The sequence below is a fragment of the Rissa tridactyla genome, chromosome 4 (genome assembly GCF_028500815.1).
Source record: "Rissa tridactyla isolate bRisTri1 chromosome 4, bRisTri1.patW.cur.20221130, whole genome shotgun sequence".
NCBI lineage: Eukaryota > Metazoa > Chordata > Aves > Charadriiformes > Laridae > Rissa > Rissa tridactyla.
The window spans coordinates 74,294,069-74,412,068 of NC_071469.1; the positions used below are offsets into that span (position 1 = coordinate 74,294,069).

Below are 118,000 nucleotides of genomic sequence, written 5' to 3' on the forward strand. Positions count from 1 at the left end.
TTCCCTCTCAACATGAGGAGGAACTTCTTGACTTTGAGGGTGGCAGAGCCCTGGCACAGGCTGCCCAGAGAGGTGGTGGAGTCTCTGTCTCTGGAGACATTCCAACCCCGCCTGGATGCGTTCCTGTGCCACCTGCTGTGGGTGACCCTGCTCTGGCAGGGGGTTGGACGGGATGATCTCCAGAGGTCCCTTCCAACCCCTGCCAGTCTGTGATTCTATAGAAACCCATCCTTTACTTTTTTTTACAAAAACCTGTGCTGTATTTTTTTTTTTTTTTTTTTAAGAAACCCCGTGCTCTGCCCCAGGGTGAATTTTCCCAGGAGTTTTTAATGTGCGTGTAAAGCTGCACACCCCTGGCCGGGCAGCAGCCGAAGGAGGGACGCTGCAGCCAGCGCCTGGCAGGAAGGACTGTCCCCCTGCACCGGCTGCAACGCCGGCGGCTCCGCCTTGACCGATCCAGGAAGGTCCAAAGGCCCCCCACCTCCACCGGGAGCTGGGCTGCCCACGCGATGGTGTCTCCCAGGCTGAACCACCCCCGGGAGGAAAGAGAAACCAGCCCAGCTGTTTGTAATGAAGCTGAAGCCAATTTAGATCTGGCCCTGCATGAATCAGAGCTCGTAAAACATATCCGGAGGGGCCAGGTGCTGCGAAATGCGCTCCATCGCGCCGGCCGTGGCGCGGGGAGCGCTGCCGCCGCACTTGGGCAAGGCAGAGGAGCTGCTGCCGTGTTATAACAGCCCCTCCTGCCCCAGCTGCTACGGCTGCTCCCTTTCCTTCTCACAAATGCTTCATCCTCATCCACCCCGCCCCTCTCCCCGGCCTCTGCCCTTGTCCCCTGCGAGGGGCAGGGGCCATGCTGGCTGCTGCTCTTCCCGGTCGGCGTTTAACATTAGGTCTTGGCATCTTTGGGGCAAGCGCTGGGAGCCTCCCATTTCTGCCCATCTCTCCACACCAAGCACGGCGGGAAAACACAAGGGGAGGTTTTGCAGCTGTCAGGTGCCCGAATGTGGGATGTGGGAAGTGATATGGCCACCGCGGTCCCGATTGAGCAAACCGCGTGCCAGAGCCTCACCGTGCTCTCCTTCCTTCCCGGCCAAGACCAGAATCACCTTGAAAATCTTTATTCTTGGTGTCTGCGTGGCCACCAGCCCAGTGTACCCTGGGGGCCAGCGGGGAGGAGGATGCTCTCCTGGACCACTCAAGCCCCAGCCCACGGGAGGGGGATGCTCTCCTGGACCACTCAAGCCCCAGCCCGCGGAGGCTTTTGGGACAAGGCTCACAACACGCTGGAGGCTTCAAGCGTGCAGGTAACCAGTTGGTTGGAAAAAAAGGCTTTTTTTGCCCCTCAACTGCCCCTCGGCTGCAGCGTCCGCGGGCAGAGCAGCGGGGCAGCTCCTCGGCTGCTGAGGCTGCACATTCTGCCCGTGTTAGCCTTGGCCGCCGCTCCGGCTGGGTTCTGGGTGATGGAAAATATCCCGGCAGGGCATGTTTAGTGCAGGCGAGGCGGGGAGAAGCGCTGAGCCAGGGATAAACGGAGCCAGGGCTGTCCTCTGGGAACAGGCAGGCTCGGCACTGCCAGCCCCTGCCCGCCCAGGGACCCCTGAGGTGGGTGACGCGAGCTGGGGCCGGGCGTGCTGCCCACCCCGCTGGGACCCTCAGCACACTAGGCTCTGGGTTGTGGAATAAATCCCCTTGGAGAGGTGGAATAAATTCCCCTGGAGAGATGGGGTAGTCTCCACGCTTCCCCCAGGAGCACAAGCAAATCCCCGCCTCGCTCTGCAGCCGGTGGAGCTGCAAACGCTGTTTTGGAACTGTGTCTAACTGCGAACCCAAAGCTTTTCAGCAGGAAAAGCACCTCCAAAAAAAAATTGGGAGCAACTTCAGAGCTTTACAGCAAATGGTTTTTCCCCCACTGAACCCGCGCTGCCAAGCCTGGGGTCCGTTTCCAGCGCGTTTTCTTGGGAAGCCGCAGGGCAGAGCTGGGATTCGTGTCGCTGTTAAGTCTCCTCGGGAGAGGGCAGCTCTTTCCCACTTTTCCTTCGCCGCTTTTCCCCACGCATGGCTGCAGCCCCGCGTTTTGGGTCCCTCCTGGTAGCTTTCTGCATTTTTTTTCCCCTTTCCTTTGACCGGCCGGATTGCAAAGCCCAGCACTTCTCCACTAATGTCTCCCCGCAGAGGTGTGGAATTTAGGAGAATCAAGTAAAAACGCAGTAATTCCCTCCGGCTGCTGATCCCACCCCAAAAAGTGATGGCATCGCAAGCCTTTGGGTAGCGGGGAACCCGGATCACCTCCGATGGATGCACCCGCTGCCCTTCCTTTGGTCCAAAACATTAACAACTGAGCTAGTCCTTCAAAAAAAAAAGTGATTTTACTTTTCAGAAAGCCACACATTGCTTCCTGAGCCCTGGCCTCGGGTATTTTCCAAGAATTGCTCCATAATCTGCAGAGCTGAGCCCTGGCCTCGGGTATTTTCCAGGAATTGTTCTATAATCTGGAGAGTCAGAAGGATATTTCTTTTTTTTTTTTTTTAATATTCCATTTCTAACTATTTTCCCCCCGGTTCTCAGAGCTGGAGACTCCTAAAATGATGGTGCTTTGCCCAACCTGCCTTGAAAATGCCATCCCGCCTGGTGTCACGCGCTGGGGGGGTTTGGTTTTGGATGTCTCCATCGGTCTCCGCTCTTGCCCTCCGCCAGCCCCAGCCGGGGGTAACGCCTGGTCCATGGGGGACACGGGCAGTGCAGCTCCGTCCCCAGCATCCCCACGGGCACCGGCTTCTCCCGGCCCCGGGACTGATCCACAGCACAGAGGGGTCCAAAAGGGAAAACTTCTCCGTGTCCTCGGGCAGCTCGCTGGGGCTGGCCGCGTTAGCAGCAGAACTGGTGCTGGGGGAGCCGGGATTGTTTTAGAACCACTGTCTTGGCTGTGCAAAACCACCAACCAACCCACTGCAGAGCTTGGCCTCTCCGGGCAAGGAGAAAGCCAGGGGAGGGTTGGATGGGGCTTGGAGCAACGTGGTGTGGTGGGAGGTGTCCCTGGCCAGGGCAGGGGGTGGCACTGGGTGGGCTTTAAGGTCCCTTCCAACCCAAACCATTCTATGGTTCTGTGATTCCGTGACTTGGGATTATTTTTTTCTTTATTTGTCAGCCAGTGGAAGGAGAGCTGTGGTCTGAAAGGAAACCAGCCCCTCTGGGAATCCTGCCCTGGGTGCATGGGGGGCGTTCTCCTGCGCCGGGGGAAGCCGAGCTGGGGCCCGGTGGTGAGCATGGACGGCAGAGGTGCTGTGTCCCCAGCCACGCCAGCGCTCGCTCTCCCTCAGGAGAGGGATGCCGCAGTGGGATTTTCCGCCAGCTGGGATTTCCTGCGCCCCGGGACCTCCCCGCTCCCCCAAGGCGGGGGTCACAGCCGGCAAACAGAAACCACCCAACGCGTCTGTCTCCGGTGCCACTGTCCTCGCCTGCCCCCCGGCAGCTTTCCTCTGCCCTCCCAGGTATTTGGGGGGTGTATTTTAATCTCAGGGACATGGAAGGGGCTGGCAGGCTCCCTGCGTGAGGGCTCCCTGGGTGAGGGCTCCCTGTCAACAAGCCAGTTATTATTTTAAAGAGCGAAGCCCCAGCGCGGTGAGGACGGCAGCTCCGAGCCCTTCTCTGCCTGCGGCGGGGGCTTGGGGTGATGGCTGAAAACGGATGGCAGGGTAGAGGGTCACCCGGGCATCAATTAGCTCAGGATTTATTTTTTCCCTGGTTTTATTTGGCATTTTTTTCTCCTTCCTTTCTAATCTCCGAACTCACGCAGGGAATTCAGCCCGTACTTCCCATATTCTTTTTCGAAGGCTACTGAATTTTCCTTTTCTCGAAAGCCCAGCCCGTTGCGTCCCCCGGTTTGCAGCGCTGGGCGGTCGAAGGGCATCGCCCCACGCAGGAGTGAGGGGGAGAAGAGCCTCTGCAAAGCCTGGCAGATCTGCATCCACCCTTTTTCCATCCAGCATCCCAATCCGAGGGCTGTGGGCATCCTGCGCCTGGGTAAAAGTGGGTGCTGGGGTGTCCTTCCTGTCCCATTAAATAAATGGGGCGCACAAGATGGGTATTCCTTCTCTCAAGTATGTTCCTTATGGATGTCACCATATATATATATACACACACACACACTAATGTCACTATATATATATATATTTTACATATATATATGTGTGTGTATATATATATATATATATGTATGGTGAGTTGGAGCACTGCAGGTGGCTCACGATGAAGGATCAGCCGGTGCTCCCGGGAGAGGAAAGGCTAATTTCTCTTTTTTTGAGCCACTAAAGACTTGTCAGCAAGTGAGGGGAAAAAAATTGGCAGCACTTCTGCGCTTTTCAGCATATTAAGATGTCACCGTGCTTAGGTTATTTTTTTTTTTTTTTAAAAAAAAGCAAGCGAGGCATGAATAATAAATAGAGCACTGTGCAGCTGACTTCAAGGGAAAGCTAATTTCCCCAGGGCTCGCTCCACGCCGCATACGTTAAAATCTGGCCTCGTTTGACAGCCCCGTGACCTGGAGAGAGATGCTGAGGACGGCGGGACGGAGCTTTGTGTTTCAGTGCCGTGATTGCCCCTCGCCAGCGACAGCTCGGGCTGCCCATGGAAACAGAGGTGCGACTGCGCCCGCTGGTATTTATACACACTGCTCCTTAAAGGAGCTGTTTGAAAGGACAATGGATACGGCTTTTCTTGGCAGCTGGCTTGGAAGCGGTGCGCAGGCAGCCCGCACACGTTGGGTTTTAGGGAGCAGAGCACGCGGAGTGTCCGACGTGAACGCGTGGCTGCTGGTGGGAAGGAGATGCGGTGGAAAAACCTAGCAGGAATTTTGGTTTTCTCTTTCTTTTTTTTTTTTTTTTTTTTTTTTAATTTGAGCAACTAACTTCTGCAGTTATCTGCATGAGGAGTTTTCTTAAACGGTGTCTTCCACCCCGCTGCGGGATATTCTGTGCGATGGATGTTCTCTGCCGTGGATATTTTGTGCCACGGATATTCTGTGCCACGGTGCTGGCCTGCGGCAGACTTCCCGTGGGACGTGGCGGGCACATGGGATGGGGCGCGTGGGCAGCACCCGATGGTGGGGTCAAGCCGCGACCGAGCATCACCGCCCCGAGGGATGCAGCAGAGGAGAGGGGATGGGAGATGGGTATCGCCCGAGGGGAGGTTTTTCTGCTACCAGCCTCCAATAAACGTGGGAAAAGTGCTTCTCCCACCGCTCCCTGCCCCTCCTGGAGCCTCGACCTGCCAGCAGAAGGAATTACAGCCACTTCCAAAGCCTCTGGACCCTCTTGGCTTTCCCATCCCTTGTGCAGCCCCACTCCAGGGGACGCGTCACTTCACGTGAGGCTGCCACCAGCCCGTACCCTTGGGGTTTGTCAGGTTTATTTTTAATTCCCTGCCTTACGTTGGGCAAGGCTTCACCTGCTGCCGCTCATCTTGGATCAAGCTTCCGCTGTATAAATGGGTGATGGCCCGACGCGGGGTGCCCAAGGTGGCGGCGAGCGGGAGGTGGCAGCATCTCAGCATCTTGGGAGAGCTCCGTTATCCTCGTTCATTGCGTGGATGCCAGCTGCTTCCACCCGGGGGCTTCTGGGGTCTTCCTCCTGGGTCTGAGCAAAGCAGGTTCGCGTACGGCGACCACCACCCCAGGGGAAAGGTTGGACTTCTTGAGGAGAAAAAAGCTGGGGATTTGGCTACCGCAGCCCCTGGGGTGGCCACCTCCCCCTGTTTTCTCGAATAACATTGCAAGGCCAATGACCTCGTTTAGACTTTCTTCCTCACTGAGTCATTCCTGAGTGCGTTCGGGTAACTTCGCTCGTGCCACTGACTAATTCTGTTTGGCTCCTTCCCCCACCCCGGCCTTTCAACCGGAAAAACTGGATACAACTGGGTTGGTTTGGGTTTGTTGTTGTTTTTCTTTTTTTTTTTTTAATCCTGAGCTTACCGTGGCGGGCTGCGACACGGCGTAATTAGGGCTGGTGCTGTGGGCCTGACACTCGTCTGGAGACAAGGACAGGGGGTGGCAGTGGGACTGTCCCCCCCGACACCCCGGGCAGCGCTCGCCCACCGAGGCGGGACTCGAACCCGCATCTCCCCCTCCCCAGGCCGCCACCTTCCCCTCTCCCCCACGGTCTGGGGGCGGGGCGCACCGCCCCTGGCCCCGCCCCCTTCCCCGCCCCGCGCGCGGGCTCGCCTGACGACAGCCGCAAAGCACTTTTTCAGCAGCCGCAAGTGAGGTGAGTCGCAGCCCCGCCGCGCCGGGGGGGGGCTACAACTCCCCCACCCCCCCCCTCCCACCCAACTCCCCTCCTCCGCCGGACCGGGGCCGTCCTCGGTGCCTCCGGGCCCGGCGACGAGCCTCTCCTCCCCCGGGGGGGACGGCTGCCCAAGCGTTGTGGAGGGCCCGGGTAGGGCGGCGGGGGGGTGGGGGGGGGCGCGGGCGGCGGGGCCGTGAGGCGATGGCGGGGGCGGGGGGGGCCTGTCCGCTGTGGTGCCGGTGCCCGGGCTCGGCGGGCTCCGGTGTGACTCAGCGCTGTCCGCCGGTGGGGCTGGGGGGACAGCGGGGCGCAGGTTGGCAGCTTCTTTCGCTCCCGCTTCCCTCAGAGGTCCGGCCCTGCCACCGGGTGACCCGCCGTGCCAGCCCGCGGCCTCCGCGCTACCTGAGCCAATGCTAGATCTGGAGGTGGTACCCGAGCGGTCTCTGGGGAACGAGCAATGGGAGTTCACCTTGGGTAAGTCTCTTTCTGTGCGTGCGTGTGTGTGTGTGTCCCCGAGCTCGCCAGGCTGCCCCGTGTGTGTGAGTGGGGGGGGGGGGGGTGTTCTCATCCCCTCACAATCGTAAGGTTTGTCCCAGCGCTTTCAGGGAGTCACAAGAGTGAAAGGGAGAGAGAGTTAAAGCTCACCTTTCTCTGTCACTAAAAATACTAGTGTATGAGCTTCAAGGATTCCCTTATGGCATATAGTGGCACGGTTCACTTTTGCACACCGAGTTGTGCTTTGTTTATCAGCTTGTGTGCTTGCTTCTACTCACCTTGTTTTTGCTTTGCCATCTTAGACTAGTAATTTCTTTAACTAACTCCTAAAAGAGGAGGCACGAACGTACTTACTGACTGTCACCTGAATGTATGTCAGGTGATACCAGCATCTTCAACTGCGTGATAATACTTAGCATAGATATTGTGCTTTTCTGTACAAACCCTTCGTAAATATCAGTAGCTGAGTTTCACAATTTATTTGTGTCATTGCTGGGTTGCGTCATTATAGTGGCGAAAGTAAACTTTTGAGAGGTTTTCTCAGGGTTAGATAACAGGTATTTCTTCTCCCTATGATCTTATTTTTTCATCTCTCTGAGAGCTCCTTCCTTACCAGTCATTGCTCTATTTACTGCAGTGAGAAAGAACTTTCCCCCAGCTGATGGAAATTTGGCTGGTGCTCAGCTCAGGGCACTTAAATGTAGCTCAGATGGTATGGATTCTTCAGATGACCTGTGTTTTCAAGCAGATATTGGTAGTCCTTAAAACTCTCAGAAAATACTGATGCATTTTCCAAGCGATTGTTTGGGATATCAGCACTGGGCTCTTTCTCTCAGGTTCCCATCTTTGCTGTTGCGCTGTCTAAAGCCCAGTTAATGGTAGTAGTTTGGCTAATGTAAGCAGGGCTCTGCAGGGCAGCTGCCAGAACTTGAGCTACACTTCTGCTGCTGCTGTTGTCACCTGTGACAGCAGGGGGACAGAGTGTTCCTTAAAAGCACTGTTACGCAGCTTCTGTGAACTTGGGTCACACCAAAGGAGCGGTACTGTGACGTGGAGCTGTTTATATGAAACCCATCAAACACAAAGGGCTGCTTATGCTACTGTGGATTCAGAGTCAAGTACAACTGGATGGTTACAGGGAGAGCTAGAATGGCTTTTGGAGGCTAATTATAGTACCTCAGGTCCCACCCTTTGAAATCTGGTGACCTCCTTGTACCGCTGGCATGTTACTGTGCTCTCTCAGCTCTGCGTGGCCTTTCGTGGTCCTTTAGTGCCTGTATTACCTGAAAAGAAATGCTGTCTTGAATAACATACCCTGACGATCTTTGAAATGCATAGTACTGGTTTCCCCCATCCTTCTTAAAAAAACAAACAAACAAAAAAACAAACCCCCAAAAAAACCCCCAAACCACAAAAAAAGGGAAGAGAGACCCCCAAAGAAGTCCATTAGTGCAATCTCACGGTTAAAATTATATACTGGGTCTCTGTGTATGTGTACACACTCACAGACGTGCATGGATGTGAGAGGGAGGAAACTCTGCTGCAATTCTTGGAGTAAACATAGACACCACGTGATGTGTCTAATATATAATTAGCATGACCTGCTGGTATAGAGCAGGAGGCTGACTAAGGTATTAGGATACTTAACTTTGTCCTGCGCTCGCGATATTGTATGAAAATTGTCCCTGCTGATAAAGCTGGTTCAGCTGTGTTAGTGGTAACGAGGCTGGAAGCGCCGGTGTAAATGGGATTCTCGCTGCCAGTGGTATTCTACTTGTGGTTTGTTTAGATCTGCTCTTAGCAGAACGAATGGCAGTATTCCTGAACTGCTGCTGACTCTGGCTCCCAGCGGTGTGCCCACAATGGAGATGACTGAGGGGAAATGCCAGGAAAATTTTTTACATGAGTTTTTGGATCCTGTTTCTGGCTCCAGTGTTGACTCACTGTGTGACCAGAGCATAAAAAATTTAACCAAGGCTGAGTTTTGTGTTCAATTAGATACCTGTGTCACTGCACCTCTTGGGCTACATTCCTGCTTTTTACCAGAGAACAATTAAATACTTGTTCTGTAGTGCCTATAGCTGTATTATTAGCGTTTAAGATGTATAATTTCTAAGGCATACTTGCATTTCTCTTGCTTTTTATACTTTCTTTTCCTACTAAGTTTCACTTCTCTTTGTTTAATGTGTTATGATTCATCTTCTCTTGGATTTTCTTGTATTCTTCTCTTTTAATCTTTATTCACTCCTCTACCCTCCCCTTGAAGGCCCATAGTCTAATGCTTCAAGCCATTTTGTCCATGACCAGTGTATGTGAGAGGATCGTCTTGTGTCGCTCGTATCACTCCAGCATTTAGAAAAGGGAAAAGTCTGTGATAAGGAAGACCTAGCACTGGTCTTTGTGGGCGTTGTTTGCCATGGCTCGCTTTGGTTGATTGTCTGATGTGCTGGAAACCACGTTTGCTTCCCCATTCCCCCTGACTGGTGAGCAGGGGAAAAAGAATTCTTTGTTTTTCTCTTTGACTGTGAAGGCTGACGAATGTTGAGGAAAAGAGGGTGGTGTGTGTGTGTGTGCGTGAGAAGGGTGGAGAAAAATAACCCAGTTTCTTTCCTCCTCCTTTGGCTCTCTGCTGATGGAGGCACAGAGAGGATACTGGCTCCTCCACACGTGTTTTAGGTTCTGCGGGCTGTTCTTGGAGAACTTAAGTCGCTACTCGTAGCTGCATGGCAAAACCCGCTTGATTCTCGGTTGCTGAAAGCTAAACAGAATCAGTCCATGTCCATTTGTTCACAGCTTGAGAAAGCTCTGAGTAAGAGAGTCACATGAGCCATCTGTTTGCACACTTACCAGCCCAAGATTGCATCAGTTTACATCGGACGACAAACTGAACTTCGTGTTTGTGTGCACTTTTTTTAACTACATGCTTTTTTACTGAAAACTGTACCTACTTCTGACCCTTGCCATTGGCATATAGATTCTGCCAGCTTGTTCCCTGGCTTTCCTTCAGCCTTTGCCACTTGTTTGTTTTTGTTTGGTTTTTTTGTTTGGTTTTTTTTTTTTTTAAAAAAAGCTAACGGTCTTACCTCTGCAAGTCTCCTAGAAATACTGACTTTGAAAATTGGTTTTAAACTTTTAAATCATCTTTACTTTTTTTTTGGAATTCTAGCTTTTGCTAGGTTAAGAAATGTAAAATTTTCACAGCAGTGTCTTTGATCTTAGCTTCCTGCTGTTATTTATGTTTCTGTTCCGTTTTAAAATATTATCTAATACATAATAACTGTCTTTAAAACTCAACTGCTTAGACTACAAAGCAACTGCTATTTCCTAGATAATAGGAAACAGTGCTTCTCTATTGTGGCTCTGTGCATTTTAATTTTATTACCGTTATTAAAATAATAACTGTTCTGTTTGATTTTTATACCATCTTCTGGTGTATATTTTCTAGCTGCAAAACCGGAATTGTTTTCAGGATTATGGGCTAATGTGAAAAAACAGTTTTGCAGAAACATTTTTATGTTGTATTTACAAGTTGAATCACTAGTTCCAATCTCTAAGACTGTTTTGCCAAAACTTTATTTCGTAACTGCAAAAAAGCTGCAATGTATGGGCGCAACAGGCACTTAGTTTAGTGTGACAGTGAAAAGAATTTTTTTTTTTAGCATTATGCTAATATTAAATATGAAAGTAGTCCCTATGGTGATCTACTTGTGTGTGTGGAATATATATATACACACACATATATATATGTATGTATGTACACACTCACACACATATGGAGAGAGGGAGGGAATTATCTCAGTTTGGTACTGTAGATAATGTCTAAAAGCTGCTTTTGAATGTGATGTCTGGTCTGAGTTTGAGAGGTGTAGCTAGTAACAAAAACTTTCAATGCCTGAACTGGTACCTAAATAAAAGTGTAGATCCTGTGGTAAACTTTCCCTAATCAAGACAACTTTCTTAACATTTAAAAAAGTAGAAATAGAAAAGAACAGGGAATTGAAATGTCAGATAACTAATCTAAATTGACTTGCAGCAATTAGTAGGGAAATAAAACTTCACAATTAAAAGCTCATAACCTCTCTTTATAACTGCCTGTTTTGAGTCCAAGAATACAATCACATTTCATTTGGAAAGGCAACAAAGGTTTTAAGTGTGATAAAGGATGAGATGGCGCGGTGCTATTCTTTCCGCAGAATCAGCTGTTTTCATTGCACTTTCAAAAATTTATAGCCATAAAGATAAGATATACACTAAAGGGGGAAAAAAAAAAAGCACCCTTGAAATCATGTTAGAGGGTGAATGACTATTAAGTGTGTTACTTCAGTTGAACCAAATTGTTTAGTATGTTTATCTTGTCTGTAAACTGAGAAGATAAAGTTCCTTCCTTGACACAAATGTAGTGGTATCGGCAGCTCATGCAGCCTGGCAGGTCTGAAGAGAGTCGTTGCTCCATTTTAATATTTGTGTCTATCTTGTATGACTGCTCAGTAGTTTATCAAGCCTGATAAAGGGTATGCCATAAAATGCAGTCCAGGAGCCTACTGCGTGTGTGTAAGAACGCTCTAGGCAGCGCTAGTGGTGTTTGGTATGGGCTGTTTTATCGGTTATTGGATTATTAACCCCAAGAAGCAGAAAATTTTGCACGTGGCTTGTAGAAAGATCTGTGCTTTTTCTGCCTGAACTTTGCAGCTTAATTCTGTAGCTGGAGGTACTTTTCTTTCACGTATGCCTAACAAACTGGTAGATAAACAATGACTTTTCTGTTTCAAAGAACAGGTCTGTGCTGATACCATGAGTCAAGTAGGCTTATTTGTTGATTGCATACCTTTCTGTTGTAATGTACTGTTTGCTGATGGTGGCTCTGTTACCTCATCTGTAACCTTTCTGTTTTAAAAAAAAGAAAAAAAAAAGTAGTTAGCCAGTCTCCGAACTGAAGAAATGCAACTGTTTTTATTTACAGGAATGCCGTTGGCTCAGGCTGTAGCAATTCTTCAGAAGCACTGTCGCATTATCAAAAACGTCCAGGTTCTCTACAGTGAGCAGGTGAGTGGTGCGTCATCTGGCCGGGTTGTACACTTCACTGTGTCCAGAATTAAGGCATTAGGGGGTATTCTGATGCTGTGCTGTGCTAACGTATGTATTGGATGAATTCTGGAGCTACTTGAAATTGAATTACACCAAATTACTGCCACCACATCAAAGGTGTAGCTTTTATAACAGTTTCATGTCAAGAGTAATAATCCTCAACGCAGTGCAGTGATTTAACAGATAGCAGGTTTTCTGTATGCGGTGGTGGGGTAGTATTGTTTTTCTTTCAAGAACGGAAATATTCTGTAATTACCTGGATAATGGAATTCAAGTCTTTTTACATTATCATTGTCAAGCGTTGCAGTGTTTTTGAAGTACTGAATCACTTGTTACTTTCCACTTTCATCTTTGGTTCGGTGGCGATGAACCCGCTGAAAAGGCTTCCACGCTTCCTCTCTGGATCTGCAATTTTGTCCGCAGAAAGCGGATGCCGTAAATTAAACCAGCTATGGATGTTTTACTCATTCTTCATAACTAAACATTCATTTGTTCCCAATACGTTTGACTTTTATCAAAAAGGGGACCAGAAGTGAAACCTTTCTGCTAGATCAAATAAAAGGTTTTACATACCCGCTTTTATGTTGGAGGAAGTGGAAGGGAAGAGGAGATGGGACAAAAGGAGTGTGACTCTCCAAATGTGTATTATGTGAAGTGCATGTTAATCAGGAGATGATATTCAGATGTTGTAGGTTACAGATCTTTGCGTCAGGAAAAAGGCAAAGTTTGCTAGAATTTCAGTTTGTATCAAAATACAGATTGAGGTCTCGTTCATTCACAGTGAATACTGAATGGCTAAGGAACAATCCTGACTCTGGCGTTTACTGCTGGATACATATTTCATGTAATTAAATGAGTTACCCTTATTTTGTTTGACAATATGTCGATTTATGGGTTTTATGATGACTGAATATTTGCTTTGCAAATTGGAAATCTAGCTCCTTGTACTTAATGCATGGAGGCATCCATCTGGCAGTCAATGCATTCCTTGGGTTTTGTATGCTTTAGAGGTTTTCTAGTTTTTCTTACCCCAGTGCATTCCAGAATTATTTCTAGGTTTGTTTAGATAACTGATGAGATTCCCATTCCTCTCAGTTTTGTAGAATCACGGAAGGATTAGCAGTCCTGTGCTAGTAAACGATGTATACCACTGCTTAGCTTTTTGCACCTCTTGCACAGCTACATTGTCCTTGACCACATACACTGAATTTTTATTGTCCCCGCAGGGGTTGTTCTTATTGTTTTTTTTCTCCCCAAACTGTAATAAATATAAAGGTGTTTTTAACATAGTCCAACAAAATAGTAGTTCTCAGCTTTGTGGGATAGTCGTGTTGATATTTTTTCTGTGTGTTATTCCGATTTGGTGCCTGATATTGGTGCAGTTTTTTTCCACGTGCCACTCCGGGCCTGCAGTTGACTGGCTGGCTCTATCCTCACTCTCCTGCAGAACATCACGCACTGCATTAGCAGCTGGGCACAAAGAGATGCTGCTGCAGTTCTTACACGTTTCAAAGCTTTAAACAAACTTTGCCATGCACGACTTTTATCTAGCTAAACTATACTTGAACAGCCTTTGTGTCTTTCCTCTTTACTTTCTAAAAGAATGCCTTTGAGCATAGTGATCAAATGTAATTTAAAGTTGTTGCATCTAAGACACTTTTTCTGATCCTGGAACTACAGTCAAGAGTACTTCCTTTCAAAAATTTATATGACAATTAAATGCAATTAGATCTGCCCATGGCTCTCTTTTTAACTTGACATAAATGGGATGCCCAAACCGTGCCAGAAAAGCTTGATGAACCCTTTTCCTTGACTAAAGAAATTTAACTCCTTTTTGGTCAGTTTAAGTGTGGTACTTAATTGCCTTTGTATGTTTTCCTAAGACTCTTCCTCTGGATTTGTATTGATGGGATTGTTCAGTGCAAACAGTTTTTCCTGCAGCTTTATGTAGATTAGTGGAGTTAACTGCACCTTTGAGTTGCTTCCTTCAGGAAGGACTCTCCTGTTGCTTCCTGACATCATCTTTCATACTTGAGGTTCTGTTTTGTGCCTTAAAAGTCCCATGGACTAAATGTGTGCCCTTGAAACTTTTCTTCCATTAGAAAATATGCCAGCATAGAACAGAAGCTATTGGCTATAATAATTACCAAGCTTTCCCTCGGATGTAATTTTTTTTTCCACCCACTCAGAAGTACTTGTAATGCTCTCATTAATTTTGGAATAACCTCAAGAAGATTCAGCTTGGAAACCAGCGAGATGCAGAGCATATCCCATATCAGAAGAACTCTGTTGGTATATTTAAATATAACGCAGCACGCTATTTTTTTTTCTATCTGTAGCTTTTCTAAATTAGATTTATAAGGGATTTTTAAAAAGACCATCAGGATCAACATTAGACCTTTTTATCTCAGGCTTATGGCTGTATTGCAGTGCTGCTTCAGTTCTTTGCAGTATCATAAAAGTTTGCCAGCAATAGTGAAGCACTGATGCCGCTGTGCAAGGTGCTGTGAAAATTTATTTAGAATACAGCTTACGTCGGATCACCGGTATTGAAGAAAAATGAGCTTGAACTGAACCTACTTCGAGAAAAGTTGCAGGAGTGATCACGGGGCATGGGAAATCTGCATCACAGGAGACAGAAAGCCCTGTGGCTTGTTTTGACCTAGCAATGTGAAGGTTAGGATATGATTATTTAAAGACATGGTTTGGGAATGGATGGGATATGCACATGAGATGCACAAAAAGTATCCAAGTTAGAAGACAGTGCTGATGTGAGAAAACTTAGGATGAAAATTAGACTTCTGATAGTCAAAACACAGACCTTCTCCCAGTAGAGCAAGGAGGGGGAATTACAGTTTTTTAAGATAGCTTATGCTTAATTCATAAAAAGGGCTGTTGTGGTGTGGCTGCTTGCATTAGAAGCCTGTATGTGCCCCAGATGTCCCATCCCCATTCTGTCTTCTGCTAGATGACTGGTGCAATTCTAGGGCATGAATACTGCTGCCTGCCTGTCCTTCAGCCTTTTTTCTCCTCTGAGGAGACAGTTGTGGAGGGTAGAGCTTTTCTGAAGCAAACGTTCTTTTAGATGGTACACAATCAAAGAGCTGAATTAGGGCCAACTGGCTGTGTGTGCATGGATTGTACCAGCACAGGCGCGAGCAGCTTCCACAGCGTCGCATCAGACGGGGATGGCGTAGAGCCTGTACAGACACCAGTGAAGCCAGTGGAATGTCTCCTGTTGACTCCAGCAGACTGCAAACTAAGCCTTTCCTTGTTATGATTCACCGTAACTAAGGAAACCTAAATTCACAACATAAGAGTCTGAAGCCTTTCTTTTGAGGCCTGAAAAAGGCTGTGATGCTCTTTGATTTTTGAAGTGGAAAGCCCTCTCTCCATCCTTTTGTCAAGTGTGTGCTTGGTTCTGGTGCGAGGCCTGGTGAGATGGGCTGTTTCTGTGTGCCAAGAATGCAACAGGCTGTCCCTGCGTGATCTCTCTGATGCTAAACTTGGAATGTTAATTTTCAAGGTGGTTCAGCCCTTCTCCCCACTCCCCCCGCCCTTAAAGTAATGGACCACTACTCTTTCCGGAGTTCTTGCAGGGTGCACATCTCACACAGGCACTTCTATTTCTTTTCATAAGGAAACTGAAGAGGTTGAGAGGTTTGGCCAAATGTATTTTTGTTATGCTTATGTATTGAACAAGAGGTTGTTTTTTGAGGCAGTTTTGTTTTTCCAAAGTAACCAATTTATACTTATACAATGCTATATATCTTAACAAAGCCTTGAAACGAAAAGCCTGACACTTTTTTTTGTTTTACAGTCACCTCTTAGCCATGACCTCATCCTTAACCTGACTCAGGATGGAATCAAACTGCTGTTTGATGCTTTCAATCAGAGACTTAAGGTAATATAACATTGCAAAACAAAACCCTAGGAGATAGTGACACTTAACAAGGCATTATTAAGTATACACTTTTATGTTTAGCTTGCCATGTATAGTGCTCTCTTGTGATAATGAACTGCATTTCTTTGGGGGTTTGGGGGTTAAATCTTGGTTTACAGGATTAAGACGCTTTAACATTGTACTGGGGACTGTAAGAGTGCCATAGGAGCAGGATGGTTCAGTGCAATCTCACTTGCCCGTCTTGTCTCAAGATGCTCCAGAAGCTGCAAAAGGCCATTCCTAAAGCTAAGCCTATGATTTGAAGTCAGATCATCATTTAATGCAAGCCAGGCAGTGTTGTGTTTTCTCAAGCTGTTCCTTTATTAGGGCTGACACTTTATTTTTGAAAGCAAACTTACTACCTCCTGTTCTTAGTTGTTACGTTCGTACTTGTGTGGCCATGAGTTCATGATTTCTCCCAGAAAGCCACGTTCAGGCCTGTTGTGAGTGCGGGAGGCGTCGGCTCACAATTTGTTCCGGATGAGCTTTTATCTCTGTGACCAAAGTCCTCGGCCCAGCAGTTGCACTCCTGTGCTATTGGGTGACCAAGTTTTGATCTGCCTTCCTAGGATGCTTTGTGTAGCTAAGATGCAAAATAAAGGGCAGGCTCATCATGAACCTCCTGTGGCATTTATGGTCGCAAAAATCTGTTATGACAGTGGTGTGGTTCATCCATACAGAACGGGCTGCTGTGGGGCTGTAGAGAGATGCCAAGATCAGTATGAAATTTTGAAAAGCTTTCTTAACTGAAACATTTTAAATATCTGCATGTAACTTCTTAATTATTCAGGATGGTCCTTTTGGCAGGACCAGCTGTGCTGAACAGTTGGCAGTGTGGTTCTCACCTGGTGCACAAATTGCTTCCCACAGTGCTGGGGTGTTGATTGGGCTAATTGGGTGAGAGTGTACGGCTCTAGCTGCTGTGCTATTGAACACTGGAAAGCAGAAGTGTGGCGTTAAATGTGATGCTAAAAAATGGAATGCTTACCCTTTAGGTAAGTCTGGAAGATGGTGCTCATACCCATGCTTCCAAGTATTGGAACAGTGGTAGCCTTGTTCGCCTTATTCATGTCTCCAATAAAACCAGGAGCAAAACATCACTCTCCAAAATGTCAACCTAGTGCTTTATTAGAAAAATGAAAAAGAGTGAAGCAGTGTGCTGTCAGCTGAAACTTGAGCTCTTGGTGTACTTTAAATGGATAGCAACCCAAATTAGTAGTTATTGGGAGTACTTATTTCTCTAGTAGCAACCTGTAGCACCATGATACGCTTGTATTTTTCTTTTTAAAGATATCTTTTATATTAACTATAAAAATATGTGTTTTGAAGAACAATTTTCAGTGCTCTGAGCTCAGGTGGAGGACAGCTGAGCACTGACACCCCCCCCAATTTCAGTTTGTAATTGCCTTATGGAAGTTATCTGTTCTTGAAGTCATTCTGTAACACTGGGATTTTCATTTTTGTCAAGATTTAGAACTTAATAAATCAGAATTTGTATGGAAATTCATGATTTTCAAGACAACATGCTGAAAATTCTCTTTGTCAGATGGGTCTTTATCAGTGTAAGCTACACCTGCTGTACGAAATCTTTCCAAAATATATTTAATTCTTAAGGAGACTAACTCAAAACATCATCACTTCAGGGCCATCTTACTGATGGTTTTTGGAATGTCGCAATATTGGAGTGTTTTTAATGTGCTGTAAGGAGTGTATGCCATGTCTCTTCATCTCCAGACAGTTTTTGTGGGTCTGGCTTTCTCATTTCAACACCCAGTGTTCTAAGAACTGTGCAAGAGCTTTTCTTCTCAACTTTCTCCACAATATGTTTTAAAATGTGTTTTAAAGAAAAAATAGAAAAAAACAAACTCTTCTGGTATGTGTGTTTAGGTTTGTTTCAAGAAAAAATAAATAGAAAAAAGCCAATCTCTTCCAGTATGTTGTGGTTCAGTGGTCTAGCGATACCTTTTGTTTGTTTGAACTCTGAAGAGTAAAGCTGTGTAAATGCCTACAATGCTATGAAAACTTACACTTGTGAAAGTGTTCAGAAAGCTTTATAGAAGAAATTCTATGGGATCAGTTTCGAAGTGAGCAACAGGACTTGTTAAAGAGTAGTGTAGAATAAGTAATGCCCGTTTTAAAGATGGTATGACTCTCTGTTTTCAGTGTTGCTCAGCAGCAGCAAAACTGGAAAAATCAGGATGTGTGTTTTCTTTGCTTTGTGTGTTGTTTTTTAATACAGTCTTGCTATTGGTTGTGGAAAAGAGATTGAAATACAGGCTACTGAAACAGAAAGACTTGACAGACCCAAAGAAGCTGGTGCAGGTATAAAGCTATAGCAATATTCCCCAAAAGTTTCCTCCCTTTTTTCAGGGAGGAGAAGGCAGCTTGCGCCTAGTCTCTACTTGCAGTCAGTAGCCAAAGCACGGCAGGAGTTGTTAGTGTGTTAGTTTTCGAGCTAAGGTGACCAGGTTCTGAAACGTTACTGTGAATTGTAGAAACAAGGTCTCTCGTGCAAGCCGCCTCTGAGGTGGAGAAAGCGCTGGTCTGTTATGGCTGGTTAGTAGATACCTGAACATTTTTATGAGTCTTACTCAGTAGTAATTATCAAAACAGTCAATGTGACAAAACATCAGGTCTTAATCCTTTAAACCAGCTGCCTTCTGGCTGGGTGGTAAACCCATCGCTGAATAGTCCTTGGTCTTCTCAGTTGTTTGTTCTCTGCACGTAGAAAGAATTGTGTTTGAATCCTTTTTTCAGTGTAGTTTCTGTAGTTTAAAACGTAGATCCTTTTCTAGTGCTATGGCCTGTTGCAGCGTTTCTTCAATATGTGTCTTTCATGACTTCTATGAGATCTTCTGACTACCTTTTAAATTTTGCTGACTTGGGCTTGTTTCTTCCTCTGCCATTAGTGAAAAGAAATGTTGATGTGAATAGATTTGAGGCACAGGAAGAGGGCTGTGGCAAATGGGTGCTGCTGGCTGCTCTCCGGGTGTTTGTCTCGCGGGGACCTCGTTTGGGCAATGTGCTGTGCCTCAAGCACTGCTGCTGCTTCTTGTTCAACTCATCCTTTGGTCTTCCACTGCTGCAGCCTATTTCAGCAGAACTTCAGGAGAGCGCCTGATACTCTCTAGTAGTTGCTGCAAAACTAGATCTGTTTGTGGGGTGGTTTTCTCTATCTTCAGAAACCTTTTTTTGAGGAGAAAGAGGATGTGCAGAGTTACTAAAAAAAAAAAAAAAGTAACATCATTCCTAGCTCTTCATAGAAGTAGCCTTTGTTTTTAACAAGCTGTGCAGTAAAGGAAACCTGGATGTGTGAAACTGCATTTGAATTAGAATACTGGGTAACCAGGTTCTTCCAAGAAGCATAATTCAAAGTATATTTGTTCAGAAGAAAAATTTGTTTGCTGCTCTTTATGTTGGTTCTGCTAGAATGTTCTTTCGTTACTTGCTTTGTGCTGTACTTGTTGCTTATATCCTGAAATCTGTGGTCTTTCCCAGCAGAGTGCTTCAGAGAACTCTTCCAACTTCTTATGAGTCAACAGCGTACCAGAAATGTTGGGTTTTTTGGGGTTGTTGGTTGCTTTTTTTTTTTTAATAGTGGTTTGAGGATAGCAAGTTGTTTTATTTAGGGTTATTTCCCAGGCATCTCCCAAAACCAAGACTTCCTTCTTAGCTGGTGATATTTTTAGGCTTTCAAGCCACATTTGGTAGCAAGCTCCCTGGGGATTTTGCTCTGTTGTCTAGCTGAAGAGTGAGTCCTTTTGAAATCTGCCAGTGATTTGTTGGAGGATTATACAAAGCAACAAAAAAGGTGCTTTACCTTTTCTTTACAGCAGTTATGATGTACTCTGCATATTTTCCTTTTCCTGCTGACACAGGAACGCATATGTGGAGTGGAAGAAGCTTGTGTCTGACCATGGGTACTCACCAAAAATGATCTGGTCTAGCCTCAGGATCTAGTAACAGATAAAAATCATGTGAAATTGATCTCAGCTGTGCATGTGCAGTAATGCAGCTGGCTGCTGGAGAGCAGCTCTGTGGAAAGAGACCTGGGAGTCCTGGTGGACAACAGGATGACCATGAGCCAGCAATGGGCCCTTGTGGCCAAGAAGGCCAATGGCATCCTGGGGGGCATCAAGAAGAGTGTGGCCAGCAGGTGGAGGGAGGTCATCCTCCCCCTCTGCTCTGCCCTGGGGAGGCCGCATCTGGAGTGCTGTGTCCAGTTCTGGGCTCCCCGGTTCAAGAAGGAGAGGGAACTGCTGGAGAGGGGACAGCAAAGGGCTACTAAGATGCTGAGGGGACTGGAACACCTCTCTGATGAAGAAAGGCTGAGGAATTTGGGTCTCTTCAGTCTGGAAAAAAGACGACTGAGGGGGGATCTTATCAACGCTTATAAACACTTAAAGGGTGGGTGTCAGGAGGATGGGGCCAGGCTCTTCTCAGTGGTGCCCAGTGACAGGACAAGGGGGAACGGGCACAACCTTGACCATGGGAAGTTCCACCTCAACATGAGGAGGAACTTCTTGACTTTGAGGGTGGCAGAGCCCTGGCACAGGCTGCCCAGAGAAGTGGTGGAGTCTCCGTCTCTGGAGACATTCCAAACCTGCCTGGACGTGTTCCTGTGCCACCTGCTGTGGGTGACCCTGCTCTGGCAGGGGGTTGGACGGGATGATCTCCAGCGGTCCCTTCCAGCCCCCACCATTCTGTGATTCTCTAATGTATTGAGAACAAAGGATCCATACCTAATATTATCTGCAGAGAGGGGAAACTCCTTGGAATATTCAGTAAGGTCTAAAATATTTAATAAATATCAGAACTAGGTATTATGAATTGCCCTGATTCTTTGAGGGTTACTCTTCTGATTATCTTCTGTAATGCTTGGAGAGGTTGCTAGGTGTCTTTTTATGTAGTATTGAAATGGAATGCTACTACTTAGTTTTGCCGTCTTCATCTTTTCCTTTAGAAAAAGCGTTGGAAAATTGAAACAGTGCAGTCAGTGCTAGGACTTATTACCCTGCACAGGATTTCTTTAGGACAATAAGAGTGACTGAAGGAGTGACCTATTGTTTAACATTCATTACAGGATTCCCTAATAGAGTAATTCCCTGTTACTTCCCTTTGAACTTGCTTAAGAGTAATCTTTGCAGAAATCAAGATGCTGATGTATGAGTGAAAAGATGGCTTTCTGCAGGTGAGTGCTGATTTACACGGGACCTGGAGGTACTCCTCAGCCCATCGTTGTTCTTCAGAACTTGTTTCAGACGTGTAGTTGCCGAGTCCGTTTTTGGAGTCTCTTCTCTGCCAATGTGGTTTCTCCTGGCAGAGCTCTGTTGGGGAGCGGAGCGAGCAGCATTAGCTAGTCTTGCCTTTTGACAAGAATTTGCCTCTGTGCCATATTACTTCACACTTTTGCCACTTGTTAATATTTCTCTTTCCTGCGTTTCAGGTGATTGAAGTTTATGACTTGACTAAGGTGAAGTTAAAATATTGGTAAGTGATTTAAGACCTCCCATGATTTCTTCTTGATTACAGTGACTGGTTTCTCTCTTTTTTTTTTTTAATCCTGAATTCCTTTTTTCAATTGTTATTGTTAAAAAAAAAAAAATATGGTTAAATGTGGTATTGCTGTTAGTAAACATTTGTAGGATCTGGTCAGTTTTCTTAAGGCAGATTCATTTTGTTTTCTTTTTCAGTGGTGTCCACTTTAACTCTCAGGCAATTGCTCCAACCATAGAACAAATTGATCAGTCATTTGGAGCAACACATCCAGGAGGTAAGCTGAAGTATTCCTGAGGATCAGAAGCGCACCTAATTGACAGGCTTTTTTCTAGGAAGTCTTTCCTGTATGTCTGCCTGGAGGAATGTGTAGGCGCTTCTGTTGTCAAACAATCTGAAGATGTGCTCCAGAAGGGTCGAATTCTTATGGCTGGGATATCGTGTAAAATGTCCTGAATGTTCAGCTGTGACTTTCTTTAAGTGAAATGGTCAGGCACAGAATGGTGTGTTCAGATATCATTAATGATCTGGTTTGAACTGCCGGTACCAGAAAACTGTGAGCTTTGCTGTTGTTTTTACACATTCTTATGCATGGTCAGCTCTCGAGTGTCCTTAGGGATTAAGGATACTGTGAACATACAGACATCGGAGCTGATCTCCGTGCACAGTCAGCCAGGACCGTTTGCTCGGGGCCCATGCTCTGAGAATGTGGTTATACCCCTGTTAGGGCAGGATTGAGTCCGAGCCTGTGTGTGTCTGCCTTGCATCTCCCTGCCTCTGCTTCGTCTTACTGGGAGCACTGGGAGGCGTGGAGGCAGCCTACGTGCAGCACGACCAGAACCAGGCCACGTTTAATTAACCTGGCTGAGCCCACTCTGACTCTTGCAGCTTCTTGGCTGTTCACCAGCTCTGTAGCAGGAAAAAGACTATCTTTAAGCTCCTTGTTTACATATGAAAACAAAGCGTGTATTTCGGGGGTTTGTTAGGTGCTGAAAATAAGCCAGTGGTGAAACTTTGAAGAGGATATTTATAATTAAACTGCTGAGGAGTCTTTGAGAAACAGAGCCACAAACTGGCATAACAACAAAGAAGATAAACTCCATATAGGCAAGATACCCTTTTTAGAATATCACTTTCTATTTTTAGCTTAACCCAGTCCATTTGCAGTAGTCGGGCTGATCCCAAATAGGCTGGTGTGCTTTGTGATTGATGGCGATTGCATATCCAGTCTTTGTCCCTGCTCTCTGCAGGCAATCTCTTGCCCATTACAGAACAGGATTTATTAACTGTGGAGGGTCATGTGGCTAAAGTACTATCATCGCATAATAGCCTGCTGTAGTTGATGAACATCAGATTGAGATAAATGAAGCTTGGAGGATTTCTAGCCATAAGGCTCCAAGGACCAGAATCAGCCTTTTTAAATTTCACTTTGGTCATGATCTTAACACTTCCTCTTAGGCAGAAACTCTGAGAACTATAGTTAGCTAGTATGGAAATAGTATGTACAAGACTGTTTATAATTTTAGCTTGTTCTGGGACAATGGTTTATTTGCAATTATTTGCAAAATTGTAATATTATGAACCATAAAAATAAATATCCAGCTGTAAGCATTGCTTGTGATACCAACAGCGTGGTTTATTACTGCATAAAATTGTATGCAAGCACTTAAAAGCATAACTTGGCACCACGTGTCCTCGTGCTGAATTTGCCAGATATTGTGTGCCTGTCACGTTCAATTAAGGAAACTTGCACACTTGCCTCATCTGATGGTAGTTTTTCATAACATCTCTTCATCCAGTGACCTGTAGATATGAAAATGTAGTTATTAAAATGTTGGCCTATATTACCATTTCACTAGTGCATTTGCTCATTTGGTTTCCTCGCTGGAAATTCAATATCTTCCATTAACATCCTACCTAGCAGAAGTAAATTCTCTGTATTTAGTTGCCTGTCGTAAGCAGTTTGAACAGTTTGTATCATGCAATTCAAGTTTTTGATAATTCTTTTTTTTCTTTGTGTTTTCTAAAACAGAAAAGGCAAAAAACCACCATAGTTTTCAGCATGTGGGAGGGATGATGATGGTGTTTTCACGTCCCACAAGTATTTGAGCTGGGGTGGGGAGAGAAAGGTGGGGAAGAGAAACCTTCCTCTTAACGTGGCCAAAGTACCAAATGCCGGCTCTCATGAATGAAAGTGCGACATAACCATCCCTTTTCTTCTCTGGACCGATGCTCCTCCGAAACCCCAATGCAAGTCCTTTAAGTTTAAAAGTATTTTGTTGTTTATTTCTGTGTTAACCTCCACTAGAGTTTCAAACAAAATATTCTCTTTCGCTTAAAACCAAGGTGGTTGCAGCAGACCTTTCCTGCAACAGGATACAGTGATAGTTTCAGAACATATTTCAAAAGGTTAGCAACGGTTTTGTGTTGAAACCGACCTTCAGTGAGCAGGTTTGGTTTTGCCAAATCAGTGGTTTTAAAAAAGAAGAGTCATCAGGAAAATTGCAAGCGGCTTCGTTACTTTTTGGCCAATGTTAGTTTGAAACTTTGTAGTATCTTTGTCATGGGGCTGGCTGAAATATGACCACTTTGGAGGTCGATAGCTTCACCCAAGCCAAGATTTCATCCCGCATTTCCATGATTCTCTGACCTGACCTCCTGCTGGGGAGCACTTGCTCCTGCCAGTGGGGCTGTTGAAATCACATCCTGTTCCACAGCCTCGTGGATGCGGCTGTTTGCCGAAGTGCCGTTCAGCACAGATAAAGACTGTGGGGTTGAACTGAAGCCATAAGGTAGAAAGAAAAAGCCATCCTTCCCTCCTGACAAGGAGGGGGGGATGCTGTCTTCTAGCTCTGTAGCTCTCGGAGACTTCAGAGGTTGCCCAAGCTCCCCTGGGGTGCCAGAAAAGTCTTGTGCTTGTTACCAGGAAGACTTGACTTCTGGATCTGCTTTTGTCAGAACTGTGTCCGTTGTGCAGGCTTGCTGGTGGCGGCGGCTTTGTCCTGTCCTGCTCTACAGAAATGTCTTCCAGCTGGTCACGCTCTGCTGCTCTCCTGGAAGGCAGACGCTCTCCCCTTCCTTCACCCGGAGTCTTTTCGCTTCTGTCAGCAATTTTGAATGGAATTATTCTACAGGGTACCCATGTAGTTCATAAACTGAAATAAAATAAAGGCTTACCTTGTTCAGTCATGTGGTTGTGACATATAGTCTTGAAGGAGACATGAGAGAACTTCCAAAGGATAAAAACATTCCTTGCCCTTTAAGCCTAAACATCAACAAATGTTGCAGGCGATGGGAACTGATGCGATTTTTATAATCAGATATCACACTTGGCATGACTAGGGGAAAAACACTTCTCCAGCTGGCTGTGGGCTTTGGAAAAGATGCATCATAATTTATCACATGAGAGAGATTTGTGTAATTTTCCTCCAGATCAAAACATTTCCCTCTCCCCACACGTTTTCCTTTGAGTGACAAGGAGGGAAAATGCTCTTAACCAGCACATTCTACAGAAAAGGCAAATGATAACTTTTGAAAACTTAATGCTTATTGCTCAACTATTATTTTTCTATCCTGGGCAGTCTGGTATTGTCCAGATATCTTGTGACATGTCTTTCAAGCTGAACATTTGAAAGGCACTTTGTGCGTGGGGCAGGGGAGAAAATAATGGTATATATTATTATGCATTTTCTCGCTATGCCGTGTCATCTTAAATATAAAATGGTAAGAAAAAAAAAAAGAGAAAATGGAACCAATTTCCTTTGGTAAAGTGGAATAAAGCAGTTTGTTTATTGTCTTTTGCCTGTGCTGTTTTCAGACTGGTTTGCAAATGAACTAGCTTCTGTGTGTTACAGGAACACAATGTTCCCACAGCAGCTACTGGGCACAGGTTGACATTTGGTAGCATCAATTCCCAAACTGTTCCCAAGCTCCCAGTCCCGTGGGAGCGTTTTTAAAGCGTTCCACAATCTCACAAAAGAGTATGTCTTGTTAGAGTAAGTACTGGGGTGACTTTTATTGCCGTTTATAGTTCATGATGTGCAATTTATTGCAATAAATCAGGACATCTCGTGGCGTGATGACAGCTGGAAATCTGTGCGTGTCCTAATTTATTACTGCTCTCTGTAAAAGCTGACCGAATGGTTTGGTGTTTCTGGTGGCACTATTTTAGTTCTCATTGTAAACGCCTAGGACCTGCGTGACTGAAGCATTTCCTCCTCGTGCCACGTTACTCCAGCTTTGCGAGCTGGAGCTCCCCTTGCTCGGGAAGGAGAGGTGGAAGCGACAGGGAGGTACCTGTGAGCCCTGGCTCGGGCACATGCTTCCCGCTGGTGTGAAACGCGGAGTTTGTCAGCGTTCTGGCCACATCTGTCTAAAGGAGTTGCTGGTTGATGTTGGACAAGTGTTTCACATAACAATGAACAGAATTGTTTTGTACTAATAGTAGCTGTTTAAACTACTTTAGGCATATTAAGGTGTGGTTGATTGTGACATATTGTATAGTTGTATCATTAGGGATAGGTTAGTGCCGGCTGGCTTACATAGGCAATTCTTATTGTAATTAATCTAAGGTTTCTCTTATTGCTGTGTTTCTACTGCAACAAATTAAAAGGCAAACTATTACTGTCCTGTGTAATCGTGTTCCTCCCACATTTTGAGACTTAGTAAATCCATTGAGGTGACGGAAGTGCTGTTAGATTTGAACTGAAGGATTCTTAGTTTATTTCAATAACTCTGTTCTCTTTCTTTTCCCTTTTAGTGTATAATTCCGCTGAGCAACTCTTTCACCTCAATTTCAGAGGACTGTCATTTTCTTTTCAGTTAGACTCCTGGACTGAAACTCCGAAGTACGAGGTCAGCAATCATTCTGATTTAATGGATAGTCTTTTTTGCCTCTATGGTACTTGCAAAATATCACCTACAGCATGTCTCGCCTGCAAGCAAAAGAAACCAGTAATTTGGAAGGAATTTAACTCCTCTGTTGTGCTCTTATTCATGCTATGTAATCATTTAGAAGTTAAAAATTTTCTGCTTTTTAGCAGAGGCATGTGCTTAGAGGTTTTGCTTGCATCATGAACTGGGACTAGCAGTTCTGCTGTTGAAAGGAGTCCTCTAAAAATATGAGCGCTGTCTATGCAAATATGTAAACGTTAAGCAATCTGCAGGAAGGCTGTTCTTTTATCAGATATTTTTGAGTCTCATCAAAGTGATTGCGCAACTAAACTAGGATAGAGTTCATAAAATATGTTTTCATCTTAGGTGTCCTTCAGTATGAGTGCTTTTAGAAAGCCGGATGAATGAGCTTTATTTGTAATGCCTGTCTGCATATGCATCAGATGTTTGGATGAGTTACTGAATAATTGAACGTATTACCGTGTTCTCTGAAATATTTGGAAATCACTGTCTATAGAGGAAACAAGATCAGGTCTTCTGTGATTCCCACCTATACTAACAAAAATGTATGTATAATTTGTTTTGTGAGAGGATGGAAACGCTCTCAGTTGTATTATCTAGGCTTACCAGTGAAAAAGAAAGAGGAGCATCTAAAGAGCCAAAACAAAGTGGGAGAAATCAACCAACATGTCTTTATGTCACAACCTAGTACTTCAGTAGTTGTGTGTTGACATGTGAGAGAACAGGGGGTAACCAGGGGAAGTTACTATTTAGGAGCAGTGAAGGTCAGTTGGGCTTCGGAAATATTGGAAGGTAAATAGAAACCTAGGAAGCCAAACAGAAGGAACGGCCCAACAAAGAGTACTTGCTTTTCATGTAAGAGTTCCGAGGGCATTTATGAATTAAATGGCCGAGCTGCTAGGTCAGTCAATTGTTATTCTGAAGATTTGAAAAGATGTTAAATAAAATTGCTAGAATCAATGTTAGCCGTTGCATCTGTGTGTCTTGTCTTGGTACGTGGTTCAGTTAACTAAGAAAATAACTAGGGATAGTTAGAGAATGCTTGGCTCAAATACTCTGAGGGAGATCGTGTGATGATTTACTACTTTATAGCTGCCAGAACAGCGATAGAACAGTGCAGAAAATAATTTTGCGTTCTCAACGTCTTTCATCCAGTTGTTCAATAGTAAATGGAACAGTAAATAAATAGTAAAATGTTGCTTGCACAGAATGGAAGGTGAAATTTCCCCAGGATTAGGAATAGGTAGAAATAGTTAGGATAGTTTAGAAAACAGGGTAGTATGAAACAGTCCAGAGGAAAGATGACTGTTGTTTGCGGAGTCTTCTGGGGAGACTGGAAGATAAGGCTGAATTAAGGATTCAGCGTTAGGATAAGGCTGAATAAAGAGTGAAAGGATATTCGAAGATGCCAAAATCTTTTGAGCTCAGACAGGATCATACAGGAATGCTAAATGAGTTAGCAAAGCAGTGTAATCTCTGCTTATAGAAATGAAAAAAACTCAGAGGAAAACTTTGGGTTTTTTATATAGGTAGTAATGAACTGTAGGTGAGGAGCACGTGAAAACCTACTCCCTTTCTGTTAAGGAGAGAGGCATATATGGCACTTCCATGGCTCTGGAGAAGATTCCTCTGTTGCTAAGGCATTTGTGTGTTAAAAAGGAATCTGAAGTCTGACAAAGTCAGAAAGCTGTGTTTTCAAGTTGTCGTGTTCTGGGCAAGTTCAGAAAGAGGACGGAAATCAGGGCGTCTCTAGGTTTGTTAGGTACTGGCCGTTTGCTGCTAAATCCCTACAGCAGTGAAGGTTATTGCCCTGGGTTGTTGTTGGTTTGTTTTTGTTTTTTTTTTAATAAGAATAGCTTTTTGTGTTTACCTTAAGTGGTGTCCTGCTAATGTAGACCAGGATAACAGTTTTCATATCATGCATTTTGGTCTTGTTGACTGCTTGTGACAAAGCTAAGTCTTTTCTGTCCAATGCCAGCAGAGTATGTTGATAGCGTTGAAAAAGGTCTTGTCATCTTCAAAGTTGAAGGAAATCCACTCTTACTGCCATGAAAGAATGAAGCTGACCTCCTTAGCACACTTTCTATTTGAAGAAAACGCTCAAAATCCCTATGAAAAGAATACGTGTCAGAATGTGGTGATAAGGAGAGCAGAAAATCTATTGAATGAATGAATCTTGGTTAATCGGATAAAGGCATTTTACAAACCAGCAAAAATGTTAAACGGCTGAAATTAATGCAGTGGGAGAGAAAAAAGAATTTCTACCTTTTAGATAGCTGATTTCTTAGAACTTCAGTCTAGCATATCAGCACAGATACTTCTATATTGCTAGTTGCCAGTGATCAGACCAAGAAAACAGGAATTCTCAATAGGCTCATGGCTAATTGTTAGACTAGTGCCATCTCCTGGTGGATAAACATAGCGAGCACTTCACCCCAGCCTGGGAATGCGGGAGTGGCGGAATGTAAAGAAACACATCTACAAGGGGTGGTGGTGGTTGTTCGGTTTTTTGCCCTCTCCCGTGTCTTTGGCTAGAGATTTATCTGAATTGGTTAGCATATATTATATTTCTAATGCAGTTTTAACTTTGACCTGAAGTTTCTCCTGTGTCATGTAACAAGAATGACTTTGTACATCCACAGCCTAACTTTGCCCATGGCCTAGCCTCTCTGCAAATTCCGCATGGTGCGACTGTGAAACGTATGTACATCTACAACGGAAACAGTCTGCAGGATACCAAGTACGTACATGCCGGTTTCATCACTTAGAATATACTTTTTCCAACTCATTTGTTTAGGGCTTTGCGAATGCTAAATATAATCTTATATACCTAGTTTTTTAGTTCCGTTTGGGTCTCTCATGAATTTGGTAGTGTGCGGAATGCCTTTAGGTACCAGCTTCTCAAATTTCCATGGGTGTTGTCCTCAGACCTTATGACCAAGTGTCGGTTTGATGTCTGTCGCTATCAAGTCAGCTTGGCCCAGCTGCAGCAGGCTAATTCGACTGACCTGAAAAGGAATTAATTAAGTAAAGGAGGAAATGTAGGGAATCTAGTAAGAGCTGCAGTTAGGCTAGTATTACTCCAGATCTCATTTGCATGCCAAGGCAAACCAAACTTGGTGTAGGCAGTCAGTCATTTTGTTGCGGTATTGGTACTATGTATGTCACGGCAACCAAGGGCCTTAAACTCTGTCGCTCGACAAAAGTAATAAAATACGTATTTTCAGGCTTAAGCCCTATGTATAGTCTATCATATATTCGATATATTTGCCTTTACCTGACCGAACTTACTATTCTGAGGAAACTGATCTTCATGCCTTAATACTAACGTAAGAATTGTATTTTAATATAGTTAATGTTTTCTATGGTGTTGTGTTCTGTCTTCTTTTAAACAGTAATTTATTGTACAACATCTGACGTTTTGCTCTTTCTAAAACCATTGTTCCTGACGTTCCTTTACTAAGAAAAATTGAAAGGACTTCTGTAATCTTCCATCCAGCTATAAATACCCAAATGATGAGGTGGTAGTTTTTGCAGAGGCAGTTCTGTTTTAATGCTTGGGGATGATTAACACCTCTGTGGATCGCTGCTCGGAAGGGAGGGAACCTTGTTTATGCAGACATTGCCTCCTAATTAGAAATAAATCCACTGCAGAGAAACGTTGTTGTCCGTGACATGGGGGGCCTTAGTGAGAGCACTAATTGTCGCATGGGGCTCTGGGCGGGTGTGAGAGCTCAAAGCCTGACTTTTAGCTCAAGTCACTTACACAGAGGAGAAACTCACATCAGAAAAGTGAATTTTACAGAGCATATACAAACTAACACACAGGGAAGCAGCCCTTCCATTGAAAATGTCTTTCTTGGGGCCGTTAACAATTTTGTCAAAAAATGTTGTAATTGAATTAAAATGAGAACTGTCCCAGGAAAGCAGCACCACCGTTCGCGACGTACCTGCACAAGCCGAGTTCATGTTCTGGGCTGTGGTACCTTCCCGAGAGCAGCGCGAGCATCCCTGCGATGGCTTTTCTGCTGCCTTTGGGTGGTACGCCTAGTGCAAGGAGCAGGTGCCTGTAAAAACCGTCCAACTTCAACTTTCCCAAGAGAAGTCTGAAGTTACGTCCTCATAGGAGGCATCCAGAGGCTAGATACAGTTTCTGTAATTTCTGGAGTCTTTGAAACTTGCTCTTTGTTTCATTAATAGTAAAGGTCCTGCGTTTGAGGGCTGCCTGGTTGTTCCTCTTCCTTTTTCCCCGGACTTTCTGATCCTTGTGTTTAGTATAACTTTTAATTTTCAGTCTGAGTTAAATGCAGGTTTGTCAAAATTAAAGTGCTCTGTTCCAGTGAACCAGCACCAGCTTGTTAATGGAAAATTTGAAGATTAAGCGAATCCTATACAGGTTTTTTTGTGTGATTGGTTGCAGGGCTCCTTTGATGCCCCTCAGCTGTTTCCTTGGTAACGTGTACGCTGAGAACGTTGATGTTCTGAGAGATGGAACTGGACCCTCAGGTTTACGGCTTCGCCTACTCACTGCAGGTATTAGTGACACTCAGAACACTGAACTGGTTGTTTCCCTCAGGAAAAGAGGGATAATCACAGAATTGTTCGGGTTGGAAGGAACCTTAAAGATCATTCAGTTCCAACCCCTCTGCCCTGGGCAGGGACACCTCCCGCTAGACCAGGCTGTTCAAAGCCTCATCCAGCCTGTATAAATTAAGCGTGGGTTATTTGTGATGATTTTACAGGTGATTTCAAAGGGTTTTCTGTATCTTATTTTGAACTATTGGAAACAAAACCCAATAAAACCCCTGGGAAGGTGAGTCTGGCTGTTGCTGCGTTTCCCTGGTCCTGAAGAAATCACGGTGGGCTGTAGCCCTGTCCTCTGTGGCTCCAAGTCCTGAGAGTCTGCTTGCAGAAATGGAATTTGACTCCAGGTGCATGTATAAATAAAACAGATGCCAGTACATCATGGGGAAAAACCACGAGAAATCAAGAAACCTTATGTACATGTGCTTTTTCTGAGTTTCCAGTCAGCTGTATAATGCTGATGTTTTTGTGATTAATTCTGGAAAGCTTTTAAAAATGCCAGCAAGAGACTACATCAATGCCGCAGCCTTAGACTGTGCTTTAAATTCAATTCCATTTTTGTTTGCTGTAAGAGGCAGCAGTGAAAGCGACAGAGGCTGATGAGGACCTTCTCCTTGTGTGTCCTTTCGGAGACGGAGGGCTTAGAAATTAGGGAAAGATAATATGACTGCGGAGGAGCCTTGTTCAGTCGCCACAACTTGAGACTTGACAATATTTTTAAGAAAAAAATACTGAGATGTCTTTAACAATTTTCATTAGCAGGCTCAGCTTTTGACCTCTTCTGGTTACTACGTGTGTGTATATTGAGGAAACGCTTGGAGTACGTTCCCAATATGCAAAAGTTGAAAAGGAGAAAATTTAAGATGAAGAAAAAAAAATTACGACTGAAAATGGAGCAGACGTTTTCAAGTTACTTTGCTTCTCTCTTTACAGAGGAAGATAATGGAGAGCTGCCTAAGACAGGGAACGTATATCCTCATGTGCTAGGGAAGGAGTTAGCTGTAACATCTTAATAATAGAAATGATTTTGAGAAACTGGACACCTCTAAGGTAGAGTGTCAAGTTTAGTTAAAAATATATATGTGCAGCTTAAGGGAAATGTTGTCAACGAATAAAATATACCACTAATGTTCAGACTAAAACTTGCAGAGGGGCAATCTGGACACGTGCTGTTCTTGTCTTGCTAAAGTTTGCGGAAGCTCCTTTATAGAACATATTATACACCTGTTCCAGCACAAATTTCTCTTCAAAATGTATTAACGTGAAGTAACTCTTGCTTAAGAAATCAAGGATGACTCGATCAGATATTTCTGATTTATTGGGTAACTGGCGAAATAAATAACGTATAGTGATAAAAGCTAAGTGTGTGTTTAGAGCACATCCCATATTTTGAGTAATTGCTGCATAGGTGCGCGTGCATTCTCCTAAATATAAGATGCTGTGCTCCTGAAGGCAATTGGGGTCGCACCCTGTAAGATCTTTCCGTTTCTTCACATCTAGTAACGGATGTCAGCCATTCGTCTATGCGAGGGCTGTTCAGTAAGATCTGTTTTTAGCACTGTTTGCCCAGGAACTGATTTGCTATTGATTTACTGAGCTCTGGGAATCTCGAGTAAAGAATGTGTGTTTTCTCATAGTCAATGTGGATGAAGAATTTCGCTTCACAGGCTGTACTTTTTTAGCTGGGGATACATCTCTAGTTGCTAAAGCAGAACATTTTAAGGATAGAAGTAAATAATTCCTGGTACTTCTACTCAGCAGCTGATGGGAAACTGAGACTGACTAGGACAGCAAGTGACGCTGCCGTGAACGGCGAGGCAGTGAAGGCAGCGTTGCTGAAGTCGGAGGTGAAGATGGGGCTCTGCAACAGTCAGCGTATACATCACCTTGATAAGAAATGTTTTAAACTGTTGCAAAATAAAGGGTTAAATTTACTTTGGCACTGTTCTCTAAAGAATGCAGCTGGTTCGTGATAAACAGAGGAATGCTAAGCCCTTGGTGTTGATTTGCTGATGAATTTTGGGTTGTTTTCCATTCCTCAGGCTGTGGCCCGGGTGTTTTAGCCGATGCCAAGATGCGGGTATTTGAGCGGTGTGTGTACTTTGGTGATTCGTGCCAGGATGTGCTGAGCACCCTGGGATCTCCGCACAAAGTCTTCTACAAGTCCGAAGATAAGGTGAGGGAAGTCGTTCGGGCGCAGGACCTCGTCTCTGTTCCGCGCGCTCTCAGTTTTATCACAGGGCCTGCGTTTTGCAAGGCCAGTGAAGTTAAACTTCCACGTAGCACAAATTGAGCCAGGATGAACTGTTACAGAATTTGATTTTTAAAAAGCTTTTTTAAGCTAAGTTGATGCAAATCTGTTTAAACTAAAAAAAAAAAAAAAAAAGGAAAAGCATCATTATGACTGGTTTAAAAACTGATAAAAATGGGAGCGCTTTTGAATCCAAATGACCCTTAGCAAGTGTGTACTATCTTATATTTATATTTTATGCAAAATAACTAGCATATACTTGGATCCTTTCCTGATGTTTTTACGTAGCCGCATACGAGTAAACCTTTGACTTCAGATAACTAAAGAAAAAACCCCGCTGTATCGTTGTGCCGCTGCAAGCAGCTGATGGTCCTGTCATGAAGCACCATTATGTTACGCATTTGAACAAGGACTTGAAATGAGATTGTGGCAATTGGTTTGAATGTAGTGATGTTTTAAATGGCGCTCGTCTTTGTTATTAATGTGTCTTGCAGATGAAAATCCATTCGCCCTCGCCCCATAAGCAGGTCCCATCGAAGTGCAATGACTACTTCTTCAACTATTTCACGCTTGGAGTGGTGAGTGGGAAGCTTCCATAAGCAAATTCATGGGAAGTTTTGATTTAATTACACAGCAATCCTTTCCGAAGGCCAAAGGCTGTGGGAAGTGAGACTGCAAAACTCTTGATTGCTGCCTTAGGAATCTCTGGATGGGAAAAACACCACTGACTTTTCTGTAGCACATGCAAATTCAATCTGCAGCGTTTTAGCATCTCCACCACTTCTGCGTTCTCTTAGGTTTCCTCCCTCAGCCTGATGCGTAGATACACTAGTTCTTGTTTCCAAAATTCGTGCTCCTGTGCCACAGAAAGGAGGTCGGTGTGCCGTAACACCAGTTGTGCACCTTTGCCGAGCTGTGGGATGTAGTTCAACCTTCACGTCCCTCCTTACGGCTCTTTTGCGTTAGTCTATGTTACTGTGAATAATATGCAGGATAACAAGACCTCCTGAGAAAAATGGCCAGCGTTTGCAAATGAAACTGCAGTTGCGATTGGGTGCTGGAGAAAATGTGCGTTTATTTGAATTTACAAATAGGCTTATTTTCAAATACTACTTTCCCAGTTCAAATACTACATTCCAGTGAGATAAATACATATCATTATATGCAGGTGCTATTGTAGCTAATCTCGGGTTGGTTTGCAGAAAGCTGTCTTCCTTTTATCCAAATTGTTTCATGTCTGTCTGTTTTTATTTAATAGGATATTCTCTTTGATGCAAACACTCACAAAGTGAAGAAATTTGTCCTGCATACAAATTATCCCGGTCATTACAACTTTAACATGTGAGTGTAAAGAACTTGTCTGTTAAAGAGCACTTTAAAACATCTGAAAAGGAAATCTTATGTTCCCTTTATAGAATTCAAGTAGTCTTTTTCCTGAATGTCTTTGGCGTATCTGGTAACCCGTGGAGGTTTCAGCCATCACTATTAGCACTTTTTTATTATTATTATTATTATTATTATTTTCTTCTAAATGCCTTTATATTGTCAAGTATGTCTTAAAGCAGTAAATGAGGTAAGGTAGTTCTTGGTCCAGCTCTAATGTGCAAACTCTCTTGCTAGAGGCAAACTTTGTATTAGCAAGAGTGTCCATTTCCTGGTATGTAGGCTGCAGGCTTTTTCTTGACGTTATTTCAGTTAGTGATTAAAAAAAAAAAATCCTTCGTGCTTCTGAACATATTTTCAGTACTTTTTAAACGTAAACTCTTGAGGGGAGGAATATGAGTTAAGGAGCAAGTGATTGGATGTCTGATTAAAGCGAACATGTTTTCAGGCAGTTGGCATTAGTGATGGAGAAATCTGCAGTACTGTTTCTAAGCTGAGTATTTCTCCATCCACTGTGTGTAACAGCAGAGTAATTTGTGCTGAAGGAGCTTTTGTGCCTTTTAGAAAGTTATTTTAAGACATTGCCAGGCTGCTGCCTTTTTTGAAGCAGAAAACAGAAATGAGAACTCTTTTCTTCTTAATCTGTTAGCATCGAGACCCTCAATTTATTATTCATATGACTTTTCATTAAACTGGTTATTAAGAGCTCTAAGTTTGTGCTGTGCGGTTTATTTTGGGTCCTCTGTTTTCTAACAGCTTTATGATTTGCACTTTCTAGTTACCATCGCTGTGAATTCAAGATTCCACTAGTCATTAAGCGAGGTGAGTAGTTCATCTGTTGTCCTGCTTCAGGGGGCACGTCCCACAAAGTGCTCCCAGCGGAGATATGGTCTAATTCAGCTCCAATGCACCCTTCGTTGTCAGAGGATGTGGACAGTGAACACCATTGAGACAGAGGAGACAGTTTGAGTTTAAGTTTCTATTTTTTAAGTGAAAATGATACTTCAGGACACATGCATCAGTTCTCAGATTTTACTTACGCTAAAGTACTTACTTTACTTACTTGGATCATACGAATATTTAGCTGCAGCAACCCTGATTTTCTGTAATGCTGCTGCTCTGCTAAAATCAATTACCTTGGACCTGGAGGCTCAAAATCTGTATGGCAGTGTTAGTCTGAGCTGGTCTCTCCAATCCACTGTCGTGCTTTAAATGTTGAACTTGCTCTTGAAAGGCTTATTTGTGATATTTAATATAAACTGGTTTAGCTGGAAATGAGAACAAACATCTGGAATGTATTGGCTCTGTGTGCTGTAGACAATGTCTGTTCTTTTCACTTAAAAATCTCCACTTGAAAATACACACGCACACATATATATATGTAAAAAAATAATCAGTAGTGCTGAATTCTACAAGATACTTAGATGTGCCCGGCTCTGTGCACGTAAAATAATCTCAACAAAGCATGTGGAACCTTGTTTGACTGAAGATCGTGGTGATGAAGGTAGACTTCTTCAGCGTAAAAATTAAGAGGTGCGTACTGGGAATGTGTGTAGTAATATCCAGGGAATACTGGATGCTGGCTAGGTTTTGGCCAGGGATGTTTTCTTGATTTTTTTGATCGGCTTTCACTGAAAGCGCTTACCCGTGTGCAGTGCAGTTCTCCTGTGGCTGTCACAGCAGTTTTACCATGCAGAGGAATAAAAATCTGGAAACACAATGTATGTGTATACAAGCTTATATGAAAGCTGATTTTTGCTTCAGCCAAGAGAATAAGTGTGAAAATTCTGTCCGCTTTTTAAATTCTTTTCCCTTGGGTTATTGTGGAATACTTCAAAGGCGTTCATTTCTGATTATTTTTATTCACCTCAAGTAGTACCATGAATCTCTTCTGAATATGTCTGGGGTTTTGTTTGGGGCTCGGTTGTTGATTTTTCTGTTTTAATCTGATCTTTCTAGTCTCTAGCTTATGTTCAGGACATGTAACAAGTTCTAAACAAATGTTATAAAACTTATGAAGAACCCACATTTTAACATCTGGTGGCAGTGCCTGATGCATCTTTTTTAATTCCCTCTGTAGTTCAACTGCAGACAATAAATTGACAGCCAGAGTTCAAGTTGCACAGACACCGAACTCTTTCAACGTAAAGAGACCATGTTTATTTAGCAGGTGGAAAATACAGAGGAGCTTTCAATGAAATTAATGACCATTTGCTGTGTTTGACTTGTTTAGTGTCTAGCTTCATTCCCAGTGCTTCAGGAAGGTGCTTTCAGTATTCAGAAGTCCCCAAAAGTATGTATGAAACAGTGCTTGAAACCACCAGCAAACAATTTATTTTTAAAAGCTGTAAGCATAAATGCAGTGTTACCTTCACCTGCAGCTCTTTCGTTATTTAATACATAGAAGATAGAGGTTTTTTTTTCCTTTTTCCACACGAATGATACTGGGGACTGTAACTCCCAAGCTCTCTGCTATCTTTGTTTTTGAAAAAGTCACCTAAAAGGTGATTTCAGCCCTGCCAGCTCCTGAGTCTTAAGCTGTGGGTTTAGGCAGCGTCCTTTCCGAGTGCAGCGGAGCGCTTGGACCTGGGGAGTGGCACATCGTGCTGCCTCCATGAGGCATCTTACAAAGAAATGTCGTCCCTTTCATGCTGATGTTCTTCCATGTAACATCGCAGCTTAAAAAAAAAATATATATATACAGTGTTACAACTTGCTGTAAATAGGCAAATAGGCAGACTCATTTAATCACCTTAAGTGGCATTTAATCAATGTTGCCAATTCTGGTTGCTAGTAGATGCTGGTAAATTAGTGTATGAACTGATCTAATGCTTGTATGTCTCCTTCTCTCTGAACTAACATCCCAGAATAAAGGATTATACAGGAGACTGTTCAAGCATAAGCTGTAAAGACTTTTCTGTTTTTTCTTTCACAGATAGTGCTGATTCACAGACTGAAACGTGTACAACGTACAGCAAGGTAAGGCTGCGCAGAACTGAATGTTTTCCTGCTTTTCTTAAACCACCTAAATGCTGTCTGCTGAACTTGCAGTAAGCTTTGAAGAAATAATAGCAGTTGTATTGTGTCGTGTTAAAATAAAAAGGTTGAAGGCCAAAAGTTAATGTATGTATTGTGGCTTAAACATTTAAAGATTAAATTGTCTCCTGGCATGCCAAGTGAAGACTTTCCGTGGTGGATTTTGAGTCCCATACTGGGAAGGGAAAAATTTGGGTCAGCGACCTGGAAGCTGCCGTTCTCTGCTTTTTGATTTTAATTCCTTGCATCCTTTGTTGCTTTGACTTATTTCGGTCTTGTGTGTGAAACCGCAGCTTCTTTCTAAGTCTGCTTAGAGTCTGAAAACTGCTGGATATTCCCAATCGTTATATAATGCAGCTTTCCTCCGCTTTTCCAAACTTGTCACTTAAACCGCAGAAAGGCTTTTGGGGGAGGTAGCAGTGGTGCTGTTTTCCCCTCTGCAGAGGTATGTAAAAGAATGTTTTCCTGAGGTTTCCCTCAGCTGCTTTGTTCTCTGAGACATCCCTGAAACGCTACAAGACTTTCCATAAGACCCATAGAATTTTTTTTTTGTATTAATTCTAATTCAAAGCTATTTTGCGACAAAAATTAGAATAAACCCCGAGAGGATTTCCTAGCCCTAGTGTAATGGAGAGTTTCCATCACCGAGTATGGCTTTGGTCACAAAATGCTTCTGTAAATGCAACCCCTCTGTTATTTGGCAAATGAGCATGTCACAAACCAAAATGTACACAACTCTCTTCCTAGGTACAAAGAAGAGGTTTTGCCTCATTTTAACACAAAGTCTTTGCTATATTTACAGTGGGACAGTATTCAGGATCTTCTGGGGCACCCTGTAGAGAAGCCAGTGGTACTTCACAGGTAAAAACCTCTCTTAAATTTTGCTTGGCAGGGATTGAGCTGATAAGAGAGGATGAGCTTAGGCAGAGGAATGGTGTTTACTGCACTAATTACTTTTAGGCTGCTTTGCTGCTATAGCTTCAGACTTTTGGGGCGCTAACAAGACTGGATAGCTGCTCTCCGATGAAGTAGACCGACATGCAGAATGAAAACTTACAAAATTTTTGCAATGGAATTTCCAAAATTCCTTGAACTGTAAAATCCAGAGAAGAGCTAAGCAGCATATAAAGAAGTCTCTCTCTTTGTGTAATACAGAGTGTAGAGTTTTTATACTGGTCACATGGATTTCGGCGACATGCCATCATACAGCGCAGTGTGTAGTGTATGTGAGAGTCTGTCTGAAGAAGCTTTGCTTTTACAAACATACGTGGTGGTTCTACAGTTCTAGGCCGACTGAAGAGAGAATAGTCCTTACATTTGCTGTGTTTCCACAGGGATTGAGCTGGGTGTTTGGTTAAATAGGCATGGGCTGTTTGCGGTGCTACCATTCTATGATACAATATGAAACTGTGATTTATCTCGGGGTAAGCGTAAGAGGTGGGGGGTACTGTGAAAATACTGCACCGATTTCAGATGCACCTAACAAGGTATTTTCATCAGGCTTTCATATGATTTTGAGTTTGATTTTTTTTTTTTCCCTTTTTCCCCACTAAATCATTGTGCCCTTTGCTCCCCTTCGCTTCTGTTTTATTCCGATGAGATCTTTAGAGCAGTAGCCATGTAAAGGAAAGCTGGGGTGAAATTACATAGAGCCCTTCTATTTTTCATCTGTGTTGTAGAGAGTAGTTCAACCAGAGTTTGCTTTACTGAGCACATCTCAAATGTCTCAGATATGCAATTTGAGAAACTGATGACTTGCAAGAAAGGCCAAAAGGTAAATATTTTCTAGATTTCTTTTTGGTCTGTAATCTAAAATCCATTGGAGTCAGCAGGAGTCTGCTACTGTCATATATATATATATGATCCTAAAATATTGGAAATATCTGAAGGACAAGTGATATGTTAATTGTGAAAAACACCATTTAATAAACATCTGGATTATTCCGTTTCAGCATCTTGCAGGGTAATTTTCTGACATGATAAAACCAGTGACCACTTACAGTAAATACATTGGTGAAGGCTGAGAAACAAAGTAGACTGAAGAGTGGGGAAGGGATCCTGCACAAACATAATTTGTAATAAATTACGTGGTGCTTCTCTCTTCCTATGCGTGTGTTTGTGTTCAGAATTCTTCCTGTTCAAGTTCAGTGAAAGAGAGTTTTCCTGTAGAGGTCGTTAGTAACTGTTTGATTACTTTCTCCCGGAGTTAATGACGGCTCTGTGGCGTTTAGCAGCGGTATCCTCTGGCTCGCTTGGAGTTTCGCAGTGGCATTGCATAATATAGATTGACTTGATGAAAGCCATGATAAAGATGCCATAATTTACCTTATATTACCGAGTGCTTGTTCTTCCCTAAGAAGTTCCTGATCCTCACACATCCGTTTTTTATTTATTTTCTCTTTTTCTTTTCTGTTCAGGTCGTCATCTCCAAACAACACTAACCCATTTGGGTCAACCTTTTGCTTTGGACTGCAACGAATGATCTTTGAGGTTAGGAGAAAAACTTTGATATTGTGTGAGCAAGCGGATGAAGAGTTTGCTGTTATTACGGCTGGCTGCTTACTTCCCATTTCAATAAAAGCAGGGCTTGGGAGTGGCTGTATTTTTAAAGCTTGTTGGCAGAAAAGGGCAACTTTTCAACCTCTTCTCTGAGGTTGTACGTTTGCATGTTAAAGCTGGCACTTCAAGTTTGTCACCTGGAAGTCGTACGAGCAGGAGACGCGTGTGCTTGGCCCTGAGCAGTGGTGGAGCGTGCTGGTGCTCAGATGTGTCATGGAAATCCAGAGACTGTTTTTAGGAACTAGCCAAGAGCTCGTTGCATTCTGTTGTTGGGATTTCTCTTTTTTTTCAGGCAGATCAGTTCTCTATTTGCCCTTTTCGCTCTTCTGAGTTCCTGTTTGGTGTACAATTCTTTTAATTTCCCTTTTTCCCTGCCATCTTTTGCAGGTGATGCAGAATAATCACATAGCTTCTGTTACTCTGTACGGCCCGACGCGGCCCAGCAGCCAGTTGAGAACATCGGACCTTCCCCAGTGAGCATCCCCTGCAAAGTCAGCTAATCTCAATGCTACAGAATTAGTACAGCGTGCCTTGATTTGCTGCCACTTATAATATGGAAAGCACGTTATGATTTTTTTTTTTTCAATAAGCCTTTCCACCCAGGAGCGGTGTGGAGGGGAAATTCTCTCAACCCTTCATCATGGGGCATGGAACTGTTGATGGAGGAAAGCAGCTTAGGTGCCTGTGCCGTCGTTTATTCCTCTCCGTTGCCCTCATCCTATGCAGCACAGACCTGAAGAGACTGTCCCCCCCTTCCTCAGCTGGCAGAAGGGGGGAAATGGAAGAGGGGCACGTAATGACTGCAAGAGTTAGAAGCACAAACTTTCTGAGCCTTGGAGCATCTGGAAGCAGGTATTGATTTTAGTCTGTTTGTGTTACTGTATTGATGTGGTGGTCACATTTTAAGAAAAACGTGTGTGTGTATATATATAGATATAAACACATCGGTATTTCTGTGGCTTAGGACATTGTACCAAGTGTGACAAGGATGTATATATGTCCATGATTTCAGGCACCACATCTTTGTGTAACTTTAAACCAAGCAAGTAGCATGTGCATAATACTTGGTTGTAACATTTGCACTACATACACTTTAATTACTTGATAAACGTTTATCTTCACTGAGGAGCATCTGTGTACTGGGTGTGAGTGGGGTGTGATGGTTATTTAATGTACGCTGCGCATAAAGCTTATTTATACAGTGGATCAGATTTATCCACCTTCCTGCACTAATATGTACTTGATATGCTGAAACAATTTTTTTCTGCCATGGCTGGTTTACTAATTTTTTTTTCATATGCAGTTTCAAAAAAAAAAAAATCTTGGAAGAGGTTGTTTCTATGATAGAATTGTGCTTTAGTGAAAAGGTTTGATACAATTTTTCATACTACAGAAAAATTTAACAAAGAAATAACGTTGCCTCATTTGCCTCTGTCCCAAAATCCTTTATTCCTACTCCGTTTCCTTAGAGAACGAAAAGCTGTATATAATGGTGTCTCAGAAAGAAATCCCCGAGTTCTGCCATCACCAAGAAAACCTTTTCTGTAACTTCTGATGTATGATTTTAATTTATGCCAAAGGTTTAGCCAAAGACATCCTTATTGTAGTTTCACCATTTCTGTACATACATGCTAACTGCACACCCCACCCCAGCAGACAGGATATATAGGCTTCTTTCTAGTTGGGAGATGCTGCTCGCGACATTTTATCCCAGGAGGATACTTTAGGTTTCTAGTTCTCTTACCAGTCTTATTTGGGGGAAATAGGTGGTCTGTCTTTGAAATATTGAACCCTTTTTAAAAATGGACAAGAGAAATGTATAATTTTATCCCATTTTTAATATTTTGGTGTAGCAACTTGTGATACATAGATGACAATTTTGTGAGTTTTACTATGTGTGTACAGATTTTGTAAATATGACATTTTTGTAATTTTAACTCCATGTACAGTGTAATCCTGTATAGTTTATCAACGAATGAGAGATAGGAAATCAAATGTTAACTGCGGTTTTGGATCCTGGACCAGTAGCAGGGATAAATGTGGTGTGTGTGTGAGACGTTCTTTGCCATTTAGTCTTCCTGTATACTGTGATACTCTAAACTGTTTTGCTAAAACAAACAAAAAAAGCCCCACGGAGAATCTAACGGATAAGGAAAAAGTTACTGTTTACCTTTATCCCTAGGTGTCACTCCTGTTGAATCCCTGTTCAATCTGTGCTGTCTCCTGTGATCATTGCTTGCTAAGAAAATTCTATGCCTCAACCTTCCTTTTGTTTCCTCTCTAATTTTAATTTCATTTTACATAGCCCTTCTGTAAATTAAATGGAATAATAATGAGCATGTACACTGAAAGAAAAATAAAACGAGACTCTCAGTTACTGGTTTTGTGTTAAATACAGTTGCTGGGTGTTTTTGTAATAAAGTCATGGACGTTTTTGCTTTTTTTTCTTATCAATTAGTCCTTTTTATTTTACTGTCTTTCAGACGTTATATTTGAAGTAGGTGACTAGTGTTCCTCCTTTACAGATGATATAGTATCTTCTCCAAAGAAGCGGTATAAAAACTAACATAACTTGCAGTCTGTTTCCTAGTAGATCTGTGAAAGCATAGTATAAATTTTTGCCCCAAAGTGGACAACAAAAGTCTTTATGGTAAATAACACCGTGCCTTCTGTATTGTGTTCAAAAATGCAATTGTTGCACTCATGTCAGCCTTTGGGTATCACTAAAACGGATCGAGCTTCAAAGAGTTTGACTGTTGCACAAGAGAATGGAAGAAATGCCTGCAGTAAAAGGAGCAAGCTGGAATTCTCATACTGCTTTCTTGTGCCCTAAGGTGCGTCACCAGAAAAGCGTTGAGGGTACACTTGCCCTGAAGTAGCTTAGGGGTTAGTGTGGGGAAGAGGAACGGGATGCCTGTGCCCATTCGTGTTTCTCCAGCCCTGGCTGCGCAATGCAGGGCAGAGCACTCGGCTCCCCCTCCTCCAGCATCCCGCTGTGTTGGAATATAAAATGGCCTTGGCTCAGTGGGCTCTTGGAGAATTTGAGGGTCCCTGCATTGAGATGGTGTGCCTGCTTATGCTTGTTACTAAAACATGACAGCAATCCTGCTAATAATTTGCATTAATTGGAATTAATCCTTTTCTAATAAAGGCCCCGGATTAGGTGCAGGAGGAGACAGTTTGAGTAGTGGCTCCGCAGATGCTACCAATATCCTGCTCTGAAGCATGTTCAGGAGATCCTTCAGCAGTGAGAGGTGAGGACCGCTGCTGTAGCATGCACCTCGAGGCTTAGGACAGGATGGCAGCGGCAGCAGCTGAGCAAAGGTATTTAACAACTTCAGCGGTTCCCATCTTCACTGTAACACACTGGTGGGTCCAAGTGACTAAAACAGTGTAGGTAATGAAATGTGCTCTTTTAGCAGCCCAGATACGTCTCTAGGTCAGTCCCTTCGTCTTGAAAAGTTCCTCTGTAACAGCCAAAAATTAAAGGCAATTTTGCATCTTGGCTGCTGCAGATGGGCTGAGCACAAAGCATTTGACTTCTGAGAGAGGCAGAGCTAGAGAAAAGCACAGGGAGATAATGTGGAGCAGGTCTTCGGGCTTTCCTCGCCCTTCCTTTGTGATTGCAGCTGTTTGTAGCTCGCATCTCTGAGCTGTTTTGATTTATTTGCTGCTATTTGGCCTAAGCCAAGCTGTTCCTATGCTGATGCGTTGGGGGAGCTGGTGTGGAGCCTTCAGGGCTTGCTGGGTTGAAAAGTTTAGGGCTGGGTGGAGGGGACTGATGGCGGTTTTGAATCACCAGAACGAAGAGAGGAAGGAATGCTTGTTTGAAGCGACTGCTGTTCCTCGCAGAGGGGTGCTCAGGGTGCCGCAGTGTGACAGCTCATGCTCTGCTGGGTTAGCTGGGCAGGGTGCGTCACCTTCCCCTCCTGAAGGAACCCAGAGATTTGGGCTTTGTCAGATCCCATCGCCCTTGTTGGAGTTATGTGTGGTTTGATACAGATCCTGCATGTTGCCAACACGTGCGTTGGTGGTCCATCACTTTGGTTCCATATGATAAAGCTGTTTGATACAACGTTAAGTACAACTGCATTTTTAATAAAACACATTGTGCATATGATCCCATTTTGATGTGTGCCTTTTTCCTTTGTATAGAAATTAAGAGTTTGTGTGGGTGTCTGCTTAACTCAAATATTGCAGTATTTTCCACGTTATTTCATTTGTTTACACTCAATAAAACTGCCTGTTGTGCCCTTCTTTCTGGAGGTGAAGCTGGCATTTCTTCCCGTATCCTGTAGGCCTGCAAGCAGTCCCTGGGCTCCTGTGGATATTACGGGCAGTGCTGTATAGATCAGTGGTGCTGTGTAATACGAGAACCCTCTCTTCACCAAAATGCAGTTCCTGTCAAGGAAACCCAGTTTTCTGTTGCCAGGAACCATCACGCTTCTAATTCGAAACATATTTTTTTGCCGAAATAGTAATCGGGTGGTGTGTGAGAACTGATTCATGCGCTTATGATCCTTCGCATTCCAGAAGTCCTATCAAATTTGTTTTAAACAAGATCTTCCCTGCGGCTCAGCGTTACAGCGAGATGGTGATTCATCGTCGTTGGGACTGGCTGGAGGTGAGGCTCCAGCTGGCGCCTTCCAAAGGGAAACCGAAGGTGTTGGTGCCCACTTCACATCGACTGTCGGTGTGTTGGTAGAGCCCGTTAGTCACTTGACAGCTCTGCTCAGCAGAACTTCTGCTCGGCTTTGGGTTTGATGGCTCCAAGCGTGTGTAAGAGGAAGTCTGCATGTGTGTGAAGCCGTGCGGCTATTAATTTGAAAGAAATGTTATGTCCAAGCTGTAGCTGTTTGTTTGTTCTGGAGTATTCGGCTGAGGACCGAGACGTCTGATACGGTAGGATTCCACGTGGGCTGGTTCTTGGAGTTCAGAATAATTTTTGGTGTGGGGATGCTAGAACATCTCTTCTGTGCTAGCTCTGCAGATAACAATTGTTCCATCCCAACTTTTGCCCCATAAACGTCTTGTGTTTTACCTCCTTTATCTTGATTACACCGACGCTCTCCTCTGGCCGATCCTGTCAGGCACAACCTGACACAGCACGTGTAGCTAAATAAATATGTCACTGTCTTTTGGGGGGTTAATTGAATACAAATTAGTTCTGGTTGGTGCTTCTTGTCCCTGCTTACTGCAGGGGGGTTGGACTAGGTGACCTTTAAAGGTCCCTTCCAACCCAACACGTTCGATTATTCTCATGTAAGGTGTGGCCCAGGATGTTTCAGAGATCAGGTAAGGTTGAAGCAAAATAAGGGGAAATTAAACACGGAGCCAACTGAAGATGTAACTCATGAGCATTAGCATGAGATTGGGAGTTAATGAAGTAGGGGGCTTTGTTCCAGGCCAGGGTATAACCAGTTCACCCAGTGAAAATCACCTACAAAGGGATTCGGTTTTGCCAGGGGTGTGTGCGTTACCTGGAGGGTTCAGGTTGAATTTCCCATTATTGAAATACCGTGTTCTCTACCTGTGTGAATATTAGCTGTAACTAATAAAGCCGCTGTTTAAATGTTTTATCTCCCAAATCCTATATGCAAGGCTTTTGTTTTGTTTGTGGGGACATGTATCTTTGCTGCAGGCAAAATCATTCCTTTTCATAATCCGGGAACGCTGACCACTTGAAACAGCGGGAAGGGGAAGCCGGAGTTTGTGGAGTCGGTCATTTACTGCGGTGTGAGTTACCCTTATAACAGTAACTTCTGTTCTGCACTGGACTGTAATGCTTTAACGTAACCTTTTCTCTTTCATACCCTAATTAATTCCCCTTGAAATGTTACTAGTTTGGTGATTTTTAAAGTACTGCAGATTGCAGTTTTGGAAGCTGGTTTTAAATGCCTTACTGTTTCACACCTACACTACATATTCCACTTAGCGTGTAAGTTTCGTTCCAGCATTAATATCCTTCTGAGACATTCATTTTAAATACCAATTGCCGAAAAAAAGCCCTGCATCGTTATGCAGTGTGCAGTTTAATCAACTAAATACTCAGAACAGCCTGAATCACTGTATTCCCTTTTTCACCTCTGCTGGTCTCTCTTAGAAAAACGGAACCCCTGAAATCCCGAGTTTGCCCAGTTCCTTGTTGGGTCGCACCTGGAAATACGGAGGCTGCTGAGATTGTTTTTCTTTTCTCTTGCTTCTGTGGCCACAGTGAGCGTTTTGTCTTAATATCATGGCTTTATTCCCACTCAGCACCCTGGGGCCAAGGCAATCACTGCCGACCAGTATTACTTTATGGTTTTTCCCTGGTCTTGGCACTGGGAGGAGGGAGAGGAGCGGAGCTCCATGACCTCCGTGGATCCATGATCTCCATGAATTGGAGAGCGCTGGGCTGGTCAGGGCTGTGGGATGGGGGAGATGTTTGCTGCTCCTGGAAGGGCTCGGATGCACTCATCCTTTGGGATTTCGTTTCCTCTCATTCCTCAGTATGGTTTTGTTACTGACGATAAGCCTACAAAATCGTGAAAAGCTGGATTTGAAAGCTTTACTGTTTTGTCAAACCTCAATAGAGTTAGCAGTATCGTTAAGGAAACGTGATGGGCTGATTTCCAGGGCTGCCAAGACCTGCGATGGCAGCTGAAGGATGCAGCTCAGGAGCTCAGCCGTTCTCCGCAGCGGGCTTTAGGGTAGAGTTTCTTTTTTTTTTTTTTCCCCCCCCACGCAGTCTGGTGGTCTCCAGGGAATGTTCTCAGTGCCAGTATTTAGTGAGGATTCTCTGAGCCGTTCAGTTATTTTCTACTCTTTGATTTTGCAGTTGGGGTTTGCTTCCGAGAACCTGCTGTAGAAAGATGAATAATTAAACTGCAGGCAGGAAGCACAATATTTTAAAGCTCAGTTGCTTCAGAGCCGTCTTTGGCTTTCTTCTTTATGATGCCTAAGCCAGCGGTGGCCTGACCGAGTGATGGATCTTGGCATTCGCTACCAGTTTATGCGTTCAGAGATGCATTCAGAGGCGCTGAATGTGCGGTTCCAGCCAGCTCTGCTCGTTAGGAGTGACCAAATCTGGCTACTTATGTACAGTAGGAACAAAACTTGACTGTGTGGGGATCCCTGGGATTCAATAAACCCTACTGTACTGTAGTAGCTTCAGATGTTTGCGTCTGTCTTGAGGAAGTCTGCTTGCTTTCCCTCTTCCTGGTGGAACCCGCTTAGGATGTTTTCCTGTTTTCTTTTATCGTCATGGGTTAGTTGTGGGAAAAAAAAATGCCAGGCAAGGCTTTGCAGCAACCCCCCGACTGGTGCATGGCATTAGGCAGTTAGTAAAAGCTGCTCAGGATTTCGCTGTGAAATGGATGGGTTTGGTTTTCTGAGAGGCATCAGAAAGGTCGGTGGAGGGTCCTTCCTGCCAGTTCATACACACGTGGGGTTTTAGGATTTTCTGAAAAGACCCCCGTCTTCTAGGAAACGATCCCCAGCTTGGGTGAAGTTAAAGACTTTTTGCCTGTTGTAGCAGTAAGTGGAATTTAATAAACCGCAGGGGGTGCAGCACTGCTTGCCGGTATTTCCCCGGTGAATTATGGCTTGTATTTTGGGGTCTGTAAACTCCCAGCTCGACTGCAGAAGCAAATGGAAACTTTTAAAAACCAGGTCAAACAGGCCGTGCAGCAGAGGCTGGAGAACAAAAGCAGATGTGTCTTTCATTAATAGACACCACATTTAGTATTCATTGGATAAAAGAAACGAGCTATTCTATAGACTAAAGCAACAGAGTAAGCAGTTTGCTCCGGTTCTGTTTCTGCCAGCTGTCAGGGTACGTGCTGGCACAGGTGGATGTCGAACGACAACTTTGATCTGGGACAAAATGCACTCATTAACGCTGTATTGTGGGTAGATTGCAGATCTGAAGACTTTCTAGAAGGAGGAGCCAATTATGCATCTCCAAGCTTAAAAGGGAAGATCTTAATGAGGACTGCTGAACCTGCCTAGCTGCCTTGCAGGAAATGATAAGGTAAGTCGTGTTTATTTTTCTGTCATTATCATTGAATTAAGTCCAGCATAAGGAAAGATTTACCAAGTTATCTAAAAGAATGAATAATGTATTTTTCATGTTGCTGTCTTGATGAAAAATACATGTGGTGGTAGTCTTATGACGTGAGTGCAGACGTACTTGACAGACTCACTCTGACAACTAGAGGCACGTCAGCATGCTGTCTTTTAATGATGCTATAAATAATTTCCCAAACTGTAAACTAATCACCGGTAATACATTTCTGTACGAGCCCATAAATACATAAATATCACACGTGGCAGCAGACGGGGGCGTGATTGCCTTTCTCCCACCAGCAAGGCGCTGCTTATTTCCACACCCTACGGAGCTCTGTGTAGAGCTCATGTGAGCACTTTGTGTTTCAGGATTGCATCCTCAAAATACCCCAAATCAACGTGTGGTCTCTTGGGTTCTATAGAGCTGACATTTCCTTGGAAATACATTATTGTAAGGCTTAAACTGTTACAATGAGGATAGCATGTAAGACTCTTGTTACTAGCCTACCAATAGCTATTACCAGCTTGTTTTCCTCCATGTTGTGCATCGTTAGTACGAGTACTGAGCCCGGACCGTTGCTGGGTGGGAAGAAGGTTATACCCAGGTATGAAATGCAGCTGTGCTGCAGGCTCTGTTTAAGGGAAACTTAAACAGAGTTTAAGTCAAATGTCCAACTTCGGGGACGTTTATGACTGATTGTAGTTTCCTTTGAAGCCGTGTGTATGTGCCCTCCTGAAGAGGGATGGCATCAGGGCTTCTCTGATGGATAGGAGTTTTGTTGAGGGGGCAAAAAATTGCAGAAGAATTAACAAACACGGTATCAGAGGTGAATTCAAGCTTTTTGCCCCATGAATTTTATAGCTTTTTAACCCTGATTTAGAGGAACTCATTTCCTGTTTGATGTCCAATAAAAGGATATTCTTGTACTCTGCTGCCAGAAAAAACAAAATGCTTCAAAGTATTGACTATTCTTTGAAAAACTAAGCAATCCAGTGTTCTTGTCCGATGCTTAAAATACTCAAGAAGTTACAGGCTGACTGAAACTTGGAAAGTCCAACAGAAAGATTGCTTTGTGTTTTTGCTTTCTTGCAATAAATTTAGAATGGCCTTTTATTCTGAAGGCCTTTTGTCTGAAGGCTCCTTTCTCCCTTTACATGGCACCCGCAGCAATGTGAAAAGTCTTGGCTGCTCTTTGCTGTTGAGTATATGCCAGGCAAGAGCACCAAGGCCTATAGAAACCAGTCTAATCCGTTGACAAGTATTCCTTTGGTTTGAAGAAGCTCCCAAATGTGACGCAGGCAGCAGCTCTGTGTGGTTTTACCCTCACAAGTGAAGGCCAAAGGATCTCTCCGGATGCAAACCTTCTGAAGATCTGGGTTAGACGATGAGAGAGATCAGATGCAGTTGAATGACTCTGAGTTTTCACTGAGTGCCGCTCAGCATAGCGTAGAGAGCCTGAGCTCGTGGAAGTGCCAAAAACTTGTCCCCTGAGTCCTGAGTGTGTCAATGGAGCAGATATTTGAACCGAGGTGTTGCTATGAATAACAGAAAATCAAGACTCGGGGGGATCAACTCAAAGTTCTTCCTGTCCTTTCTTTAAAGGCCCTTCAGAAGTCAGCCTCTTGCCAGTTATCTACTTACCAGTCCTCTGCTCAACCAGCCGCACCAGCCTCAGCCTCCAGTTTGTGTTCTTGTAGTCCACCTTATCTGCGACATATGGGACCCCATTTCAATAGCTGTTAGTTTTCCTCTTCTTCTTAGGAGGCCTACAGAAAGCCAACCAAGCAGTGGTGATACGAGTTGAGCGTGCGCTAAGGTGTCTTTGATTTCCTTTACACTAGTTACTGTAGTTTGCTCATTTCTCAATGAGTCTGAGTCAAGGTACCAAGTTGATAACGATCCTGGGGGCTCCTTGGCATTGTCTCTTACCCTCTATCTTCTTTCATTTCTCATGTTTCTAACCATGCTGAACAGTCTCCAAAGATTGCGTTTGCAATGTGCTTTTACACATTGGCCCACTAAGCACTACTATAATTCTAATAAATAATAATAAATTAAAGATACTGTTATGATTATTTGGACTCGTTAATGGAGAAGGACCTACACGGTATGTGTGTGCAAATGTGGAATTTTGGCAAATTCCTGCAATAGTTCATCATCTTCTCTTAACATTGTAAATAAGGTGTCCTAAAATACTCTACTTCTAAAGTCGATTCATCTGGTTGCAACAGTTCAGGGTTCCCTTTCTCAGATGGTTTTCTATGTGTTTCTGCCGCCATCTGCCTGCATTATCTGAGAGGTGATGCTTGTGGTGTTATTTGAGCTTTCATTTTCCATTGGAAAGGCTTCTTCACTTGCTTCTTCTGAGTACAGGAAAGACGTGGGCTGTGGAGCAGGTTCCACATTAGCCAGATCTCAGCAACTTTCAGACTGTGAACTACCATGAGATCTTTGTAAAAACAGGGGTCAAATGTCTGTAGGTGTGGGGCAGCAGAAGGCTTGACGATGCCAAAGGTCTTGAATCCTTCATGCAAAATGGGTTTGAGGTTGATTCTCTGTAAGCACATGCCCAAAAAGACATCGTCGATGGGGAAGAGTTCCACCTCTCTGCAAGCCCTGGAGAGTTTCTTCATGGTGCGGCTGGACAGCAAAAACCCTCCTCCTCCTGCGTAGGCTGGATAGATGCTTAGTCCGTACATGGTCTCTGGGATATAGTATTTGCTCTTCTGGACACGGATAGGGCGGGCGTTGTAGATGATGTCCCCAACAAAGAGGTCCTCAGTGGGGTCGTGTCTCTCAAGGAAGTCAACAATGTTCTCGACATTGACAAAAACATCGGCGTCACCTTTAAAAATGAACTTCACGTTGTGGCAGAATTCAGCAGCCCAGTTGAGGAAGTGGATCTCCTTCAGGGTCAGATTGAAGAAAGTGTCCATGAAGTCCCAGAGTAAAATGTCCCGGTATGCCTGGCTCTCCTGATTGACCAGAGTCTCCCATGTTGCCAGCACTGTCCTATTCTTTGGTGTTCCCAAGAGGAACACTCTCTGGATCTGCTCCCCGTTCACCAAACCCTCCCTGCCCCATGTTTTCCGCACAATCTCACGTCTGTCGAAGTCTTCAACTACCGATTTGATGGCAATGAGCAGAAAGGGACCTCCAGGGGTTTTCCTGCATTTCTTGGGCTGGTTAATGAGGAGATTGAAGTTCCTGTTATCCTTGTTTAGGAGATAGCGCTTGAAGTTGAAGGCAGAATCGGTCAATGGAGGTGGAGTTGTAGTTTGGACCCTGTTGTTGGCCGCTTCCGTTCGCCTAACGCTAGGAGTTGCTTGGGGCCTGGGGACCGTTGCCTCTGCTGGCATCGGTCTCCGAGGTGCTCTGGGGGCGGAGAATGTTTTTGGTGTTACTGCCGGCTTCTTCTGTGCCGGCTCCTTGTTTCCTACCGGGACTAAATGCTCCAGCTGGGAGTAGAGTAAAGAGCAGAGTGCTACCAGCAGGAAGAGGGTACAGATCGCATCCCCTTTGAGACGAACTCTCATTGTCTCTGCCGTGTTTCTGGGACCGTTAAAAGCTGTGTTTGAGCAGCCTGGCACCAATGTCCATCTGTAAACAAACAGACGGTGCGTCAGCAATGAGGATTCGGCAACTTTGAAGCATGCAGGCAAGACTAACTGAAACACCATTTAAAAAACTAGCAGCAAAGTGCATTTTACTCATAAAAACACCGAGATGTGTTAAGGAACTGGCCAAAAGGCACATGGGTTGCAAACCTAACGCTGATCCGAGTGCTCCGGCTCTGTGACTTGGTTCGTTAAGTCACCAAGAATTCATCCATCGTCCTGAAAACCACTCCCGAAACACAACGTGGAATCAGCCCTCCCGCCCACATCCCCCTCTGCCAAACACGTTTTACCATTTCAGAGATTTCCCTGCCTTGGGGTAAAACAAGGTGGAAAATGAACGATGCCGTTCTTCCGTAAATCATTAGAGTTTTTTAATTTTTTTTTTTTTCCTAACTTGGTAACTGTTTCTTGCTGCTTTTACTCTTTTTGAGTCGCAACAGGGAAGCTCAGAGCTGGCTGGCGGAGGGCAGAATCTGCAGCGTGTGGCTGGCGTTTCCCTGCACCCGGAGCCAGCTCTCCTAAACCAGTTGTGATTTGTGCCTTCAAAATGAATACATTCAGCACACACTTGAATGCACATAGGGCCTTTTTGCTGCCAGTAATCTTCATAAAATATTAAGCCATTGTAAATAACTTCCATTAATAAGGTTGGGAGGGGCATGGGTGTTTTGCCTCTGCCAGCTCGCCCTAACTGGGAAGCAAGAGGTGGGCAAATAAATCCCAGTACGCAGAAGCAAGGCAGAGCCTGGTGTTAGGAGTGTTTTATTCAAAGCGTGAGAGATGAAGCTGCCTTTTGACATACAAAGTTTGATTCTCACTTACGCTTTTCCCGGAGATCTTCTGTCTCATTCGATCAGTTCTTCAACTGCAAGAAAAATAATAAGAATAAAATGCAAGAGTAGCAGGAAGGCAGAAAGCCACGTGTAACTGGGGTTCAGGGAAAGAGCTGGTCAAGGGTCTGTAGCTGCGGCAAAGGCAGCTCCTCTCATCACCACCGTTTCCCACAGCAGGGAAGGGAGGGGACCCGGCAGCCGTTGCAGGCTCCCGGGGAAGGCAGGCGCCAGTCGTGCTCCCTACAGTCGTTAGCAGGGAGCACGTTCCTGAAAGTTTAGCTCTACCCCAAAATTTTCCCACGAGTGCTCATAATTATTCTTGAATAACCCACTGATAATCTTTTATGTTCATATGCAGTTTACAGCTCCATCTTGCCTGTGCTGTATTGCTGTATTTAATGCAGTTGTCTATGTCTTGAATTAGCCAACATCATCTTCTCCAAACGCTTCTTGACCCAAAGCTGCCTGGTTGAACAGAATCCTGCCTTCGCTTAAGGAGCCCTCCTTACTGAGCACCGAAAAGGGTGGAGGAGCCAGGGTTTGCCGTTTCCTACACAATTTATTCCTGCAACTCACCGTTTTTCAGTATTCCTAGCCAATGGAGCACACAGATGGCCGCTCAGCCTCCAGTCGAGCCCTGCAGCCACCTCAAACTGCCTCAAACATCTAATGGGGCGGCAAAGTGCTTGGTAAGAATATTGTTATTTGGCATGATTATCACCTAAAACAGGACCCTGTTTAGCCTGGTGACATTCAATTCTAGCAAACCTTCTTTCGCTGTCATGGATTGTATCACCTGCTAATTGTTCACGAACCATCAATTTTGTGTTGGCCATAACGTTCTCTTTTTGAAGCTCAAAATTAGACCGATGAGTCTGTAATTACGAAGTACAAAAATAGTGGCACAGCGTTGCCTCCAGACCCTGTGGGATCTAGGCAATGTTTCAAGACCTATGAGAAAGCAAAATTAATAAATCAATTGATTTCTTGGTCGGCCCCTTTAAAATTCTTGAGGCACGTTGCTCGGGCCTCACAATTTCTAAATAGTCTGCTGTTTCATTACTGGTTAACTGCATCTCCAAGTTACTGCTGAAACGGAGAGTATTTCATCACCATATGGTATCAGCTATCTTTTTCCCAAGTGCAGCTCCAAAATATTTACTGACCTCCTCCTGCTTTGGCTCCAGTATTACTGAAATCTTTATTTTAGCAAATGGCTTATCTGTGCCTTGCTGTAAGGCTCTTTGTGTTCCCAGGGGCTTGAAAATCACTTCCTCCTTGTCCCGATGACCAGGATTTTTTTCTCAGGCTGCCTTTCTTGCTGTTTTCTGGCCTCTAAGAGAGGTTTCTGGGGTTTTCTCCATTTCTTGGCTTTTTTTTTTTTACTGTACCTTTCACTTCTCGGCTAGGCAGATGTTTTAACCGGCGTACCTTTGATATTAGCAGCAGGATTGTAGAGTTTTCTCTGATCTCTTATAAATTGGTGTTAAAATGCTGATAATAATCAGAAGCTGTTTTCTGTTGACGTTCTTTCTGCCGCGTGACTTGGCTCATAACTATTTTCAGCCTGGTGAAGCACTCCCTGCTAATGCATGTAGGATGTTACTCCGCGTTTTACGTCCGTCGTGTGCGAGCTACCCTTGGCGCGTCCGGATTGCGATGCTCTGCAGCAACCCTGCTGTCTTCCCGTTTTGTGCTAAACCATCCTTTATCTGTTGAGACGTGGTTCCCAGCAGGCTTTCCCTCACGTTGCCTTCAATAATCTTCCAGAAGGTCCAGGGGTATGAAGGGATGGTCCCACTACACCCAGGACACACCACCGAAGGAGAAAGGGTCTGTCCCTCTTCTGCCCATCGCAAGCAGTGATGGTTGCTACCTAAAATACCTAAAATAGGGACCTTGTCTCAAAAAGCTCACAAGAACTAAAATTGAGGCATTTTCACTCCTTCTGTTGCGATGGGAGAAGCTTTATTGAGGTGCACGTGGGCTTCTGGTGGGGTGAATCCTGATAGCGTTGGGATGTTTTCTCTCCACTCAAGCTCTTTGTAAAGTCTCATCACTTGCCTCACTGTAATAATTTTTATTTTTTTTTCCCTTTTCTATGCAAAAGTTTGATCTTATTTCAGCTGCCAGGCTCCAGATGGTAATTAAGGAGCTGGATGAAAGTCCTGGCTCTTTCCTGTGTTTAATTTCATCGGAGAGGGTTTGGAATAAAATGTATGTGTCATGAAACTCGTAATTTCCATGACTTAAAGATTTACCCAGCATCTCAGAATCTGGCAATAAGTGCCCTTGAAAAAGCCAAGAAAAACCCTGAATTGTTACAAGTCTGGGCCGATAGCCCAGATTTTCCTCTGTGTTTTCATTTATTGAAAGAAAAGAATCCGAAATAGCGGTTTTCATGCTGAAATAAAACAGTTCAGTGCTGAATATAGACATCTAGTTTTCAAAAGAAGTTGCCAGTCCTTGAAGTGAATCCCTGATCGAATTACATGGATTTTCCAGTCTTTGTTGAATATTTCCTTCTTTTGCAGGAAATACCCTCGACTGTTACACAGGTGGAAGCTCTACCCATGGATGTCAATGTGGGAAAAGCTGTCCTGTCCTGAATTCAGCAGGACTGATGATTCTGGCAGACGATCCATTATGTCCTAAAGCCAAAAAGATTATTCATCCACCTCAACACCAGGAGGACAAAAAAAAAAAAAAAAAAAAAAACTTACAGGGCTATTAAATTGGTCAGAAAATATTTGATGCCAAACAAAAGAGATGTGAGCACAGCAGAGCGTTTCTCGGCACAGCCTCTCGCTGCGTGTCCCCATCCAAGGCGGATGCGCCTCTTCTCCGTATGCTGCCTTGGGGGATCTCCATCCAACTTGTGAAACAGAGCCGGGGTTATCAAACCGCTGCATCACTCGGTGCCTCAGGGAATGGGGGCTTTGCTGCCAGGGATGCCTCCCATGTCCTCCAAGCTTGGAGAAATAGGCAGTTGTCCCTCTTTGTATCGGCTGCCTGAGGATGGGATCTGTAGTCCAGCTCCAGCGGGTGTGAATCATAGGATGGTCTGGGTTGGAAGGGACCTTAAAGCCCACCCAGTGCCACCCCCTGCCCTGGGCAGGGACACCTCCCACCACACCACGTTGCTCCAAGCCCCATCCAGCCTGGCCTTGAACACCTCCAGGGATGGGGCAGCCACAGCTTCTCTGGGCAACCTGGGCCAGGGGCTCACCACCCTCACAGCAAACAATTTCTTCCCAATATCTCAGCTAAATCTCCCCTCTTCCAGTTTAAACCCCTTCCCCCTCGTCCCATGGCTCCCCTCCCTGCTCCAGAGTCCCTCCCCAGCTTTCCTGGAGCCCCTTTAGGGCCTGGCAGGGGCTGGAAGGTCTCCCCGGAGCCTTCTCTTCTCCAGGCTGAACCCCCCCAGCTCTCTCAGCCTGTCCTCCCAGCAGAGGGGCTCCAGCCCTCCCAGCATCTCCGGGGCCTCCTCTGGCCCCATTCCAACAGCTCCGTGTCCTTCTCGCGGTGAGGGCTGGGAAGGGGACGGTGCAGTTTGCCCCAGCAGTGGGATGAGGCGGGTGGGAGGGCTGAGCTGGGCTGTAGGCAGAGGCTGAAAGGTCTCATATCCATGAGGTGGGAACATGGAGAGCACATACATAGGGAACATGCTGGAAGGACCAAGGGGGCCACAGCCTGTGTGTTCCAAGAGGCAACAAAATGCCTGAAAGTTGGAAGTGGCCAGAGCTGGGTATGGCGTGTGCTGGTGAGTGTCCAGGCAGGAATCTGACCCATGCTGTTGCACGCTCGGGCAGAGGGCCCAGTCCTCCGCCTGGTTTTCATTTATTTGAGAGGAGGACTCTGAAACATGGCCAAGGAGTGCTGCAATAAAAGCAGTTAAATGATGATTTTAAATAAAAAAAAAAAAAAAAAGTTGCTAGTCCTTCGTTCCCAGTTGAATGACACGAAGCCTTGAACTAATCCTGGAAATCTCCTTCTTTTGCAGCAGCCGTCACATTTCCATCACTTGGCACTTCTGCTCACGTGGGCCCAGGCGGGAAAAAGCTTCTGGATCCTGTCCCTGAGTTCAGTCAAGAAGCCTTGGTGATTCTGGTGTGTTGCGTTGTGCCTTGAAGAGTGGTTATTCAACCTGCCCAGCCTCGGGAAAAGCAGCGGCGATAGCCAGGGAAGCTGAAAACGTGGTACGCTGAGCGAGAAGGTACAACGCACAGCGGCGAGCTCTGCTGCACGCTTGTCCCAGCCCGCCTCACGGGACCACCCGTCCCCACCGAGCGCAGCTGCGGGTTGTCCCCGGATCAGCTTGCTGCCCTGCCACCTGCCAAGCGTTTTCGGCTCCCTGCCAGCTCCTGAAGCCGGAGTGGGCACTGGTAGGTTTGGGTTGTGCAGTGGAGGGGCTGCGTACGTCGTGTGGGCCATGCAATACACGGGGCTGCGGTTGCTGATGGAGAAGTCTTATTTGCTTCGCTGTAAAATGAGGTAAAGAAAGTGTTGGAGATCCAGCACTGGTGGGTTCAAGGAATTTTTTTGCAATACCCAGGGGAACTTGGAATATTCTGGGTGGTGGGGGTGATTTATAGAATCACAGAATGGTTTGGGTTGGAAGGGGCCTTAAAGATCATCCAGTTTCAACGCCCCCTGCCCTGGGCAGGGACACCTCGCACCAGACCAGGTTGGTCAAAGCCCCTTTGAAGCAATGCTTGAGGTTTTTGGATAATTGTTGTCATTTCACGTGGGTTGAATGTATTTCACGAGAACAAAGTCAGGCTGTAACACCCAGCACTGGAAGCTGAGCCCCGGGCCCTGGCTTGCCATAAGGGAGATCTGCACACATGTCCTTCTCCTGCCTCATTTCCAGCAGTTTTTCCATCCTTTTTTCCATCCTGGTTCACTCAACAAGAACAAGTCAAGCTCCCAGGCCCCTCTTCACCTTGTGCTGCTGTTCCTCTGCCACCTCCTCCTACCATTCAAGAACCCACCAAGAACAGTAATAGCAAACCCTAGGCCCATCCTGCAGCTGAGACTCTGGAAAACAGAGACGCGTGTGGCTTAGCTTCATCCCACCAGCCCAGGATGCTGACAGCAAGAAGCCTGCACCGTCTGAAGCTCTGGTGACTACGTTTTCCTACCAGCTCTCGCTTGGTGCCATCCTCCCGAGCCCCCGAGAGAGTGTTTGACTTCTGCGTCCCCACCAGTTGAATTTCAACGCGCCGCTGGACACGCGAACGCGAGGAGCGCTCTGTTTCACAGGAGGGTTACTTCTTCCACTCTCTTTGAGCCACGCTGGGCTGCCATCCTTCTCTTGCCCTTGTACAGAAACCTGAAGTGAAGCGCTAAGGCAAAGGTTTCAAAATCTCGGCGGCGTTCTCTCAGTTTGGGTCTCCTGCAGGCAAAAACCTTATTTTGCAGCGTGTGAGCGTCTGGGCTCTTTGGGGTGCCCACAGGGAAATGTGGCAGCTTCCAGCACTGGGTTTGTTCCGCTCCATGTGCAAAAACTTGCACAAAACAACTCAGGTTTAACAGTTTTGAGCTGTTTTTGAAATGTTTAAAGGGGAAAAATACCTCTGTACGTTAGAGCAGGGGAAGAAGCCCTCTTGCGTTTCTGTGTTTGGGTGTCATGTAATGGGTTTTATTCCTGCGTGGTTTCCTTTTTTGGGTTGGTTTGTTTGTTTGTTTTCTGGGGGTTTTTTCCCCTCCCTCCAGGCAAAGTCAATAACCTCATCCACGCCGGTGCTTTGAGTGGCTTTGGTGCCGGCCAACTTCTCCCTGCGCTACAGGGTGTTTGTGAGGAGCTCGCGTTTGGAGCTATGGCGTTACAGAGCGATGCTGAACGATTTGATCTTCCTGACTAGCAGACAGGGCAGGCCGAAACACAAGAGGCGCCCTTCGACACGCTGGTTACTGCAAAGCCCTAGAAAAATGAAGTAACCAAAACAATCGCTAAGCTGCCTTACCAGAAAAGAGCCCATCGCGTTCAGCCGCTTAGAAGTTTTGAAGTCTGTAAACAAACTGAGAATAGGCCGTAGGATTTAATTAGCTGAATGTCTTTACGAAAGCTTTCCCAGGAGTCGGGATCGTGAGCCAGAGCCAAACGAGCACCGTGCAAAGGGGCAGAGGCTCGTGGTGCTCAGCCACGCAGTGCCGCAGTTGCAGCAGCGCACGGCCCCGTGCACAGTGTCACCCGCACAGTGTCACCACTGCCACCACTTGCGTTGCAGCACATGGAGGCAAAAGCTCTGTTGGTTGAAACTCAACTGCCCCTCTGCTCCGCTCTGTGAGACACCCCCCTGCAGTGCTGCCTCCAGCGCTGGGGCACCAACAGCAGAAGGACACGGAGCTGTTGGAGCGGGGCCAGAGGAGGCCCCGGAGATGCTGGGAGGGCTGGAGCCCCTCTGCTGGGAGGACAGGCTGAGAGAGCTGGGGGGGTTCAGCCTGGAGAAGAGAAGACTCCAGGGAGACCTTCCAGTCCCTGCCAGTCCCTAAAGGGGCTCCAGGAAAGCTGGGGAGGGACTCTGGAGCAGGGAGGGGAGCCATGGGACGAGGGGGAATGGTTTTACACTGAAAGAGGGGAGATTTAGGTGAGATCTGAGGCAGAAATTGTTTGCTGTGAGGGTGGTGAGCCCCTGGCCCAGGTTGCCCAGAGAAGCTGTGGCTGCCCCATCCCTGGAGGGGTTCAAGGCCAGGCTGGACGGGGCTTGGAGCAACGTGGTGTGGTGGGAGGTGTCCCTGGCCAGGGCAGGGGGTGGCACTGGGTGGGCTTTAAGGTCCCTTCCAACCCAAACCATTCCATGATTCTATGATAAAAATGCAGACCTCACTCCAAAGACTCCTTTCAACTTTCCTGTCGGTGACACTTTTCAGGCCAGTGCAAACGCATGGATGAGATCCATGCTGTTACAAGACAGGGTGCCTTATTTATCTCTCTCTGCTTGCCCCAGCCCTGCAATACGTGGTTTCATCACCCTCCCAGCTGGCTGGTCCCCTTTCATTCCAGCCTCTCCTGTCGGCGCTGCCAGCCCTGAATGGCTGCTGATGCAGAGAACCCGCAGAGCCGGCGATGGATGCCAAGGTGTCAGCCCCGACGGCCCTGGCCGCCCGCACCGCCGTCCCCACGGCCTCCGGGGAAGACTGGCTGCTTGCGCCGCTCCTCCCGTCGCCCGGCGGACCCGCTGGTGAGCGGCTTGTGTACATGTGGCGAGATGACAGTACTCTAATTAAAACAGTGAGCTGCAAAATGTATCCGAAAGGTTTTCCTTCCCACCTAGCCCCTGCTCGCATACTGGGCAATGAAGGACACAGCAAGTTGCACTGGGAGTTGTTTCCATAAAGAAAAAAGAGATAACGAGGCATCCCTAAAAAAGCCCTGCCGCATTTTAGCCATGCGGGGTGTTTTCCCCGGCCAGGAGCAGGACATGCCATCGCGGCAGAGCCAGTGCAGGACTGCCCTGCTGCCCGGCACACCATGGCTGGCCCCGAAAAACGGGGAGAACTCGCAGCTCCTCCGAATCGCAGCAGCACGTCTCGGACGAGAGCGTTCGGCTGCCCACAAGGCAGGAGAAGGTAAGGCCCAATTATCTCGCGCGGACTTAGCAGCCTTGAGAGGTGCTTTCCGAAATCCAGGCGCAGGCTTGCCCCGTAGGTGGTTGGATTTTCAGAATTACGGAGAGCTCGGCAGCTCCGCTCGCAGCCCGAGTGCTGAGGGCAAGGAGCCTGCCTCTCTCTTGCAGATACTAATTACCTCCCTGCCCCAGGAGGAGAAGACAACCTTGCAGGCTCGTGAAGGGGTAAGAAACGGCCCCGCGGAACCCGCCGCCCTCCTCTGCCCAGGCTGCAGTGCTCGCCGCCGGTTCGTCTCCTGGACCCTCTTCCGATCTGACAAATGCTTTGCCTGCTGTGCCCCGCACCCAGCCGCGACGCTGCGTTAGCGTGGAGGGGTTGTCACACCCGGACATCAAGAGGAGGGGGAGCGCGCGCCAACTCGCCCCACTAATTTTGAGGTGGTACCCAAGGCAAAAGTTTATCAGAATCTCCCCGAAAGCCATTTGAAAACGTGATGAGTAACTGGCTGTTTCACTGGAACTGAACTTTTTTTTTTTTTTCTTTATTTCTCTCTTTGTGACATGAGAGAGCTTGAAAATTCCCGTGTTTTGCTGAAGGCGTGCAATAGTGTAGCACGGGGGGAAGATTCATGTCCTGTTGCTGACGAGGAACGGCTTGTAAATGTAACGTGCCACCACTGAAACATGTTCGCGGGCGGGAAGAAACCCTGTCTTGCAGCACTTTAAAGAAGCCCTGAAGTTTCTTCTGTAAAAAATCACCTAAAACATGCAAAGCAAGTTCTTTGGAAAGGAAAGCGTAGGGCAGCCGGAGCGGGGCCGGAGGCTGCGTGGTCGGAGCCTGCAGCCGACTCGGCTGCGTGTTAGCGGTCACGGTGCGGGTCGCTGCGTGGAGCGGCACCGCGAGAGCGACATGGCAAGAAGGGAAGCTGGAGGAAAAGGAGAAGCCGTAAGGACAGCCTGCAATTCCCGCTGCTCGCTGCTCCCCGGCCCGCTCCCATAAAACATTACAGAACAGCTACTTACATCCCATTTGATAGCGCTGATCCCGCGTCCCCTCGGTAAGGCTCGTCAGCGGGCTGCCAAGCAGGCACATCTGGATGCAGTTAGCGTTAGACATTCCTCAGCCTTCCAGCGAAACCCAGGAAACCCTCGCCCAGCGAAGCACCGCCGGGTGGGTCGCCATGCCGAAAGCCAGCGGAGCTGCTCCTCCGCCGGCCGGGGAGGGCCGCGGGGGCGCGAGGCCGGGCTCCCCCCCGCACACGTACCCGCCGGCTGGGGCGAGGGGAAGGAGAAGCCGCGCCGGGGGAAGGAGCCGGGGCCGCTGCCAAGCGCCTGACACGTGGTCGGGGCTGGGGAGCGCGGGTGGGAGCCAGCCCCACGCAGCCCTCGGCCACCCGCGCCCCGGGGAGGGCCTCGAGGGCGCGCGCGGAGCCAGGCCGGGCTCTTCCACCCGTTCGGCTGTTTTACCGGTTAAAAATAACAACCCACAAAAAAGGCTCGTTTGTTTTTTGTGTGTTTTTGGTTTTTTTTTTTTTTGCTGTAATGCTTTTCAACAGGAAACTTACTAATTTTTCTCTTCTTTTTTTTTTTTCTTTTAATTTTTTATTTATAATTTGGCTTTTTCTTTCAATCCCTCAGCCCATGATCATCCGTACCCTGCGGGAGAGAGACAGCACCAAAGTGTCGAGGGCTGAGCGTGGAGCCGGGTTGGGGACTTCCATCAGTTCTGCTGTTTTACTGCTTAAAAATAACCACAAAAGTGTCTTTTTTTTTTTTTTTTTTACTGTAACATTTTTCGATAGGAAACATACTAATTTTTCTGTCTCTTTTTTTACAATTTGGCTTGTGAAATTGTGAAATTTTTATTTTTATTGTTATTTTAAATTCCTTGGGGATTATTTGCTTTATCTCTGCGAAGGCTCGGAATTAGAAATTGAGGTTGGGTTCAGCTCAGAAGGAAAATCCACTTGGGGGTTGGTTTCTTTGTTTCCTAGCCGGGAAGCGGCGGGCGAAGGCGGGTGCCGAGCGGTGCCGAGGCTGAAGATGGATACGAGGGTCCCTCCCAAACCTCCCAAAACACCGAACAAAAGAAAAAAAACCGCCCCCACTTTCTCCCCCCCTCCCCCCCATTTAATTTGAATTACTTCAAAACAAAACATTTTTATTTGGAGCCAAATCTAAAGTGTCGTCGCAGTTGACTTGCCAGCTGACTGATAGCGTTTCCTATGGAAACAACACCCTTTATTCCTCTAACGGAGGCCAAGAGGCTGGGGAGGGCCCTGGCCACGGCCCCTTTATTGGGCAAAGTTTTTCGTTTACAGTGAACTTGTGATAAACCCAGGTTTGGATCCACTCTGTTGTTTTCACAGACACCCAACCGGTTTTTAAACATAATGCAAAAATGTTTTTGTTTGTTAAGTGTCTGCGCTTTTTTGATGTATTTTTAATTTCAGCTCAAATGTTTTTGCTTTATAGAAGCCAACGTCACCGTGAAAAGCTGTCCCAGGGAAGGGCTCCTGCTGAGCAGCCCTCGGGCCCTGCGTTGGGGTGCTCCAGGCTGGGAAAGCTGTTTCTTCCTGATCCGCAGCTGATCAAAAACCTCGGCCGTAAATGTTACTCGGCCTCACGCTTTCCCCGTGCCAACCCAAGGTAGGTTGACCCCGCTCTGCAGCAGCAGTCCCGCGCTGGTTTTCACCCCTCCTCCCAAAGGAGGTGCATGATGGCCGCGGAGGGAGGGGAGCAGCAGAGCCGTGTGTCCGCCTTGGCTCGGAGGGGCTGGCAGCGGAGCGAGGAGGGCTGCTCCCTGAAACCGCCGGGGACTCGCAGCGGGTATTTCCACTGCATTCCCCCACCCAGGTTTTGGGATCCGCTACCCTTTTTGCCTGTTCCCATGGGGTGAGAGTGATAAAAGAGGCTTTCATTGCCAGGGGGTGCCTTTGTGGCTGCCGTGGCTCGGAGAGCCGTGCAGGGACCTTGGGAGGTGCAGGACTTTTTTCCTGATGCTTCCAGTTGGTTGCTGTCTCACCTGTACCCTGTTCCCTGGGGCACCCACGCACAGCCGATTCCTTCATTTCCCTGCCAGCAAAGGTCTGTCCCATGGCATGTCACTCCATCTTACAAGTTTGGGTCAGTTCTCTTGTTGACCCTTACGCGTAGGTCAGCCCCGTTCACATGGGTTGGTGTGTTGGTGCATGGCTTTAAGTGTGCCACGTGCCAAAAGTCCTTCCACCCGCTGCAGGGCAGAGCCCCGCTCCCCGGCACTGTATTCCCGCAGGCATCAGGCCATGGTGGAAAATAAAGAAGGGCTGATCTTGTGGTTTCTCAAGTGCTGTCTGAGATGTAAGTGAATCGGGACGAAATACTGCTCTGCTCGAGTTCCCGGCAAAAGGAATTTCTCCGGGTTCAGCTGTCAGGTCAGGCAGTGGCTTCCTCTGCAAAGCTGCTGGAGAAGATTTAACATCCAAGCTCCACAGCTCCCCAGCTACGGGGCAGGCAGCCCTGTGAGAAAGCTCACTAATAGTGAGGGCACCCCGGTTTCAGCGATGCCGTGGCCTCGGAGGAGTACCAGATACAGAACGGCACCGAAAGAAACACGGGGAGCTCTGCCACGTACCACTTTGGGACAAACCTCCCCTTCTGGCCGTGTTTGCAAAAAAAGGCCCATCAAAGCGATAACTGAACAAACGTGGCGGCTTAGCTTGGTTTCGATGTGAAACCGGAGCCGTTAACTCGCAGGTGGGGCACCGGCCTTGGCGCATCAGTAAAAACGTGTGATTTGAGGCAGGGCCCCGTTGTGCACCCGGACGCTTTGGCCGGATGCTCCTCCAAGAGCTGGTGAAAGCCAACGCGGCCACAACTTCACCGAAACCCTTTCTTAATACTGCGTTAAGCGTTCAGTGAAAGTCTCTGAGGCACTTTTCATCAAAAGTATATCTTTATTTATAAAAAAGAACGGGGGGGAAAAATAGACCAAAGTGCTTTTTTTTTTTTTTTTTCTATAAAAGACAATTGCTTGGAGGTTGAATGTCCCAGACCTGAGTATCCATGGCACTGCAGTCCATAGCTGTAGATGGCTGATCCAGATATGCTGCCGAGTATCACGGAAATTTGGAATTAAAAGGTCAGCAAGGGATTTTTCCACTGATGACTAAGGGACTTAACCACATATCTCCTACAGATTTCAGTTAGGGATGTATGGCCAAATTCCTTCAGTGGCTTTAAAATTCAATCCAGAGAAGAAAAAAAAAAAATTACAATTTTTGACTCTAGGCCTTAAATTGCCTCACCGTACCTTAAATTGCGTCACCCACCTCCCTACAGAAGACAAAAGGCCAGACCCAGGGTTGCATCTCACCAGTTCCATGTACGCGCTCCAGGACGTGGGTTAGACCGAAGCAACCCTCGTGACTCCCGCTCCAGTACCGCCTGGGTTTCAGGTGTACAACGCCAGGGGTACACGGCTATACCAGAATTCTCCGCTAAACGAAATGGGTCGGTTTAAGTGAACTGGAGGCCCCTCCTTGCTGCGCGGGCTCAGCGTGGTGTCAGAGGCTGCGGGCGGCCGCCGGGCTGCGACTCGGAGGTGGCTCTGAGGGGCCTTTTGGGACCTCAGAGGGGAGACCCCGGCAGCAGGAAGGCTTCGCAATGCTGAAGCGGATTTTGAAATGAATGGCAAAATTAAGAGGTAAGGAAACGCCCCACCATCTCCTCACGCTGGGAAAAGAGCTTTGTCTGGAGCAGTGTCCGCACCAAGCACCTAGGCCTTCTCGGAACAAGCAGTTTCCCTCAGCTCTGAGCCTCCACGCTTTTTTGGCCTTATGTTTTCTATATCTTGACAGTGGTGCAAAGTATATTCTGTTTTCTGCTTCAGCTTCCTCTAGATTTTGAAACGGATACAGTTCTGAGACTCCCCAGCTTTGAAACTCCAGCAAACTGTCTTACCTGGAGGCTCGGACTTTTTCATAAAGCCCTGTAACCTGCAGTGCTGTGACATTTTTGCATGAAAAACAATCCAGGTATCCATCCCTTCCATGGTAGGGCCGAAGCTGAAAACGGAAACCTGGAAAGCGTTCCTGTGAGCAATCGGCGTTTGTTTTTAATTTGACTTGCTATGAAAATATGGAAGGAAATGTTATGATTTCTTTCAGGTCAGGCTCATAATTTTTAAGCGCTTCCAATCAATAATCCTGAACCCTTTCCTTATTTTTGAGTCAGGTACTGTTCTCACCTGACAGACCGGTCCGCTGTCAGCAGCTGTGGCACGTGAGAACTGAAGCTGCTGGAAGAAATGACCTTCCCTACCTGCCGTGATGGCGCGTCCTCCTCTTCAGCAGGTGAATTTATCGATGGTGTGTTTTTAACAAGCATCGAAGAGGGTTAATGTCAGTCTTTCACCGCCTCTGCCCTCCAGGGCAGTTTGGCATTTTTTCCTTGGTGACAGTTTTCTATCAGGGCAGCCTCTCAGCTCGACTCCTGTCAGATGCCTCACGTCACAGGGAGCGCTTTAACTTTCACTCTCCCCTCTGTTGTCACCCACGTGAGCGCTGTAGCCCAGCTATGCCAAAACAAATCATTCAAATTCTCCTTCGGATGGATCTTTTGTTCTTTCTGGCAGACTGAAAGGAGCCTCCTTCAAATCTGAAACACTGCTAAAACTACAAAAACAATCTGTACCACAAAAAAGCCCTCTTGGGTGCCTTCCCGTAAGCACATTTGGGCCTGGTTTCTGTGGTTTGTTTCAGACTTTGTCTATTTCATTTTTTTTATATGCAACTGATTAGCATCTTTAGTTGCTTTCAATATCGTGTGCTGGTTTGCTACACGTTTGATTCTGAAACACCAGCCCCCCTGAAAATATTTTTTTTTTTTTTTTTTGTTTTCCAGACTTATCTTAAAGGTAGGGAAGAGTTGTTATGGGATAAGGCCAAATCCACCAGCAGCAGCGCTGCCCATGGCTTATCTCCCACGCTAGACGTTAGCTCATCGGTATAAATAGTAGTAAGGGAGCGTCGCTTGCGTGCCTGGCATCTGAGTAGGTGCAGTACGTGCACAGCTAACTTTGCAAGGAAGAAAGCACATGTGCGCTCCCCTTCCAGCGGCGTGACACCGGGGGTGCTTATTCTAGCCCTTGGTCTAGCACACAGCGCTGAGTCTGTGGTATATCGGCAAGAATCCCCAACACCCAGCTCCTCCTCTAGTTCCGCTCATTGTGTTACTATCCGAGGTAAAGACACGCCTCTAAGTTCTTCAAGAAACCTCTGCTAATGTTTTTGGGTTTTGTTTTTTTTTTTTTTTCCTTTGAGCGCTTCTTCCTTCCCTGCGTGATGCAAGTTCCCCTGTCTTTGCACACTGGTGTAAAACCGCTGTAAAATCTTCTGGGTAAAACAGAAAGAAATTCTGAGTCAAGCCCCGGGCAAATGCCAAATCAATGCAAATGACATCGTGATCCAATTGTGATCCGTTTCATTCTAAGGCTTCTGTGAAAATTGTCTCTCTCTATGTTTGTGCCAGATAATACTAAAAAACCCTACTCTTTTTAGCAGGAAAGGAGTCCACTTGAGAACAGAATCAATTTTTCATTGAATCTAATGATGATGATGACCAATCATGGAAAAGAAGGTATGAAACAGCTACTGCTATGGTCCCAAACCATGCCATGTGCTCAAGACAATTCCATCACGGAACATCACTGGAAAACCCTTTTTCTTCGAGTCTCCGCAATGAAGGCACCTGTGAATGCTGTTAAAGACGACGATATTCCAGAAAGGCTGCCAGGAGCTCCAGCACTTAATGGCACTTTTGAGAGGGAATCTGTGAGTAAGAGGAAACACATATGCCAATTGCTGGCAGAGGAATAAAATGCACGAGGTTTGCATTAAGGAAAAAAAAACACATTCATGCTAAGTCCTCTCTAAGACAGTAATAAGAGCAAAGACGTTTTCTGGGCTCGAAGCAGATGCTGAATAATAAGCCTTTCTCATTCTGAGCATTAACAGACACTAGAAAAGCAAGAAGTTCTCACTACTCAGTGGCTGGCTTATAACTGTATATGAAAGTTGTGCACATGAGTAGCTAGCCTGAGAGCTTAGAAATGTTCATTACAAAGGAGACAGGCTATGCATATGACCTTGTCTTCTAAAAAAAAATCATTTTTGCAAAATCAAGAGCAAACCCTCTTGCTGTTAAAGTAATTTTCAAGTTTCTGATGTTGTGGTTTTTCTGTTGGTTTTTTTTTTTTTTTTTTTTTTTTTTTTTTTAAAAAAAATACCATTTGCCAGGTGTGCTGCTGCCAGAGTTCCCCAGCTGGGATCTGGCAGGAAAGCTAAATACTTTGAGGTATGGTTCCACAGCAGCCTAAACTAACTGCCGTCAGCAGTGCTGTGCTGGTCCCGAAAGCAAAACTGTCAGAGAGAAGACGACTGCTTCCTTCTGGGAAGAGCACTGGTACTGCTATACGGGAGAGGGCAGGACACGGAGCAGGAATGGGGGAGATGAGACTGTCACAACAGCAGTGACATAGAATGGCTTAATAAAATGCCGTGGGGCCACAGCCTTTGTGGAGACGGTGCCTGCATGAAGTCCTGCTTCCTTTGAAGCTAAGGGCAAGATGGAAACAGATTCACGCCCTGGAAACGTTCTCCCCATCTCTGACTCCCCTCCATTTCCTTTCCACACTGTGCACATGATCTTGGGGATTCCAATCCGCAGAAAAAAGCCAGGTTCCTCAGGATTACGCTGGGGAATGCGATGTTCAGCACATCTGGGGCACGTGGACCCCAACTGGGTGCGAGCTGGCCGTCTAAATCCTCCTGATCCGGGCCTTCAGTCAGCTGGTGCTCACAGCATGCGTTTTAGCAGAAGCTGAGGGAGCAGTACCAGCCCCTGGAGCTTGGATCTGAGCCCACACCTGAATCCCATGTTGTGTCCCTCCTTATGAATTAGACCTTTGACTCCAGGAAGGATTAAGATGTGAGCTGACATTTAAAAGGCCGTCAGGGCTTGCCTGTCTAAAAGCTGGTCCTAACACATCTGCCGGTGGCCCGATACTTGCCTGCACACGCAGGCTTTGTGTGCTGGCAGAGCTGCCCTCTGCAGCTGAAATAATTTCCAAGGCCCACTGGCTATTCCCACAGATGGGAAGGGCAAAGGGGGATAGAATTAATGAAAAAGGATAAGTAAAACCGTATCAGGAAAGCGCAGGGAATAACTCAAAGGTAATCAAGCTGCTGTTGTGCTTCGTGGGACCCATGTCATGCCAGATACTTGTTGCTCTGTGCTTTGTTAGGGGCAAAGGTGTAAACACTGCTTGTTGCCATCTGCATCAACCATACCAGCAGAGGGTCGGCTTCTCCCACAGGAACTAAGAGCACGAGCCAGCCCCGGGGTTTGGGTGCTTTGTCCTTGAAGCCATTTTTAACCCTCAAAACCAGGGCAGGTAAATCCGGCGGCTGATGCCCAATTGTCACACAGTGACGACACTGCCAGGGAAAGGCTCTGTACAAATCCCTACGCTGGTGAGGCGCGATGGCGTGAGCTGTCCTCTGCGGGGACTCCGCAGGCAGAAGTTAAGAAGTGGGCGAAGGCACTAGCCAGCTGGCCGGTCAGAGGCGACTGCCCAGCTCTGTGGGCTGGGGTCAGGATGGCACTTGATGCTGTGACACATCTTAGAGCAGCAGTTCCAATCTGCGCTCCACAGGTACCTTGCTGACTACGAGGTTGTTTTCCTTCCAGCTCTGTGGTGTTTTTCTTTTCACGGATGCAGGCTCCCTCGGGGCTGGTGGGAAAGAGCCAGGCGCGATGTAGTCAATATATTCTTGTCCACCATGGTCCAGAAAAAGCTGGGAATCATTCTCTGAATTTGTCTTTGCCCATAGGGCTTGTTCAGTGCCTGAAATTTGTTCTCCAGCAGCAATGTTGTGTCCTGTGGGAAATTATGACTGTCCCAGGTAAAAGGGAAACCTTCGGGTGGCGAGAGGTGGGAAGGAGCTGTACTAGAGCAGGGCAGGAGACAGATGCACTTGCCACAGATGTTCCTCGTTTGAAGAACGAAGAAGTATAATAATATAAAATTTGCTTTTCCTTAATTTCCCCTCTGTCTTTGCTTGATGTCATGCCTGAGGGCACAAATATCTTACATATAAAAAATATATTGCAGCTCTTCAGGTGACAGCCCTGGGCCACAGCCTGAGATGCAGTGGTGTTGTCTGCGTCCTAGAGAAATTCTCTGAAATGCCTTCCTTGCTCTTCTCCTCTCCCCACCCTCCCCTAGGCCTCTCTAACCGTCTGGCTGCTTCCCTGCGACATTCCAGTCCTGAAGGAAGTCAGGCTGAAAGCCTCTCTCACCAGTTCACGGGAAGGTAACGTGGACTTCTAGAAACAGAATGAAATAAGGAACGGCAGAGGTTCGTGCTGGCTTCTGCGAGCACAGAACCTCTCCCCGGGCATTCCCATCTAGATGGAATCCTGCGGTGATTTTCAGGGCTTTACATTCCCAGACACTGCAGCAGTCTTGTACACTAGCTAAAGCAAGGAAGCTCTTAGCAACGCCACTACCCTTCGGGCTCTAGGAGCAGTCCTCATTGGAATGGAGGCCCAAGAGCTCCTCAGCCAAGCTGATGAGACCATTTTCTTCCAGGGCTGCGATCAGCCGCGCTATTGTGGCCTTCTTCCCCTCCGACTGGATAAATCTGAGAAGCAGCTGATAGGCTTGTTCATATAGTCCCTCTCGGTCATATTCAAGGGCCAGGTTATCAATGACAGGATCACGCAGGGCCCGGCAGTTCTTCTGCAAAGAGCGACCCACTTGCTTCCATTTCTTGGACACGAGCTTGGCAAATTTCTGGTGGTCGTCTGGTGTAAGCGTTCTGTTGGCTGAAAGAGACAGAGGGCAGGTAAAACAGAGGGCTTTCATGGCTGATGTGATGCAGCTGGGACCAGTCCAAGGTCTGCAGAAGTGCAAGAGCAGTGAAGCTAAAGGGACTGCCCCGCCATGGGCCAGGGGTCCTGCACACCGGGCTGTGATGGCATGGAATGCTCTGTGACACAGGAAGGCTCTGATGGCATTCCTCCTCCACTAGAAAGGGAAAATCAGCTGGAGTAAGCCTCACCGCTTGGGGTGTCCCTGCTCCCTGCGTATGAGCTGGACGTGCCCGCTCTCCACTTAGTCTGCCATCCCCTGGGGCAGTGCTGGTGCCTTGGGTGGCAAACTGTAGCACATGGTGAGGCACTTCGCTGCTGACAGCCATCTGCCCTGGCACATCTGAGCTCTCTGCCTTGCTCAGGCCATTTCCCTTCTGAAATCCTCGCACAAGATCAGAGTATCTTCCTCTTTTTTTTTTTTTTCCCCCTCCCCCCAGGATGGGACTGTCCTGTGGTTTGCCAGAGCCCGTTTTTTTTTTTTTTCCGAGGGACATCCTCTTTATTTGTTTCAGCCTTTCAAAAGCAACTTGGCAAGGCCTTTCTGACCCAGTCTCCTGTTCCCTACCCAAGTATCCTCAAAATACTGAAATGCAGACAGGAGCTCTCTCCTTGGCCGTTTAGTACTGGAGACTGCTTACACAGCTTAAGCACACTCAGAAATGACCCAGCTGATCTCAAGCTAGAATTGCTATGTGAGACTATCTGAAAGCTCTCTGTAGAAAGCCAGCGTACAGCTGGCTGAAAGCAGGGCTGATGGTGTCCGTAGTAACCTTCCCAGTCTGATCCCAACCTATGCTATTAATTCACCTCAACCAAATGATGTGGAAGAAGAGAACTACTCTGTACTCTTCAGTATTAAGGAGTTTTAAAATGTGAGGAACTTGGAAGAGACACAGAGCCTGAGGCATCTGGTTCTGCGCCACCCCAGCAAGAAAACAGGTTGAGGCCTGATCTGAAGCAGTGTGGCAGTATCTTAGGACTACTGTAATTCCTTCCTTATGGGATGCTGGGAAATCCTTGATTTATCTAAGGTAGACCCCAATGTAGTCATGTTAATTCTCCCTTTTGGGCTCTGCAGTGAGGAAGACCAAGGGCTCTCTTGGTCAGTTCTAGCTACTCACCGAAGTGTTGTCCCTGAAAGATGAAGGTGACTTGTGGGGAAAGGGAGCTGCCTTGAGAAGGACAAGGTAGAGATGGGGCGTTCAGAGAGGCGCAGCCTTTTACAGCCGTATTGTTGTTGATGCTCTGGTGAACAATCAGGCTCTTGAGGCATTCCTCCAGCTCTGAGATCTCCTCATCCCGCAGGCGGTCAGGCTGTAAGGCAAACAGCGTCGTCAGTGATTTGTGCCAGGTTCACCCCCTCGCAAAGCTGTAGATGCTTAGCTGGAAGGTGCGGCTTCAGATGATCATGCCATGAGAGGAGCAATGAGACAGCTATTGCCTGTGAACTGACCAAGTGAGATGGTCTAGTGGAGTTCTGGCTGTAAATGTGTGAATCTGAATTGGTAATGTGATATGAAATAGGCAGTCTGCCCCTCCCAGGTTTCCCACGTGCAGCAGTGCGCTTACAAGTTGCGTAAAACTGCTACTAGTCCATGTTTATTTTCAGCGGCCCTCTGCGAGAATTAGGGCGCATCACAGGCAGCGTGGCTTCTCTGACTTACTGCACATGAGGGGCAGACCCACAGAATAGGGTGACCTGATCCCAACAGCTCTGGGCCACCAAAGCAGGCAGCTCCTGCTACCCCCCTTCTCTCTTTTTGCCCCTTTGTTACCTGGATCCTCACCAAGCCAGTTTTTCCTCACTAACCAAGAGAAAATTAGCCTGACCTCCAAAAAGCAGGTAATAAGAAAAGGAGTAAAGCAGGTAAAGCACATGGGAAGAGTCACTTGGCAAGTGCTGCGACTCAGTCTAGTGTTCAGCTCACGTACAGCAGGTACCCAGCACTGCCACAGCCAGTGACGGCTGTGCTGTACTGTCATCTTTGTGACCGCTCCACTGGTAGGCAGAGTCAGACTGAGTCAGTTTTGGGGAACTGAGAATAAGCCCACCTCTTTTGCCCAGTTCAGCTGGTTCAGCAGAGGGAGGGAGTAGCAAGCAGAAGCTGACAGGGTATGGGACATCACGTGTTGTTTGGTCCAGGGCTGAAAGGTTTGCGTTTCATTCTCTGTCCTTACAGAAAAGCAACCTGGCAAAACACACTCTTGTACCTAATCTTCCCAAATAGATGGTGACTACCTATTTCTCAGGACCACCTCGAGGAAACCAGAGCTATAAGGTATTGCTAGTTCCAGGTGGGAAAAAAGAGGAGAGGAGAAAGGCAACAAGTGTAATCATGTCAAGTGCCTTGCTTTTGTGGTGAGATGACAAGATCTCACTGCTTTTGCTAGTAGGATTAGAGTGCTAGTGCCAAAGCGTGTGATGAGCTAGACGTTAGATATCACCCCTGAGGGAAGAGACTTTGCCTTCAGAAGGGCAGCCTACTACTGCTGGCAGCAGATGCTGTGTGTCCCCACTCTGTCCCACGTTGTTGGCATAATGTGCAGACTGTGCTCACGCTCATTTCTAGGTGCAGTTACCACTGCTACTCTCAAAGGAGGTGGTGTGTGAAGCGGGGGAGGAAGGTGCTGAGCAGTGACGGTTCCACACAGGACTGCTGTCCTCTCTGCCTGCCTCACAGGTGTATCTAGGCACGCTTGCTTGTGCTCTCAACTGCACCTTCTGTAATTCCTCGTCTTAGTGGTGATAACAGCCACACTTACTGTTAGACACAGAAACCACAGTGATTCAACAGAATCTCTGTAGGCTGTTTTAGGTAACTCTGTTGTCCTTCCAGAAAACTGCACTTTTCTGGGTCTTTTCTGGAGTCTGGGGAAGGGCAGAGCTGTTTCTCCATATTACAGTTGCAAATGGAAGGATGGAGAAGTCAACAACCCAGCACGCTGCAGCAGAGCAAGATTTGCACCCACCTTCCTGAGTCCTGCGCTACCGCTCCTCGCTGCTGCCTGCCCTCCCTCCCTCTCCCATTCACCTTTTCTCTGTAGATGCACTCCAGGCAGCGATCCTCATCCTTCAGCATGTTGTCGAGGTGCTCGTTGCCAGCCTTCAGCTCCATTTCAAGAGGCACTGTGGTCATGGCCAAGGAGAGCTGGAGGTGATTCTGGAGGGACTCCTGGAGCGCTCCTTCCCGGTAACTCTGCAGGAACCGGCGGCAGTTCTCCTGCTTGCAGAACTTGAGCTGCACTATCAGGTGCGGGTGGCTGCAGTGCACTTTGAGCATGTCCACACCATTCACACTGCCGGTGGAGTCTGGCAGGGAGAAGTGAGCAGAGTCACTATCCAGGCATGAGACAGACAACCCAGACCCACTCCCATCCACCACCAAGCCTGCAATGGAGCAGCTTTTGAATTCTCTTCTCTCTGTGATAAAGTCCTCTGGGAAGAAAAACCTGTATGTAAAACCAAGAGGAAAGGATTAAGTTTTTGCTGTCCTGCCACCATCAATCCCCATGAAGTATGGTGTCCAGCTGAAGCTTTATGGTACTACACTCCAGGTAATTATCTCAACACTGTTTATTAGGGGAGGTTTTAAGTTGGAGGTTCCATTTCCAGGACAGAAATGGTTACGCTAAACCGGTAGCACAGGAAAGTTTTAAAGATGAAAGTGCATAGTTCAGCCCAGTGCTCAGTCAGATTTCAGTCCTTGTGACTGGAGTTTTATGCAATGATGAAGGTCCTGGAAAAAGACCCAGCATTTCCTCTCCACCCCGTGCCCAGAGCTAACTTTTGGCTGTCTCTGAGGCTTCAATACATCCCACAAACGGAAAATGATAGATCCAGCCACAGGAACTAGGTTGCTTGAGTCTGGGCCTTGACTTGTTAAGCTCTTTTGCACAGAGAATTAATTCATGGTAAAATCTAAGCAAGAAGCAGCCAGGGATGTACCCTCCAACATTAGTGCGGGGGGAATGTGAGCAAAATGGACAACAGAAATTGTCCAGGCCTTCATTCTTCCTTCTCCCAGCAAAATTAAAATTTGATTAGCTGTGCACATTGACCTTGTCACCACAGGGATTTTATATGCTGATGATGACAGTTTAGAGTATGTGTTTTTCTCTCTTTTGCAGCAGAGGGCTGTGGGAGGCTGGCTGTACTTCTTCTGGACCCAAATTAACCTCCTGGCCTGCCCTCACACAGGGCCCTATGGAGGTACCAGGTCAGACAGGCACTACATCAGGTGCTTCTAAACCAAACCTCATGGCATTAGTTAGACATGCTTGGAGGGCAATCCCAAGGCAAAACAGTCTTACGTGCTCCACATTAGGCAGGACAAGTGACCTGCCATTTAAAAGTATATCATCTAACGGTGGGTTACTGAATCCTGGTTGCATCACAAAGTCTAGTTTGGACCAGATGTGTAACTGGGACACAGGGCTAAGCACCTAGGAAAGGCACTTTAATGCACTGTGGCTGACCAGAAATGCCTTTTTATCGCTTCCTTCGTGCTTTGTTTTTCGTGAGTGGTGGTTAAACAAAAGCTTCCGTAACAGGGTAAGAGGCCTGGGGAGGGGAAAAGCTGCACAGACATGGAAACCTTTATGAACGGTGTAAAACACAGCTTAAAGCTACCTCAAAAGAGAGGACTTTGCACGTAGTTCTTCATGAAACTTCAGCCAGTGTCAGATTTCATGTCCTTCTTAGGTCTGAACGAGCATGGTAGGATTTAGCGTTTTTGTGGGCTTTCCTTTAAATGTGTGAGGAGATTTACATTCCAGTAACACAAAGCAGCCATAAATCGAGCCTAACGGGACAACTGTGTCAGGCTTCCTGCTGCTTCACATCTTTGGACCAAGCTGTGAGATGAGCAGGCCTGTATTGGATAAACTAGCTGACTTGGCTTGACTCGTGATTGCCAGAAGAAATCACAGAATAGTTACACAAGCCCAATTAAACAATATAGGTTCAGCTCTATGACAGGTAAAGAACGCCATGAGAGTCATTCTAGGCAAGTATGATAAACTCTGCAAATTACTATTATTCTGCAGTCAGCTTGGTGCAAGGGTGGATAGAGAAACGCAGTTTTATGGCCATTTGTATCTCAAGTCCTTTTTTATGTAAATAGGTCTACATACAGCTGAAGCAAATGTAATTGTGCCTGTTGATATCGGAAAAGAACTTGAACTGGCTATCACTAATTTTAAAAATCATCTTCTCAAAGCAAAAATCATGTTTCTGTGGTGGTATAAAGACAGCAATTAAATCTTCTTTCATAGCCACTGCAATCTTTTCTCCTCTCACATAAATGGGTTTAAACAAACATTCATAAAGTAGGATAACTCACAGGATAGTTCAAGTTGGAAGGAAGCCCAGGAAGTCTGTAGCCCAACCTCCCATGTGAAGCGGGGTCAGCTCTGAGGTCAGACCAAGTTGCTCAGGGCTTTATCCAGTCCCGTTTTGAAAAACTCCAAGGATGGAGAATACACAGTCGCTCTGAGCCAGTGCTTGACTTGTCCTCATGGGGAAAATGTTTGTCCTTGTATCTGGTGTCCACCTCTCTTGTTTCAATTTGTGCCTGTTGCCTCCCAGTCCCCATGCACCACTGTAAAGGTCAGTCCCCCAAAGCCTTCTCTTCCCCAGGCTGAACAGGTCCAACTCCCTCAGCCTCTCCTCAGGACAAGTGCTCCAGCCCCCAGCCATCTTGGTGGACCTCTGCTGAACTTGCTCCACTTTATTGTCTTTATGAAATACAGTGAACATCAGCTTTCCTTACCCATGAGTGTGAGATTAAAGAAAGGCATGGCATTGCGTGAAGAGATGAGAAAGTGTGCCAAGATATCAGAGAGGATGGGTACCTGCTAAAGCCAGCTTCAGCGCCTTGAACACACTAGGTTTCTTCTGGGAACTTTCATAGAGAGACGGCAGAACGATGGTCTTGCATGTCGACTGGAGGAAGAGATAAGCGCTGCCGATCCAAGGAGTGGAGCTGCCAGCCATCTTCAGCCCTACAAAATCACACGGGTGAGCTGAGAGACCATAGGGAAGACGGCCTGATGCTGGGTGAGTGCTTACAGCAAACACTGAGCATAAACGTGACAGGATTATGGGGATTTACCCTTATTTCCTAGAATAGGTACTGATGTTGTTAAAGCAAATGTAACCTTTGTCGAGTTTACTGTTACTCTGTAAAGCACAGCACAGTGGTACATGGTGTCCCAGAGACTCAGCAGCTCACAAAGCTCTGCTTTCATTTTCCATTCATTTTGTGCTTCAAAGGGACTCTGAAGCAAAGGGTTTCAGTCCTCATGCCTCTGCCTGCCCAGCCAAGCTGGCAAAGTCTGAAGATGCATAGCTGGGGTGCTGCAGGGAGCACCCTGCAGTCCTGGTTCTGGCATGCTCACACAGACCGAAGCCCTGTTGCAGGCAGAGGTCCTGGTCCCCTGGTTGTGCTCCCTAAAGGACAGGTACGCAGTGGGAGACTTGGAGCTATCCCTCTGCTTTATGTACCAGTTCATTTATTATTCCTCTCCCACCACCTGCCTCTTGCAGCAATCACCTGGAAGCCAGCACACCCACCTCTCTGTTCTCATCACGCCCGTTCCTCGCTGGCCAGCTAATGCAACGCTTACATCTACCGCAGCTGCACCCAGCTCTGCTCCCACAGATTTGGAAGATGAACCAAAACACCTCCCAGGCTACAGATACTCGGAACAGAAAAGCTGTGCTAGACTGGGCAATGCTGGACTGAGGCTATGGCGGCTGGAGAGCACCTGACAGTCCAGGAGACAGGCATGGCCACCTCTCCTTTCCGGTGTGTACGCAACCTGTCTGAGCTGGTGAGTTGGTCACCACAAGCCCCCCGGAACCGCTCCCACAGAAAGCGGCGCTCAGAGCCAGCCCTTCCATCACATCACAGTGACAAGTAATTGGGGCCAGTCCCAAGTCCTGCCCCCTCCCTGAGTACTTGCTTGCACCTCTGTCACACCATCAGCTGCTTCCTCGCGGGCATCCCTTCCTTCCTGCTTTCTGCCCTGTTGCTCAACCCCAACAGCCTTCCCTTGGCTGCAAGCCCTGGCCCGACAGTATAACTGCTGGCCTGGAGAGCATCCCTCTCTTCAGATGTCCTCTAGATTGTGGGTGTGAAGGTCTTTGGTCACCAGGGGCTGCCAGACCAAGAAGGATGACCTCCCATGGACAGGCTGTCCTCCGGGTGGTAGCTGGAGCTGGGAACCATTCCATCCCTTGATGCATGTCCAACAGCACACTGGGATGAATGGCACACTTCATTTCCCTACTATAACCTTGAACTGTGCCCAGCACAGGAGCCTTTCGCTTGTTCAGAAAATACAGGAAATAACCAGCAAATCATAAAATTCACACTGAGTTCAAGGAGTGCCTGTGGGATGCAGGACTGAGTGTTTCCAGGCCATGGCCTCCCACATCATACAGGCCTTCTAGAAAAGCATCTCATAAAGAAAAAAGAGGAGGATGCACTGCCGCTGCAGTCCTGGTCTGGTCTGAGCCTCCCAACACCAGGAAGTTTGGGATCTGGGCACCCATCTCCTTGCATCTTGCAGGAGGAGGGTAACAGAAATCTGAGCAACACCTTAGAAAACTACAGACATGGCATATCTAAAAGATTTAACCCAGAGAACAATTCATCTTTTGCAGTGCAAGTGCCTGAGAGCTCCCTGACAGCCCAGAGGCACATGAAGAACACGGTCCCTCTTTCACCCTGCTCCCATTGCTGCAGCACTGACCCCGCTGGCCCGGCACCACTTCCCTGCACAGGCTGGGGCCCTGCTCCTCACCCACTGCCTGTTTCCACTTGGCGATGCTGGGGAGCCTGGAGGTTTCGCAGCTGAAACTCAAAAACCCAGGTGAGGAGCCCTTTGCTGCTGTGCCTGGGCAGTTTTCCAGCCTGACACACACCTCCCCAGCCCAGTCCCCACTTGGCAGTGGGGACCCCTCGATGTCAAACCCTTGTGGGGGGCTTCAGAAAAAAAAACAAGTCCAGGCACTAAGGTAACATATGTGATCATCATTATTGCCCTTTTTGCTGACATCACAGAATGGTTTGGGTTGGAAGGGACGTTAAAGCCCACCCAGTGCCACCCCCTGCCCTGGGCAGGGACACCTCCCACCACACCACGTTGCTCCAAGCCCCGTCCAGCCTGGCCTTGAACCCCTCCAGGGATGGGGCAGCCACAGCTTCTCTGGGCAACCTGGGCCAGGGGCTCACCACCCTCACAGCAAACAATTTCTGCCTCACATCTCAGCTAAATCTCCCCTCTTCCAGTTTGAAGCCACCACCCCTTGTAAAAGGTCCCTCCCCAGCTTTCCTGTAGCCCCTGCAGACACTGGAAAGCTGCTCTCCTGCAACCCCTCTCCAGGCTCTGGGCCTCTACCTCTGCTATTACCATGGTGTCTGGCCAGGCGCCAGCCTGCTGCCGTGAAGCCGAACTGGGAGGGGGTTGGAAAGCCCAAGGGACTGTCTTTATTTTAAGGAAAAAGAGCAGAGGCCAGCCGCCAGCCCTGGGCCCCGCCGGGCCGGGCCGGGCCGCGTCGTCGCCCGTGCCCGCCCGTCCCCACCCGCTTCAGCGCCGGGCCCGGCCGACCCGCCCCGTGAGGGCCCCGGCCCCGCCATCCCATCAGCGGGGCGGCACCGGGCGAGAGCGCTCCGCTGTCCCGGCCTGCCCGGCCCCCCCCGGCCCCGCGCTCCGACCCCCGGCCCGGGCGGGAGGAGACCCCGGCAGCCTCCCCCCGCTCCCCGCCCGCGACAGCCCCGGTCCCCTCCGGCGGCTCCGGGCGGCTTTTACCTTCTGCCACCGCCGCCGCCCGGCCTCGGCGCCGCCGCTTCCGCCTCTGCGCGGCGCCGCCCGCGGGGGCGGCCGGGCCGGGCCCCCCCCGGGAACCGGACCGCGGGCGGAGGGGGGCAACGGCACCCTCCCGTCCTCCATCGAAATATTCCGCTTCCCGTGAACATCCGCCGGTTTTCTTGTATTGCCCCCCAAAGCCAGCCCCGAGAACCCGCGTTGCGTCCGCCCGAAGGGTGCCGTTGGCTGCGGCGGGGCCGGCCGGGCCTTGGCGCCTCTAAGGGCTCCACGCCGGCGGCTGGACGGACACCCAGCTTCGGCCACTCGTGTGGGTGAGGATACGTAAGGTGGTCAGGAACGACTTTGTTCAGGCAGCTGAAGAGCTCCTTGCTCCGTCGGGGGTGGAGGGGTTCGGGGTCACTTGGACCCCGCGTAGCTCGTGGCCAACAGCACCGTGTGGCTGGTGGGTCTTCAGCCTTCCCCCGCGACGCTAACGGGAGCGAGCGGTGGAAGCGAAGATTGGTTGGGTAATTACTGAGCTGCGGAGGGAGTTCAGTTCTCACACTCTCCCTTCCCCGGAGCTCATTTTGAAAAAGTGGTCTTGGGGTAATTTAATTGCGGAACGCAGTAACCCTGCAGCACCTGTAACTGCGCCCAGGGGTTTGCTCAGGAGGGGAGAGCGATTGATGATGTGGAGTTTCCTTCTCCAGGCAAATCCAGCAGGCTCGACGGGACACTGCCGTCCAAGAGCGCAGCGGGTGAAGGGGGAAAGCTCCCAAAAGAAACGAGCAGGGAGCCCGGCACCATTTGTGAGAGCAGCCCTGATGGAGGGGACCTCTGAGACTCTGCTTAGCAAAAGCAGAGCAGCGTGATACCGAGCGCAGTGAGCAGGTAGGGACACCTGGGCTGGTCTTCGCATCTCCAGATGATGGTGTCAGTATAGTTGCTGAATTCTGCTGGGTGTTCTGGTTTCGTCCTTCCTGCAGTGACCGGTCTCCCACCTCTTTCCGAGCCAGGCGAGGCTGTTAACTCCGCTGCGCTCCTCTGGTGATCCGAATGGACAGGTAGAGAGAGCGAAGCAGCTTTTCCCAAGTCCATGAGTGGTTCTGCATCAAGCAAAGCAAGGAGCTGGATTTGGGTCTCCAGCGCTCAACTTCAGGTAGGAGCTTCCTGCCCAGGCTGCGTTTGCTTGTATAGATGTCCTGCCGTGCACAGTGGGGTAACGCATAGATGTCCCGCTGTGCATGGAGGGGTAACAGCAGCTCCCTTGTTTGTCCCCCAGCTGGCGAGAAGCTGGCGTGGGCCTGGGGCCAGATTTTGTGCCCATGTGCTGGCTGCTGTCACTCTGGCTCCGCAGTCTGTTTGTGCAAACTCCCCACGGGGCTGAGCTTCAAACAGAAGTGGAAAGCATTATGAAAGATTTTTATATATACATAGATATATTGAAAATACATATGTATTTAATGCTATTTTACAACAACAGTATTTTAACAATGCTATCAAATTTGTTTGCTAAAGGAAAAACATAATTGAAATAAATGCCTGAAGGGGTTAATCCATGCTGGCTCTCCTGGGTGCTCTCCTTCACAGGAGCAGGCAGCACCCACAGTCCCCTTCAGGGTCTGTGCCCTGGTGGGGCCAGCGCTTCTGAAAATCAGGCATTTACTTGCTGATAGTTTAAGAAGCAACTTTTAAGTTCATGCTTTTAAGGGTTAAGGGGATTTAAATGAGCCTGGACATCCCAACCTTCCCCTACAAAAGACAAGCCTGAAGCAGTGCTGTGGGAACCACAGGGGGAAGTTGCTGTGGGGACCATCCCTCACCTGCGTCCCACGAACATTTTTCCTTGAAGCTAATCTATTTGCTCTATGTTGAGGGGGTAAGAAAGGAAAGAGCAGCTGAGACCTGAGTTTCTGCTAATCCTTGCTGAGCGCGAGCTTTCAGGGAGCATCCCGCATGGTGAAATCAAACCACTCGGAGTTTCACCGCTTGGGAAATAAAGATGAGGCTGCAGCTCAGCGGGGCTCCGCCGGCGTGGGATTTGGGTGTCGGGATTCAGTGGCGTGCCTGCTTGGGGAATGTGGAGCTGCAGTGTGGGGAAGGGTCAGCCCTGCAGGCAAGAGGGGTGTTAGCTGACTGGCGGGAGGACGGGTGCGGAAGGAGGAGGAGGACAGGGCTATTAATCTGTGCCTTCCCATAAAGGATAGCGCAGCATCCCGGCTCCCACCCTGTGGGCAGGGAAAGGCAGCTGGCTCTCGGCTGGTGATTTTCCGGATCTCCTCCTCTGCTCCTCCATCCGGAATGTAGCCAGTGCTGGCAGCCGCAGGCGGGGAGCACAGAGGAAGAAGAGGGGCTTTGCTCCGAGAGGTATGCTGCCATGGCGGGGTCTTCCCCGTGCCGCTGGGCTCGCAGGGAGAGTGGTAGCCATGCCGCGGGCGCCTTGGGCCCCTTGGCTGAGAGCCGCACCGCCTGTTCCTGTTGGGGTTGTCGGCCGCTCGCTCCCAGCCAGCCTCCGCCTGGGGCCTGCCGTGCGCAGAGCTGACAAAGCTCCGTCATCTCGTTAATAAAGCACAGAGATCACCGATGGCTTGCCGGAGCCGGTCCGGACCCGGCTCTCCTCACCGGGGCAGGCACGCAAGGTGGAGCCAAGCCAGCCCGCAGCGTTCACAGACTGTGAACCGGGCTCCTTGCCAACCCAAAGCCATTCCCTTACTTAAAGTAACGCCAGTAATTTTGCCTTTCTGCCTGTCTTCCTGCTCTCTGGCCGTATGTTTAAGCTTTTCCAAACAATTACCATGGCTAGAAATGTGCCCTTATTTTCTAAGAGATTCAAGGTCCTTTTCACCTGACTGTAAGAGCTCGACTTTAAGGAAAAATATTGTAATGAAAATGAAAGGAGCCGAACGTGTGAGATTTTGCCTAGGGCAAAGAGCAATTTAACATTTTGGCAACCATGTATTAGAGACGGTATTAAAAGCAACTAAAAGCAGAAAAGCAGGGTCCGAGCTGTCAAGGTGATTGTCAGAGAAAATGACAGAAGATCGTGAGTTCCCAGGAAGGAAACGGGACTGTATCACTTGGCTGTTCGAGCTCGGCGGTGGGTGGAAAGGGGCTTGTCACTGATAGATGGCAGATAAGATAGTGTAGCTGCTATGCTACTGCCACTTCACGCTCAAAATAATGAGTCACTCTTCAAAGCAGCGTATTAAAGAAAAATGTGCGATGGTGCTCCTCTCTGCATTATGCTTTTTGCATCGCTACTCCGTATTTGCTTCGTGTTTTTCAACTCTTTCCCTACTTCGAGGATATCTAGAAGTGCAGGTTTTCATTCGCATGAAACCTGCGATGCTGAAATAATGCTGTGGCTGCGGGACCTGGGGCTTCCATAGCGAGAGGGCATGCCCTGAAATTCGGAGGGAGATTGCGAGGCTCGGCCCGTGCTCCAGCGCTAGCCTAGGAAGGGGAACGTTTGGATTTAAAAATCCCTCGCTTGTTTATGAGAGGGTTGAAAAAATTCATCATGTCGGTAGTTTTATTTGTGCAAAAATCTAGAAGATGGATAAAACACATTTTTGGAAGATGAGGAATGAAAAAATAAGGTAGCGGTCTGTTCCTGTTAACCACAGCCTTCTTCCCAGGCATTTATTCTTTTGCATTATAGCTCACCTGAAAGGTTAATCAAAATATGCGTTTCCATTTCTAAGTCAGACATGTATAAATGCAGTTTCTGAGAACAGGATTCACAGTAAATAAGAGACTTTTTTCAAACCGTCACCTCTCATGATAGGCAAGTACCACTGTAATTAAGCTACTGGTTTCTACTGTAGGCCTTCTGTTTCACTGTCAGTAAAAATGGATATGTGGGGCTGTTTTCTGTGCAGAGCTTCTGCTTGCAAAGAGGTTGGGTTTTTTTTTCATCCCACAGTTTGAGAAATCTGTCTCAGCTTTTTGAATACCGGTGCAGCAGTACTGGAAAATTCCCTTGCATTTTTATTACTCAGAGTAGCAAAACGTGACGGCAAGAAAAAAGGCGCTTTGTTTCACCAAGGCTTTGATCTGATATGTTTAAGTCTTGAAAAGTATCACCCAGCTTCTTAGCATTGATTGAAAAAACTGTGCAAAACAATTGGCCAACAGATTTTCCTCATTCTTGCGTTCAATTTCAAAATTCGGTGAAGTTTCAAGTTTGCAAAAAATTTTGATCTTCTCTGTGATCCAGTTGCATTGGTTTGATTTGTTAAATAAATTCTAATGTCTGTGTCTGTCTTCTGTTTTGTTTTTCTGAACAGGGACTTTTGAGAATTAATTGCAGTTTCGGAAGTTTCTCCCATTTTTGAAACCTGACTGAATTGGCAAAATGCCCGCTCCAGTTCCAGGACTGTGGAACTACCTCCCAGAAGAAATCCTCATCCAAATTTTCTATTATCTTTCGCTTCGAGATAGATACGCGGTCTTCCAGGTGTGCAGGCAATGGGCTACAGCTGTTTCTTCCAGCTCTGTTTGGCATTTCACAGAGATCAGGTAAGAGGGGTGGGTTTCTAATGTCCAAGCATCTTTGCAGGCGTCACCAGATTGTTGTTTCCAGTGCACGTCAAACATTTACACCGCTCTACTATGAGGTTATTGATGTGAATTGTGACTTCTGTGCGTGACGATATTATCTTACATGACTAGTACCTGTTTATATAATAGAGAAAACCGTGTGTTTATGATGGGTTTTTTCAGGTGCTGCTGCTGATTTGGGTTTTATGGGAAATACTACATCCTTATGTATATTGCTCTAAGTTGCCATTTGAAAGTGGCAAGAGACAAAGGTACTGAATAGTTAACCTTGTTGTGACACTGACTTCTCTGATGGGTCTTTCTGGGGACTGACTCTTCTCACCTCCTGACTCCTTCAGTGTTTGACCGTACAGCGACTCTCCAGGCATCAAGTAAGAAGAAACATTTAGGGTACCTGTTGACGTTTGCAGAAACGCTAGTAAAGGAAAGGAGAGTATCTGCTCTGTGCTTGCTCAGCTCAGCGTTCACGGTGACTAAGAGTTTGTTTTACCCTTCCAGCTGTGATTCAGAGGATGAGGAAGGCATGCTGCAGAGCTTGCTCCAGTTCCTCAGCCAAATCAAACACCTGAAGATTGTGTTTGACCAATCCAAGGAGGTCAACCGGAAGAACGTGACACGCATCTTGGATGTGTTGGCAAAACAGAACCACAAACTGCAGCAGCTGTGCATTGTGTGCCATGGGGAGAACCCCTATTTCTACTCTGGCCAGGACATCCTACAGAGCATACGGAATATATGTGCCACTACAAACCAGATAGATCTTCAGCATATTGATTTTCGACAAATGCCCTTCACTCTCGACGACGAGCTTGTTGAACTCTTGGCTACCACCAACCCAAACTTGCACAGTTTGTTCATCAACAACCGCACCCTGGTGTGCAACGTGGCACCAGGCACCATTGGGAAAGTTCTCAGAGCATGTCCCAAACTCTCGGCCTTGGGGGTTTACTATGCCAGTTTGTCTGATGATGTGTTTCAGGAACTACTCAAGCCCGAAAGAGCAGCTTTCACCCATTTAGACATTTTCTGTGAGCGCCTGGACAAATATATACCGGTTATCTCAGAAGAGCTCTGGGCTGCTGTAAGTCAAAAGCATCCTCAACTCCGTGTAGACCTAGAGTTTGATCATACGGTCCCTGCCTGCAAAATCCCACGGATCCTAAAGCTGAATATACCTGTGAGCACACTGCAACTTAATACCTATAATTACATGGTAAATCAGATTAGGTTTGTCACCCAGAGCTACAGCAGTACTTTAAAGAAGCTGATGCTGCAAACCACGTCCTCGGAGGACTTGAATTCCTCGCTCATCGATCTGGCCAGGCAGTGCAGAAATCTATTGGAGATCCACTGCTACTGTGTGGTTAGCCAGGAGGTGGTAGAAGCGTTCCTCACCCACTGCCCCAGTCTCAAACAGTACACTCTGAAGGTCACCAAGGAACGGCACCCCTGGAAACCAGTAACAGTTCGGTGACCAGCTCCTACTGACTTCCTGGGGGAATCATGGGCCATCTGCAAGAGGACGGGGAAAGAAAATTTGGGGCTACAGGGAAAATGCTGCAAAGTGCCCTCTGCACTCATTGAGAACGTGCTGTTTCACCAGCGCTGGCTGTTACATATGATGCACACCTGTTCTGCAGACCAAGCATTTACACTCAAATGTGATAGAGAAAGGATTATACAGAGATACAGAATTGCCCCCCTTGTTTTTTTTTTTTCCTTTATGGGGTTATTTAGGGCAGGTCTTTTTTCTTCTCTGTTTCTTTGTTTAGCAGGAATGCCGAGTTTACCCTTTGCCGGTTTTTACAGAGGACCTCAGCGAAATTTAGTTTTGATTTTACACTTTAAAAGAATCTCAAAGTCAAGCACATTGTGTCAGGCGCCCTCAAATAGACAGTTAAGGAAGTGGCACTTTTTCTGCCCAGTGGGGTACTTAGCCGTGCAGATCCAGTGAGCTGTAGCAACAAACTGTCATCATCTGATGGAAAATCCACTCTAACTTTGGTAATTCCTCTTTTGGCATTTCGGTGATGATGAACTCGCCATTATCCAGTTGTCACGTAACTTCCAGCTTGGAGGGAAACAACAGGAGCTGAATTATGGTAGAAAGTACAAGCAGGAGAAAAAGCACTTAAGGAAAAACATTCACAAGGTAGTAATAAAAGGCACATGGCCTGCAAATTCCCCTGCCCATCTTGCCTTGCTTTTGCTCAGGAATGCAGATTTCCAGGTTACAATTTGAATACCTTTTGCAGAGACCTTTACTTTTATTACATTGTTAGTGTTTCTTAGGAGAATCGAGAGCCTTGGCAGTTTTTGCAATGATACCTGCATTCATGTGCACGTTATCGTGCATCTGAAGTGGGGGGGGGGTGTTGGCCTGCTGTACCAAGGGTTTTGGTGAGTGATATTTGAAGAGCAGTTTCTGAGTTGAAATGATCTTGGCATAAAGCTACGCTGAGAGCACCTATTTAGAGCTATCTAAAGCATTTATAATAATAATAAAAGCATATTATCATGTGTCATGGATGGAATTATTTGACACGGTTATGATTTCGCAGCGATTCAAAATGTATTAGTGACTTGAGGTAGATCAAGAGGTTGAATTTTAGCAGCACTTAATCATTAGTCGACTGAAAGATGTACAAGGTGATTTAACAAAATAATTGAACAGCGACTTAATTACAGATTTGAAGATGACAAGATCCACACCAACTGGCTCTAAGGTATCCCCAATCAATACATCCACATATGAGCAAAAGCGTTTATCACAAATTAATACGTCTACATGTAAGAAAAGCCTATAAGCGCGTACACACACACTTGTCTCTGATTGCTGGGATCAAAATCTCTTAGTAGGGGGAGACTCCAACGAGCCGAGGGGTGCCTTTTAGCTCCTACATGTGCAGGGACAAAGAGAACATCTGCATCCGTAAAGCTGATGTGCACACCAGAAACAGGTGGAGAGGTGGACGAGAGACTAGCCTATAGTTAACGATTTCTCTTTTCCCGTGTTTCGAGTAAATACTCACAGTGCATCAGCATTCCCCAACGGGCCATAATTGGGGCTGGAGAGGGATTCTCTCACCCTGGCCTCTGCTCCTCCAGGTGTCAGCCTGAGCGGCTCCTGGCTCCGGGGAGGTGGTGGCCACAGCCCGCTGTGAGCCAGGAGAGCTCAAAGGGTCTCACTGGAATCGCTACTTATAGGAGCCAAGATAATTGTCTTTTGTCAGGTATGTTCCCACTCGGGCCCAGCTCGGGCAATGGGATATTCTGGCACTTTCCACCGGTTACACCGGCCCAGAACTCGCTGGATCTTGGGGTCCTGGTATCCCCCACGCACTGTGGCCACAGTCCTCCATATGTTGTCAGGAGTGATCGATTTATAGTTATTATTTTCAAAGGGCAGGAGCCATGGGAGCCGGGCATGCTGAGGGGTTGCCATAGCGTTCTGGTCCGTTGCTCTCCACCTTTTCTTTCTTTCCCGTTGGACCATTACGTGATGTTCCAGCCCATTGTATGTGTCCCAGGTGGGGAGGAAATCGCGCCAAGCACTGAGTGGCCCAAAGTGTGTGTGTGTGGGGGGTGTTGCACCGCCACAATCCGCCCCGTGACTGAAGTCAATGTATTTCATCCGTGGAGCGGCAGTGTGCCTGCCTCTTGCCTATAAACAGGGAATGCCGCAATCCAATTATAATTTGAGGGAAATGTTGTGTTTGGCTAGTCTCTCCGACTTTCATTAAATGTGGTTAAATGACATCGTATACGCAGGGAAATTTTGGCAAAAACGTAACTTATTTTAGCCATCCTCCAAACTCTGAACAATGTTTAACAATAAGCGCACTATAGCAGCGATCACTAAGATCACGATAGGGTGCAACACCAGGTTTAGTGTTCCAGTCGCCGTTGGAGACCATCCAAACAGGACTTCCCACCATGGCTGTTCTCTATCTTTTTGACGTTTTTTCACACTCAATGTATGTCTTCGATGTTTCGGTGGACTGTGATAAGAGTCTTTTGTACGGTTTCTCATGCTTGTTAGAGAAGGTTGGTTAAATCAGGGGTGGTGAAGGTATTGTCTGACTATAGTTAGATTCATTCTAACAGCTGTGGGTTGTAGCTCACGGTATAACATGTAATCAAAAGACAAATCATCGTGAGCAGTTTTTGGTACAGAAAAATTAAAATCACAACCAATAATCATAGAAAAGTTGCACACACATAAGTTAAGCTGACTGGTTGTGTTATAGGCAAGATCATCTATCAATAAAGACTGACACAATGTTCGCGTGCAGACACATCCTTTTCCAACATATATGACCAGTTTCCGGAATCTTATTGGGGTTGCTCTGAGGGCTTTTACAATTAATTGATGAGCATTTTCTTTAGTTTGTTCCCAATGAGGTAAAATGTCTGATAGGAGCCATTGACTTGCTCCCAAGGCTGAGAAAGGTGGCTTTAGTGGGCGGTCCGGTTTGGTAAGATCATGGTAGCAGCCGTAAGTTTGTTCAGTAGGACTTCAGTGTCTATGCTATCTAGTACTCCTAGTCCTGTTCCCAGGAACCCGGTGGTGTCCCAGCATACGCCTCGGGATTGCTTATTGTTAAAAGCTCACGCGTGTAGCCATGCTAGCCAGCCAGCATGAGCGACTCCCAGAAAGGTAGAACAGTCTGGTCTAATTGGTGACACATTAAAGTGCAGGGCTAGTTCCAGTCTTTTTAGGGACCGACTGGGGTTAAAGAGAACTCGCTGTTGTCCTGTATTTTTACTTCTGTAAGGGCCTGCACTATAAATGTGAGGAGACAGTTTGATAGGAGGCCAAATTGGCAAAGATGGTTGTTGAATTTCGATTTCAACCTGGAAGGCCAAACTGGAATGGAAATTGAAGTCGGCCCAGAAACACATTCTGAGTACTGAGCAGGATGTGGTAAAGGTATACCAATATTCACGTCCATAAGGACAAACACGTGCATGGTCAAAATCACGTTTATTTCCAATATATTCTACAGTAATGTGTAAAGCTTTTGCACACTCAGTATGGTTTTCAATTGGGCATCCTATTGAAACGGTGTCTCCACTTATCCATTTTAGAGATGGAATTTGCCAATCTTTGTCGTCATCTTTTATAATCCATTTTTGTTTAGGGAAGGCAAAATTATTGCGTAACACTACTACAGACAAATTTAGAGATTTGGCAGGGTAAGTGTTGGGTGCATACTCATTATAGCCTGTACGAGCGTGGATCTATGGCCATCCTGTTGTGCACGAGTCCCATATATTATGTGTGCCAATTGTCAAATCAAATAGTAGATCTGTGGTTTTATGGCCCTAAATACGAAATGCAATTACAGGTTTGGTAAAGGTGAAATTATATCAGTGGACTGAATTTGGTTCTGTTATTTTATAACAATTGTTGTTGTGATTTTCTGGTATGGAGAAATCAGTACAAAATACTTTATTTCGGTTGGCTTATGGAACGTGGATCCATTGGTTACCTGGCACCCAATTTGTATTTTCTCTTCTGGCATGGCTTGGAGTTGAGCCATTCGATGGGAGTCATCCCAGCCCCGTTCCTCTTTTGTGTATACTTTTTTCCCCATGTAAGACTAAAGTAGAAAGACTTAGGCCTGCCTTGCTTTGTGGTCTTCCAAGACTTCCAGGGTATCTTAGTAGTGCATGGTCCCATCGGTCTTGTGTGTGGGCCATTGTAAGCGTACTTACTCCAACGAGGAGAGAGAGAGAGAGTGGGGAAAGGGCGTGTATCCATCATCGTTGTTGTTGCCATTGAGGTATATCCCAGCAGATCGATGCAGCAAGGGAGAGAAGAGGTAGACACGATGCTGGGAAGATGCCGATGTCAAAGGTGGGATCACTTCCACTGTGCTATTGAGTGGGTTCGTTGGAGATGTTGTTCCTTCCCAAGATGTCGTTGGTGGAGTTCGTCATTTCTGTTTAAGAGAAAGAAAAAAGAAAGAACTGTCTCGGCAGGGAAGGCCGAACAGGTTACCCCCTTTTGTGATGCAGCATATGTCATACGCTTTTCACCAGGGAGCCGTAAATTAGCTTTTGCAGTTTGGCACACAGCAGAAGTTCCCACGATGCCAGTAACTTTAACTCTTTGCCGTTCAGGTCGTAAGCCCAGCTTGTCAGCATCCTCTTGTGTAATAATTGACATTTGCACTGCGGTATCAATGAAAAATTTTGTGAATTGCTTTTGAGGACCAACTGGAATTAAAATGTAAGGGTCACTCTCATTTAGCCATTAGTAAGTTTCTACTTTCCAGACAGGTAGGCCCAATCACCTTCCAGCCACTATTAGTTCTTTCTTTTATGTTTTGTAACTGATATCTATAAGGGGAGAAAGGGTTAATTTTCTCTCTAGGAGCCCGCAATGGAGGAGTTGGAGTGTTTGGATGGTGTTGTTTCTGGAATGCTTGAATTAGACTCAGAATGACACTTAGTCAGCTGTCTCTGAATCACGGCTCTAGGAATTCCTAGCGCCAATGCTTGATTCCATAACTCTTTTTCCACTCCTGGTCCTTTAATTGCTGGTCGAAGGGTTTTGGTTCTTGGGTGCTATTTTGATGCGAGTGCTGAATTTGCCTAACAGCACAACCTGTATTTTTTGGTTCACTGGGAATTCCATCCCATCCCGTTTCTCACATATGATCGATAGTTTCATGCATTAACATTACCCAGGTGGGGACCTCCCTGCGACATGCCTCACTCATCTTCCTCTTCATCCTCTTTAATGGTCTGTGTTAAATTTATTCATTCCTTATGATTTAAGTTCCTCTGGATTTCATCCCTTTTTGCAACAAGGAAGGGTTTGAGTGTGGCAGGGGCTCCTTTTATTAATGGTTTAAGCATAGCAGAAGTTACAGGAGCATCAATGGAGTCATGCTGATGCATGGCTTGAATACAGGAAGCCTTTGTAAAAGCTGCAGAGAGCTCATTTAGAGATTTGATAGGAATTAATAGGGGTTCTCGCCTCTCTAAAACGTCGGTGCCACCAGCCCAACCTGCTACTCAGCTGGTTGGCGAGTGGGAGTCCTTTGGGGGGTCAGACCCAGCATTTAAGAAGACGCCAGGGACCCAATAGCTCTTGGCTCCCTTGACATCTAGCAAAATTCTGTCTCCCTCGGTTAGAGACACTCCCCGTAGGCATTCGGTTTCGGTTTCTCTCGGCTTATGGCCATCACGATCTTGTAAATTGGTCTTCAGAGTTGAATCACATGGAGTTGTTCCAGTAGTGCTTTCTCCTTCACCGCCCAGAAGTCCTGCAGTTACTTCTGATTTAATAATTGGTCTGACCGGGAGTAGGGGAGGCTCAGGCGGATGAAAAGAATTAGCTTTGTCCGAGCCATTATTTTTTGAATCATCCCAGCTGTTACCATCCCAGTCTTCGGGAGACACAATTAATTTTCTAATTTGAACTATGTCGGGGGCATTTGGAGACTTCATTAGCATCAATTCAACATGTTCTCCAAGTTTTTGTTGTTTTAATTGAAATTCATTAAGGTTTTTTTGCAGTTGTTCTATTTTAACTGATAACAAGTTGTGTAGATTTGCGCCCCTCGAGCTCGTCCTGTAAGTCCTGTATTTTTTGAGTAAGTTTTCCTCTTTCCTGACAGGCAGCTTCTAGGCACACTCCCAGCATTTTACAAATTATACCTTTGTCTTTCCCAACTTTAGTTGAACCTCTAGTGTTTGTTAACTGTTTCTCTACCTCTTCCCAGTTACGCCGATTATTACAAGCCCAATCCTCTGGGAAGGTGGGATTTGGTTGAATACCACGTTTTTGCAAGTATTCAGGGATTTTGCTTGCCATCCTGCCGACTATGCCAATCTGTCGCGGATGGAAATACTTGACACGGTTATGATTTCGCAGCGATTCAAAATGTATTAGTGACTTGAGGTAGATCAAGAGGTTGAATTTTAGCAGCACTTAATCATTAGTCGACTGAAAGATGTACAAGGTGATTTAACAAAATAATTGAACAGCGACTTAATTACAGATTTGAAGATGACAAGATCCACACCAACTGGCTCTAAGGTATCCCCAATCAATACATCCACATATGAGCAAAAGCGTTTATCACAAATTAATACGTCTACATGTAAGAAAAGCCTATAAGCGCGTACACACACACTTGTCTCTGATTGCTGGGATCAAAATCTCTTAGTAGGGGGAGACTCCAACGAGCCGAGGGGTGCCTTTTAGCTCCTACATGTGCAGGGACAAAGAGAACATCTGCATCCGTAAAGCTGATGTGCACACCAGCAACAGGTGGAGAGGTGGACGAGAGACTAGCCTATAGTTAACGATTTCTCTTTTCCCGTGTTTCGAGTAAATACTCACAGTGCATCAGCATTCCCCAACGGGCCATAATTGGGGCTGGAGAGGGATTCTCTCACCCTGGCCTCTGCTCCTCCAGGTGTCAGCCTGAGCGGCTCCTGGCTCCGGGGAGGTGGTGGCCACAGCCCGCTGTGAGCCAGGAGAGCTCAAAGGGTCTCACTGGAATCGCTACTTATAGGAGCCGAGATAATTGTCTTTTGTCAGGTATGTTCCCACTCGGGCCCAGCTCGGGCAATGGGATATTCTGGCACTTTCCACCGGTTACACCGGCCCAGAACTCGCTGGATCTTGGGGTCCTGGTATCCCCTGCGCACCGTGGCCACAGTCCTCCATATGTTGTCAGGAGTGATCGATTTACAGTTATTATTTTCAAAGGGCAGGAGCCATGGGAGCCGGGCATGCTGAGGGGTTGCCATAGCGTTCTGGTCCGTTGCTCTCCACCTTTTCTTTCTTTCACGTTGGACCATTACGTGATGTTCCGGCCCATTGTATGTGTCCCAGGTGGGGAGGAAATCGCGCCAAGCACCGAGGTGGGGGGAGACTTTGCACCACCACCACATTTAGATTCTGTGTGTAGCTGTTTTTATGACCCTCTCTTCTCACCCAAGAGCCAAATCATTTCTCTTGACAAATAACAGAGCATCTGTAGCCAAACCAGCTTACAATTTTGACTTTTCAAAATCTTGCCACGGATGTGCAGCCCTGAGGTCTGGCCAGCCCTTATTCATCTCTCCTGGCCAATGTTTCCGACAAGAAAATTGCAAAATAACACTTCAGGTGCCTTCACAAACCTGGCATTGCTGTGCCTGGGCGTCCCACAGGCTCTGGGCAGGTGGGTTCATGCTGGTGACTCGCTAAGCGCCCAGGAGAAGGTGCGCAGCACGTGTCCCCTTTGCATGACGCTGCGGATTTATTCACGGCTCTGTGAGATCGGCTGCGGTGCATTTTCATTCTGTGTATTGTTCTCCGGGGCTGGTGATGCCATCGCTTTGTGCTGAGTTTTTAAGAGTGCAAGCAGCACTGCTGATGTGACTCCCCGGGAGCCTACTTTCCACTGGCCCGGGATAAAAATTCGGTGGTTCATCCTCTGCCGGCCGCAGGCGCGTGCAGGGAGGCAGGCACGCCGAGAGCGATGGGGTTAGTGTAGCCGGGGCGCCGCAAAACTATGCAGGATTCACCCGGCGCTCTGGTGATGGATGGATACTCCAGCAATGTGCCAGCTTTCCTAACCAAACTCTGGACGCTGGTGGAAGATCCCGAAACGAACCATCTCATCTGCTGGAGTAGTGTAAGTACAGCCAATATCAGGTGTCACCGAGTGCCTGCAACACCGGGAGAAACTGAGGCGTGAGGCCCAAACGGTACCACAACAGCTTTACAAGTGCTGGCCAGCTAAGTGGGAGAGTGAAAGGACCGGTAGTTCGTTAGGGGACCTTTTGAATATACTTGATATTATTTATTTGCAATATTGTGGCTTTTCTGTTTCAAAGGGAGAGCTGGTTTGAGAGTATTTTAATAACAATATTTACACATTTCACTTAAAGCATCTTAAGTGGTGTCTAATACTGAATCTTCTAAAAATCCAGGCTCTTTGAGAGGTTTCTCACCTTGCTTCAACCTGCAATTCCCTAAAATATTCTAGAAAAGGTGCAAAACCCTTAAATAATTCCACTACTGTTTGTGTTATTTCACGTGTGTTTCTTATCAGCCTTTCACAAATGCTTCGGGAGAAGGCAGCAGACAAAGAGCATTCACACCTGAGGCTGAAACCGATAGTTTAAACAGATCTCAGAGTGGCACCCTAAATCGCTCACTATTTCGGAAGAGCTTTACTTGATGTTACAACTAGTCCGTGCGATGATCGTGGTGAGGTGTGTATGTGCTGTCTGCCCAGCTTCATCTGGATAGAGTGCTTTGCTTTGGCTTCTGATTTCTCACCAAGGCGTTAAAGTACTAAGTGCAATCAGAGAATTAAAATGATTTATTTGTCCCCCTCGTACAGTATTTTGATACCACGCTGTGCTTTTGACCTGATTAGGACGTGCTGCAGATAATGTTGTGATTTGTCTTCAGCGGGGAGTTATCAGATCAGTTGTTTGCATAATCTTGTTCTCTGAAATTGAGACTCTATAACAAAAGCAGATTTAAAGGGAAGACGTCTAAAGCAGCCCCTCTGCCGTGTGTTTGCGTCCAGTAGAGTTTTCATGCAAAACTTGATGGGGTTTGAGTTGCATTGCTATCCAAGGCAATGGATGCTTTCTGATACTGGTATTACCTGGCCATACCTCTCCCAACCACCGAGTTTTGGTATCCTGTGTCTTAAATAAGGACTTTTAAACCAAGAAGGATTTCCTAAGATGTATAAATAGTCCCCTCTCTGTTACGCTTGTTTGCCTGACCACCCCCACCACGCTCTGCTTTCCTGCAACCTAACATAGGCTGTAGCTACGTTCTTGGGGTGGGTTGGTAAGGCTTTTAGGTGCCTAAGTTTCCCACGTCGCATCCTCCTCTTCTACCCATCAGTGTTGCTGGAGCTGAGAAATTGCGCGCATGCCTAAGATTTGTGGATGTAATCGGAACTCTTAGAAAATAGGACCTATAAGGACCTATGAACTGTTTCTTGGCATGAAGGAGAAGAGATGGGAGAGGAAACCTGGTGACAGTTTATATATATACTAAAGGCTGTTGTAAGGTCAAAAGGAAAAGTCTGCTGTCTGTGTCCATGGTAGATTGGACAAGAAGTAATTAAATGCATTTTTGAAATGGAAGATGCAGTCAGGAAGAAATCCTAGCAAATTCCTGGAGTAGTTGGCCTGGGCTGGGCACAGGGTGTCTGTCATCTTGGGTCTGTCAAAAACAGTTAGGAGAAGCATCTGCCAAGACTGACATGCTGCAGAGTCGATTTTGCCTTGGGCAGAGAAGACTTTCAAAGTTTCTCCCAGCTTGTGCTCCCCTGATGTGAGACAAGCAAAGCACAGCTGCTGTATGGGAACAAGCTGGCACATGCACCGTTCTTCGGTGAACACACAGTAACTCCAAAGTCTCTTGTGCCCATAGGAACCTTTTTGGGAACACCGGCTTCTGAGAACATTGCAGCCCTGAATTCAAAGGAAGGACCTCTCAAGAGAGGTGATAAGGAGGTGTTCAGGTACACGAAACCCTTGTGATTTTCCATCAGCATGCCCAGCCTGGGACACAGCTGTATCCCAGAGTGAGTGGGCAGAAGCACAAGGGAAGCAGGATAATCGGGCTCTGTCCCCACAACAGCCTTTGCGGTGTTTTGGGAAACCCTGGTCCCTGCTGTCATGTCTGCAAGCTCAATCTGTGAGATAATTCCAGCACACAAGTCATGAGTGAATCTCTTCAGTGCTGGATCAGCCTTTGCTTCTGCTGCATGGGGTAAGGAATGATAGGGAAGACCCTGGGGATGGTCAACGGGCACTGTCGAGGCAAACAGTCGTGTTTGCAGCCATGAACGAGGAGCAAGAAGCACAGCTGACCCAAAGTTGCTTGTTTGTGGGCGTGCAGGGTTAATTGTTAGAGCTGAGCACAGAGGGCATTGGCACTGTTTGGTGATGGAAGCGTAGTGGTGACGAGCAGGGTTTGCCAGCTGGCTGTTTTCCGGAGGCTGTGGGCAGGCTACAGGCACACACCGCCCCTCATTAGTCACTGAGCTTTCTCATGGTCCTGATTACACTCCCTGCTTTAGAAACTTCTAGGCAGCCCCGAGCACACCCGTGCAGCTACAGACCCTGTGATGGGACCCACACATGGCTGGGTGCTCACTCTTACGAAACACTGTCCTCCTCTGTCAAAAACCAGTCCGCTGTGAAATAACCCCCCCGGGCTGATACACCACTTGATGCCGGTAGTAACGCTGAACGCAGCAGGAGGATGACGGTGGCTGTGCTGCTCTCAGAGCCCTCCCTGCCAACATCGTGCAGACCCTCGTGTCTTTAGCTAGCTGTCCCTGGAAACCCAACTGCAGCTGAGCTGGTAAGTCCCTATCATCTGCTGATGTCTTTGCACTGGCACAGGTCTCTGCATCTTGCCTGTCCCTCCATAAAGCTTAGGCTGCACAGCTGGGTGGTTCTCCTCGTAGCTCTTTGCAGCTCTTCTCTCTCTCCCCAAGCAAAGACAGTGTGAGCCCCTACATACCATTCTCTGCAAGTTTACAAAAATGCCGCTTGTGCCTCAAACTCCATGGCTGAAATCATGACTCTTCATTCCTCCAGATTCCCTGTGCTGCCCGCCCATCCGGAGCAGAGATCGTATTTAAGGTCGTCCCTCTGTCTCCATGTCCCGGAGACACACTGAGGCTGTTCAGGTTGGGGATTTAGAAAACATTTTTCCTAAGTGTTGGTTACAGATGAAAATCAATTGCCGGTTCTTCCATCCCTCAAAAAGGTTGCATGACTTGCTGTTTGTAAGATGTTTCAAGGCAGCTTCAGCGCGTCGTGTCTCAGGAGCCTTCTCTGCACCAGCTTAGCTGTCAGCAGGTGGAGGGCCGGGCAGGGAAAACACATGGCCTGCAGCATGTCTGTTTCCGCCAGCGATCCCAGGCAGTTTGCATTGTTTTGCAATCACAGATCCTGGCACTGCAACCCCAGAAACGGGTATTTTATCTGGTTAACATGCATGTTGCTAGCTTGGACTGTAAAGCATGACTGTTTAACCTTTTGCGGGTTGCCCTCATGGCTGTGTACTTTTAAAAATAATCAAGAGAAGGTGCGTAGAGCTTCTGGGTCAGTGTGGTGTCTCCAGAGATGATTTGCTTTCTTGCCTTGCTGTGTTTCTTGTGCCAGGTCTCCAGGCAGCGCTCCCTCCGGGACTGCTGTGCTCTGGAACAGATGGGTTGGAATTAGACCTATACAAGTAGATCGAGGGGTTATAATGGCAATTCCCACTTTCCAGGACCTTCTTTGGACACCAGAGTCTTTCTGTGAGGTCCGTACAAGTGTGGACGATCAAAAGCTACCAGTTATTTGTGTGTAAAAGTCTGCAGTTTCTTTCTTGCGTCCGAGGCTCTGAACTAAGCAGTAGCAAAGCTTAGTAGAAAAAGATCAAAACTGCGGTCAGAGAGGACTGAAAGGACCAGAACTGAATGGAGCATTGAAGCCCTCATTGAAGGCTGTTGTCACTTTTCTCAGCTTCAAGGTGGCAATTCAAAGAGCATGACTTCCCTGCTGTAGGACTCAAGGAAATCACCTCTCATGGTCAGGGACGCTCCTCTGACTTCGCCTTTGTCCTTGTCTCCTTTGCAGAATGGCACCAGCTTCCATGTGTTTGACCAAGGACGCTTTGCCAAAGAGGTGCTGCCCAAGTATTTCAAACACAACAACATGGCCAGTTTCGTCCGGCAGCTGAACATGTGTAAGTTAAACCTCCAGAGCCAGGCCATGTGGGTCCTACAGACGCGCGGGGAGTGACAGAGGGTGCAGGTGGGACGGGAGGTGTGAGGGACAACTGTGGATAGGAAAGTTGAGGTCTCACATGTATGTGTTATTGTGGCATTATTGATTTTGCCAAAGCGGACTTGCCTCTGGGATCCCAGGAGAATGATCTCCTTGCATTGACCTTAGATCCCAGCATGAAATTTCTGTTAGACTACATTGTAAGATGCGAGCTAAGAAATGTCAGCCACCAGGTTTTCTGCTTCTCTTGCACCAATTTGATCACCTATTATTATTTCTTTTGCATTTTATTCTATATGGGCCTTTTTCCAGCAGCCTGATGCTGTGACACCTCCCTCAGAAACGGCCGCTTTTGAGGGCAGGGCCCAGAGCTTACCCATTTCACCAGCCACATCGCTGAAATAATTACGGACAGAACTTCTCCCTGCAAACCTTGCTTTGCTTTGCAGACATTATCACCTCTTTGTGGAGGCTTAGGTGTAGCTTTTAGCCACATCTAGACCACGACTGTATTAAATTCGGGTCGTTCTTGGAAGTTTTTCAGTGACTAATTCACAAAGTTCCTCAGTAAAGGAATTTTACTATTTAAGTACGCTATTTAACTTTGCTACTTAACTATACACTAGCTCTATTGTAAATTTTATGCCAGTCTTTAGATATGGTTTAGAAACTTTTCTAGGACTTGGGAGGAGTATTCCAAGTAGATATCCAAATGTACATGTGACCCTTTTTTCCCAAAAGTGGCACCCGGTGCTGGTCTGTGCCTTTTGAAAAACCTTCCCCTGAATCCCTTTGGCTCCCGAGTCAAACCAGAGATTTCCTAAGAGCGGGCATTCCAGCTCTCCTGGCCAAGGCATTGCCGGTGAGGCTTTCATGGCATGGGCCAGCGGCAGGGGCGGCTATTGGGATGCACAGCACTCTCCCTTGTGCCGGATTTCTTGTAGACGTGGCCCAAAAACTTGCCCAGCCCCAGGGAGGGGGCACAGCTGTGGCCTTGAGCACTGGAGCAGCTCAAAAAGAGGGGGGAGTGAACAGAAACATTCTCAAAAGCGACGGTGGTGGGAGGCGAGGGGGAAGGCCCGGGTCTGTGGGACCCTCACCCGCGCCCTCTCCACGCAGACGGCTTCAGGAAGGTGGTGAACATCGAGCAGGGGGGTCTCGTCAAGCCCGAGCGGGACGACACCGAGTTCCAGCACCTCTGCTTCCTGCAGGGCCACGAGCACCTCCTGGAGCACATCAAGAGGAAGGTGAGGGGGTCTGAGAGGGGATACACACGGCGGCAGGGCCTCCGGTGAGCCCCACAGGGGGGACGGCTGAGGGGAGGCAGACCCTGGTTCCAGAAGGTTCTGGAAGCACAAGCACTGCCTGGTGCTTGTTCCAAACATCCCTCAACAGCGTGCCCCACAGCTTAAGTAATGGTGTGTGTGGAGGCGTAGCTCTCGTGGTTTGCTTTAAACCTCTTGTCTCTTTATTTAATGTGTTTCCCCCGGGCCTTCTGCTAGGAGAGAAGTAGTGAATACTTGCGTCCTGTCCCTCAGGCATCTCGGGCGGCAAGCACCTCACTTCTGCCCGAGCAGGAGACCCTCCTGGGCCTTTCTAACCCTCCCACGTCCCTTTTTTGGGGCGGATTGAGCGGGACGGCACTCCGTGGTCATTGCGAGGGTTTCTACCACAGCTGCGCTCCTCTCTTGATAACTCCTCAAAATGCTTCTTTGCTTTCAGACCGCGGTCCGCCGTGCTATAGACTGCTCAGCGTAACCCCAGTATCGCCCTGCGCTCTAGCTTCTGTCTTCTCCATACGCGTGTACGGTTGGGGCAGGGGTCCTTGGCGTGCAGGGCTTGGCTTCCATCAGAGTTTCGTCTGTGTTTGTTTGCTCTGTCGCTCACTATCACGAGACCTTCGTGTAGTGCCGCACGGCCGGGCCTGCTTCGCACCCCTCTGCTTTTGAATCGTTACCCGCTTTTCTAGATAAGTACAGCATAGCTCCTACTGGATCATCTCCCAACAGTCATCTCCTGTCATCATAGAAGCAATAACCTACTCCTACCTTCTGTTTGCTATCTTTTAACCTCTTATTGATGTCCGAAAAGGGCTGTTCTCTTACCCAATTAGCGTATTGACTTCAGCGAAAGCCTTCTGGAAACCCAAGTGTAATATATCAATTTAAAGCAGTTCCTCAGGCTCATTCCTGTAAAACATGAGGCTGGATTTGGTCTCTCTGTAGTTAAAATAGACAGAATTAATCAAATAACCTAGTTCAATTCCACCCCGTTCTTCAAAATACCTTTTTTTTTTTCTTTTTTCCCCAAGCTGATTTGAAATAAGCCCCCACTCTAGTGGAGATTGTCCTGCTGCCAACAGACCCTCTGTAGGAAACGATTTTTCCTGCTCTTTGCTCTGTTTTATCCCTTTGACTCTTGCAGTAATACCCTAAGGGTAGTTCAGCCTCTTGTGCATACATAGCCTGTCCTGGTATTTCTGCATGTCAGAGCCCAGCACCTGCGCCATGGCAATGACTCTGTCTCTCTATGCCCTTCTTGTGTTGGTAAAATCCATCTTTGATTTTAATTCCTCAGGTGTCGGTAGTGAAAAGTGAGGAGACCAAGATGCGCCAGGAGGACCTCAGCAGGTTGCTATACGAGGTACAGATACTGAGGAGTCAGCAGGAGAACATGGAGTGTCAAGTGCAGGACATGAAACAGTGAGTTGAATCCTACTCAGGCTGCTTATTACGGGCATTTGCTTCTCGAGAGTTGTTGAACTTGGTGAATGTTTGAAAGGAGGAACCTGACACACCTCCTTCCCAGGGAGCACGTGCTGAGCCAGGGACTAATCATAGGAACTAGATCTGTTGAGATGACAACGTGTAGGATTTCTATGCAGAACCCATTATCTACAAAATGAATTAGTACTCAGACTCTCTGTCTTCTGTGAAAGGTGGCCATGTGCTCTTCGTCTCTGTTTTCCCTTTAGAGATGGGGGAAGCACAGCGGGGGCCGTGCAGGAAGTATGTGTATAACCTGGAGACTTAGCTCAGATAACGGTATTTCCTCCAGATAGAAATGATGAGAAACTCTTTCTCACACCTAGAAAAGTCCTTGGCAGAAATGTGGTGGTGCCCACTCCAGCTTTCAAAAAAAATAAAAAATATATCTCTCATCCTCCACCTTCAAAATATATGACGGTCCTAAAGTATATAAGAGCACAAGAACTGCTGTAATGTTTAGTGCGTCTCTCTGGGGACTGTGTCTTCTGACCTGGCCAAAATTGTTGTATAAGTGCAAACCAAGCAAATGCAACGTTGCTTGCATGTGGCTGCCTGACCTCCAGCTGTCTGAGACTGGGATTTTGTGAGTCAGACACGGGCACTAGGAATTTAGGAAATGGATATGGTTTTATAAATCGTGTACTTGGAGAGGGTTTTATTTGCCTCCAGAATTTTAATCCTTGCAGAGAACTTTGTTTAAAAAGCACTTGAATAATGAAAAAGACCCAAACCCCTTCTTTTATAGTGAAAGTTGATATTCGTACATCACCAGATGACACTGGCATCCTGGGCCCTGAGAGAACACCATATACTGGGAAACTTCATTCCAGCCCAGCACCTTACATGCAACAGATAAATATTTTTATGCTACCTCAATTTTTAATGACTCCCACACTTAACACATGCATGAAATCACACCATGAAATCCAGGTACAGTGGCAACGAAAGAGTTTCTAGGCTTGTATCTTATTTAATTTTTAAGGAATTCCAGTATCGATGATTTGGCCTTGCTTTTAGTTTATTCTCCTTTTTGATTAGCTTGCTGCCTTCCTCCATCTGGCAAAAGGCAAAATTGCATTCAACCAAGGAAAGTAATACAATTTTTGTAAGCTAGGACAGACCAGAAATCCCAGGCTGAAATCACGTTAAGAAATTTACACTGATGAAGAACCATTAGGACATAACTCCAGCACAAGCTGTCAGACTAAGGAAAGCTGCTTTGCTGAAAATCCTGTCAGTACCAGTACCGAAAGTTCCCTGCAGAGATTCTTGCTGTACAAACTGCTGTACTCGGGCAGCTACTGTGCTCTTTCGAGTCCTGGACCTTATCTTCCCAGTTCCAGCATCAATCCACACTAGAAAGACTAAAAAGCAAAAGCATCTGTAAATTTCACCTGCATGATAGGTTTTGCTGGCCTGTCGGTTTTGCTACATCCATATACTCTTGAGATAAATTGACTGGCAAAGCCTTTTGCAGCATGGACTTGCTTGGCATCCGGGTTTGGAGGCAGCACAGTAAATAAACTCAGCATCTCCCCATCCCGCTTTCTGGGGCTGACTGTTCAAGGAAGCCTGTAAACTCCCCTGTGTGCTGCATTTGCAGACAGAAAATAAATATGCCCTATGCAATTGCAAGCTGGCCACGGGGTCTGTGCTGCATGAAATCAGTGACACCCTTTAACGAAATCATTACAGTCCTCCTAGTTCAAGGCTCTCAGATGCAGAAGCATCCCTTTAGCTGCTGCGGTCACTCCCAAACATGCCTTTGTACCACCACGTGTATGAGGTTTCAGCAGGCAGAATACATAGGATCTCTGTCCATGGGATCTCTTGGTCTTTGGGGGCGGTTGTGGAGAGGTTGGGCTTTCTTGGCTCCCACAGGAAGAACAGCCTTGGTGATCCAAATCATTCAAAGTCACAAATCAGGCCTTGCTGAAATTCTGAGTTTGGCCCAAATGTTCCATGAAAACTAAATACATGTCTTCCTGTTGCCCTCCCCTACAAATATTGGCTTCTCTGTATTTGTTTTTCCTCCCTGCTCCGGTCTGTAGTTCTTTTGAGGTCAAGGAAAAGTAAGGAAAGCAATTGTGTGACCCCGTTTGGGATGCCCAAAAAGAGCCAAGCACTGCAAGAGCCCCAGGGTGAGACAGGCTTTGGGCAGTTTGGTCTGCGGTGCATCATGGCAGCACCACGAGCTGTTGGGATGTTACTGTGCTCAGGGAAAATTTCTGTTTCACTTTCAGGCAAAATGAAGTTCTTTGGCGGGAAGTCGTTTCCCTCCGGCAGAACCACTCACAGCAACAGAAAGTGATCAACAAGGTAGTGGTCATCTAAACTCCAAACTCACTTGTAGTACTGCATGGTGTATGTCCTCCTCGGATTTTTTTTTTTTTTTTCTTGTCCCATAATCTTCTCCACACTCTGATATCACCATATGCTTATTTTCCCTGTCTTTCAAATGGCGTGATGTTCTTACGTGTCCTATGGAAAGTGGTCATTAAGAAAACACAGATTATGCCCTTGAACAAAAGGTTTAAATTTCCCTTGCTGTGATGTTAGGAACCACTTTTCTGTTGAAGTCCTGAGCAAGAGAGCACAGCTCTCGCCGATTGCCCTGTATTGGCTGCGTTCTGGTTGTACCTATGCCTTTGGGCTTCCCAAATCTTTCGTTTTTCCTTTGTACAAGCGAGGAGCCTCCCTCCTGCCAGCACTGAAGCTGCATACAGCAGAATTGGCTAGCCATTCCCCCACTGGGGACCTCTGGCGACTGTTACGTTTTCTGGGGTTGCTGGTATGGTTGAGGAATTGCCGTACAACGTTTTAGACTGAAGGAGCACTGTGGAGCCATAGCCCTCAAAATCTAGCATGACCAGTACTAGAAAAGGCCTCTCCAGTGATTCCCAGATGGTGCTGAGTGACTGCGCACGTCACATTTCCCAGTCCCCCCGAAGAGCCAGGCTCTGACCCTCACGTGGCGTCACAGTCACAGGACTGGGTAGAAATGCACGAGGCTATCAATCAAACCTTCCTCCGGCTCTGAGGCCGGACCAGCCACACCACTCATTGCGGGGGCACGTATGCAACTCCATTTTGTTATATTGAGCAATGGGGAAGAGACAGCTGTGATACATAACAATAATAATGCTCTCCTTGTTTGGAGGTCAAAGCAGAGCATTAGGCTCAAGCTGACTTGGGAATATGTTGCTCGATGATTCCTCTCCAGAGCCATTCTGCGTCATTTTGAGTGTCCTGTTTTATTAACACTGAATTTCACAGGGCTGAAAAACGCAACTGAAAGAGCTAAGACCTCCATCCAGGGTCTCCCCTAGGGGGTTGCCTCTTTGCCTTGCAAAGTCTGTGTCAGAGCCTCTCGTAAAGGTCTCTAAAGACTTTTATGGAGGCCAAGTCTAACTCCAGGCCTAGGAATGTTTGCCTGTGTACTTCACAGGCAGGTTCCCGAGCCTAATAGGGCTACCCGGAGTTCTGCATGCACAGAAGCGGAGAGAGAAAGCGCTGAGCACGTGAGAGAAAGCAGCCTTGGCACAAAGCAGGCACCTGGCTGTGTTTCTTGAAAGCTAGGCAGGTCGTTTCAGTTCTTGGAAAGCTTAGTTTGGTTTCGGGCTCCAAAGTCTCGTGCAATTTGGCTCCCATATTTCGTGGCTGCTCCCAGCTGTGGGGTGGTGTCAGGAGGGAGGAATGTGTGAGAGAAGAACGGCTGTGAGAGCAGGGAGTGCTGAATCACTCTGCTGATTAACACCGGATTTTGATCTCTCCTGACAGCTGATTCAGTTTCTGTTTGGCCAGCTCCAATCGAGCCCCAGCAGCACTGGGATAAAGAGGAAGCTGTAAGTACCCTTGTGTGGTGCGCACACGCTCACGGGTGCATAATGCTGCCCCCTCACTAAAAACACAAGCTCAGCTTGCCCAGGCAGGCGGTCACCGGACCAGGGCACCATGGTGATGGGAGATGAATGGGCTGAACTGCCGAGTCAGACCTGCTGACATGCCCCATTCAGTGGTCTTTAGAGAAGCACCGTGTCAGCTCATGACCTTTATTTGGGGAACACAGAGCGCGCTGGGAGATGGGAACGCTAACCAGTGGGAGGGTAAAGGGCAGGACCCTGCTGCTGGTCCTACAGGTCCTGGTTTTGCCACTTGTCATCAGTGGGAGCGGGGCTGGGCCCAGCCAGCCCACAGACACCTTTAGTTTGACCCGCAGTCACTGAATGGGTTGGGTATCCAATGTGGGTTGGGTGGCATGTAACCTGCAGGCCTTACAGAGAGGAAGGCAGAGAAAGATTTTACCTAAGGGCTATCTTTAGCGTCATAAATAAGCTCTTCAAGGCAAATGAATAGAGGAGCTTGAATTAGGAAGCTTGGTGCCTTCCAGGAGAGCAGCCATGCATTTCTTGCTGTGTCATGCTTGTGATCTAAAGAGGGGAGAGGGGCTACTGAGAGGAAACTGCCTTTGTGGCTCAGGCTGAGGGCAGGGACCTGCCTCCTGTTCCCACCTTTATTACCTTGTGGCCTTTGGCAACTCAGAAACTTCTCCATGCCTTGGAGAAAGGAGCCAGACTTCCCAAGAATGGCTGCTCAAGGGCTTGATTTTCTTTTAGTCAGTGTCCTTGTTCTTGGCTGACTCTTGGTGCGAGGATTGTAAAGGAAACACAGGATTGAACAAAGGAGCCCATAATCTGTACAAGCGAGCTGGATACTCTTACCTCTGCCTATCCTCTCTACTGAGCCTCTGGGAAACACTGAACAGAGAATGTTAACAAAGAAAAGGACTCAAGGGAAGGATATCAGCTGCTCTGAGTTCCTGAGGTTCATGAGCGGGGAAGTTTTCTTCCAGTGGAGTGGGGAAGCAGAGAAAGGAAATGCCAGAGCTGATCTCTGATTTCCACGGTCAGGGCCATGCCCTACCTGCAGAAGCTTTGCAGACCAAGAAATGTTGTCTTAGACTGCTGCTTTTTCAAAAAGCAAATCATTAGCGAGAACCCGTGCTGATAGGGGCAGAAGAGCACAGAACTGTCTGCACAGCAACTGCGTTGGCCTCCTTATGAAGAGGGAGCACAGTGATACAGCCCAGCTGCAGTTTGCACAGTATCGTGCATGTTGAGTTCCTGCTTCCTTGGAAACATGAAGGTCTGTGTTCAAGGAACCTCAGCTCTTGTGAGCTTCTATATCTGCCCTTCTATCTTTCACAGATTTCTTTACCTGCCTGTCTTTTAAATGCCTGCAGAGAAGCATAGCGTACAGCCCGGAGCAACTGTTGGTGCAGACCCACATGCTGACTGGGGGCTCTGGGTAGCTGTGGACAGGTCTGTAGGTCCCACGGGCATGTCTCACCTGGGAGGCTGTTAGATGAGTTAGTCGCCAAAGTTACTTTGGTAAGAAATGTTGGATGGGGAGGTTCATTTGTGGCTCTTGGAGCAGAGAGCTGGACACTTACAAATTCATAATTGTCGCAGGGCTAGCTGTGATATCTTGGCGTGTACTGAAGGGTAGCTTATGCCATAACAAGGTCCATGTCAGGGTGATTCAAATGTTCTTTTCTATTCTGTGTCTTTAGTTAATGCCACAGAATAGAAAAAGGCAGTTAAACGAGCTGTTAGACAACACTGAGATCTCGAGCGCCATGGTCACTGTGTTGTGCTGCATAATGCCCTTCACTGTGGGATCTAATTGGAGTCTGAGCAAACCCATAATTTCTCACAGCATATCCTGCTCCAGTGTCTGTAGGATGAAGGGAGCTAGGAATTATCTTCTGCCAAGCCTGCCAGACGTTACTGTGCAAAAAACTGTTGGCTTTCCCTGGTGCCCTCAGCCAAATCACTGTCTTCCCGATGAACACTGAAGATGCTTTTCTGGACTGCGGGACGGTGGGAGGAGAAGAGGGATTTGCTAGGCAGTTTTGTAGGACCAGCATTAACAACAGTGGGTGTGTAGCAAAATATACCCGTTCGCAGCTTCTTTGGGACTGTATCACAACACCCAGGGAGTTTCATGATGGAAAGGCAGTGCCATTTTGAGGCTTCTTCTCATTTTCTCTAGGTTTCAATCATTTAGGAATCATTTACATAAAGCGCTCCTGCTACAGGACCCAGCGTGCAGAACCACTTCTTGCCGTTAGTGGCCACCAGTAAAAGCCTGTCAGTCATTTTTTAAAAGCCCGTATGCAATGACTTTAGGCTCTGCTTTGCTTTGTGTCTCCCCTCCGTTTTATTACTTACTTAGAGGGTGGCACGGGTTCCTTTTATGCAGCGCTATGTACGGAGATGGAGCTTTGCCAAAGAGTCCCCGGGCGTGAGGGAGCTGGTAACAAGGCCAGATTCCCAGTATTGCGCTAATAATTTCAGCGTAGCTACCTCTGGTTAAACAAGCTGAGGACCCAGCCTAGAGCTTGAAACCACTAGCAATTAGAAGGAAATATGAATTGAATTTGTTCAATTCAAAATATGCATCAAAATTGTGATTTTTACTTGCATCTTTGGAATAGGATCTAGAAAACCCAGATCACCCCTTCTCTGTAGGGCTAATACCCTCTTTTAATGGTGACCTCCTCTAAAACTGTTGTTTCCCTTCCTTGTCCGTAACACTGGACAAGAAAGTACCTTACAGCTGAGGAAAAAGAGAGTACCCAGGGGAAAACAACCCTCGGCTGAGAGATGTTCCTTGTATGAGCAACCGGGATCCAGTCAGTATGTGCTGGAGAAACAAACCCATTTCTCTTCACAGACCGCTGATGCTTGACAACGGGATCACGGCTCCACAAGTGTCCAAGGTCAGCCGGCATTTGTCTACAGACCCCCTCCATGACCCCTATTTCATACAGTCGGTAGGTTTACGCCAGCCTCTGAGCTTTGTGGGATTTCTTTGGCCAGGGTGGAAGAACGTTTGAAGCGATGATACAGATTACAGAGTGGGCAGTTTGGCAGGAGTGTGACAGCAAAGAAGAGGTTTGCAAAGCTGAGTGACATTATTATTTCTTCAGCTCCCCTGTTCCAGGGAGGGACGCGTGTTTGCACACGACGCGTGTTTGCTGTCGTGTTCACGTGGCGGGCCATGGGTTGTGGGAGGGAAAGGCAGACCCCGCACACCAAACTCTTCGTGCTGTTACCCCAGGCTGGCTCACCTCAAGGGCAGAGAGGAAGAAGTATGATCTAGAAGTGGGTACTCTGGTGTTTCTGACCAGAGCCAGGTTTTTGCCGTCACTGAAGGATCCCCGCCAGTGTAACCCACTAAAGTGGACACCAGACACTTGTGCAGTTAAAATACTTGAGCTGGCATGAGAGACCCGTAGTCCCCTGTTGGGCTGTGTTGGATCTTTCCCTCCAGAGGAAGGTAAGCAGTCTAGGCAAAATGTCAGACATGGTAAAACCTCTCAGTAGCTGACACTTGAGTCACAGTGCTTATTTTACACCCGCACCCCTGCGTGGTTGGAGGAAAGACCGGAGGAAATGATAATGTTGCATAGGAGGTAAAAGCTTCCTTGGTTTCCGTACAAGGGGGACTCAAGGGCACAGTGAATAAACCCTGACTGTCTGAGATAGGACCTCGGACTTGTTCTGGTCTTCAGAAGGATAAATCTGTATCATTTTTACTTTCCTCTTAGCCATCGACAGAACCTGCCTCTTGCTTAAACAGCCCTGCAATTGCTGGAGGACCCATCATATCTGATATTACTGAAGCATCACCTTCCAACATAATAAATATGCAATCCCCTCCGGAAAATGACAGGTAAATATCTTTGTGATTAAAAACAGGGAGAGTTGGGTATGGACCGCGTAACTTCAAAAGAGTTTGTCTTTCCTAGCTGTAATTTTACCAGAGTTTCTGACTGATTCGCAAATCTCTATAGAGATGGTGGGCTGGAATATTTTTTTCCAGTTTCCAATGTGGGTCAGATTTTCAGAATTCGGGAAGGATAATAACAGCATGACTTTTGAAGCAAAGTAATGAGTTTCGTGCTGAGAATTTCCACTCACCTCTTTGAGAAGTATTCCATGTTTCTTTTTATTTTGTCCTCAAGACAGGGGCTGTCTCAGACTTTATCAAATAATGAGACGCTAACACTTGTTGAGTTTGTTGAGAAAGAGAGAAAGGAAGTTTCTTTTTGGCTTTGACAAATAAGAAACAGAATCAAACTGTACATCTTTCTGCTAATGAGAACTGAAAGGTTGCATCACAACAACTTCCGATGTTTGACAACTTTTCTGTGAAAAGGTCCCAGTAGCTCAAGAACTGAATACAGAGGTATTTTAAAGCTTATCTCTTCCTGCCACAGCCATGCAGTGTATTGAGGGCTGGTGGCAGAAGAGCTACAGCTAAGTCAGTGGAAAGTAAGTAGACAGATGAATCATGGAAACAGTTTCTCAAGCATATAGGCAAGGCAGTTATACTCTAGAAATCGCCTGTAAATCTGCCTAATAATTGAAACCATAGCATAAAATTAGCTAGACAAACAAACAATCTGGAAGCCGTTTCTAAAGCAGAAAAAATTTAATACAACCTTCAAGTTAAATTGTTTTTTTCTACTAATTACTGAGTGCCATCTGGTGGCCTCTGATCTGTGCTGTGTCCGCGTGACTTAAGAATGTGAGCCAGCCACAGCCCTAAGGAGTTCAGGAGTGTGGTGTTTCCTAAATCAACATGAGCTTCTGGTGGGAGTTTTGGATTCATGAGATGAGAAGACTATCTGAAAGGAATGCCAAGGAGGATTTTGGAGTGTCACATCCCATCCCATATGTGTGACATGTTTGTGTGTTGTTTTGCAGCAAAGCTAGTCTGTAAGTGTTGTAAGATAATATTTTTTCAGTACGGCTTTCCATGCCCTGAGCCTGTTGATGTACGTGCCTCTCTCACTTTGGCTCCAGTTGTGCAGTTTCAGAGAGAGCAGTAAAGTCTCCTATAAGTAGTTCAGAGCAGATTTTTACATACAAAATGCTACTATTCAAAACTTCAATGACACATATCCATCTAGGAACCATAGAGTCGTAGAATAGTTTAGGTTGGAAGGGACCTTAAAGATCACCCAGTGCCACCCCCTGCCCTGGCCAGGGACACCTCCCACCAGCCCAGGTTGCTCCAAGCCCCGTCCAGCCTGGCCTTGGACACCTCCAGGGATGGGGCAGCCACAGCTTCTCTGGGCGATAATGTGGAGTGCCTCTGTACCATTGGAAAAAGGCAAACCTCTGCTTCCAAACAAATGAAACATCTGACTGGGACTGTCAGCTTCTCTTCCAAATCCTGCAGGGCCACAAGAGCCCACCTGTGTCACTGGGATCTCTTGAGTGCTTGCTGGTCCAATCCTAACTTCAGGTCTAACTGATCCCATTCCTATCTCTAGGGTGGAGGCTTTTCTGTTTCAGGGGAACCTCTCTAACCTCGTGACCCTTTAACCTGTCTCAAGCCTAACGCTCATCTCAGGAATAATGAATACATGGAAGTGTATTTCCCGTATTTGCAAAACAATTGAATGGGACAAATTCATTATAGCTATGACTGATGAAGTGACTGAAGCTATTCCAGCTGAGCATGGTTTTGGAGCTTGCTGAAAAGACAGCCAGGTTGCTGGTTTCTTTTGCCAGTCTGGGAGAATGGAAAGACTCTGTGGGGCAGTTTGATGGGAAGTGGAAGCAAGCCCTTGTGCTATTAGCCCTTCCCAGTAGCGCCAGGCCTTTGTGGAGCAGATGTGTGTGTGTGGTGCTAACACTTGTCTCTGATGCAGAGAGAAGTGCCTCATGCTAATCAAGGAAGAGCCGGTCAGCCCTGGAGTGAAAGCCCCCGCTGAGCCTGATGTCCCCCTGCCAGGCTGCCGGGCTTGCTCTGAGCCCCCTGTGCTCCCGGTTGCCATGGTTCAGTCTGTTTTGGAAGGCAAAGGGAGTTGTGGTGCAGCCCCACCGGGGACCTCGCAACCATCCGAGAGAAGAGGCAGAAGGGCGTTGCTGGACAGGTGAGGGGAGCGAGGGAGAGCTGCGGCCCCTGCGTGTTTCATGGCCCGCTCTTCCCTTAGCTGGGGAGAAAGGGAGGTGGCTTTAAGTCACCTACTACAGCCTGGTGACCTCCATCCTGTACCTGTGGCACCTGCTTAGAGGACCCTTTGAGCCCAGGGGACAGTTCACAGGGGTGGGGGGGGCCTGTGAATGACTTGCTTGAAGGACCCAACAGAGGAAGAGCTGTCAGAGCACGTGCATCAGAGCCATGGGAGCAGGAAGAGGCTTTTTGCAGTGAGAGGGATTTGCCCAAGGTCCAAGTGAAAGCTGGAGCCCAGACCAGCATCCATGTCTGCAGACTTGCAGGCCACTGGACAGCACTACGCCTCCAGTAGCTTCTGTGCCCTCTGTTATTTGTTTTATTGAGTCTTCAGTTAGATAAAGTCATAAGGAAATATTTGTCACTGGTCTTTCTGGGCAGTGAATAAGGTGTCACTTGTGTGCCAATCCAAAGATGGTGATGGAAGATGACAGTCCATCATCATCGTAACCTCTGCACTTCTGAAGGTACAGCCTCTGTGGGGCAAATATTTGGTAAGGCAGCAAAGTGTTTATCAGGCCCAGGCTTGGGCTTGAGAAGGAAATAATTTGCCCCCTTTCTTTTCCTCTCCTGTGCTGTGAAGTCAAATAGACTTCTCTTGTTAGTCTCTTCTCCCTTTGCATCTCCTCCTACCACCTGTCCAAGGTGACTTTCCTGAGTCAGTGCTAGGTGTCTTCAGCGGGTAGCCAGTCACTTTGGCACCATCACATGGGCCACACGTTTCTGGGGAGATACCAGGGAGCTGACACAGCAAGAGATCTTGGCTTCCCCATCTCTGCCTAAAGGTGAAAACCCATGAAGCTTAGCTGGATTGCCGTGCTTGTCCCCTTGAACCGGAGGGGCTCAGTAAAATGCTAGGCAGTCCAAAGCAAGGCCTTGTAAAAGCCTATAAAAGATAAAAATCCTGCCTTAAAATCACGAAATAGTAAGTGAGGTCACTCACAGGGATGGAGAGTTGGGAGTTTGTGTTCACTGAGTGCAGAAGTCTGACGCAAAGGGATGGAGGCTTCATTATTTTGAAGCCAGGGCACACAAGTATCCCACGTGTGACAGTCACCCAGAGAATGATGTCCTCTTGCAAGGGGGGGGGTCAGCACAGCGTCATTCGGCTCAGCCACAGGGCGATCTGGGGGAGCCACTTTTGGAGGTGCTCTGGCATGGTGTGAGACGGGCATCCCAACAGCACCAGCGTTAGGGGTGAGTGTGCGGCAGACTTCTCCAGCAGCGGGAAAGCACGTTGCAGCTTGGGGGATGAAGCAGAGGTTAACTGCAGAGTTCACTCTTTATGGCAACGGCAGCAATGTGAGAACAACAAGGGGAGAAACCCACACTAGACTTACCAGAAAGGCTTTTATTTTCCTTTGGGTTCTTATAGAGAACTAAATTCTTCCTTCATAACCCCACTGGCTACTTCAAAACATTTTATTAGAAGAAAAAAATGCCCTTTTTTAAAGACTCTGGATTTTAAGAGAAATTTTTCTAGCTTTTTGGGGGGAGTTAAACACAGCAGGGTAGCACAGTTGCTCCTTTAGCTGAATGTCTCTGGTAAACGCAGCCTGCAGGCTGAATGCCTGCAGTTAAAAGTCACTCCTTTAAAAACCTTTAATTACTGTTAACATTAGTGAATCATAATTCAGGCTTCTTGGACCCAGGAGGATGGAAATGCAGCCTGTTCTGGATCCCAAGTGCCTCTCTAGAAGGATTTCTTCTAAGGAAAGCTTTAATTTTCCCGGTCTTGAAGAGATGTGCACAGACTGTCCGTCCGCAAACCCCACGTGTCACCCAAGAGGGGAGCAGTCTCCCCAGTCCCCTCTGTGCTCTGCTGGGTTGTACTTCTGGGATCAGCCCAAGTGATGCGGCATAAACCCAGGCTGACAGGCTCGTGGTTTCCTAAGTGAGATGTCAGCATAAACCTCATGTCAGAGGGCTGTTCAGTCCTGCTTTCTGTATGTGTCTGTGCAAGTCTCATTCGTGGCCATGTTTCCCCTTGTCTTTTCTCAGAACAGATATTTCAGACCCATTGGAGGGCACGGACTGGAGCTTGGAAGGGCTGCAGCTGCTGCTGCGGAGCCAGCAGTACGGGCTGGAGCCCGCCAGCCTCCTGGATGTGAGTGTCGGGCCCCCCCGGGGGCGGCTGCGGGGAACGGTTGTGAAGTTCCCAGCGGTACCTTTGGGCTGGAAATCAGATGGACCGTGCGGCTTGGTCTCGTGTGGCACCTTGTCTGTCACATGCTGCCAGCAGAGTCGCAGCTCTGGTTTGACCTGCTCATAGGAGCTGGCAGGATTTCAGACTTTAAATGATGCTTTTTTACATTTCTTTGGTAAATACACATATTTGAACTTCTAGGAGCACAAATTGGTAAAGACATCATCATGAAACCTAGGACGTGTAGATAAAATAGATTTAATACAACTCTAGCTAGTTGGGTAATTTCTCTGGGTGGATTACTTTATTTTCTGCGTATTCTGCATCTTAGATACTCCTAGGTTGTGTTTAGCTCTACTACCTTCCCCTTTTCCTCACGTTCTGGGAAGCGTAGATGATGTTAAATTCTCTCCCTGCTGAGATGGTGATCTGTTTGCAGTTCTCAGGTCACTTTTCTTTAGAAATACTTTTTTCTTAAGTATACATGCAGCAATATGGAGGTTTGTTTCTTTCACTCTCTCCTCGTACATAGAGTCAGTATATGAAAGGGTTTTGCCAGTAATCAAATAACTCTATGTAGCAAAAGAATCTATATGTCAAAGATATGCTCCCTTGAGGAGGTGCTTCAGATGCAGGCACATGGTAAACTTGCATGGATAAACAGGAATGAAAAATCGTTAAAAAAAAAAATTCCTCTTATTCTCTTAAAGCCAGTTCCTACGTCTATATTTGTTCCTAAGAGCCTATGATTGATTTTGACTTTATGGAAAGCTTCTCTAATGGCCTGCTCTGTCACTGGCTCCGTTGGTTTCTGTTTCTTCTGTCTCATTAGGAGGGGTTTTCCTGTCACTGACCCACTTTTCTCTCTCTGTGCCACTGAACGTCACAAGAGTGAGAATGAATCATAAAACTCTACCCCAGATCAACAGCTCCTTTGCCCACATTGCTCAGACTTCTCAAGAAATTGCCAGTGGGGCGTTGATGCAGCAGGAATCTGCCCTCTGCTACTGGGTTTTGGAAGGCTTTTAAAAATCCATGTGATTCTGGAAGCGTCCTAGGCCCCAAGAGCAGCAAAAAAAAAGGGCTCTGACTTGCGTGTACAGTGACACAAAAGCTGCCCTGGTTTACAGCATGACTGTGGCACTGGGTGCCTGTGCCACCCCTCCAGTGGCAGGCAGCAAGGCGGGCGGATCAGTACTGGTGTCCCCGACGCAGCCCTCGCTGGTCTGGCCCAGGTACAAACCAGCACTCCCCAGCCTGGAGCGCTGGGTGACGTGCCAGAGCAGCTGTGGCGCAGGCAGGCGCTGCTCCCCGGCACCTCCACAGACAGCTGAGGATACGAACACCTCCAACTATTGCACCTTTCCGAAGCCTAATTGTGTTTTCCTCCCAACAGGTCTTTAATCCCAATTTATCTTTGAGCGAGTGGAATTTGACTGAAATGGAAGCCAGTCTGTCCCCGGTAAGAGATGTGCATTTCTGAGATATGATAATAATAATAATAATGATGATAATAATAATAATAATTATGTCCTTATGAGGCAGAGCTTGTGCATAACTGAAGAACGCTTAATTATTTTATAGCCAGAGAGAAGGGTGCGGGAAAGCCCAGCATCTCCTGAGGGCAGGCTGGGAGCGTTATCTTACACTGTTGACCTGTCTCTCCCCCCTCAGCCAGAGCTTGTCTGATGTCCCGGAGTCTCCGATCAAAACAATGGTGTGAATGTCACTTCCCACTAACACCATAGATCCATAAAGTGTCTTTGTGCCAAAGCCCTTTATAAAATGTGCCTTTATAAAGTGCAGCCATCCCTGAAACCACACGCAATTAGAATGGAGGTTCACGCGTAGCCGTGCAGAAGAAACGAGGAGAAGTTCAGTTTGGCAGTATTTGTTTGGAGTTGGCAGTGACACAGGCATTTCTGAAGTGCATATGGTGATTTAATAAACAGTGAAGGAAAAGTGAGTTTCATGACTTTTTCCTGCTTGATAGAGGGTGAGTTTTCAGAGCCCTCACTGCCAGCCAGGCCGGATAAAGACTTGGCTGGTTCTGCATCTCTACAGATGTGCCAGCGAAGCATAATCTATTCTAACGGAGTGTGAAAGGTCTCTAAGCCTTCCTCATGATATCACTATCCTTTTGAGTGTTAGGAAGGAGAGGCTCTGAAGAGACGGCTAACATTAGCAAGTCTTGGAAGCAAGGGACGATCTCTTTTAAAAAGGATGGCATGAGAGGAAAGGCCAGGGGGAGCTGCAATGTGCAATAGCTCGGTCCCCGAGGCCGCTGGTGCAGCCTGCCCTTGGGCTGGCTTGTGCTGCGGAAACTCTTGAGTGTAGAGAAGCCTGGAAGCAATACCCGCAGCAGCTCCGCAGTGGGAAGCGCTGTGCAAGCAAAAGCTAGTTTAACTTTAAAGACAGTCATAGGCAAATGGGAAGAAAATTCCTTTTGTGTTTGTTGCCAGCTGCAGAGGACTGTGGGTTTGCCCTGTATGGCAGCCGGGCAGGGACAGCCACAGTGACACCTGGCCTCCTCACGTGACATGAGCTTCACGCTGTATTAACCAGTGCCAATAGGGGATTACCTCTCCCTTCGCCCTCTCCTTCAGGCATATCTGCCCTTCAGCACACGCTTTCGGGTATTTTGACGGCGTGCAGGTGCGGCTGGCAGGAGAGGCAGGGCAGGGAGGACGGCTTGCGTTGCTGGCGGATGTTGTGCAGCATTGATGAAGCACTGATTTCCAGAAATGGCCTAGTTCTAACAAGCTCCCCTGTCTTTGTATAATTGTACATTGTAGTTTATATTTTTGCATCAAGATGCAGCGACTCACAGTGGACCTGGAGAAGAATGCAACTGAGGTGTCCTCAAAAGGGTTCAACCCCCCGTTTAACAACGCCTGCCCAGGTAGGAGCACAGCGGCTCTTGGGGACTCAGAAATGGGGATGTAATTAAGGTGTTAAACATGTCAGCACCTACACGCAACGTCTGGCACTGACCATTTGCCACTTGAGGGAGCAAAACACGTTTGTTATTTTACCTTTGTGAGTGTCGGTCAGCAATGTTCCCACAACAACTGCTAAGCTCGTTACTGAGCAGTGGGAAATGCATGCGGGATAAACCGAGGCTTAAATGCAATTGAGCTGCCACTGCTCCCGTTTGGGTCCACATCGTGTCTATCAGCGGCTCCACTGTTTTCTCTGCCTCTTCATCGCCACCTGAGAGCAAAGTGGTGATCTAAATGGAGCAGGGGTGGCAAGAGCAGTACAGGTCCTGTGTTTCCACTGGCTCCTGCTGCAGAGGAGGTGACCCGGAGCTGCTACCAGCCAGAGGCAAAGGTTACGTCTTGGTTTCTCCAGACCTTTTACCAGACCTCAAGGGAACGGGCCAGCTGATCTTCCCATCAGTGACTCGGATAGCGTGTGTCATTGACCATAGATATGACTCTAGAAGTGTTTTCCTGGTCTTGGAATAGTGATATATTGATATTTTCAGGTCAGCTGGGCTAGACCTGAAAGAAGAGATTTTGTGAGCCTTAGTTTGGTGCTGTAGCCACCTGAGCCCACCTGAGAGTTTTGATGTATTGCGTGTAGTTCAGGGACTTCCAGTCTCCACCTTAAGCTCAGCATCTTACATGAGCATCAAAGGCATTAAAAGCCCCGCTGCACTGGAGAGAATCCTTCTGCAGGCTGGGGCTGAACTGCACAAGAGGAGCATCTCCTGTTTGCAAAGCCTTTCTGGTCCATGCGTGATGCTGGAATAATGGAGCAATTGGCAGATGTCTCCTTCTGCAGTGATGAGGAAGACCAGACAGTTCTTGAGTGAAGGAGAAGAGAAGCTGCCCTCAGCCACTTCTCAGTGTCTCCAACCACTTGGTTGTCCCTTTTTCACTTCTTGTGAGGCATCTCAGCATTTGGGCAAAACCCAGCTTGGCACCTGCAGAGACTCCGGTCGGTTGTAACGGGCTTTTGAGTGAGCCCGAGTTTGACTCAAGTGTTTCCAAGCAGTTTTTGCCTGGAATGAGGCCCCTCACCTCCTGTTGCCATGGGAATTTGCCACTCTTCAGTTCTACACACGTAAAGTCCGGTAACTTGCCTTCCAGAAACTGAGCTTTCTGTTGTCCGTTTGCATTCCTAGGGAAAGATGTCATTCTGGAAAGCGCCCAGCAGTTCCTTGTCGATCGTCAGTCCATCTTTGGCAACGACCTCATCAGCTTGCCTGAAAGTTCATCGCTTTATGTTCCATCTGAAAATATGGCTTCCTACCTGTCCTCTGTGGGTGTCCAAGGGGATATCCCGTTAAACCTGAGCTCTTCAACTGACAACAACCAGTGATTCAGCTTCCAAGAACGACGTCTCTCTCCCACCCATCCAAGCATCCGCAGGTTTGAATGTAAAGAAACAAACGTGACTCAGAAACCCCCAAGAGAGTTTCTTTTTGTGCCCTTTCTTTTTGAGTAGATGGAAATGGTCAGTAGCTGTTGCATGACCCTCCCAGCACCTGGATTTCGGTGTTTGTCCAGGGTAACAATTTTAAAACAGAATGCTGCTCCTGGTGCTTGCTCCTATGGGGAGTGAGAACTTGGCAGGATGGCTTTTTTTTCTTGAAAATGCTGTTAGAAATTTCAAATCTTCTAGTAAAATTTAAGAGAAGAGTAGCTTGAAAGTACATCAGGGACTTCATAAAATAAAGTGGTCCTGGCTAGTGTCTGCGATGTCAAACTGTTGGATTTTAATGAGGGCATCACAGATTAGCTGAGATGCCTGACCCTTCTGGATGCTGTTTGTTAAATAGGAAAATAGTTCTTTATGCTAGTCCAATGCTCTAAAAATATTCTATTATCCATTTTCTGGTGTTGTTGGGATGTACTTGTGCCTCTCCCTTATCCTCCTGGGGTGAGCAGGAAAATGAAGATCCCTCAGAGTGTGCAGAAGATTGTTCTCAGAGTGACGGCTCTCAGAACATGTCTCTGGCTCCTAGGGGAGCTGCAGACCATCACAGACCCCAAAACATCCCATGCCAAATTGAGAGGGTTTGTTCATTGTTGTGGGGGTTTTTTTCCCAATTTATTTTCTCTAACATAAGGGCAAGGCACTCCATACTTAAATAAAAATAAAAAAATAAAGGGATAGACTCTTCTGCAGGTACAATTTTCCATTTGCGGGGAGGACCGAGAGCGCGCTCTGGGCTTTGCTGCTGGCTAAGTATTCCATGTCCAGTCCAATGATTTTTTTTTTTTTTCCTTGACCTGCTCTACTTCCCCTGAAGACGTGCCTGTTGGTTTATTGATGTATGAAATCTGACAAACCAGTCTGATTGATGGGATCCCCTTTTTAGAAGGCCCCTCGGCTGCTCGGTGTAGGAGAGAGGCAGAAGGGTTAGTCCACCGCGTCCCACCAATTTTTCTTCTGTCCTTTGTGCATCTGAGACCGGCCCCCAAAGGCTGAATTAATCTTCCTCTTCCCTGTGGTTTCTGACAACTGAGTTTCTCAACAAAGCAGAGCTTTGTTTTTTTATGCTGTAGTTCTAATGAGAACGTATTATTTATCTCAGTATCCTCTAATTGAGTTCCTTTTCCTTAGGAAAGCTACCCAAATGCAGTAAGGCAGACCCAGGAAATTCAAACTCAGGGCTCCCGCGGGCTTCGACAAGGGGTATAAGCCGGGCCAGTACCATTTGAAGAAATTCTCTGCCTGCTTCCATCGCTGTGACGATTCTTGGTTCTAAACCATATTTCTGAGCATCTTGAATGCTCAAGCAGCATCCAACCCAAAAGGTAGCCAATGGATCGGAGGAATGCAGGCTCAGATTCTCCTTAATAAGATGAGCGTGTTTCAGATGGACCTTCCTGTCACAGCCCTTCCCTCCATCCATCTTTCAGCACGTG

General features: G+C 46.9%; 5 protein-coding genes across 11 annotated transcripts; 3 read left to right on the forward strand and 2 right to left on the reverse strand.

Annotated features, from left to right (window-relative positions):
• Window positions 1–6,201: 6,201 nt before the first annotated feature.
• On the forward strand, window positions 6,202–42,477 carry PHAF1 (phagosome assembly factor 1). 2 transcript variants are annotated; one of them, XM_054198206.1, is made up of 17 exons: window positions 6,202–6,260; window positions 6,628–6,755; window positions 11,737–11,819; window positions 15,682–15,765; window positions 21,251–21,294; window positions 21,498–21,577; window positions 26,060–26,154; window positions 28,857–28,954; window positions 30,635–30,747; window positions 32,841–32,974; window positions 33,544–33,627; window positions 34,308–34,390; window positions 35,211–35,254; window positions 37,368–37,411; window positions 38,271–38,329; window positions 39,886–39,958; window positions 40,415–42,477. In XM_054198206.1, the coding sequence occupies exons 2-17, from the start codon at window positions 6,692–6,694 to the stop codon at window positions 40,502–40,504; spliced, it is 1,272 nt and encodes a 423-aa protein (XP_054054181.1). In that variant the 5' UTR covers window positions 6,202–6,260; window positions 6,628–6,691; the 3' UTR covers window positions 40,505–42,477. The 2 variants fall into 2 exon arrangements, with proteins under 2 accessions (XP_054054181.1, XP_054054182.1); XM_054198207.1 differs by lacking the exon at window positions 6,202–6,260 and adding an exon at window positions 6,321–6,431.
• Window positions 42,478–48,224: 5,747 nt separating this feature from the next.
• B3GNT9 (UDP-GlcNAc:betaGal beta-1,3-N-acetylglucosaminyltransferase 9) lies at window positions 48,225–61,554 on the reverse strand. The gene is given in 3 exon segments (XM_054198208.1): window positions 48,225–51,674; window positions 61,125–61,170; window positions 61,173–61,554. Coding segments are annotated over 3 exon segments (1,404 nt in total). The 5' UTR covers window positions 61,219–61,554; the 3' UTR covers window positions 48,225–50,362.
• A 2,198-nt stretch (window positions 61,555–63,752) lies between these two features.
• TRADD (TNFRSF1A associated via death domain) lies at window positions 63,753–78,968 on the reverse strand. 4 transcript variants are annotated; one of them, XM_054200310.1, is made up of 5 exons: window positions 78,837–78,968; window positions 75,873–76,022; window positions 73,052–73,329; window positions 71,141–71,333; window positions 63,753–69,971 (listed from the first exon to the last, which is right to left on the reverse strand). In XM_054200310.1, the coding sequence occupies exons 2-5, from the start codon at window positions 76,012–76,014 to the stop codon at window positions 69,664–69,666; spliced, it is 921 nt and encodes a 306-aa protein (XP_054056285.1). In that variant the 5' UTR covers window positions 76,015–76,022; window positions 78,837–78,968; the 3' UTR covers window positions 63,753–69,663. The 4 variants fall into 4 exon arrangements, with proteins under 4 accessions (XP_054056285.1, XP_054056286.1, XP_054056287.1 ...); XM_054200311.1 differs by lacking the exon at window positions 78,837–78,968 and adding an exon at window positions 76,594–77,413; XM_054200312.1 differs by lacking the exon at window positions 78,837–78,968 and having other exon boundaries at window positions 73,052–73,469; window positions 75,873–76,008.
• A 58-nt stretch (window positions 78,969–79,026) lies between these two features.
• FBXL8 (F-box and leucine rich repeat protein 8) lies at window positions 79,027–85,930 on the forward strand. Of its 3 annotated transcripts, XM_054200309.1 has the most exons (6): window positions 79,027–79,165; window positions 79,544–79,724; window positions 79,850–79,992; window positions 81,036–81,200; window positions 83,123–83,354; window positions 83,895–85,930. In XM_054200309.1, the coding sequence occupies exons 5-6, from the start codon at window positions 83,191–83,193 to the stop codon at window positions 84,868–84,870; spliced, it is 1,140 nt and encodes a 379-aa protein (XP_054056284.1). In that variant the 5' UTR covers window positions 79,027–79,165; window positions 79,544–79,724; window positions 79,850–79,992; window positions 81,036–81,200; window positions 83,123–83,190; the 3' UTR covers window positions 84,871–85,930. The 3 variants fall into 3 exon arrangements, with proteins under 3 accessions (XP_054056284.1, XP_054056283.1, XP_054056282.1); XM_054200308.1 differs by lacking the exon at window positions 81,036–81,200 and having other exon boundaries at window positions 79,820–79,992; XM_054200307.1 differs by lacking the exon at window positions 81,036–81,200.
• An 11,038-nt stretch (window positions 85,931–96,968) lies between these two features.
• On the forward strand, window positions 96,969–117,413 carry HSF4 (heat shock transcription factor 4). Its single transcript, XM_054199305.1, has 12 exons — window positions 96,969–97,128; window positions 98,289–98,416; window positions 99,747–99,871; window positions 102,181–102,256; window positions 103,718–103,782; window positions 106,676–106,775; window positions 107,553–107,677; window positions 109,668–109,892; window positions 111,974–112,079; window positions 113,515–113,580; window positions 114,933–115,020; window positions 116,251–117,413. Exons 1-12 carry the CDS (start codon window positions 96,969–96,971, stop codon window positions 116,445–116,447), a joined length of 1,461 nt encoding a protein of 486 aa, XP_054055280.1. The 3' UTR covers window positions 116,448–117,413.
• Window positions 117,414–118,000: the final 587 nt, after the last annotated feature.

Coding starts and splice junctions, on each gene's coding strand:
- HSF4 (XM_054199305.1), top strand. CDS start 96,969: ATGGTCAGGGACGCTCCTCTGACTTCGCCTTTGTCCTTGTCTCCTTTG. Junction 98,417..99,746: donor TGGAGCACATCAAGAGGAAG/GTGAGGGGGTCT, acceptor TTAATTCCTCAG/GTGTCGGTAGTGAAAAGTGA. Junction 103,783..106,675: donor ACTGGGATAAAGAGGAAGCT/GTAAGTACCCTT, acceptor TTCTCTTCACAG/ACCGCTGATGCTTGACAACG.
- PHAF1 (XM_054198206.1), top strand. CDS start 6,692: ATGCTAGATCTGGAGGTGGTACCCGAGCGGTCTCTGGGGAACGAGCAA. Junction 28,955..30,634: donor AACAGTCTGCAGGATACCAA/GTACGTACATGC, acceptor GATTGGTTGCAG/GGCTCCTTTGATGCCCCTCA. Junction 30,748..32,840: donor GCTTCGCCTACTCACTGCAG/GTATTAGTGACA, acceptor TCCATTCCTCAG/GCTGTGGCCCGGGTGTTTTA.
- FBXL8 (XM_054200308.1), top strand. CDS start 83,191: ATGCCCGCTCCAGTTCCAGGACTGTGGAACTACCTCCCAGAAGAAATC. Junction 83,355..83,894: donor TGGCATTTCACAGAGATCAG/GTAAGAGGGGTG, acceptor TTACCCTTCCAG/CTGTGATTCAGAGGATGAGG.
- TRADD (XM_054200310.1), bottom strand. CDS start 76,014: ATGGCTGGCAGCTCCACTCCTTGGATCGGCAGCGCTTATCTCTTCCTC. Junction 73,330..75,872: donor GCTGAAGCTGGCTTTAGCAG/GTACCCATCCTC, acceptor TCTCCCTGCCAG/ACTCCACCGGCAGTGTGAAT. Junction 69,972..71,140: donor CTTTCAGGGACAACACTTCG/GTGAGTAGCTAG, acceptor TGTCTCTTTCAG/CCAACAGAACGCTTACACCA.